Consider the following 142,556-nt stretch of genomic DNA (forward strand, 5'->3'; position numbering starts at 1 on the left):
GTAATCCCAGCACTTTGGGAGGCCGAGACGGGCGGATCACGAGGTCAGGAGATCGAGACCATCCTGGCTAACACGGTGAAACCCCGTCTCTACTAAAAAAAAATACAAAAAATTAGCCGGGCGAGATGGCGGGCGCCTGTAGTCCCAGCTACTCGGGAGGCTGAGGCGAGAGAATGGCGTAAACCCGGGAGGCGGAGCTTGCAGTGAGCTGAGATCCGGCCACGGCACTCCAGCCTGGGCGACAGAGCGAGACTCCGTCTCAAAAAAAAAAAAAAAAAAAAAAAAAAAAAAAAAAAAAAAAAAGAAACTCACTCAAAACCACTCAACTACATGGAAACTGAACAACCTGCTCCTGAATGACTACTGGGTACCTAATGAAATGAAGGCAGAAATAAAGATGTTCTTTGAAACCAATAAGAACAAAGACACAACATACCAGAATCTCTGGGACACATTTAAAGCAGTGTGTAGAGGGAAATTTATAGCACTAAAGGCCCACAAAAGAAAGTAGGAAAGACCTAAAATTGTCACCCTAACATCACAATTAAAAGAACTAGAGAAGCAAGAGTAAATACATTCAAAAGCTAGCAGAAGGCAAGAAATAACTAAGAACAGAGCAGAACTAAAAGAGATAGAGACACAAAAAGCCCTTCAAAAAATCAATGAATCCAGGAGCTGGTTTTTTGAAAAGATCAACAAAATTGATAGACTGCTAGCAAGACTAATAAAGAAGAAAAGAAAGAAGAATCAAATAGATGCAATAAAAAATTATAAAGGGGATATCACCACTGATCCCACAAAAATACAAACTACCATCAGAGAATACGATAAACACCTCTATGCAAATAAACTAGAAAATCTAGAAGAAATGGATACATTCCTGGACACATACACCCTCCCAAGACTAAACCAGGAAGAAGTTAAATCCCTGAATAGTCCAATAACAGGCTCTGAAATTGAGGCAATATTTAATAGCCTACCAACCAAAAAAAAGTCCAGGGCCAGATGGATTCACAGCCGAATTCTACCAGACGTACAAAGAGGAGCTGGTACCATTCCTTCTGAAACTATTCCAATCAATAGAAAAAGAGGGAATCCTCCCTAACTCATTTTATGAGGCCAGCATCATTCTGATACCAAAGCCTGGCAGAGACACAAGAAAGAAAGAGAATTTTAGACCACTATCCCTGATGAACATCAATGCAAAAATCCTCAATAAAATAGTGACAAACCAAATCCAGCAGCACATCAAAAAGCTTATCCACCATGATCAAGTTGGCTTCATCCCTGGGATGCAAGGCTAGTTCAATAAACCTAATCCATCATATAAACAGAACCAAAGACAAAAACCACATGATTATCTCAATAGATCCAGAAAAGGCCTTCAACAAAATTCAACAGCCCTTCATGCTAAAAACTCTCAAAAAACTAGTTATTGATGGGACATATCTCAAAATAATAAGAGCTATTTATGACAAACCCAGTCAATATCATACTGAATGGGCAAAAACTGGAAGCATTCCCTTTGAAAACTGGCACAAGACAGCAATGCCCTTTCTCACCACTCCTATTCAATATAGTGTTGGAAGTTCTGGCCAGGACAAACAGGCAGGACGAAGAAATAAAAAGTATTCAATTAGGAAAAGAAGAAGTCAAATTGCCCCTGTTTGCAGACGACATGATTGTATATTTAGAAAACTCCATCGGCCGGGCGCGGTGGCTCAAGCCTGTAATCCCAGCACTTTGGGAGGCCGAGACGGGCGGATCACGAGGTCAGGAGATCGAGACCATCCTGGCTAACACGGTGAAACCCCGTCTCTACTAAAATATACAAAAAATTAGCCGGGCGAGATGGCGGGCGCCTGTAGTCCCAGCTACTCGGGAGGCTGAGGCGAGAGAATGGCGTAAACCCGGGAGGCGGAGCTTGGCAGTGAGCTGAGATCGGGCCACTGCACTCCAGCCCGGGCGACAGAGCAAGACTCCGTCTCAAAAAAAAAAAAAAAAAAAAAGAAAACTCCATCATCTCAGCCCAAAATCTCCTTAAGCTGATAAGCAACTTCAGCAAAGTCTCAGGATACAAAATCAATGTGCAAAAATCACAAGCATTCCTATATACCAATAACAGACAAACAGAGAACCAAATCATGAGTGAACTCCCATTCACAATTGCTTCAAATAGAATAAAATACCTAGAAATCCAACTTACAAGGGATGTGAAGAACCTCTTCAAGGAAAACTACAAACCACTGCTCAATGAAATAAAAGAGAACACAAACAAATGGAAGAACACTCCATGCTCATGGATAGGAAGAATCAATATTGTGAAAATGGCCATACTGCCCAAGGTAATTTATAGACTCAATGTCATCTCCATCAAGTTACCAATTACTTTCCTCACAGAATTGGAAAAAACTAAAATTCATATGGAACCAAAAAAGAGCCCGCATTGCCAAGACAATCCTAAGCCAAAAGAACAAAGCTGGAGGCATCATGCTACCTGACTTCAAACTATACTACAAGGCTACAGTAACCAGCATGGTACTGGTGCCAAAACAGACATATAGACCAATGGAACAGAACAGAACCCTCAGGAATAATACCACCCATCTACAACCATCTGATCTTTGACAAACCTGACAAAAACAAGAAACGGGGAAATAATTCCCTATTTAATAAATGATGCTGGGAAAATTGGCTAGCGATATGTAGAAAGCTGAAACTGGCTCCCTTCCTTATACCTTATACAAAAATTAATTCAGGATGGATTAAAGACTTAAATGTTAGACCTAAAACCATAAAAACCCTAGAAGAAAACCTAGGCAATACCATTCAGGACATAGGCATGGGCAAGGACTCCATGACTAAAACACCAAAAGCAATGGCAACAAAAGCCAAAATTGACAAATGGGATATAATTAAACTAAAGAGCTTCTGCACAGCAAAAGAAACTACCATCAGAGTGCACAGGCAACCTACAGAATGGGAGAAAATTTTTACAATCTACCCATCTGACAAAGGGTTAATATCCAGAATCTATAAAGAACCTAAACAAATTTACAAGAAAAAATAAAACAACCCCATCAAAAAGTGGGTGAAGGATATGAACAGACACTTCTCAAAAGAAGACATTTATGCAGCCAATAGACACATGAAAAAATGTTCATCATCACTGGTCATCAGAGAAATGCAAATCAAAACCACAATGAGATACCATCTCACACCAGTTAGAATGCCGATCATTAAAAAGTCAGGAAACAACAGGTGCTGGAGAGGATGTGGAGAAATGGGAACACTTTTACACTGTTGGTGGGACTGTAAACTAGTTCAACCATTGTGGAAGACAGTGTGGCAGTTCCTCAAGGATCTGGAACTAGAAATACCATTTGACCCAGCCATCCCATTACTGGGTACATACCCAAAGGATTATAAATCATGCTGCTATAAAGACACGTGCAGCCAGGCACGGTGGCTCACGCCTCTACTCCCAGCACTTTGGGAGGCCGAGGCAGGCAGATCACGAGGTCAGGAGATCAAAACTATCCTGGCTAACATGGTGAAACCCCGTCTCTACTAAAAATACAAAAAATTAGCCAGGCGTGGTGGCGGGCATCTGTAGTCCCAGCTACTTGGGAGGCTAAGGCAGGAGAATGGCGTGAACCCAGGAGACGGAGCTTGCAGTGAGCCAAGATCGCACCACTGCACTCCAGCCTGGGTGACAGAGTGAGACTCCATCTCAAAATAAATAAATAAAGACACATGCACATGTATGTTTATTGTGGCACTATTCATAATAGCAAAGACTTGGAACCAACCCAAATGTCCATCAATGATAGACTGGATTAAGAAAATGTGGCACATATACACCATGGAATACTATGCAGCCATGAAAAATGATGAGTTCATGTCTTTTGTAGGGACATGGATGAAGCTGGAAACCATCATTCTGAGCAAATTATCACAAGGACAGAAAACCAATCACCACATGTTCTCACTCATAGGTGGGAATTGAACAATGAGAACACTTGGACACAGGGTGGGGAACATCACACACCAGGTCCTGTGGTGGGGTGCAGAGAGGGGGAAGGGCTACCATTAGGAGATACACCTAATGTAAATGACGAGTTAATGGGTGCAGCATGCCAACATGGCACATGTATACCTATGTAACAAACCTGCACGTTGTGCACATGTACCCTAGAACTTAAAGTATAATAAAAAATAAATAAATAAATAAATATAAAATTTTAAAAGAGAGAGAGAGATGAGAGCGTTGAGGGAGGGATCTGTAATCCCCATGCATTGAGGAAGGGAAGTGATTACATTATGGGGGCCATTTCGCCCATGCTGCTGTTCTCATGATAGTAAGTGAATTCTCACGAGATCTGATGGTTTTATAAATGTGGTTTTTCCTGCATGCTCACTCTTCTCTGTCCTGCTACCATGTGAAGAAGGTTCTTGCTTCCCCTTTGCCTTCCACCATGATTATAAGTTTCCTGAGGCCTCGCCAGCCATCTGGAACTGTGAATCAACTGTACCTCTTTCCTTTATAAATTACCCAGTTTTGGGTAGTATCTTTATTGCAGTGTGAAAATGGACTAACACAGGATCTCGCCCTGTCACCCAGGCTGGAGTGCAGTGGTATGATCACGGCTCACTGCAGCCTTGACCTCCCAGGCTTAAGCGATCCTCCCACCTCAGCCTCCTGCGTATCTGGGGCCACAGGCATGTGACACCATGCCCAGCTAATTAAAAAATAATAATAATACTTGTAGAGATGGGGTCTCCCTATGTTGCCCAGACTTGTCTTGAACTTGTCTGGGTCACTTGTCAAGGTTCAGGTGATCCCCTTGTTTCAGCCTCCCATTGTGCTGGGATTACAAGCCTGAGCCACCCTTCCGTGTCTATAATTAACTATTTAAAAACATACACAATTACTTCCCTACTCTGTCCCAAAGTGGTTACGTTATTTTACATTCTCCCAGCAGTGTATGAGAGTTTCAGTTTCTGCACATCCCCAACAACATTTAGTACAGTTAACTTTTAAAATGTCAACCATTGTAGTGGGGGCATATTGGTGTGTCTCTGTGGTTTTAATTTTCATTTAACCAATGACTTATGACATTGAGCATTTCTTAATATATTTCTTTCCCATCTGTATATCATCTTTAGCAAAATGTCTGTTTAGATATATCTTTTGTCCTTTTTCTTTTTCTTTTCTTTTTTTTTTTTTTTTTGAGACAAGATTTTATTCTGTCACCCAGGCTGGGGTGTAGTTGGGCTTGTCACCCAGGCTGGGGTGTAGTTGCACAATCATGCTCACTGCATCCTCGACCTCCTGTATTCAAAGATCCTCCCACCTCAGTCTCTGAGTAGCTGGGACCACAGGCATGTGCCACCATGCCCAGCTAATTTTTGGTAGAGACGGTGGTCTTACTATGTTGCTCAGGCTGCTCTCAAGCTGCTGGGCTCAAGCAATCCTCCTGCCTCCACCCTCAAAGTGCTGAGATTATGGATGTGAGCCACCGTGCCAGCCTCTTTTGTCCAATTTTTATTGGGTTGTTTGAATTCTTATTATTGAGATGTAAGAGTTTTTATATATTCTAGATACAAGTTCTTAGATGGAGATCTGTTTTGCGAATATCTTCTCCCAGGCTGTGTGTTGCCTTTTCATTTTTGTAAACACTGTCTTTTAAAGATAATTGGGGCCAGGAGCAGTGGCTCACCCCTGTAATCTCAGCACTTTGGGAGGCCGAGGTGGGCAGATCTCCTGAGGTCAGGAGTTCGAGACCAACCTGGCCAACATGGTGAAACCCTGTCTCTACTAAAAATAAAAAAAAAATTTAAAAAGCTAAGCGTAGTGGCGGGCACCTGTAATCCCAGCTACCCAGGAGGCTGAGGCAGGAGAATCGCTTAAACCTGGGAGTCAGAGGTTGTAGTGAGCCGAGATCGCGCCCTTATTGCACTCCAGCCTGGGCAACAAGAGCAAAACTACAACTCAAAAAAATAAGTAAATAAATAAAAATAAAATAAAATAAAGATATAAGCAATTTGATCATGATGTACCTTCACATAGTTTTCTTCAGGTTTCTTCTGTTTGGGGTTCATTGAGCTTTTTGGTAATTGTTGTTAATTTAATCAAGCTTACAAAATTTTATGCCATTATTTCTTTTAATGTTTAAGTCCCTTCGATTCTCTCTTCTTCTTCTGGGACTTCAGTTACATATAAATTAGACTTTGATGTCCCACAGTTCATTGATCCTCTGCTCCTTTTTTATTTTTTATTTATCCAGTCTTTGTTCTCTCTATTTCATTTTGGATAGTTTCTACAGCCATGTCTCCAAATTCACTAATCTGCTCAGCAGTGCCTAGACTGCTGCTAATCCCATCCAGTGTTTTTTTTTTTTTTTTTTTTGAGATGGAGTTTCACTCTTGTTGCCCTGGCTGGAGTGGTGCAATGGCGCGATCTCGGCTCACCACAACCTCTGCCTCCCAGGTTCAATCAGTTCTCCTGCCTCAGCCTCCCGAGTAGCTGGGACTACAGTCATATGCACCACCATGCCCGGCTAATTTTGTATTTTTTTTAGTAGAGACAGGGTTTCTCCATGTTGGTCAGGCTGGTCTTGAACTCCTGACTTCAGGTGATCTGCCTGCCTCGGACTCCCAAAGTGCTGAGATTACAGGTATGAGTCACTGAGACAAGACTATGCAGTGTATTTTTAATCTCACATATTGCAAATTCATTATCCAGTAGTTTTGAATTTGGACTTTCAGAAATAGACTTCATGTCTCTTATGCTCAGGATTTGTCTCCCTTCTTGAATGTACAAAATCTATAATTTCTGTTTTAATGCCCTTGTCTACTAATTCTGCCTATCATTTATGTCATTTCTCAGTCTGTCTCTATTGATTATTTTTATTATCATTATGAGTCATATTTTCCCACTTTTTCATATACCTGGTCATTTTTTTTTTTTTTTTTTTTTTTTTGAGGCGGAGTCTCGCTCTGTCGCCCGGACTGGAGTGCAGTGGCCCGATCTCAGCTCACTGCAAGCTCCGCCTCCCGGGTTTACGCCATTCTCCTGCCTCAGCCTCCCGAGTAGCTGGGACTACAGGCGCCCGCCACCTCGCCCGGCTAGTTTTTGTATTTTTAGTAGAGACGGGGTTTCACTGTGTTAGCCAGGATGGTCTCGATCTCCTGACCTCGTGATCCGCCCGTCTCGGCCTCCCAAAGTGCTGGGATTACAGGCTTGAGCCACCGTGCCCGGCCTACCTGGTCATTTTCAATTGGATGCCAGATGCTGTAATTTTAAATAGTTGTATTCTGGGATTTTTCCCTTTAATTTTCAGCTTTGGTCTTGGATGCAATTAAGTTACTTGGAAACAATTTGACCTTTTTGAGGCTGGCCTTTAAGTTTTTTAACATGGGCCCAGAGTAGACTTTAGGCTTATTGGGCAATACTCTCTTTTCTCAGCCCTCCGTCTGACACCTGATTTATTAGGAGGTCTTTCTACTCTGCTGTTGGGAACATGACGTATTCCCAGTCCCGTATGCTCTGGTGATGACTCTGCCTGTCCTTTCCAGTGGCTCTTTCCCCAGCCGTGGTAGTGTCCCCACGCATCTACGGTGATCAGCACTCAGCTGAAGATTGCAGATTACTGAAACTCTCTTTCTCTATGAAGCTTTCTTTTCTCCAGTACTCTGCCTTGAAAATTCTAGCCACCTCCCCAAATGCTTAACTCTGTTTCCTTAACTCTGGTATGCACATGAAAACACAGGTTTTTTGTGTAGCTACATATTTTTCTTTTCTCATAGATAAATACCTAGGAGTCAGACTGCTGACTCATATATAAGTATGTGTTTTACTTTACAAGAAACTTCTAGAGTTTCTTCCAAAGAGGACGTACCATTGTACAATTCCACCCAGTAAAATGGCCACACCATTCAACAATCTCACCCAATAACACAGAAGAATTCTAGATGCTTTCCATCGTCTCGATTCTTCTTTTAGTCTTTCTAATAGTTGTGTAATGGTATCACATTGTGGTTTTATTTTTTATTTTCCTCATGACTGACACATTTTAAATGTGCTTATTTAAAGAAGACTACCTATAGTCTTCTTTAGTGTTAAAATATTTGTATTTTTAAAACTAGTTGGTTTTTTGACTTATGATTAAGAAAAAAATTTAAAACAGATGTTTTGAGTTATAATTTATATACCATAAAATTCACCCCTGTGGAATAATCACAATACAGTTTTAGAAAATTTCACCATCCTGGCCAGGTGTGGTGGCTCACGCTTATAATCCCAGCACTTTGGGAGACTGAGGCGGGAGGATTGCCTGAGTTCAGGAGTTTGCGACCAGCTTGGGCAACACAGTGAAACCCCATCTCTACTAAAATACAACAAATTAGCGTAGTGGCGTGCACCTGTAGTCCCAGCTACTCAGGATGCTGAGGCAAGAGAATTGCTTGAACCCGGGAGGTGGAGGTTGCAGTGTGCTGAGGTCACGCCATTGCACTGCAGTCTGGGTGACAGAGTGAGACTCTGTCTCAGAAAGAAAGAAAGAGAGAAAGAGAGAAAGAGAGGAAGGGAGGAAGGGAGGGAAAGAAAGAGAGAAAGAAAGAGAGAGAGAGAAAGAGAGAAAGAGAGAAAGAAAGAGAGACAGAGAGAAAGAGAGAAAGAGAAAAGAAAGAAAGAAAAGAAAATTTCACCATCCTAAAAACTTCCCTTCTGCCCATTTGCTGTCAATGCCTACTTCTACCCAAGGCCCAGGCAACAACTGATCTGCTTTATGTCTTTATGGACTCATATTATTTAAACTTGGAATAAATAAGATCATACAATATGTAGTATTTTTTGTCAGGTGTTTTTGTTTGTTTTTTGTTTTTTTTTTTGTTTTGAGACCGTCTCACTGTGTTGCCCAGGCTGGAGTACAGTGGTGCGATCTCAGCTCACTGCAACCTCTGCTTCCAGGGTGCAAGCGATTCTCCTGCCTCAGCCTCCTTAGTAGCTGGTATTACAGGTGCCTGGCACCATGCCCAGCTAATTTTTTCTATTTTTTTTTTTTTTTTTTGAGGCAGAGTCTCGCTCTGTCGCCCGGGCTGGAGTGCAGTGGCGCAATCTCGGCTCACTGCAAGCTCCGCTCCCGGGTTCACGCCATTCTCCTGCCTCAGCCTCCGAGTAGCTGGGACTACAGGCGCCCGCCACCTCGCCCGCTAGTTTTTTGTATTTTTAGTAGAGACGGGGTTTCACCATGTTAGCCAGGATGGTCTCGATCTCCTGACCTCGTGATCCGCCCGTCTCGGCCTCCCAAGTGCTGGGATTACAGGCTTGAGCCACCGCGCCCGGCCAATTTTTTCTATTTTTAGTAGAGACGGGGTTTCACCATGTTGGCCAGGCTGGTCTCAAACTCTTGACCTTGTGATCCTCCCGCCTCAGCCTCCCAAAGTGCTGGGATTACAGGCATGAGCCACCACGCCTGGCTGTGTCAGGTGGTTTTTTAAAATAATATTTTTGAGATTCTTTGTGTTATATCATTCATGAATAGTTTTTTATTTTTATTTATTTTGAGACGTAGTCTTGTTCTGTCACCCAGGCTGGAGTGCGGTGGCGTGATCTCAGCTCACTACAAGCTCTGCCTCTCAGGTTCACACCATTCTCCTGCCTCAGCCTCCCGAGTAGCTGGGACTACAGGCGCCCACCACCATGCCAGGTTAATTTTTTGCATTTTTAGTGGAGATGGAGTTTCACCGTGTTAGCCAGGATGGTCTCAATCTCAATCTCCTGACCTCGTGATCCACCTGCCTCAGCCTCCCAAAGTCCTGGGATTACAGTCATGAGCCACCACGCCTGGCCATGAATAGTTTTTTTTTTTTTTAATTGCTGAATAGTATTACATTATAATGATATACCACATTTTATTTATTTATTTATTTATTTATTTATTTATTTATTTATTTATTTATTTATCTGAGACAGAGTCTTGCTCTGTCTCCCAGTTTGGAGTGCAGTGGTGCAATCTTGGCTCACTGCAACCTCCACAGCCTGGGTTCAAACAATTCTCGTGCCTGAGTCTCCCGAGTAGCTGGGACTACAGGCACACACCACCATGCCCAGCTAATTTTTTTGTATTTTTAGTAGAGACGGGGTTTCACTGTGTTGCTCAGGCTGGTCTTGAACCCCTGAGCTCAGGTAATCCACCCGTCTTGGCCTCCCAAAGTGCTGGGATTACAGGCATAAGCCACCACACCTGGCCATGCTTAACTTTTTATTAAACTTTCTCTGGTGAAATAACTATTTAACTTTTAGCCCATTTTAAAATTGGGTTGTTTGTCTAGCTGCAGAGTTGTAAGAGCTCTTTATCTGTTCTTAATACAAGTCCCTTAGCAGAGATATGATTTGCAGATACTTTATCCTAGCTTATGGCTTGTATTTTCATTTTCTTGTGTCTTCTGAAGAGCAAAAGTTCTTTAAAATTTTTATGAAGTCCAGTATATGAGTTTTGTCCTTTATGAATTTTGTCTTCTATGGATCATGTTTTTGCTGTCAAGGTAAGAAATATTTGACTACAACAATTTTCTTCTATTATTTTCTAGATGTTTTGGTTATTAACTTTAGATTTGTGATCTATTTTGAGTTATTTTTGGGGTAAAGTGAGAAAGTAATAGTCCACATTTGTGGGGGATTTTTGTTTGTTTGTTTTTCTTGTTTATTTATTTTGGTACATGGATGAGTTGTAATAATACTATTTGTTGAAAAGATTTTCTTCTACCCTATTGAATTGCCTTGGAAACTTTGCTAAAAACTAATTCAAGAGTTTGTTTCTGAAATCTCTATTGTGTTCCATTAATCTACGTGTGTATGCTTACTAATACCACATTGTCCTAATTATTGTGGCTTTATAGAAAGTTCTGCATCTGGTAGTATATGTCCTAAAATCTTACCTTTCTTATTCTCTTATTCAAAATTGTTTCGGTTATTCTAGGTTCATTGCATTTTCATGTAAATTTTAGGATCAGTTTGTCAATTCTACCCACCCTCCCCACAAATAAAAGCTTGCTGGGATTTTGAGAGCGATTGCATCAAATCTGCAGATATACCATCTTAACAATATTGAGTCTTTGAATCCATCAACATTGTATATATCTTCATTTATTTTATTTTACTTTTTTTTTTTTTTTGAGATGGTGTCTTGTTCTGTAGGTCAGGCTGCAGTGCAGTGGTGTGGTCACAGCTCACTGCAGCCTTGAATCATTGAATTCCTCAAGCCTTGAGGAGCCTCGTTACTCCCACCTCAGCCTCCCCAAGTGCTGAGATTACAGTCATGAGCCACTGCGTCCAACCTATATCTCTCCATTTATTGGAAGTTTTTAAATTTTCTCTCAGCAGTGCTTTGTAGTTTTGAGTGTACAGAAGACGGTTAACAGTATACAGATGTTATGCTATTTTTTGTTAAATTTATTCTTTATTTGCTATTATGCACAAATTTGCTTTTTGAGTGTTCATTGTTAAATGATAGGAGTATATAGGCTGGGCGCGGTGGCTCACGCCTGTAATCCCAGCACTTTGGGAGGCTGAGGTGGGCGGATCACGAGGTCAGGAGATCGAGACCATCCTGGCTAACACGGTGAAACCCCATCTCTACTAAAAAATACAAAACATTAACCGGGCGTAGTGGCAGGCACCTGTAGTCCTAGCTACTTGGGAGGCTGAGGCAGGAAAATGGCATGAACCTGGGAGGTGGAGCTTCCAGTGAGCTGAGATCGCGCCACTGCTCCAGCCTGGGCGACAGGGCAAGACTCCATCTCAAGAAAAACAAAAAAAAGATAGGAGTATATAAATCACATACCATAAATTCACCTTTTTAAAATATACAATTACGGGCTGGGCACAGTGGCTCACGCCTGTAATCCCAGCACTTTGGTAGGCAGAGGTGGGCGGATCACAAGGTCTAGGAGTTCGAGACCAGCCTGGCCAATATGGTGACACCTCGTCTCTAATAAAAATACAAAAATTAGCCAGGCTTGGCTGCTTGCGCCTGTAGTCCCAGCTACTCGGGAGGCTGAGACAGAAGAATTGCTGGAACCCAGGAGGTGGAGGTTGCCGTGAGCCGAGATGGTGCCATTGCACTCCAGCCTGGGTGACAGAGTGAGACTCCGTCTCAAAATAAAATGTACAATTATGTATTTTTTACTATAGTCGCAAAGTTGTGTAACCATCCCCACTATCTGATTCTGGAATATTTTTATTACACCAAAAGAAACCTGTATCTATTAGTAGCCTTCACTGTCTCCTGTCTTCATACCCTAGTAGCCACTAATCTACTTTCAGTCTCTAGAGATTTGCCTATTCTTGGCATTTCGTGTAAGTGGAATTATAAAATATGTGGCCTTTTGTAGCTGGCATCTTTCACTTAGCGTGATGTTTTCAAGGTTTATACAAGTTGTAGCACTATCAGTACTTCATTCATTTTAATGGGCAAATAATATTCCATTGTATGGATATACCATATTTTATTTAGCCATTCATCAACTGATGAACACTGGGTTGTTTCTACTTTTTTGCTATTATGAATAACACCACTATGAATATTTGTGTACAAATTGTTGTGTAAATATGTTTCCATTTTGGGGAGTATATACCTAAGAATGAAACTGCCAGGTCATATGGTAACACTATATTTAGCTTTTTGAGGAGTTGCCAAACTCGTCCGAAGCAGCTGCACCATTTCACATTCCCACAGCAATGTATGAGAGTTCCAATTTCTCCACATCCTTGCCAACACTTGTTATTGTCCATCTGTTTTATTATAGCCATTCTAGTATGTGTGATGTGGCATCTCCTTGTGGGTTTGACTTGCATTTCCCTGATGGCTAATAATATTTACAGTCTTTTCATGTGGGTGTTGTCCACTGGTATATCTTCTTTGGAAAAATATCTGTTTAAATCCTTTGCCCAGTTTTTGAGGTATTTGTCTTTTTAAGCTGTAGTTGTTATTTTATATTCTAGATACTAGTCCCTGATCATATACATAATTTGCAAATAATTTACCTCATTCTCTGTGTTGTCTTTTCGCTTTCTTTATAGTGTCCTTTGAAGCCAAAAGATTTCCATTTTGATGCAGTACAATTTATCTATTTCATCTTTTGTTGCTTGTGCTTTTGCTGTTGCATGTAAGAAGACTTTGCCTAACCTAAGGTCATGAAAGTTTATGATTATGTTTTCCTCTAAGAGTTTTAGAGTTACAGCTATCATATTTAGGCATCTGAGCCATTTGCAGATTGGACTTAATTTTTGTATATGGTCTAAGGAAGCGATCGACTTCATTCTTTTGCATGTAGATATCCAGTTGTCCCAGCATCAGTGATTTGATGATAAGATATTTTTCTCTGTTAAATTATCTTGGCACCCTTGTTAAAAAATCAATGGAATATAAATGTATGTGTTTACTTCTGGACTCTCAATTCTATTTCATTAATCTATATGTCTGTCCTTATGCCAGTACTAAACAATCCTGATTGCTGCAGCATTGCAGGAAGTTCTGAAGTCAAGAAGTGTACGTCCTTCAATATCGTTCTTCTTTTTCAAGATTGTTTTAGCAAATCTGGGTCTGCTGCATTTTTATACAAATTTCAGAATCGGTTTTTCAATTTCTGCAAAAAGAAGCTGGGATTTTGATAGGTACTGCATTGAAAGTGTAGACAAATTTAGGGAGTACTGCCACTTTAACAATATTGTCTTCCAATCCATGAATATGGAACATCATTCTATTTATTTAAGCCTTGTTTAATTTCTTTCAATGTTTTGTAGTTTGCAGCATATGAATCTTGTGAGGTTTTTTTTTTTTTTTTTTTTTTTTTTTTGAGGCGGAGTCTCGCTCTGTCGCCGGGACTGGAGTGCAGTGGCCAGATCTCAGCTCACTGCAAGCTCCGCCTTCCAGGTTCACGCCATTCTCCTGCCTCAGCCTCCCGAGTAGCTGAGACTACAGGCGCCCGCCACCTCGCCCGGCTAGTTTTTGTATTTTTAGTAGAGACGGGGTTTCACCGTGTTAGCCAGGATGGTCTCGATCTCCTGACCTCGTGATCCGCCTGTCTCGGCCTCCCAAAGTGCTGGGATTACAGGCTTGAGCCACCGCGCCCGGCCTGAGATGGACTCTCACTCTGTCTCCAGGCTGGAGTGCAGTGACACAATCTTGGCTCACTGCAACCTCCACCTCCCGGATTCAAGTGATTCTCCTGCCTCAGCCTCCTGAGTAGCTGAGACTACAGGCACACACCACCACGCCCAGCTAATTTTTGTATTTTTAGTAGAGGTGGGGTTTCACCATGTTGGCCAGGATGGCCTCTATCTCTTGACCTTGTGATCCACCCACCTCGGCTTCCCAAGGTTCTGGGATTATAGGTGTGAGCCCAGCCAAATCTTGTGCTTCTTTTGTGAAATGGTGAAATGTATTCCTAAGTAATTTATCCCTTTTTTTTTTTTTTTTTTTGGAGACAGAGGCTGGAGTGCAGTGCAGTGGCACAATCTCGGCTCTCTGCAACCTTCGACTCCCTGATTCAAGCGATTCTCCTGTGTCAGCCTCCTGAGTAGCTGGGATTACAGACATGAGCCACCACACCTGGCCAATTTATCCTTTTTTATGCTGTTGTAAATGGAATTATTTTCTTAATTTCTGCAAGCTTGCTAAATTTGTTTATTATCTCTAATAAGTTTTTTGTGGCTTCCATAAGATTTAATAATTCTTTCCATAGAATAGTCATGTTATCTGAGAATAGAAGTAATTTTACTCTTTTTCAACAGTGATGCCATTTATTTCTCTCATTTTGGGGGAGGGAGGGAGGATCTAATTTGTGTGGCTATTATTTCCAGTACAATGTTTGCACAGGTGTAGTAAGAGGAAAAATCCTTTCCTGCTGATCTTAGGGGTCAGACAGTTACAGTCTTTCACAATTAGGTGCTATGTTAGTTCAGGACTTTTTGTAGATTATCTTTATCAGTTCAAAGAACTTCCTCTCTATTTCTAGCTTTCTGAGAATTTTTATCATATAAGGTATTGGATTTTTTCAAATTTTTTTTCTGCATCACTGACCTGATTTAAAGCTTCAATCTTTTATTCTATTAATATGGTATGTAACATTGATTGATTTTCATATCTTCAGCCAACCTTGCTTTCTTGGGAAAAGTCTCAGTTGGCCATGTTGTACACTCTTTTTCATACGTTGCTGGATTCAGTTTGATACTATTTGTTTTGGAGAGTTTTACATCTATACTGACGAGAGATATTGGTCTGTAGTTTTCTTCACTTTTGTTTGTTTTTTCTTGTGATGTCTTTGTCTGTTTTGGGTATTGGGGAATTATTGGCTTCATAGAATGATTTGGAAAATGTTCCCTCCTTTTCTAAGTTTTGAAACAGTTTATAAGGAATTGTTGTTAATTCTTCTTTACCTGTGTCATAAAATTCACCAGTGAAGTCATCTGTGCTTGGGGCTTTTCTTTGTGGAGAGTTTTTTGATTATGTATATTGATCTTGCATACTGTGATCCTGCTAAACTTGCTTATTAGTATTCCTCATTTTAAAGTACATTCCCTAGAATTATGTACATATATGTATTCTGTAATTAAAGACAGTCTTACCTATCACTTTCTAATTACATGCCTTTAATTACTTTTTCTTCCCTGATTGTACTGGAAATTCTACTCCAATACAATGTGGAATAGAAATGGAGCGAGACAATATTCTTGCCTTTCTCCTGATCTTAGGGAGAAAGTATTCAGTCTGTACCATTAAGTATCAAGTCAGCTGTAGTTATTTGATAACTCCTCTGTTGTGATGTCCCTCTTTTATTGTTGATTTTGGTAATTTGTATATTCTCTCCTTTTGCTTGGTCAGACCAGTTAAAGCTTTATCAGTTTTGTTGATTTTTTTCTTTATTTTTATTTTTATTTTTATTTTTGAGATAGAGTCTCACTGTCGCCCAGGATGGAGTGCAATGGCGCTACATCGGCTCACTGCAACCTCTGCCTCCCAGGTTCAAGCGATTCTCCTGCCTCAGACTCCCGAGCAGCTGAGATTACAGGCGCCCACCACCATGCCCAGATAATTTTTGTATTTTTATTAGAGATGGGGCTTCATCATGTTGGTCAGGCTGGTCTGGAACTCCTGACCTCGTGATCCACCCACCTCAGCCTCCCAAAGTGCTGGGATTACAGGCGTGATCCACCACGCCCAGCCGATTTTGTTGATTTTTTTAAATAAACCAACTTTTGTTTCCATAGATTTTCTCTATTTCTTTTTTCTATTTCATTTATCTCTGCTCTTTATTATTTCCTCCCTTCCTCTTACTTTGGTGTGTTTTGTTTTGTTGTTTTGTTTTGTTTTTGGCAGATGCATATCTTGATATGCTTAGTTTGAGTTTGATTTTCTTTTCTTTTTTGAACTACTTGAGATGGAAGCTTAGATTATTGATATTTGGTTTTCTCCCATTCTAATATAAGCATTTAATACTATAACTTCCCTGTAAGCACTGCTTTAATGACATACAATGAATTTTTTTTTTTTTTTTTTTTTTTTGAGACGGAGTCTTGCTCTGTCGCCCAGGCTGGAGTACAGTGGCCGGATCTCAGCTCACTGCAAGCTCCGCCTCCCGGGTTTACGCCATTCTCCTGCCTCAGCCTCCCGAGTAGCTGGGACTACAGGCGCCCGCCACCTCGCCCGGCTAGTTTTTTTGTAATTTTTAGTAGAGACGGGGTTTCACAGTGTTCCAGGATGGTCTCGATCTCCTGACCTCGTGATCCGCCCGTCTCGGCCTCCCAAAGTGCTGGGATTACAGGCTTGAGCCACCGGGCCCGGCCTTTACATACAATGAATTTTGACATACTGTGATTAAATTTTCATTCAGGTCCATTTAAACTTTAATTTTTATTGTGCTCTTATTTTGGCCCATGAGTATTGACAAGTGCCTGGTTTAATTTCCCAATATTTGGAGATTTCTCTATTTTCTTCTCCTATTGATTTCTATTTAATTCTGTTGAGTATGGAGAACATATTTTGTATGACTTCAATTTTAAAAAATTTGTTGAGTCTAGTTTTATAGCTTAGTATGTTATCTGTACTGGAGAATGTTCCAAGTTTGCTTGAAAAAAAATGTGTATTCTAGTGTCAATGGACTGAGTATTCTATCAAAGGTAGGTCAAGTTAGTTAATAATGTTGTCTGACCCAAGGTCGCAAAGATTTTTCCAGTTTTTTGTTTGTTTGTTTGTGTTTTTTTCTAAAAGGCTTATAGTTATATTTTCCGTGTATGGTCATTTTGAGTTATGTTTTAAAAAAAAAGTCAGTCAAATTTAGGAGAAGGGAGTTGTATACCAACTTTAGTGACAGTAATGTTAATAAGTTAAATATTGATTGACTTTTAAAATATGGTGTGGGCCAGGCACGGTGGCTCAGGCCTGTAATCCCAGCACTTTGGGAGGCTGAGGAGGGCAGATCACAAGGTCAGGAGATCGACATCAGCCTGGCTAACGCAATGAAACACCGTCTCTACTAAAAAAATACAAAAAATTAGCCAGGCATTGTGGCAGGCGCCTGTAGTCCCACCTATTTGGGAGGCTGAGGCAGGAGAATGGCATGAACCCAGGAGGTGGAGCTCGCACCACTGCACTCCAGCCTGGGCGACAGAGCAAGACTCTGCCTCAAAAAAAAAAAATAATAAATAAAATAAAATAAAATAATAACAAGGCTGGGCGCAGTGGCTCATGCCTGTAATTCCAGCACTTTAAGTGGCCAAGGTGGGTGGATCACAAGTTCAGGAGTTCGAGACCACCCTGGTTAGCATGGTGAAACCTTGTTTGTGCTAAAAATACAAAAATTAGCTGGGCGTGGTGGCACGCGCCTGTAATCTCAGCAACTTGGGAAGCTGAGGCAAGAGAATCACTTGACCCTGGGAGGCAAAGTTTGCAATAAGCCGAGATCGCACCACTGCACTCCAGCCTGGGTGACAGAGTGAGACTGTCTCAAAAAATAAATAAATATAATAACCAGTTGTCCCATCCTAATTTGTCAAAAAGACTATTATTTTTCCTTTGAATTGACTTGGCACCATTGTCAGCTATCAATTGTCAGTTGACCGTATATATGTGCCTCTAATTCTGGACTCTCAGTTCTGTTCAGTTGATGGAGTATATGTATCTATCCTTTTGTCAATACTACACTGACTTAAATACTGTAACTCTACAATAAGTCTTACAATGCAGCAGTGTGAGTCTTCCTAATTTGTTCTTTTTCTCAAAATTTGTTTTGGATATTCAAGTTTCTTTGTATTACTATAAATATTTTAGAATCAACATATTGATGTTTATGAAAATCGTGCTGGGCTGTTGATTGGGATTACATTAAATCTGCTGATCAAGTTGGGGAGAATTGGGACTTTAAAATATAGATTTTTCTGTCTCCAGGTGGATAGTGTAAAAAAGCAAAAAAGAAAAAAATATATATTTTTTCCAACTTATTGCCTCTATTTAGGTATTCTTTAGTGTCTCTTATCAATGTCTTGTTTTCAACATGTCAATCTTGCATGTTTTGTTAGATTTATGCCAAGTATTCCATGTTTTTTGTGCTATTTAAAATGGCATTTTTTTAAATTCCCATTTTAATTGGGCATTCCTAATATATAGAAACGTAATGATTCTTCTCTGTTGATCTTGTATCTTGTAACCCTGATAAATTTACTTACTAGTTGTAGTTGCTTTTTTGTAGATTCTTTGTGATTTTCTACATAAACAATTATGTATTCTACTAACAGAGACAGGTTTATTTCTTCCTTTCCAACCTGTAAGACTTTTATTTATTTGATTATATCTTTATTGACTTCTAGCCCTGGTTAGGACCTCCAGTAGAATGCAGAATGGGAGTGGTAAGGGTGAACATCCTTGCTTTTTCCTGACTTAGAGTAAAAGACTTCAGTGTTGTTTTTTGTTGTTATTATTGTTGTTTTTTGAGACAGAGTTTCACTCTTGTCACCCGGGCTGGAGTGCAATGGTGAGGCCTCTGCTCACTGCAACCTCCACTTCAGGCTCCTGAGTAGCTGGGATTACAGGCATGCACCACCACACCCGGCTAATTTTGTGTTTTTAATAGAGACAGGGTTTCACCACGTTGGCCAGGCTGGTCTCAAACTCCTCACCTCAGGTGATCCACCTGCCTCAGCCTCCCAAAGTGCTGAGATTACAGGCATGAGCCACCGCGCCCAGCCGATTTCAGTCTTTCACTATAAAATACGACAGTAGGTATAGGTTTTTTGTGGATGTCTTTCACTGAGTTGAGGAAGTGCCTTTTAATTCGTAGTGTGCTGAGAGGTTTTAACATGAATAAATGCTGAATTTCTCCCATGTCTCTTAACTTCTTTTTCATATTTCACCTTATTACCTTTCTTTGTTGAATTCTTGGTAATTTCTTTTTTTTTTCTTGAGACAGTCTCACTCTGTAGCCCAGGCTGGAGTGCAGTGGCCAGATCTCAGCTCACTGCAAGCTCCGCCTCCTGGGTTCATGCCATTCCCTTCCCTCAGCCTCCCAAATAGCTGGGACTACAGGCGCCCGCCACCTCGCCCAGCTAGTTTTTTTGTATTTTTATGGTAGAGACGGGGTTTCGCCATGTTAGCCAGGATAGTCTCGATCTCCTGACCTCGTGATCCGCCCGTCTCGACCTCCCAAAGTGCTGGGATTACAGAATTCCTGGTAATTTCTTAAGCTCTACTTTTCAGTTTACTATTCTGTCTTCACCTTGGTCTATTCAGCTTTTTCACTTGTCTTTTGAGTCTTTTTTATTTTAATTATTGCAGTTTCATTTGTAGACTTTTATCTGGTTCATCTTTAAGCCTAATTAGGCCGGGCGTGGTGGCTCACGCCTGTAATCCCAGTACTTTGGGAGGCCAAGGTGGGCGGATCATGAGGTAAGGTGATCAAGACCATCCTGGCTAACACAATGAAACCCCATTTCTACTAAAAATACAAAGAATTAGCCGGGCGTGGTGGCGGGCACCTGTAGTCCCAGCTACTCCGGAGGCTGAGGCAGGAGAATGGCCTGAACCCAAGAGGTGGAGCTTGCAGTGAGCCGAGATTGCACCACTGCACTCCAGTCTGGGTGACAGAGTAAGACTCCATCTTAAAAAAATAAATAAAAATAAATAAATAAATAAATAAATAAATATGCCTAATTAATATTATTAGTTTCTCATTATATTTTCAGTATCTTTTTTCACTTCATTAAATACATTAAAATACTTAGTTTCTATTCTGTGTCTCATCATTCTATCTTATGCAGTATTTGTGGGTCTCACCCTGCTATTTATTTATTGTTTCTGCTGACTCATACTCCTTGTGGTTTGTTTCCATATGAACTTATTGTTAATTATGAGGTCATGTTTCTTGTAATTCTTTGTGGGAATTTTTTGAATCTGTGTTTAAAATATATTCTTCCAGAAAGGCTTTTTGTTTGCTTTTGCCAGGCACCTAAAAGTACTTCCAATTCAGATCCACTTTAAACATTTTTTTGGCTTAGGGTTTTTCTGGTCATACAGGGAATATAATTTTGGGCTTTTCTCTGCATGAATGTTGGCTTTTCGACTTCCTTTTTACCCTGTCTTGCATCTCCGGCCACAGCTAAGTGGATACAGCAAAGTCTTCTGTAGGTGAGTTGTTTTCCCTGTACTCCCCTAGGGTACTGACTTCTGAGAAGTCCCAAATTTGGAGGAGAGGAAGGGTCCTACCTCCTAGGGCCAGACTTCAGGCCTTTCCTCCTCTTTCCCGATTAGTTTTGGGACCCCTAAAAGCAGAGCCTCAGACAAAGGTTTTTGTGGAATTAATTTGGGACGTAATCCCAGGGAGCAGGAGTAAGGGCTGGAGAGAGAAACAAAGGAAGAGGGAAGCCCAGGACAAGGTCACGTTATCAAGGGGACCTGGGACCTCTGATAGGTGCTTGATTCCATAGGAATTCTTGATTCCATAGGATCTTCCAAGGAGTCTTATGAAATCGGAAGATACAAAAAAGACACATTGAGTATTTGCTTGTGTCACTCATTGGTCAAGAGTGGCCTCACAGACATGGACTCCCCTGAACTTAGGGTCTGCGCATGCATAAGGGTCCAGGAGATTCCAAGAGCATCTGCCCTGTGGGGTCAGTGAGACTCAGACAGGAAGGGAGGGGTGGGCCCCATGTGGCCAAAGTGAGGTGGCACCCACAGAGCACTCATCACCTCAGCAGTGGCTGGAATCAGAACTGGGGCCAAGCAGACTGCAGTGGTGCCCAGGAGGTGCCTGGCACACCAGCCATTTACAACCCAGGGCCTCAGGAAGCACAGGCCCCAGCGCAGGCTCACCCTGATGGGGTCATGCTCTTGTTATTCTGGCTTCTGACTGATTCCCTGTTTAACACCCGTTCATCTGTGCTTTCACATAAGACATATTTGATGTTTTATTCCGCATTTTTAGGAAGGGATTTCTCTATTCAATTAGTCTGCATATTTCTGGATACAGAAGTAAATAGTCAATATTTTCAAAATGCTTCTATATGCATTTTAATATTCCTTTAAAATTTTTCCGAGGATTGAAATCAAGCATCCCTTTCTGGAGTTCCTATAATCCACTTTTGTGCCCCTAAACAGGCCAGTCAATAATGACAACAACAACACAGCAGCTCCCAGCTTTTGAACACCTACTATGTGCTGTTGTTATTGACTATATTACATTTCTATATGCTATAAACCCAATAATAATAGACATTGTTCTATACAATTGCTTTTTACAATCAGTTAACAGAAAGAAGAAGAAATGTGTATTTATACTTACATAATTACCTTTATCAGCACTCTGTTTTTCCATATGGTTTTTGAGTACTGTTGGGGTCATTTACTTAAATTCTGAAGAACTTCCTTTATTGTATCTTATAAGGTAGGTCTGGTAGCAACCAATTATGTTTATTTTTGTTTATCTGGAAATGTCTGTATTTCATTTTTCTTGTTGGAATCTAGCAATGGCAACAGCCATCCATCTAGAGTGGCCACTGCCAAAACACCAGCTGCAGCAGGGAGGCATGGTCCTCACCTCTTGCTCCATAGAGCAGGCAAGGCAGGAGCCCTGCCTTCTTGGGCGTGGCTGCAGCCATCCAAACCAGGCTGAAGACTCAGGCATCCCTGCATTCTTGGGGGAACAGAAAAGGCACCCCTTGCTTTTCAGGCTCAGAAGTGCCTACTCCCACTGCCTGGCTCCTCCCTGCTGTTGGCACCCACTCCAATCTTGGAACAATGTTGGGGCCAAGCCCTGACACCATGAATAGCAGCATGAGGTGGACCAATTCCTGGGCAGAGGAAAACAGGTCCCTGGTGAGGCCCCACTTTCAGGTCAGGGAAGGCCTGAAGGCTGTGGGCCAGGCTGCCAGTCCCACAGTCAGAGTAAGAACTGGTGCCTTTTCCAGGCCACCATGGCTGCCCATGGACCAGTCATTGCACACTTCCTTCCCTCTGAGGCCCATAAAAGCCCCGGGCTCAGCCAGAGCTGAATAGACAATGGGATGACCAGCTGCAGAGATGAGCTACCCTCTCCAGGGCCTCCTCTCTGCTGAGAGCTGAACACTCAACAGGACGACCTGCCTACAGAGAGGAGTTACCCACTGCAGGCCTCCTCTGAGCTGTTCTAACACTTAATAAAGCTCCTCTTTGACTTGTTCACCCTTCACTTGTCTGCATTCCTCATTCTTCCTGGACACAGGACAAGAACTTGAGCAAAGGCACCACCAGCCACAGGTTTCTGGCCAAAAAGTCAAAACCCCAAAGATCCCATAACACTAGTTTTGCTGGAAAAGATTGTTGGCTGACAGGTTATTTTCAGCAGTTTGAATGTATAATCCCACTGCCTTCTTCCCTCCATTTTTTTCTGATGAGAAGGTTGCTGTTATTGTTATTGGGATTCCCTTTGACATGACAAATCATTTTTCTCTTGTTTTCAATATATTCTCTTTCTCTTTAGCTTTCCAGGGTTTTAATAGAGTGTATCTGAGTGTGGCTCTCTACTACTTGGAGTTCCTTAAGATTCTTAGATGTGTAGCTGAGTGGTTTTCATCATTTTTGAGAAATTTTCAGCCATTACATCTTCAAATATTTGTTGTCTTCCTTTCTTTTTCTCCTCTTTCTGGTACTCCTATTATATATATTTTGGTGTACTTAATGATATCCCACATTTCTCTAAGGCTTTGTTCATTTTTCTTCATTCCTTTTTCTCTTTGTTCTTCAGGTTGCATATTCTCTATCAATTTATCTTTAAGTTCACTGATTCTTGCTTCTGCCAGTTCAAATTGATTACTGAACTCCTCTACTGGATTTTTCATTTCAGTTATTATAATTTTCAACTTTGGAATTTCCATTTTGTTTTTTCTTATACAATTTCTATTTCTCTGTTGATACTCTCTATTTGATGAGACACTGTCATTATACTTTACTTCTTTATTTTGTCTTGTCTTTTTTTTTAGACAGAGTCTCACTCTGTCACTCAGGTTAGAGTGCAGTAGCATGATCTCAGCTCACTGCAACCTCCGCCTCCCAGGTTCAAGCGATTCTTGTGCCTCAGTCTCTCAAGTAGCTGAGATTACAGGCATGTGCCACCATGCCTGGCTTTTTTTTTTTTTTTTTTAATTTTGGTAGAAATGGAGTTTCACCATGTTGGCCAGCTGGTCTCGAACTCCTGACCTTAAATGATCTGCCTGCCTTGGTATCCCAAAGTGCTGGGATTACAGGCGTGAGCCACTGTATGCACCCGTAATTTTTATATTTTTAGTAGAGATAGGGTTTTGCCATGTTAGGCAGGCTGGTCTTAAACTCCTGGCCTCATGCACTCTGCCCGCCTCAGTCTACCAAAGTGCTAGGATTACAGGAGTGAGCCACTGTGCCTAGCTTTTTTTTTTTTTTTTTCAGACAGTATCTCACTCTGTCACCCAGGCTGGAGTGCAGTGGTGAAATCATGGCTAATAGCAGCTTCAAAATCCTGGGCTCAACCAATCCTCTTGCCTCAGACTCCCAAGTAGCTGAGACTACAGGCATGTGCCACCACATCTGGGTAATTTTAAAATTTTTTGTAGAGATGAGCCTCTCTGTGTTGCCCAGGCTGGTCTTGACTCCTGGCCTCAGGCAATCCTCTCAGCTCAGCCTCCCAAAGTGTTGGGATTACAGGCATGAGCCACCATGCTCCTCCTTCCTTTACTTCATTTTTTTTTTTTTTTTTTTTTTGAGACAGAGTCTTGCTCTGTCACCAGGCTGTAGTGCAGTGGTGTGGTCTTGGCTCACTGCAACCTCTGCCTCCTGGGTTCAAGTGGTTCTCCTGTCTCAGCCTCCCAAATAGCAGGGACTATAGGCACATACCACCACACCCAGCTAACTTTTGTATTTTTAGTAGAGGCAGGGTTTCACCATGTTGGCCAGGATGGTCTCAATCTCTTGACCTTGTGATCCGCCCGCCTCGGCCTCACAAAGTGCTGGGATTACAGGCGTGAGTCACCACACCTGGCCTCCTTTACTTCTTTAAGTGTGGTTTCCTTTAGTTGTTTAATGGCTGCTTGGAAGTCTTTGCTTGCTAAGTCTGACATTTGGACCCTCTCAAAGGCAGATCTGTTGCCTGCTTTTTCCTTGTGTATAGGTCACATGTTACCCTTTCTATGCATGTCCCATAATTTTTTGTTAAAAACTGTATTTTATAATATATATAGTATATACATAGTTATATATTGTTAAAATAATACATATTTATAGTATAAAATATATTAACATTGGCCAGGCATGGTGGCTTGCACCTGTAATCCCAGCACTTTGGAAGGCCGAAGTGGGCAGATCACCTGAGGTCAGGAATTCAAGACCAGACTGGCCAACATGGTGAAACCCCATCTCTACTAAAAATACAAAAATTAGCTGGGCGTGGTGGCACCACCTGTAATTCCAGCTACTTGGGAGGCTGAGGCAGAATTGCTTGAATCCAGGAGGTGAGGGCTGCAGTGAGCCGAGATCTCGCCACTGCACCCCAGCCTGGGCAACAGAGTGAGACTTCATCTCAAAAAAAAACCAATAAAATATATTAATGTTTCAGATAATAAATTGCAGCAACTCTGGATACTAACCACAACCCCTCTGCCCCATGCACACAGCTTCTTGTTTTTGTTGTTTGCTTATTTATTTAGTGGCCTGGCTGGACTATTTTAGGGAAGTTTATTTCCCTGCTGTGTGCAGTTTCTGACGTCATGCCTAAGAAGCCACAGCCTTGTGTATGTGTACTGTCACCCTGGAATGACCATGGCTTTAAGATGGCTTTCTTTGTGTCTGTTCTTGAGCTTTCTGTTAACCTGTAGATGGGTGTCACACCTCTACTAACTGCTGACTGGTTCCTCTATTGTTTTTTATCACTTGGGCATAAATTTCTCCACAGTCCGATCAAATTAAATTCAAGCCCCTTTGCTCTGTTGCCCAGGCTGGAGTGCAGTGGCATGAACATGGCTTACTCCAGCCTCGACCTCCTGGGCTCAAGCAATCTTCCTGCCTCAGCCTCCCATGTAGCTGGGACCACAGGTGTGTGCCACTTGTCTGGCTAATTTTTTTTTTTTTTTTTTTGAGATGGGGTCTCACTTTGTTGCCCAGGTTGGTCTTAAACTCCTGGCCTCAAGTAATCCTCCCACCTTGGCCTTCCAAAGTGCTGGGATTACAGGTGTGAGCCACTGCGTCTGGCCAATAAATGTTTCTTTATTTGCTATATGGTCTTAAGAAAAATTCCAGAGAATGTGAATGGTTGTTTTTAAAATTATTTTTCATCAGTTATGGTTGTGTTGTCTGCAGAGCTCTTCCTGCCAGCATTCCAGATGTCCTCTCCCTAAAATCTCCTCTTGAATCCTAGTGTTCTAAGATTTCACAATGATGAGCCTTGGTGAGAGACTTTGCTTTGTTTTATATATATTCATTTTGCCAGGCACTCAGTAGACTCTCAATTAAGCACTTTTGTCTTTTCTGAAAATGTTGATTGTTTTTAACTCTTATTTTGTTTTATTTTATTTTATTTTATTTTGAGACGGAGTCTTGCTCTGTCGCCCAGGTTGGAGTGCCATGGCTTGATCTCAGCTCACCGCAAGCTCTGCCTCCCGAGTTCACACCTTTCTCCTGCCTCAGCCTCCCGAGTAGCTGGGACTATAGGCACCTGCCACCACGCCCGGCTAATTTTTTGTATTTTTAGAAGAGACAGGGTCTCGATCTCCTGACCTCGTGATCTGACTGCCTTGGCCTCCCAAAGTGCTAGGATTACAGGCGTGAACCACCACGCCCGGCCTATGTTTCTAACTCTTTTGTGTGTGTGTGTGTGTGTGTGTGTTTCTAACTCTTTACCCCCGTTATCTCTGTCCTCTTTTTCAGGAAGTTCAATCAGTCAGATGTTGAATCTCAGATTGATCTAATTTTCTTATTTTTTGTATCCTGTTGTTCATCTCTGAGTCTTTCTGTGTAACTTTCTGAAAGGTTTCCTTGACTTTACCTTTCTACCACTCTCTCACATTTTAAATTCTTGTTCTCTGATTGCTCCACCTTCTATGGCATCCAGTTCCTGTTTTGTGGATGCAGTATATCTTCCAATCTCTCTGAAATGATCAATGGCAGTTTCTTCAACATTTTCTTCTGCTCTTTGCATCATCTTTGTTTCCTCTGAGTTCCATTTGTTCTGCTGTTTTAGCATCTCTCTTACATGTTGGAAGCTTTCCTCAAATCTCTAGAGAAGCTGAGCATGGTGGCTCATGCTTGTAATCACAGTTACTCAGGAGGCTAAGGTGGGAAGATCACTTGAGGCCAGGATTTCAAGACCAGCCTGGGCAACATAGCCAGACCCCATCTCAAAAAAAGTCTCTGGGCCGGGCGCGGTGGCTCAAGCCTGTAATCCCAGCACTTTGGGAGGCCGAGACGGGTGGATCACGAGGTCAGGAGATCGAGACCATCCTGGCTAACACGGTGAAACCCCGTCTCTACTAAAAAAAAATACAAAAAATTAGCCGAGCGAGATGGCGGGCGCCTGTAGTCCCAGCTACTCGGGAGGCTGAGGCGAGAGAATGGCGTAAACCCGGGAGGTGGAGCTTGCAGTGAGCTGAGATCCGGCCACTGCACTCCAGCCTGGGCGACAGAGCGAGACTCCGTCTCAACAAAAAAAAAAAAAAAAAAAAAAAAAAAGTCTCTGGAGAGTGGCCCCTTGGTGTGGGACAGGACATCTTACCATGAAAGCATGCTCATGGCCCCTAGACAGTACATTCCATGGAGGAGAAGGAGCCAGCCTTGGAGTTGGATACACCTGGCTCAGAATCCAGCACCATATCTGCCTGCTTTTTTATTCTGATTGGATAACTCCCCTGAGCATCAATTTCCTTCTCAGTAAGATGAGGATAGTAAGACATCCTGTGGGTCACACAAGAGCAAGCAAGCGCTTGTCACAGAACAGACACTCCAGAAATGTTAACTTGTCAGCCTTCCCCTTTCAGAAGTTGATCTGAGGTACTTCACTTGATCTAAGGTACTTACCACCTGCATTGATCATTGATGTTCATTTTTCCTCCTTCTCTTTCCTTCCCTCTTTGGCCTCATATGCTCAAGGCCATGCCTCTACCAATCATGGAGGGACAGACCATCTCTGATAATAAGACTTTGCCACCATGCTGCCTTAAGCAAGTGGTTAAGAAGACATATGTTGGTGTCTGGGATCCAAGGCCTGCATCTATCACTGAAATAGCAGATGTGATGTAAAAACAAAGATTTCCCTGGCAGCCCCAAGCCTCGTGTGATATCCCTATTTACTACAGTCAAAGAGGAGACAGGAATAATATGGCTTCCAGGACTCAAGAGTCCACCCAAGGGAAAGACTCCCAGTGACAACTGGGATCTGGACCCCAGAAAAGGGCTCTTTGTCTCCTCCTCAAAGATCTGGAGGGTTGTGCCTTAAGAGCAAAGAAAGCATCTTCTAGTCTTCTGGCAGCCTGGAGACCTACCTCTCCAAAACAGCTGTTGGACTTTATGCACCACACACCCATGCTGCCCTGCCTCGCCACCCACCTCCAGCCACCTGCCATCCCCATGTTGCTGCTCAAGTCTAGGCTGAGACTCTGTTCCTTTGGTGGTACTACCTCCCTAGCTGGGCTCTGCACCAAGGAGAGGGAAGGGACAGGTTCCAGGGGAAGGGGGAAGTCAGCCAAGGAGGTCTTGCCCTCAAGTGAGAAGCTATGCATTCTGACCTCTCCCAGAGCATTCTGCAACAGGCACCTGACTTCAAAGGCTCCCCTAAGCACAGCCTGGCCCTATTCCTTCAGATCTCTGAGCCTGCCATGGTGGGCACTCAAGGCAGGCTCTGGGTCTGGGATGGGAGTTTGGGCAGAGCTATGCTGCAGCCTGTGTCCTCTGGGCAGGGCATCCATACAAGGAATTCCACACTCCTGAGCCCTCTGCTGAGAATGTCTGCCTCCAGGCCTGTGCATATCATCCCTGGGGTGGCAGGTCACCTGAGCAGAACCAGCACACTGGGTGCTCAGGGATCCTGTGCACTCTGGTGACCTCATCCTCCATCTCTGTCGCCTCTCCCACATTTCTGAGGGACAACTGGGCACAGATTCTGGGACACTTTGGGCGAACTCTAAACCCTTCCATCTAATAGGCCTCAGGGGCACTACCTACGGGCATTGCACCGTGCTAGGTCAGCAGGGTGAAGCAAAAACAACAAACAGGAGGGGTCCCAGCCCTCTAGCTGGTTGGAATATAAGGCAACACCTGCCAAGTATCCCACAGTAAAGCTCTGGGAGCCTAGAGGATGGAGGTTTTTGAAAAGAATGGACCTGAAAAAGTTCTTGAGCTTGATCTGGGTGGTGGTTCACAGGTTTGTACGCCTCTAAAAATCCATCATGCAAGCCAGCCAGGTGTGGTGGCTTTCACCTGTAATCCCAGCACTTTGGGAGGCTGAGGTGGGCAGATCTGTCAAGCCCAGAAGTTGGAGACCAGCCTGGGTAACATGACAAAACCCCATCTCTACAAAAAATAACTGGCATGGTGGCACACTCCTGTATCCTAGCTACTCAGGAGGCTGAGGTGGAAGGATCACCTGAGCCCAGGAGGTCGAGGCTGGGTTGCAGCAGCAGTGATTGCCCTACTACACTACAGCCTGAGTGACAGAGAAACCCTGTCTCAAAAAAAAAAAAAAAATCCATCATGCTGTGTACCCTTAAGATGTGTGGATGTGTGCACTTTACCACATGTGTTATTCTTCTTTTTTTTTTTTTTTTTTTACTGTAACTGGCCCTGGTCTCAGAACTCAGCAGAGAGTAGACAGGCCAAGCGGGGAGCAGAAGTTAGGTGGCAGGACCTCCAGGGAGGCCAGGTCTGGAGGCCCAGTGATGGCAGTGGGAAGGAGCCGTGGGCATGGGTTGGAGCCATTATCAAGAAAGAAAGTGAGGGCCTGGGGACTAACATAATGTCAGAGACAGAGGCAGCCAAGAGTGAGAGGTCTGGGGTATGAGAGCCAGGGCAGCCTTCTGTTTGGGGAACACCCAGAGACGAATGGAAAGTCCCAGTATGCACACAGTTGAAGGGAAAGTGGAGGAGGGATGTGTTGACTTCTCTTAGGTTCCGAATAGGTGAGGACTGCATGGCTGACACACCTGAGTGTGTTCAGGGCACCAGAACACACTCAGGACTCTGAAAGTCAGGCCCTGGGAAATAACTTCAGAGGGTGATCAGCAGCAGCCAGCCCATGGGCCTGAGACCACCATCCATCCCCAATCCCTGGTTTCCCCCAAAGCAGTCTGAGCAGAAAAAAGACCTGAGCCCGCCCCAGACTAGCCTGGGTCAGCCCCACCATTTGTGAGGTCCAAAATCCTGTGTTTAGGGGACATGTGTGGTGAGTCTCCAGCCCGAAGGTGGAAAGGAGGGAGCACACAGTAGATGCTCAAACAATGGCAAGGACTGACTCTAGGCCACCCATGAAGCTAAGCAGGGGCCCTCTTCACACCTCTGGTCCTCCAGTGTCTCCTCAAACATCCCCAGAGCAGGGGACTCACTCCCTCAGTCACTCCCTCCATTTCCATAAGCTCTAAGTGCCAGGACATTTTTCTTCTCTGGGGCTGAACTTTGCCTCCAGGACATTTCTCAGAGTTCTAGGATAAACTGTTGTCCCCTGAGGCTGCTCTTTCCTGCTCATCCAGCCTGGCTTCTGCAAAGCCTTCAGCATGCTGGCTCTTCTCCTGCAGCTGTTGGGCAGCAGGGGCCCCAAAAGGACCATAATCCTTCAGATGCAGTCTGAGCCAGAAGGAGGAAAAATCACCTCCTTTGACCTGCATGCTATACCACTATTAATACAGCCCAAGCTATTAGCTAAGGAGGCTACATGCAGTGTGTGGTTCCCATTTAGCTGATAGGAAAAAAGAGGGAGTTCTCATTTCACATACCACCTTGGCTTCCCAGAGCCTCTCCATGATCCCCACCCAGTCCCTGCCCCATTGGGCCCCCACCCAATCTGCCCTCCTTCACCCACTGCACTGCCCCACTCACAAAACTTTTATGTGCCCCAGCCAGCTCTTCCCCTTGCCACATTTGCATGTGTAATAGCCTGGTTCTGAAATGCTCTGATTCATCTTCCCCTGGCTAACTCCTGGTCACTCATCTTACTTCCACTCACCTCCTCCAGGAAGTCTTTCCTGAAAACCCCTGCCCTTGCCTAAATTAGGCTCCAAGGTTATCATCTCTCAGTAACCCGTACTTTTCCTCCATGGTGCTTATCAGGGTGTCTACTCTTCCTTACCTGTGAGCAGCTACTTCAGAAAGGCCCCCGAGGGCAGGGAGCATGTGGATTCTGTTTCCCACTGTGTCCCCAGCACTGGGCACAGTGCCTAGCACAGAGCACATGTACATACAGTAAAGATGGACTGAGTGCACCTGTAAATGAGGCATCCTTATTGATCTGGTTATGCAAAGCCCTCGACTGCCACACCACTCCATCCTCCCCAGCCTGAGCAAGAGGATGCAGCATCAAGAGTGTGTGCTTTGGAGACAGGCAGACCTGGGCCCACGTTGCAGCACAGCCACTTACCAGCGTGTACCTGTAGTGACTTTGTGTCTCGGAACTTCCGTCTACTCACCAGTAAAATGGAGATGGTGATAGTACCCACCTCATGGGATAACAGATGTGATACAGTCGCGTGTGCAAGGGCCCAGCACACAGTGCTCAGGACAGAAGTCTCCTTTAAGGGCGCTTATGAGCAGGGTGTGTGTGTGTCCTGGCCACCTCAAACAAGCAGGGCGGGGCAGGGCTTGCTCTGCTGCAGATCCAGAGCAGCAGGGTGGTGACCAGGCTCACCTCTCAGGCGCAGCTTGCTCTTGGGATACTCCCTTCTCGAGGTAGGCCATCCTCATTCTCTCTGGTAGCCTCAGAGCCCCATCATCTTTGTCCCTCTGTAAGAGCCGCAGGGAAAAGACACCTTTACTGTCTTCATGTTCTGACTGAGCAAGCAGAGGCCTAAGCCCCAGCTGCACAGGCCCCCAGTTCCTGGCCCCCATCTACCCCAGGCCTGGATACCGCCCCTTCCAGGGGGCTCAGGAGGCCGGGTGAGTCTGGTCTGCCACAGACTTGCTGAGGAGAGGTTCCAAGTCCCTGGTCTCCCTGCTCACTTTATTAGGAAAGGGTTGCTTTTTCTCATGTCCCTCTTTCCTGGAACCACCTCTAGGGATAAATAAGAAAACGTGACATAACCCGAGAAGTCCCTCTAGGCCTAAACCCCACACCCTGGTGGGCCTCAGCTACTTCTCTGTGGCATGTGAGATGGTTGGCCAAGGCCGTTTCTGAGCAGAAGGGAAGGGGCTGTCAGCCCTTGGCCCATCAGAAAAATGATCCCATTCTCAAGGGGCTGACACTTGAGGCATCAGTGAAAACCCCTGGAGCATCTTCAGGACACATGTAAAGCCACAAATGGCACCGTCCAGTGCCCCAGCCACCCCAGTCTCTTTCAAGGGCCAGTACAGACCCCACCCCTTTGGGAAGCTCCCCAGATCCCCACTGTGCCTGCTGTGGCCCATCTGGACCCTTCCTCCTCAAACGGAACCCCTCAGCTTTGGACTCCGTAAGTTAAGGCTATCACTGCCTCCACCTATTGATACCCTAAAGCCAGACTGAGAGTCTGGGTTGGGCGTGCTATCTGGCCCCCAGGGCTTTGCACACCCTGCACCCCACTCCCGCCCTCATCACCCTCTTTGCTAACGCCTACACCTCCCTTAGAATTCAGCCCAGGCAAAACTTCCTATGCCATCCCTCTGCATTCCCCAGGCCTCACACCTGCAGGCTGGCGGATGCCCTGCAGGGCTCAGCACCCTCGTCTGACCTGGGCTTATCTCTGTTGAGGTATCCCCACCCTCAAGCTGGTCTATCTGCTTGTCTGCCTACTTCACTGAACTAGAAGTGCCTTGAGGGCAGGGCTGGCCTTGGTCCAGAACAATGTCTGGAACAGAGTTTGTAAAATAAGCGAATGAGGCTGTGAGAAACACTCTCAGCCATCCAAACCCAAAGAATGGACTTAGCAGCATGAAGAGCAGCAAAAGTGAGACTTTTAATAGTGGTCTTGCAAGATCGGGTGTCTAGTAGGCAGGCACACTCAGGACAGTCACAGCAGGTAATTTATCTCCTAGCATACAAGTGCCTCCCCTAGTTCCTCACTGGTCGAGTACTATGGAGTTACAATCTTCCCGGACGACACCCAAGTTTCATTATCCCCTTATAAGGTTATACCCTGTCCCCTTCCCCACTTAAGTTTCAATTTCCCAATAATGAAACTTTCTTCCCTTTTACGGGCTGACCCCTCCTCTACATTCTGTTCGCTTATTGTGACCTTCTAGGTGCATGGCCCATGCAGCTTGTTACATTTGCAGGCTGGCTGCCAATACTTAGATTTATCATGTCTTGAAAATGGACCATGTAAAATGTTTTCTCACAAATTCCCTCCTGTTTTCTATTGACTTCCTTTGGTCTCATTTTCATTTAAACCCTTTTGGTTCTTGAATTGCTCTAGAAGTTGTTTACTTTTTTTCTTCCTTACATAGGAGAGTGAGTTTAATTTGGTTTCTAATAGTAGCAGGTTACTTTGCTGGTAAGTCATGGGTATTTGTTTATTAATAGCTGTTTCAATTCATCTCTGCACTAGTCCCCTCACACAAGGGATTATACAATATCTCACTGCTGTTAAGACTCCTGCACAATTAAGAGAGATGGAAGGATTGAAGCTACCATGCCTTTCCATTTTTCAAAGCAACCTTTGAAAACCTGTACATGGGTCATTAATTCCAGCATTTTTTGCCAGTTCATTGGCTAGAGTTGTTAGTCCTTATAAAGCTTTTGTGATGGTCCCATCTGGGGTAGTATTGTTGGGAATGCAAGTACATTTCTCACCCAGCATAACATATACACCCCTTTTTTCTGCTAGTATCATGTTTAGCGCAAACCTGTTTTATCAGGCCATTCAACTGGTAGCATCCAACTGATCTCAGCTCACTGCAAGCTCCACCTCCCGGGTTCACGCCATTCTCCTGCCTCAGCCTCCTGAGTTGCTGGGACTACAGGCACCTGCCACCATGCCTGGCTAATTTTTTGTATTTTTAGTAGAGACGGGGTTTTACCATGTTAGCCAGGATGGTTTCGATCTCCTCCTGTGTGTGTGAGCAGAGATCGATCACTGCACTCCAGCCTGGGCGACAGAGGGAGACTCGTCTCAAAAAAACTTCTGGCAGTTATTTGGCAGGAAGCCCTTGGACAGATGTAGTTTATTCTTTAGGGGTCTCCAGCTTGGAGTTACCCACCCCATGTTTACTGTCCAACCCTGAAATTGGGTAGTCCACTATATATTATCCCAGTTTGGGCAGGGTGATGCCCTACTGTAACCTGTATTTGGTTTAGGGCAAAGATACTTAGCTGCCTGTGAGATCTGTCTCTGATTTTTTTAATTTCCACAAGGTAAAACCTGGCAGGCATTAAATCTTATAGTCTGGGGTGCTACCGTCTTGGTCACATTAATCACCAGCCTGACTGGGTAGAGAGGAGTCCCCTGCCAGTTTCCATTTTGACCTTCTGCTCTTTGCATAGTAGCCCATCCCAGTCATATTAACTTCCAGAAATGGGGCCAGCCCATGTTTTCTTTTTAAATTTTTCTTAGAGTTAACTTTAAGGATTCCTTAAAGTTAAAGTTAGACTCGGGCACGTTCCACTGGTCTTTTTCCCTCCCTTCCAGGGGCTCTTTTACCAGTCCCTTGACTCTAGTATAGTGGGTCCATCTCCATTCAGCTGTTTGCAGGGCCATCTCCGTGGTCAGGAGCACTTGATAGGGACCTTCCCAGCTTGGGTGGAGCTTGTCTTCTTTCCAAGTCTTAATCAGCATCAAGTCACCAGGCTGGAAGTGGTGAACCACAAACTTAAGGGCGGAGTTTGAGTTAGAAGTCTTTTTAACCTAAGGGATGACAGGGTGGAGGATATGGCCAGTATATAGTTTCTTAAAAATTGATCCTTGGTTTTCATAGTAGGGAGATCTGTAGCTCTGCCTAAATACAGGAGCCCATATAATAACGTATAGGGGAACAATCCCAAGTCTTTTCTCGGAGCTGTCCTAATCCTATGGAGTGCTACTGGGAGACATTTGGTCCAAAGCATTTTAGTTTCTAAGATTAGTTTGGTGATATGCTTTTTGAGAGTTTGATTCACTCTTTCTACCTTTATAGAGGAAGGGGGATGCCAAGGGGTGTGATAATGCCATACAATTTGTAAACCTTCCATAATTCCCCTTAACACCCTTGAGGTAAAATGGCTCTCATTGTCTGAATCAATATTTTTCACCAGGCCAAATCTGGGTGCAATCTGTTCTAATATTATTTTGACCATATTCCTGGCAGTGGCTGTTGGGAGAGAAAAGGCTTCCACCCAGCTGGAAAGGTGATCTACGATCACCAGTAAATACTTTAATCTTTCTACTTTGAGCATTTCTGTAAAATCTACTTGGATGCTTTGAAATGGTCTTAGTCCAGGAGGTCTTCCTCCCATGGCCTGTTTTCTAATTACCTTTTGGTTTATCCTTTGACAAGTTACACAATTTCCACATACTTGTTTAGCGAGGGTATAAGTACCTATACACCCATAATTCCTAATGTTATAGGAGGCAGAAAGAAATTTAGGTAGACAGGGTAAAGTGAGTCCCTGGCAGAAAACTTTCCTTCTAACAAAAAGCAGCTCAGAAAGCTCCCTTTCTAACCTCATGCAGTTCGAAGACATCACTTTTCTTCTAACAAAGGGCAGCCTGAAAGCTCAGCCTGTAAATCACAGATAAACAGCTCAAGCACAGAAGGGGGAAGTCTCCTGGGTAATCACCAAACTTCATACTCATACAATGGGCCCCAGTAAAAACAGTGGGCCTTAATAAGCACATTCCTTTCCCTTTAGGCACACTAAGATAGGGAGGCTAAAAGCGGACTGGGGTTGGGGGGTGGGTGCCTGAAGCTGCAAGAAGATGCCTGGAACAAACACAGACACTCTCCCTCCCAGATAAGTGACAAAATGGGGTCAAGGCTGATAGAAACTGCTCTAAACAGAGAGCACACCTGGTCACAACTAAATCATCAGACCCTAGGAGGATAATACATCCCCTCTTCACATTTTTATTGCAACTTGGCAACCTGCTCAGGATCCCCCTTTCAATGCAGAGCTGCTCCCTCCCCCGGCCACAAATTCCTGCTCCAAACGCACTCCACCTGTGCGACCCGATCTCCCCAGCTGCAAGACCAAGAATCCTGGCATCCACCCCAGCCAACAAGGCTGCCTCACTAAGTATTGCATTACACAGAGCCTGGGGTCCCCAATGACTCCCTTTGTGTACTATAGACATTAGTTCTTTTATCAGGGGTTTACTCACACTAGCTCTCGCACACTGTCCACCTTTATTTCAGCTGTCTGCTCCCGCTCTGCGGCTCCTGCCACCCCCACACCTGCAGCTGCATTTCCTGGCCCACAAGGCCAGCTCTTAGTTACAAAGTTAACTTTTAAAAGGCTTTGACTTACTGGGTCCTCTGTATTTAATCCGGAGGTTTTTTGTGTTTTTTTTTTCCATCTGATCTCTGGCCTCTGCAGGAATGCAGAGGGAGTTTTCTCTTTTGCTTGTTGAATCTCGAGTGCCTTTCAGACATTTTGAGTCCTAGAAGTGGACTCTTTGATCCCTTTAATTATTAGTTCTCTGAGGTTCTGCATTTGGGCCTGGTCCCTGGGATCATTATTATCCCATTTGGGATCAACATTTGGAAGTTTTTTGTTCAACTGTCAAGACTTCTTGCCTGGGAGGGTGTTACCTCTCCCAGATAGTCATGGCCACTCTCCTAATCATTCCCCTTCCTTCTCCTATGAACAGGATATTTAAGATAGACATCGTTTCAGCCCAGGTGTAAAAGCTGGGTCCTATGAATTTGTCCAGCTGGTCTGCTAAACCAAGGGGATCTCCTAGGAGTAGTTTCATTTCCTTCTTGAAATTCCTAACATTAGTACTTGTAAGAGGAGCATTTACAAAGTCAATCTCTCCCTCTTTCGTAAGAACTTCCCTAAAAGGGAACATGCTAGACGCCTGCTGTGTGGATAGGGAAGTTCTCAATATCTCTCCTATACTGTTCTAATTCTTTTTTTTAATTTTGATAAGGATTTAAAGAAGCAATTGGTTCAGCTTCCCCATGGTCTCCAGGTCTTTTTTCCTCTAACCCTCCTGCTGCCCCTTGATCTTCCTGTCCCCTATTTTGTGAGACATATGGAGCGGGCATGCATGACGGGGGTCCCAGGGCTTTTCCCTAGGTGAGGGCTTTTTACTAGGCTTTTTTTCTTCTTCTTTGAAGGGGAACATGGGGTTGAATTCCTTGATCCAGCAGAGAGCATAACATCTCTTCTTATGAGGGTGGAGTTTTATCATTCACATAGAGAATTAAAGCTTGGCACACCCAATCCTCATCTGAGCCAAACTTGGGCCAAAAGACTGAAGGCTTATAAATGGGTCTTTGGGCCAGATAAAACAGCAATGCTTTATTATCTTTTGCTTTTCCTTGTCCCTGGTTCGAGGGTTGTTCCTCCAAACCTGCCACATTCTCCCCAAAGGACTATCTGGGGGAATGTCAGAAGGAGTCTCTTTGGTTCCCTATTTCCTTTATCACCTAGCCTAGAATTCCTGCTTCCCATTTTCAGTCAGTCTCTGAGTTTTCCTGTGTACTCAACCCCCCTTACTGGAGGTTTCTTGCACACCCCGAGAATAGCTTCATCCGTTTCCAGCCGTCTCCCTCTCGGGAGAAGAGAATCACAGATTGGGACTCTGCACTCACTTTGTATCTAAGATACATCTCAGTCACACACACACTCAACTGCCGAAAATGCCCAACCACCAAGGCAGTACTTACAGTCCAATTTTCCACCTTGGCTCATGCACATGGTTGCCTGGTTGCCACAGTGCCTGCTTTTCTCCCTGTGTCATCTCAACTGCCTCCTGAGTAAGTCTTGGGTTTGTCTAAGGCTTCTGTGGGGAGCTGGGATGCCTGACAGAGCAGGCCACCTAAATTGGGTAGGACATGTCTCCTCTCTTGGCCAGAGTCCCACTCCACGCAGGCACAGAGATCCCGGACAGGCTGCCAGGTTGTGAGAAACATGCTCACCTGTCCAAACCCAAAGAATGGACTTAGAGGCATGAAGAACAGTGAAAGTGAGACTTTTAATAGTGGTCTTGCAAGATCGGGTGTCTTGCAGGCCGGCACACCTGCGACAGTCACAGCAGGTAATTTATCTCCTAGCACAAAAGTCCCTCCCCCAGTTCCTCACTGATCGAGTACTATGGGGTTACAATCTTCCCAGACATTGCCTATGTTTTATTATCCCCCTTATAAGATTATACCCCATCCCCTTCCCCACTTAAGTTTAGATTTCCCAATAATGAAACTTTTTTCTGTTTTATGGGTTGACCCCTCCTCTACATTCTGTTCATTTATTGTGACCTTCTAGATGCATGAGCCCTGTGGTTTGTTACATTTTCAGGCTGGCTGCCAGTACTTAGATTTATTATGCCTTGACAATTGACCACTTAAAATGTTTTCTCACAGGCCAAGTATGGTGGCTCATGCCTGTAATCCCAGCACTTTGGAAGGCCAAGGTGGATCGTCTGAACTCAGGAGTTCGAGACCAGACTGGGCAACATGGCAAAACCCTGTCTCTATCAAAAATACACAGAAAAATTAGCTGGGCATGGTGGGACACGCCTGTGGTCCCAGCTACTGGGGAGGCTGGGGTGGGAGGATCACTTCAGCCTGGGAGGTGGAGGTTGCAGTAAGCCAAAATCACACCCATTGCACTCCAGCCTGGGTAACAGAGTAAGATCCCATCTCAAAAAAGAAAGAAAGAAAAAAATGAATGAATGAAAAGAGGTTGTGGATGTGTGGGGACAGTGCGATATGGAAGCTCCCTGTACTTTCCACTCAGTTTTGCTGTGAACCTAAAACTACTTCAAATAACTTTACTAATTAAAAAAATTAATAAATGAGTGAAGACATATGATCAGCCCTTGCTTATACAGCTTTGGCTTGCAGAGGCCTCAGGTCATTATGCTTGTGTGAAGTACCGCAGGCAGACTCATCCCCCTGAGAGCCAGGACTTTCCTTTCCTTTTTCGCCCTGCAGACCTGCCACTGGCCCAGGCCTGGGTGCGAGCAGGTGCTGTGATCCACCTGACTGGATGACGGAGTGGCCTATTTCCTACCCATCTGCCTGTGATGTCATAAGTCAAGGGGAGTCCAAAGGCCATCTGAGCTTTGGTGTGTGCCCTCCATTGTCTATGCTATGGCCACTGGTCCCCCCTGGAGGGTCAGGCTGGCTTGTGAGCAGAGCAAGAACTAACCCCTGAGGCTTAAAAATTCTCCATGCATGCATATGCTTGCACACCTTCTGCTGCTAATCTGGAGTATTCCTGCATCCCAAACCACTATGATTCTCTCAGAGTTCCAAAGAGACTGAGCCAGGGCCATGGCAGAATCTATAGACCAGAAGGGACAGTCCTGGCTCCAGGATACCTGCCATTTGATGTACTAGTGTTCCTGTTCTCCAGTCATAAAAATGGGGCAACTCAGGGCATGACTTCTTTCCTAGAAAATTCCCAGGCAAACCTCTACCTTGGTCTTGCCTCCCTGGAAGCCCAGGACGATCCTCGTGGAAACCTGGGGGGGCCTCTACCTTGCCCTAAACCCCCACTGCACACTCACCTTCCCTTGCAAGCCAGCCCTGGGAGAGGCCATACAGGGACTTCAGGGATGGTCTGGTGACTGGCCTGTCACCCTCCAAGACCCAAGCTTCGTTCTCTCCAGGTGGCCTCCTCCTCTGGTCTTCCTCCAATAGCCCTGGGCCTTGGAGGCAACATGACTCACAGAAAGAGCAAGGGCTTGGAGCCTGCCAAAGCTTCCTCACTTACTAGCTGTGGGACCTTCAGAAAGTTAAGTAACTGGTCAGGCGCGGTGGCTCACGCCTATAATCCCAGCACTTTGGGAGGCTGAGGCAGGTGGATCACCTGAGGTCAGGAGCTCGAGACTGGCCTGGCCAACATGGTGAAACCCTGTCTCTACTAAAAATACAAAAAATTAGCTAGGCGTGGTGGTGCGCACCTGTAGTCTCAGCTATTCAGGAGGCTGAGGCAGGAGAATCACTTGAACCCATGAGGTGGAGGCTGCAGTGAGCCAAGATTGCACCACTGCACTCCAGCCTGGGCAACAGAGCGAGGCTCTGCCTCAAAAAAAGAAAGAAAGTTAAGTAACCTCTTTGAACCTCAGCATCCTCATTTGTCAAATTCTTGCTCTCAGAAGAAATCATGGCCAGGGGACAATATCCACCTTAGTGTTGCTGTGAGGATTAAATTGTAAATGGTGGCCATTGCTTCACAGAGCATGGCTTCCCTCTGGTGCTCTGTGAGTAGTGACCATACATGCTGGTTTGCCTGGAACAGTCCGGTTGATGTCTACTGGCCTGGCATGTTAATCGCCCCTTTTCACTCTCAGAAGCGCCCAGTTTAGACAAAATACAGTCAGCCTATCTGTGTTTCTTTCTATTCCCAGCTCAGGTCCAGCCTGTATGAGCAGCACCACTATTTCTCCTTTCCCCTCCAAGAGGCCATGTTTGGTTTGTGGTTATGTTACTGACACACCAGGGGTTCGGTCTAGGTCCTGCTGTGGGTCACACAGAGAGCCAATGACTGAGACACAGAGGATTGCCAAGGAAGGCTTTAATCGAGTGCTGCGGCCAAGGAGATGGGAGCTCAGTCTCAAATCCATCTCCTCGGCTAAAATTAGGGGTTTGTACAGCAGGGAAGAAACGTAACAATGTAAGGGAAAACAGGAACTCTGGAGGGGTAAGGAAGCAATCATGATAATGAGGGGCCTGGGTCTCCCTGTCTGGATGCTATGATCTGTGAGTTTCAGTTATTTGATACTTTTTGAGAGGCCTGGTATCTCACTGTCTGAATCTGGTGAGTTTCAAGCTCTAAGACCAGATGTGTCAATTTCTGTTTATCAGGAAAAACTGTCTATTGGGTCAATTTCAGTTATATCCTTCTTTCTGGGCCTCAGGTTTCTCTTATACTATTATCATTTTTTAGAGATAGGGTCTCCCTATGTTGCCCAGCCTGGAGTCAGTGGCTACTCACAGGCGCAATCATAGCACACTATAGCCTCAAACTCCTGGGCTAAAGCGATTTTCCTGCCTCAGCCTCTGAGTAGCCGGGATTGCCCATGCACACCACCACACCTAGCACAAGTTCTTATTTCTTTTTTTTTTTTGAGATGGAGCCTTGATCTGTCATCCAGGCTGGAGTGCAGTGACGCGATCTGAGCCCACTGCAACCTCCACCTCCTGGGTTCAAGTAATTCTCCTGCCTCAGCCTCCTGAGTACCTAGGATTACAGGCACGTGCCACCACATCTGGCTCATTTTTGTATTTTTAGTAGAGATGAGTTTTACCATGTTGGTCAGGCTGGTCTCGAACTCCTGACCTCGTGATCCACCCACCTTGGCCTCCCAAAGTGCTGGGATTACAGGCGTGAGTCACCACGCCCGGACTCATATTTCTTTTTTTGTTTGTTTTGAGATGGAGTCTGGCTCTGTTGCCCAGGCTGGAGTGCAGTGGCAGGATCTCCACTCACTGCAAGCTCCACCTCCTGGGTTGTTGCCGTTCTCCTGCCTCAGCCTCCCCAGTAGCTGGGACTACAGGCGCCCACCACCATGTCCAGCTAATTTTTTGTATTTTTAGTAGAGACGAGGTTTCACCGTGTTCACCAGGATGGTCTGGATCTCCTGACCTCATGATCCACCCACCTCGGCCTCCCAAAGTGCTCGGATTACAGGCGTGAGCCACTGCGCCCGGCCGACCGGCCTCTTATTTCCTAAATGGGGGTAACAATGCCCATCTTGAAGGATATTTAGGAGGCTTAAATGCAGGGTCTGGCACAGGCCAAGAGCCAGATAAACCTGAGTTCCCTTCCATGGCCTTCTCTCTCTTCCCTCCATCATGCCAGTTTCCCCCAAGCATGGCACACCAGAACTCAACTTCTCCCCTGCCAGGAGAACAACTTCCAGAAGTTCCAGGTGACATATCAGCTCCCAAATCAGGGCCAGGCAATGGTCTCTTCTGAGAGCAGGAAATCTTCAGGGCCAGGAGCAGTGGCTTACACCTGTAATCCCAATAATTTGAGAGGCTGAGGCAAGAAGATTGCTTGGGCATGGTGGCTCTTGCCTGTAGTCCTGGCTACTCCTCTGGCAGCTGAGGTGCAAGGAACACCTGAGCCCAGGGAAGTCGAGGCTGCAGTGAGCCATGATCGCACCACTGCACTCCAACCTGGATGACAGAGTAAAGACCCTGTCTCTTTAAAAATTTTTGTTTATTTATTTATTTATTTATTTCGAGATGGAGCCTCACTCTGTCGCCCATGCTGGAGTGCAGTGGCACAATCTTGGCTCACTGCAACCTCTGCCTCCCGGGTTCAAGCAGTTCTCTGCCTCAGCTTCCTGAGTAGCTGGGATTACAGGCACCCGCCACCATGCCCAGCTAATTTTTGTATTTTTAGTAGAGACGGGGTTTCACCATCTTGGCCAGGTGGGTCTTGAACTCCTGACCTCGTGATTCACCCACCTCAGCCTCCCAAAGTACTGGGATTACAGGTGCAAGCCACTGTGCCTGGCCAAAAAAATTTTTTTTTTTTTTTTTTTTTTGAGGCGGAGTCTTGCTCTGTCGCCCAGGCTGGAGTGCAGTGGCCGGATCTCAGCTCACTCCAAGCTCCGCCTCCGGGTTCACGCTATTCTCCTGCCTCAGCCTCCGGAGTAGCTGGGACTACAGGCGCCCGCCACCTCGCCCGGCTAGTTTTTTTGTATTTTTTAGTAGAGACGGGGTTTCACCGTGTTAGCCAGGATGGTCTCGATCTCCTGACCTCGTGATCCGCCCGTCTCGGCCTCCCAAAGTGCTGGGATTACAGGCTTGAGCCACCGCGCCCGGCCAAAAATTTTTAATTAAAAAAATTTTATCTCTGGTGAGGACCTAGTTAAAGTTAAAAAAAAAATTTTTTTTTTTTAATTTTAGAGAGGGCCAGGGATGGTGGCTCATGCCTGTAATCCCAGCACTTTGGAAGGCCGAGGCAGGCGGATCACAAGGTCAGGAGATCAAGACCATCCTGGCTAACACGGTGAAACTCCATCTCTACTAAAAATACAAAAAAAAAAAAAAAAATTAACCAGGTGTGGTGGTGGGTGCCTGTAGTCTCAGCTACTCTGGAGGCTGAGGCAGGAGAATGGCATTAACCCAGGAGGCAGAGTTGGCAATAAGCCGAGATCGCGCCACTGCACTCCAGCCTGGGCGACAGAGCAAGACTCCGTCTCAAAAAATAAAAAAAAATTAAAGAGAGAAAGAAAGGATCTTCAGCATCCATGTGTTCATGTTCAACCCACGTTGGCTGCTTCCAAGTGCATTGCTATTGCTGGTAACATCGTTTTGCCTATACAGACGGAAGGCATCTTTGAACTCACCTTTGAATGCTCCTTCCTCTTCCAGGAATCCAGAGGCCTGAAAGGGAGTCTGCTGGGCCTCCGGTCCCTAAGGACCTGCTGTCCAGGCTAGCAGGCAAAGGGTCACCATGTAATCTCAGCAGATAAAGCCACCATGAGATGAGCCCATTGCAGCAAGGGAATGACTTGCTCCCAGATTCTACCTGGATTAGCTGCATGTCCTCCAAAAGCCCTGAAGCTCACGTATCTGCCTCTTGCCCTCACCCCCACCCACTCCCCACATTCTTTTGCTATGAGACAACTGGTGGTTCTTCTGGCCTGACCATTCCCATTGCCTTGCCGCAGGGGGTACCAAACCTGGCTTAAATATTGTAGAATATTTGGTTCCACCAGGAAGTTCTCAGTGTCAACAACCTGTCAGTTATTGGGGTTGACTCTTTGCTCAGAGGCAGTTGCATGACACTTAGGATTTTCATCCTGCCCTAGAAACCACAATACATGAAGGAAGCCATGAGAAGAAAAAGGTAATGAAGCAGCTGTCCAGGTGGGACTGAAAGGGCAGGCATCTGCTGGTGCTGGTGTGTGCTGGAAGGGGTGTTTCCACTGATCCCAAGGAGGTAAATGCAAATGAGGGTAGAATCCTCTGCAGGAGCCTGTTTGCTCGTAGCTATAGGGCAGAAAGAGAAAACCCTAGTACACTGCACTGGCTGTGTGGCCCTCAGTTTCTTGTCTATAAAACAGCTACATATGCTAATTGACTCCATTGTGAAGCTGTGTTGTGAGAAGGGTGAAATGAGATCAAAGAAACACTTGGCAATATGGAGAACATGTAACACGTACCCATAACTCAAGTATTATCTAGGGCTCCACCACATAGTTCAGTCCTGCTCAGCTGCACTCAGAGAATTACACATTGCAAAGGGCTTTAAAAAGAACCTCGATCTTGTTAAAGTGAGCTGAGATCGCGCCACTGCACTACAGCCTGGCAATAGAGCAACACTCCATCTCAAAAAAAAAAAAAAAAAAGATTCTTGGCCAGGCGCAGTGGCTCATGCCTGTAATCCCAGCACTTGAGAGGCTGAGGCGGGCGAATCACAAGGTCAGGAAATTGAGACCATCCTGGTTAACACGGTGAAACCCCATCTCTACTAAAAATACAAAAAATTAACCGGGTGTGGTGGCAGGCGCCTGTAGTCCCAGCTACTCGAGAGGGTGAGGCAGGAGAATGGTGTGAACCCGGGAGGTAGAGCTTGCAGTGAGCCAAGATCATGCTACTGCACTCCAGCCTGGACCACAGACTGGACCACAGAGCGAGACTCCGTCTCCAAAAAAAAAAAAAAAAAAAAAAGAACCTTGATCTTTACTTGGGTCTCTTGAAGAACATAAAGTGTGTCCAATTCACAATTCTCAGCAACATTCCTCAAAAATCCTTTTATTCCCCACCCCATCTCCTTGTACCCCTTAGCTGCTTTGAGACCCTATTAAGCCAACTCCAAACCACCCAGGCTGGAGTGCAGTGGTGCAATCTCGGCTCACTGCAACCTCTTCCTCCTGCGTTCAAGCAATTCTCCTGCCTCAGCCTCCTGAGTATCTGGGATTACAGGCATACACCACCACACCTGGCTAATTTTGTATTTTTAGTAAAGACAGAGTTTCACCATGTTGGCCAGGTTGGTCTTGAACTCCTGACCTTAAGTGATCTGCCCACCTCGGCCTCCCAAAGTGCTGGGATTACAGGCGTGAGCCACTGCACCCGGCCACAAGGACAGACTGAACAATACTGTGAGGTCAGGAGAGAGAAAAAAACTACACTATAATAAACAAAGCAAAATTATTTTTCGTGGATGGGGCTGAAGATTGCTATAAATCTTGCACCAACACACACACACAGTGTCATTTAGTCTCCCTCCCCCTCACTGGCCACAAGAACAGTGGGTTGTTTTTGTTTGTTTGTTGGATATTGTGTTTTGTTTTTAGCACTCACCACCTTAGGGAAAGACCATGGCTTTTACAGTTTTTAATGGTGTTGATTTTTCTTCACATTGTTACTCACTTTTGTCACCCCTTTTCCAGAATCAGGGGTGTGGTCAAGGCCTTTAGCACAACCTAGATTCCCGTCTCAGCATCCTGGCTTCCCCCTAGACTCCAGCTTCTCAATCCGGCCCCACTCTGTTCTGCATATACCACCTCGCTGATCTTGACCGCACTCACCATGTGCACCCCCTGCTGAACAGCTCCCAACCTCCCCAGCACGTGGAGCCTGAGTTCCTCCTTGGGTGTCCTAATCAAGCACATGGCAGCATGTCTTCACCTTTTGTATCCTTGGTCCTCCTGTAAGCCCCAGTCCAAGTTCTGTTCCCTCCAGGGGACCCACTCTGACTGCTCAATTCTGAAGTAGAGTCCATGCCACACAGTCTCACTTTCGTTGTTTGCTGTTATTTGATCATTGTGAGTCTTTCTCTCGTAAGAACATAAGCTCCTTGAGGTCAGGGATCTTAAAGGCTTATTAAAAGCACACAAGGATACTCAAAATTCATTTTCCTCTGTTAGCTTGTGACAAGAAAAGAAGACCCATTTCTACTCCAAAGGCCTTGATGAATATCTTCAAGGCCAGGCACGGTGGCTCATGCCTGTAATCCCAGCACTTTGGGAGGCCAAGGCAGGCGCATCACTTGAGTCCAGGAGTTCAAGACCAACCTGGGCAACATGGTAAAATCCCATCTCTGCAAAAAATAAAAAATTAGCCAGGCATGGTGGCATGTGCCTGTAGTCTGAGCTACTGGGGAGGCTAAGGTGGGAGGATCGATTGACCCCTGGAGTTCCAGGCTACAGTGAGCTGTGACTGTGCCGCTGCACTGCAGTCAGCCCAGGTGACACAGTGAAACCCAGTCCCAAAAACAAAATCTCCAGATGCCTTTGCCAAGCCTTTGTGTTTGTTTGTTTGTTTGCATTAACTCTCTGCCATCATTTTTAAGAACTTCTAGATAAAGAACAGAAAGAGGCTGAGCTCACACCTGTAATCCTAGCACTTTCGGAGGCTGAGGCAGGCAGATCACTTGAGGCCAGGAGTTTAAGACTAGCCTGGCCAACATGGTGAAACCCTGCATGTACCAAAAATACAAAAATTAGCTGGGCCGTGGTGGCGTGCACCTGTAGTCCCAGTTACTCAGGAGGCTAAGATGGGAGGATCACTTGAGCCCCAGAAAGTCAAGGCTGCAGTGAGCTGTGATTGCACCACTGCACTCCAGCATGGATGACAGACTGAGGCCCTATCTTAAAAAAACAAACAAAAAGAGCAGAAAAATCTTTTTATATTTTTACTTATTATTATTAAATTTTTTAGAGACAGAGTCTCACTCCTCACCCAGGCTGGAGTGCACTGGCGTGATCATAGCTCACTGCAGCCTTGGACTCCTGGGCTCAAGTGATCCTCCCACTTCAGCCTCCTAAGTAGCTGGGAAAACAGGCGTGTGCCACCATGTCCAGTTAGTTGTGTTTCTTTTGGTAGAGATGGAATCTCACTGTGTTGCCTAGGCCTGTCTCAAACTTCTGGTCTTAAACTGATCCTTCTGCCTTGGCCTACCAAAGTGTTGGGATTATAGGTGTGAGCCACTGTGCCTGACCAGAAGGAACTCTTTGTAAAATGTATTCATCTGGCTCTTTTCCGGTTAGAGCGGCGTGAGAAGCCATGAGCGGCAAAGTCTCTCGCCACACCCTATACGAGGCGGTGCGGGAAGTCCTGCACGGGAACCAGCGCAAGCGCTGCAAGTTCCTGGAGACGGTGGAGTTGCAGATCAGCTTGAAGAACTATGACCCCCAGAAAGACAAGCGCTTCTCGGGCACCGTCAGGCTTAAGTCCACTCCCCGTCCCAAGTTCTCTGTGTGTGTCCTGGGGGACCAGCAGCACTGTGACGAGGCCAAGGCCGTGGATATCCCCCACATGGACATCGAGGCGCTGAAAAAACTCAACAAGAATAAAAAACTGGTCAAGAAACTGGCCAAGAAGTATGATGCGTTTTTGGCCTCAGAGTCTCTGATCAAGCAGATTCCACGAATCCTTGGCCCAGGACTAAATAAGGCAGGAAAGTTCCCTTCCCTGCTCACACACAACGAAAACATGGTGGCCAAAGTGGATGAGGTGAAGTCCACAATCAAGTTCCAAATGAAGAAGGTGTTATGTCTGGCTGTAGCTGTTGGTCACGTGAAGATGACAGATGATGAGCCTGTGTATAACATTCACCTGGCTATCAACTTCTTGGTGTCATTGCTCAAGAAAAACTGGCAGAATGTCTGGGCCTTATATATCAAGAGCACCATGGGCAAGCCCCAGCGCCTATATTAAGGCACATTTGAATAAATTCTATTACCAATCCAAAAAATAAAAAATAAAATAAAATAAAATGTATTCATCTGGCCCAACAATTAAAAATGAAGTTACCTCCTTTTTTTTTTTTTGAGACAGAGTCCTGGCCTGCCTCCTATCTTTGTTTCCCAACCACTCAGTTAGTTTCCCGGCCAAGAGGAAAACAATAGACTTTTTTTCTGTTTATCTTTTTAAAAGCATTTGATGCATACCCAAGTCAATAAGAATATATCCTCCTTTTCTTTCCCCACCCCCATTTTTTCTACACAAGCGTGCATGCGACACACATTCTTCTGCACCTTGCTTTTTCTGTTTAACAATGTACCTCAGAAGTCTTCCCAAATCAGCTTCCTCAACACTTTGTCTTATGGTTGTGTAGAATTCCAGTGTATGGCCAGGCGCGGTGGCTCATGCCTGTAATCCCAGCACTTTGGGAGGCCAAGGTGGGTAGATCACGAGGTCAGGAGATGGGGACCATCCTGGCTAACATGGTGAAACCCCGTCTCTACTAAAAATACAAAAAATTAGCCAGGCGTGGTGGCGGGCGCCTATAGTCCCAGCTACTCGGGAGGCTGAGGCAGGAGAATGGTGTGAACCCGGGAGGCGGAGCTTGCAGTGAGCTGAGGTTGCGCCACTGCACTCTAGCCTGGGCGACAGAGCAAGACTCCGTCTCAAAAAAAAAAAAAAAAAAAGAGTTCCAGTGTATGAAGGAACACTAATTTATTTACCCAATCTCCTGGCTGTTAGATAGTAAGGGTGTTTCCAGTCTTTTAGTACCATATACAAGGCTGCAATAAATCTCCTGTTCAGACATAATGTCATACAACTGAGTCTATCTGTGGGACAAATTCCTAGAAGCAGAATTGCTGGGTCAAAAGGTAAGGTGCATATGTAATTTTTTTTTTTTTCTTTGAGACGGAGTCTCGCTCTGTCACCCAGGCTTGGAGTTCAGTGGCATGATCTCAGCTCACTGCAACCTCTGCCTCCCGGGTTCAAGCAATTCTCCTGCCCAAGCCTCCCAAGTAGCTGGGATTACAGGCATGCACTACCATGCCTGGCTAATTTTTTGTATTTTAGTAGAGACAGGGTTTCACCAGGTTGGCCAGGCTGGTCTCAAACTCCTTGAGCTCAGGCAATCTGCCCACCTCGGCCTCCTGAAGGGCTAGGATTACAGGTGTGAGCTATTGTGCCCGGCCCTTGGTTTTTTTGTCATCAATGCATAGGAGCTCTTTATATATTAGGAGAACCAGCCCTTTGTTTATGACCTGCAGATAATTTCCCCAGGGTGTTGTCCTTTGACCTTGACTTTGGGTTGTTGCTCAGTGAACCTATTTTTCTATAGTCAAACTTATCAATCTTTGCTTTTGTGGTTCCTAAATTTTGTCTCTTGTGCAGAAAGGAGCAGGAACCAATAGCCCCAACACACACACCACTTTTTTGTCAGTACAAGCTTGGAGTGACTTGCTGGGTTCTGTAAGGAATAGGACAACTCCTGCTCTCCAAGAGATCCCAGTGTTAGGAGGAAATAAAGTAAACTGACAATTACAATTCTGTTGTAATAAATAGTGGTGGCAGGGCACGGTGGCTCACTCCTGTAATTCCAGTACTTTGGGAGGCCGAAGCAGGAAGATCATGAGGTCAGAAGTTCGAGACCAGCGTGGCCAACATGATGAAACCCCATCTCTATTAAAAATAAAAAATATATATAAAAAAATAAAAAATCAGGACAGGCGTGGTGGCTCACGCCTGTAATCCCAGCACTTTGGGAGGCCGAGGCAGGCGGATCACAAGGTCAGGAGATCAAGAGCATCCTGGCTAACATGGTGAAACCCCCTCTCTACTAAAAAAATACAAAAAAAAGTTAGCCGGGCATAGTGGCAGACGCCTCTAGTCTCAGCTACTCGGAAAGCTGAGGCAGGAGAATGGTGTGAACCCGGGAGGCGGAGCTTGCAGTGAGACGAGATCACGCCACTGCACTCCAGTCTGGGAGACAGAGCGAGACACCGTCTGGAAAAAAAAAGCAGAGCATGGTGGTGCATGCCTGTAATCCCAGCTTCTCAGGAGGCTGAGGCAGGAGAATTGCTTGAACCTAGGAGGCAGAGGTTACAGTGAGCCGAGATCGCACCACTGCACTCCAGCCTGGGTGACAGACTGAGGCTCCATCTCAAAAAAAATAATAAAAATAAAAAATAATAGTGGGAAACACCATGGGAACCTGGGCAAGGAGGATGCAGTCGGCCAGGGAAGGCTTTCCAAAGGAGGTAGCACCCAGGTACATCCACAGGCATGTGTGGGAGTCGGTCTTGTCCCAGTAAAAGCAGCAGCATGTACACAGGCAAGAGGCCTGGCCAGATCAAGGTCGTCCAGTCTGGCAAGAGAATAGGGAGCCCTTCAGGGTTGGCGTGTGTGGTAAAGGGCAGGGCTAGAAGGGTAGGCAGGAGCCAGATCACAAAGGGCCAGGTGTATACTGCCCAGGAGTTTGGGCCTAACCTGAGGCAGTGGGGAGGCAGCAGCGGGACCTGACCAGCGGGGTGCAGGAAGGGCTAGAGGCGGCCCAGGGTGGAAGCTGGGCCTTGGTTTGGAGGCTTCTGCCTCCCACCCAGCAGCATCCACAGCAGCCTTGAAGGGCTCATGGCTGCCACACAAGAGTGCACGTTTCAGACCCAAATGTTCTATCCTCTGAAACTTCCAGAATTCTATAAAAATCATCAGGGAGGCTAGAATCTTCTCTGAGAAACATTTCTCCCCAAGACAAAGATAACTTCCAGTGCTTGGACACCTCATGGGGAAAGCGGTGATTGTCACTCCCACTCAGCACCTCGCTGGCAGATGGGGCCAGCTAAATGCAACACCTGCTCCTCTTAGCTCCAGTCTGGCTCAGGGAGCAGCTGGGCTCTTTAGGCCCAGCCCAGCCCCATTCATCCAGACCCGCCTTCAAAATGGGCAGCAAGGATGCAGGACTGCTGTGGGTGGGAGATGGAGAGGCGAACCCCCAGGGACAGGGGCCTCCAGCTGGCCTGAGTCCACAGAGATATATGTTCCCTTCTAGCCAACAAGGCAAAGTCCTACTGAGCAGCAACAGCTGTTTTCAGAGCTCTGGGAGAGTAGCCTGTGAACTTCCCTGCTCCCATGGCCTTTTCACACAGGCACTTTGTGGTTGATCTCCCTGGGCAACTGCCTTCCCTAAAATGCCTGGCATAGATCCTCACACATGATGAATACTCAGAAAATGGTATCAGTTTCTGTTAAAATTGGGAAGTGGCTGGGCGCAGTGGCTCACACCTATAATCCCAGCACTTTGGGAGGCCGTGGCCTGCAGATCACTTGAGGTCAGGAGTTTGACATTAGTCTCGCCAACATGGCAAGACCCATCTCTACACACAATTCAAAAATAAGCTGGGCGTGGTGGCAGGCACCTGTAATCCCAGCTACTCAGGAGGCTGAGGAGGGAGAATGGCTTGAGCTGTGATTGCGCCACTGCACTCCAGCCTGGGCGACACAGCGAGACTCTGTCTCAAAAAATAAATAAATAAAAATAAAAATAAAATTGGGAAGCCTCACCATTTACTGGTGGGTTGCTGAGGGAGAGGAAGGGCAATGTGGACAAGAAGGAAGTTGGAAACCCTGGAAATGGACTTTTGGGACCACCCCCGGGTTTCAGTTACCCAGGTTCTCTTCAGGCCCCATCCCCAAACTAGCCAAAGAAGTTGGTTCTTGATGTTACTAGTTATAGTTTATTTTGTGCCCTAAGGCAATTTTATCCCAAAGGGTCACATGGTGAAGTCAAGTGCTGTTGAGATAAAGGCTGTGGAGACTGCTGGAGCATTGATTCCAGCCAGAGGGCTTCCTGGTCCCCTCAAGGCACCTCTACTCTCAGCATTCTCAGAGCCCACATGGGATGTCCCCTATACCTGGCCTGGAAGTCGGAGGGCAGGAAGCCAGCCTCAGCCTCAGTTCCAAATATGCAGACAAGCCCTCCCCACTGCAGCCACACCAAATGGCAATTAGGTCAAAAGCTGGGTAGCAGAGGGTTTCTGGGCCAGAGTGCATGGTGTCTCTGGATCTACTTCCCTTGGTCACGTATACTGGGGGTTGGGCGGGGCACAGACACCCAGGCCCCTGCCTCAGGTCCAGCAAAGCTGAAAGGATGAGAACAGAGGAAACCAGGAAGCAGGCAAGAGGCCTGGGACCCAGGGCAGGGTCAACTCTCCTGGCTGCTTACCTGTCACTTGCATAAAGGGATGTGTCAGCTTAGCATCCAGGATTTTCTTTTTCCCAAAATGAGACGGGGCATTGCAGTAAATGTTAGGAAAGCTCTCTGGCATATATGCATGCCTAGTTTTAACTTCCATAATTTGACATTTACTATGTTCCAGGCACTCAGTGGCATGCGTATTTTGCACACATAATTTCACTGAATCCTCTCAACAACTCCCTGAGGGTAGGATAACAAGATAGCTGAGGAAAGTGAAGGTCAGGAAGGCTAAGTCCTGAACCAAACTCCCACTGCCAGTAAGTGGCAGAGCTGGGATTGGAACTAGGGGCTTTCTGGCTTCAGAACTTTATCCTTAACCACCATGTTATATGGGGACTAAAGAGTACTGGTGAGTCATCAACCCAGACCCTTCCCCAGCCACACCTGGCAACACCCCCAGTCTCTGGGACCACAGTTGGGTTATAGGGAAAGAATGGAGCCTCTTAAACGGTGATTTTTCTTTATTTCCCTGCACCTTCAATCTCATGGCATGGTCTGCAGGAAACCTCAGAGTCCTGCCAACTCGCAGCCTTCGCTGATCGCATGGTACCTGGGCACCCGGCCAAAGAGCTGAAGCTCCCAAGGCTCAGCCAGGACTCTCCAGCTGTGGTGTTTCTAAAAGTCGTTCTGGGTGAGACGTAGAGCCGAGTTTTCCCAGTCGCTCAGTCCTCCTCCAGTGAGGACAACACTGCTTGCTCTCCTGGCTTGCCTCGCCCATCCAGGAAAAGATGGGAATGGGCTCTAGGCAGCGGCCTCTCTTGGTTGAAAGAAGCTGAGACCTGGGCCTTCTGTCCAATATAACCTGGAGCAGGCCCGGCCCCTGGGGAGGCTCAGAGCAGGCCCCCCATTCAGCAAATAAGAGAATCCTCCTATTTTGCCAACATCCATCTTCACCGACTTGGCCTGAACACATTCTGAATACAGAGGGACAACCATGACAGAAATTCCAGGTCAACTCTGCTGGAAGCCACTGTGCTGGAAGAGGACTTCTTTCACTTTGTCCACGATGGTCCCCACTTCAGCCATGGCCCCCAGACCTGGGAGCAAAATTTCGCTGTGGCCAGACAGGCCGATAGTACCTGTAGCCCTGCAGACCCCTGCCCATTGCTCCCTGAGTGCTCCACCCAGAGCCCAAGGCCTGAGAGGGCAAGGTCTGTCTCTGCCTGAGTCAGACACATCATATCTCTCCCGAGACCCCCGGTGAGGCCCTGGGAATCGTTCCAGTAGCCATCCTTAACTACGTGTGGGCTGCATGCCAGGGACTCTACTAGGTACTTTACACGTTCCATCCCATTTTACCCTACCAATCTGGAGGCAGGAATTATGATTCCCATTTTCCAGCTGAGAAAGCTAAGCTCAGAGAATGGTTTGCTAAGGTCATAACAGGCCAGGAACTGAACTGTGACCCCAGAGCTGAGCCCCTTCTACGGCCATGGGCTATGAGCCTGGCAAGACACTCACCTTCGTCTCCACACACCAGCTTCTTGGCCACACAAGGGATCTCGACATAGCCGAAGGCCTTGAGCTGGTCTACCTGCTGCGCTGTGATAGGGTGCTCCCACATGGCGGTGTTCATGGCCGGGCAGAAGAGCAGGGGCTTGCTGCGGTCCCAGGCCCGGATGACGCAGGTCTGTGAAGAAAGTCGGGGAAGTGGGGGTCTTGCTACTCTGTCTGCCACCTTCTCCACTGCCCTCCAGACCCTGCAGCCAGCAGCCCAGCTGTGGGCTTGAAATGAATGGGCACAGCTTGGCTGCAGGGAGCTGTCTCGTCCCTCAGGGGTGGAGGCTGTGTCTCCTTGCCTCTCTCCACCTCCCCACAGGCTCTGGCACAGGATCCTACAAACAGGAAGTGCTCAACCAACGCTCAGACCTCCAGCAGGTGTCCCTGTGCTTAAGCCTCCTCCAGGTAGGCTCACACCTCCTGGGAGAAGCAATCCTGGGGAGAAGAAGGCAGGCTTTTTTGGTTACACCAGAAAGCAAAGGACGAGGCTGCTCCTCAGTGGGGCCCATCTACCCGACATCAGCTCTGCGAGGCCAGCTAAAGTCTGGCAATGAAAACATCTGCCATTACCAAAACCTTCTCATGTATAGGATCTCATTAACCCTCACTGTGACCTTATAAAGAGGGTGTTGGCTGGGTGCAGTGGCTCACACCTGTAATCCCAGCACTTTGGAGGCCGAGGCAGGCGGATCACAAGGTCAGGAGATCAAGACCATCCTGGCTAACATGGTGAAACCCCGTCTCTACTAAAAATACAAAAAATTAGCCAGGCGTGGTGGCAGGCACCTGTAGTCCCAGCTACTTGGGAGGCTGAGGCAGGAGAATCACTTGACCCTGGGAGGCGGAGTTTGCAGTAAGCCGAGATCACACCACTGTCCTCCAGCCTGGGTGACAGAGCAAGACTCCATCTCAGAAAAAAAAAAAGGAAGGTGCTGTCCCATTTCACAGATGGGGAGCTGCAGCTCCCTGAGAGGTAAGCAGTCATCCATGTCCACACCCAGACAATGGGCGCTACCCAGGCAATGTTCCACTGCACAGCCTCACCATCTCCCAAATCCAGGCTGTCCCACCAAGCCACAGACCTGAGCAGCTGTGAAAGGAGCCACCCAGCTCACAGAGTCCTTTGTGCCATGGACTTTGAAATTATGTAGCCCTGAGTTCAAATCCTGGCTGGGCTCTGCATTACTAGCTGTGAGAACCTGGGACATGGGACTGAAGGCCAGGGCCTGCCTTCCTCTCTAGAAAGGTCCCTCCCTGGGCAGCTGTGAAGACTGAGGTGAGAATGACTACAAAGCTCTGAGCGCAGGGCCAGGCACAAAGCACAGGCTCCAGGGAAGTGACTCCTGGGCTTCCCACAGGCGTAGGCTCCCTGGGCTGGGGGCCGCCTGGGGAGAGAGAAGCTCCCAGTGCTCTGACTAATCCAGACACTTCTTCCAGGGCTGTAAGCCCCTCAGGGTAACGGGCTGGAAACCCCTCCCCTGAAGGGAAGCTCTTCTGGGAAAAGAGGGAGTCCAGAGAACAATGCCTCGACAGGCCAGGACCAGCACCTCCCCCAAGTCCCACAGACAGGGAGGAAGCAGGACAGCAAACAGCCCTGGGACCTGGCTGCTTGCGTCAGCCACAGCATTAGTTTCCCACCAAGCCTTCTCAGTGAGGCACCCGGGCTATGAGTGGACAGTTTCAGTCACACTTCCTCTTGGCTCCGTGCCACCCACTACTTCTGCAGAAATCAAGAGCATACCTAGAAGAGTCTCTCCACTGTGTGCAGGGTGGGAGCAAGGGCTGGGCTGGGCTGGGCTTTCTAAGGGCCCTCAAAGCAAAGAACACCAACCAGGGTGAAAACCAGCACTCCACCTCCTCTCAGACAAGCCTCAGCTCCTCTGAACCCAGGAAAGCAGACAGGGGGAAAAGAGGGCCTCGGTTCCCACGGTGACATCTCTTTGGCCAGTGCTGTGTTCAACACTTCAGGCTCTGCCCCTGGGAGTTCACGTGGACAGGGGAGAAGGCCTGGATCCCAGTTAGGAGACCGGCTCCCAGCCAGACTGGTGACCCAGAGAGATTGTCTGCTCTTTCTAGGTCCAACTGCCTGTTTAGCACAAATAGGCCAGGGCCTTATTGAGCTAGAGGACAGAGGGAGATGGGCCTGGAGGCCAGGAGCACGGTCACGCCTAGCACACTGCCCTCACAGCACTCCATGCCCTGGGCCCTGGAAAGGGAGGTCTGTGGAGGGAGGAGCAGGCTCAGCTTCCTTTCAGGGATGTAGGGAGAAAACAGCTACAGAGAGAGGACACAGCCACAGGCCACCAATGCCCACACTTCAAACTTTGTAAAATTTGAGATTCCTTGAAACGTTTGTGACTTCCAAGGAAAACTTCTGAGGCAAATGATCTGGAGGCTGGTCTTGGGAACATGGTTCACTTCCCAGCCAACTCTGGAGGAGGGAAGCCCAGGGATTTCATGAAGTGATGGCAGCTTAGAAGAAAAATGGAAAGCAGAGCTTGCAGGAAGGAGGAAAGCACCCTTGCAGAGCTGACCCAGGCCAGGGCTTAGCTCCCAGAGGCCAGTGCTTTGTCACACCAGCTGCTGCTGACCCACCAGCGGGGAGCCTGGAGATTTGGTGAGATGGTGCTGGCCACACAGAACTCTGACCCAATTTGATGAGAGCAGCCAGGAAATTCAACTGTTCTAGCTACAGCTGCTATGTCAGTTGTGGCACCAGTGCTGCTGGGAAGCCTTTTTGTTTGTTTGTTTTTTGAGACACAGTCTCACCTCTGTAGCCCAGGCTGGAGTACAGTGGCACAATCACAGCTCACTGCAGCCTTGACCTCCTGGGTTCAAGCGATTCTCCCACCTCAGCCTCCTGAGTATCTGAGGACCACAGGCATGCACCACCACACCTGGCTAATTTTTTTGTATTTTTGGTAGAGATGGAGTCTCACCATGTTGCTCAGGCTGGTCTCAAACTCCTGGGCTCAATAGATTTTCCTGCCTCAACCTCCCAAAGTGCTGGGATTATAGGCATGAGCCACCATACCCGGCCCTTTCCTTTTTTTTTTTTATTTTTCAATAGAGATAGGGTCTCGCTATGTTGCCCAGGGTGGACCACACTGGCTATTCTGGTTATTCACGGTCCCAATCAAAGGGCACTGCAGCCTAGAACTCCTGGGTTTAAGCGATCCTCCCACCTCAGCCTCCCAAGTAGCTGGGACTATAGGGAAAGTCTTCTTGATGACATTACTCCCAGGCTCTCTTCTCTGCACTCCCTTCCCCTGTTCCTGGCCACACAAGTTGTTCTTCTGTTCACCCTGTGCTCTTAATCAAATGATGCTTAAATCATTGGCAGATTCTTTGAGGAGTGCCTTTAGAGCCCATTGACAAGCATACAAGAACACTAATCTGTGACCCCAAAAAACATCCTGTCCCAGCTTCATTGTCCACCTTCTTCACCACATGAAACTCTGAAAAACTCTCAGCTACTTGCAAAAGTAAAACTGCTAGTTACCCCATACATGCAGTATTTACTGGATATCTACCACAGGCCCAGCACTATGCAAGGTGGTGACTCCATAGTCAAAGGACTGACTGGGGTCATTCAGGACTGTACTCCTCACCAGAGGATACTCCCTTCCCACTGCCATGGGTGATCAAGCGCGGCATTCTCCTTCCAGCCTGGGAGCTCCCTGTGTCCTGTGAGGCTCTCAGCATAGACCCCAGTACGTGGTAGGTGAAAGCTCAATAAATGAGGTGAGGGGTGGCAATAAGGGAGAGGGAGGAGAGAAATCACACCCAAATCTTCCCAGAACGATTATATAAACAAAGGCAGCTCCCCTTTATGGGCAACAGCTCCCTGGAGGCATCTTAGGCCTAGGACAGCACCCACTTTGGACAGCTGGACTTCCATTTCTCCCTATCACCCATCAGCTCTCACCACTGCCCCTATCTTTCTCCCCTCTTCCCCTCTAAGCTTCCCCTAATATATAGGAACACTACAAGGGCAATAAAGTGTATGAGACATCTATGAAGAAGTAAATCCCCAATCACATTGCCCACGTATATAACCAGATCTGGGGAGAAGGCAGAGCTGAAGCAGGAGGTGATGGGGCTGGGCAGGGACAGTGGAAGAGCACATCCAGGCAGCCCACGGGGAGGGACAAAGAACAAGGAACGAGGATCTGCTTGTGGGCACCTGGCTGGGTGCCAAGGGCAAGGGAGAAGGGGACACTCCTGGGGAGCAGCAGCAGGTCAAGCTGACCCATCAGGACCAGGGCTGTGCCCATGTGCTGGAGAGAAGGTGAGAGCACTGGGGGGCGATGGGGGGAATGGGGGAGCATGATCTCCCTGAGTAGACCAGGGTCCCACAGCAGCAGGTCTCCTTGTACAAGGATGTCTGCAGCTCAGCAAACTGGGAGTGAAGCCCAGGGAGGGACGAGGGCACCAGGGCATCACTCACAAGCAAGTTGTCACAGATGCCACTGGCCACCTTCCCCAGCGTGTTGGCATCAAGAGGAGCCACCAGCAGGAGGTCTGCCCACCTCCGCAGGTCAATGTGCAGAACTGGGTCAGAACGGCTCTTCCACATCTGGCAGAGGGAAGAAAAAGGGGTCAGTGTGGAGGAAGCGGGATGCAGCGCCAAGGCAGGCCAGATACGGTAAGTCACGAGACTGAGAAGCCCACTGACCTGCCCTGCCCAGGCCAACCTCCGTTCCCTCCTGCAGCTAAGCTGGTGAGCGCTAGCCATGGAGCCAGCAGCCGAGAGAACCAGGCCGGAGGAAACAAGTGCCCCTTGTCTCTCTGAGCTACTCCCTTCATGGTTTGGCTTTCAAGAGAACTGACATCTGGCAGGGAGCTCCCGGCCTGTCTGCTTGAGGCAGATGCTTGGGTTGTCCAAGCCAGTAGAAGGCTCTGGGGCAGTGAGAAATGGAGGGGGTAGGGGCAGGGAAGACAGACCAGCCGGAAATGTTCTAGGCTGAGAATGTTTGGAAATGCCTGGCAGGGAACCCCTGTGAGGCCCACACTCAGTGCCTGGTGAATCAGTCAGTGCCCACCCATCTGCAGGGGAGATGCAGCAGAGCCCAGCAGCCGTGGGAAGTGAGGCGTTCTCTTTAGCCCTGACGCCAGGAGCCACGTGGACAAGGGTGGTGGGAACAGAGCTCCTCTGTGGTTTCATCAGCCCAGATAAGTACAAGGACACTCAACCTCAGGCACCAGGCCAAAGCCCAGCTCCGCCTGGGCTGGGAAGAGACTAGGGCCTCCTGCAGGCCAGAAGCTAGACAGATGTTTTCTTCATTGCCTCTGCCCAGAGGGCCCTGACCGCGGATTTGAGCCCAGCCTGTCTGTTCCAGCTGCCAGACCATAGGCTGCAGGGAGGACTGCTCTGTCCTGCTGGTGGAAAGTCAATGGAACTCAGCCCAGGAGCCCCCAGCACTGACCTCCCATTCATCAGCATCGCTGTAGAGGGTGACAGGAATGTCCTGGGGGCTGTAGAAATGTTTGGCTCTCTCAGTTGTGACCACTGCTACTTCCAGCTGTCACCAAGAGAAAGGGGGTGGTGGGGAGGGAGGAAGAAACTGTTACCAGAGTCACAGGCCTGGAGGTCACAGGAGGGTCAGGGCAGGCAAGTGCTGTCTTCACAGGCTGGCTTTAGAGAGGACTTCCCTCCTTAGCTGCAAGCCCCATGTCTGCTTAGCTACTTCTGCTGTCACCCAAAGGTCAGGCCCTACCAGGTGTGGCTGTTTCACTTCCCTATCTGAGGGGCTGCTGAGGAATGAGTCACCAACTGCCCATATATACAAAGCTGCAAGCTCCTGCCACTCGGGCAGAGGGAGGCCCAGGGGCAGAGGCACGCAAGTGACAGGAAAGGAAGTCAAGGCCAGGGCCACAGAGGCCACAGCAGGCAGGAGAGGCCACCCAAGGAGGCTCATAGGTCCTGAGTTCTGTGCCGCACAGCAGCCCTGCCCTCTGCAGGCCAAGGCACTGGGGGCTGAGGCACAGCATGTCCTCTGTGTATGCATGCCCCCAAGAGAAGGCAGACAGTGTCCCTTCACGTACTTCTAGGAGCAAGGCCTCATGGGCACAGGCTGCAGACAGGCTCCTGGAAAACCCAGCTTGTGTGTGCCCTACACTCATGGGGTGAGAATGAGGTTTACCTGCACACTACCCATTCACTAAGAAATTACTAATGCAAACCAGGGCTGCCTGCAATCTGCTTAACAGAACACATGGCTGTGAGAAACAGCACCCAGGAGTGTGAAGGGCACTAGATGGGTTGGTCATCATTTGTAAAACAAGATTTTTTTTTTTTTTTTGAGATGGGAGTCTCATTCTGTCACCCAGGCTGGAGTGCAGTGGCATGATCTCGGCTCACCACAACCTCCGCCCCCCCAGGTTCAAGAGATTCTCCTGCCTCAGCCTCCCAAGTAGCTGGGATTACAGGTGCACGCCACCACATCCAGCTAATTTTTGTGTTTTTAGTAGAGACAAGGTTTTTCACCATGTTGGCCAGGCTGGTCTCAAACTCCTGACCTCAGGTGATCCACCCACCCCAGTCTCCCAAAGTGCTACGATTACAGGTGTGAGCCACCGCACCCAGCCTGTAAAACAAGATCTTAGACTAACAAGCTGGCAAAGTACAGGGGCCCAGAAGTAGCTGGTAGGGAGAGGGGAGTGTAGGAAACCACATCTTGGGGGGAAACCAATGAGTCAGGAGAGGACATTTGTTTCTCTGGACATTCATCCAGAAAAAAGAAAAGTCAAGGGTGGCAAGGACAGAACCATCGAGCAGCCAGAGCTATAGTCGTGGGCCATGTCTGGGCCAAACCCAGCCTACAGACATGCTGTTTGGCCTACACAAGATCATTAACATTTTTGAGCCAACATGTCCAAGTTGGGAGATTTCGCATAGAAAATTCAATTTCCTCAGTTCTTGTGAAAAGCTGAAGGCTCGGCGCTGCTGGACACATATTCCTACTTGAGAGCGACGTGCTGCCCTAAGGCCTGCCTCTCGCTCTGTAGAGCGTGCCCATGCCAGTTCCACCTTGTCCTCATTCCTCCCTACTGTCTGAGGCACCCCCTCCTTGCTTGCTTCCTGCATATTGTACAGGACGGGGTGGGTGACACATCGGCACGGCATCCAGGAAAAAAGCTAGGACCAAGGAGTAGAAGTCTCAGAGAAGAAGACTAAGGAAGAACTTCAGAAAGTCTGGGGTTCTGAGTTCTACTGACTTGTCCATTCTCCATCTCACTCCCCTTTAGGATCTACCATGCCCAGAACCTACAAAAAAACCTCAGGGACCTTTTCAGAGGTCCATCACTTATTTATTTATTTACAGACAGGGTCTTACTCCATTGCCCAGGATACAGTGCAGTTGCCTGATCATGGCTCACTGCAGTCTCAACCTCCCTGGGCTCAGGTGATCCTCCCATCTCAGCCTCTGGAGTAGCTGGGACTACAGGTCCATGTCACCATGCCCAGCTAATTTTTTGTATTTTCGGTAGAGACAGTGTTTCACCATGTTGCCCAGGATGGTCTCAAACTCCTAGGCTCAAGCAATCCACCCACCTTGCCTCCCAAAGTGCTAGGATTACAAGCATGAACCACCATGCCCGGCCTAGAGGTCATTTAAACCAAACCCCGACTGAATGCTGGAGTCCCCCTAGGATGACCCTGAACAAGCATTGCCCAGTTCTGAGAGAGATGGCAAGGGAGGCCTGCCTTATCCCTCCCCGGAACCCAGTCCTAGAGATGCCACTGGGCCAGCACAGGTGGAGAGAGCAGGGCAGGGCAGGGCCATGCTGAAGGCCTATCTCTTTCGTGGGGAAGACACAAGGTAGTGATAAGGTAAAGGAGAGGGCATAATAAGTCAGGGTAACCATAAGAAGAATAACCTGTACCTTTCAAACCCACAGAAGGAAATTCAATCTACACATAAAGGATACAAAAGGAGAAAAAGAAGCAGAGAGAATGTATGATAAACCATTTGGCCGGGAGCAGTAATGGAATTACACTCATGCCTGTAATCCCAGCACTTTGGAAGGCCGAGACGGGCAAACTGCTTGAGCCCAGGAGTTCAACACCAGCCTGGGCAACATGGTAAGACCCCATCTCTACAAAAAATACAAAAATTAGCCAGGCATGGTGGTGTGCACCTGCAGTCCCAGCTACCTTCAGGAGGCTGAAGTGGGCAGACCCCCTTGAGCCTGGGAAGGCAGAGGCTGTAGTGAGCAGAATCAAGTTACTACACTCCAGTTTGAGTGACAGGGTGAGACCCTATCTCAAAAAAACAAAGAAAAGCAAGCATTAAATAAGACAGCATAGGTTAATTCTAACATAATAATAATTATAGTAAATATATAACAGGCTTATCTCCTTGATTAAAATTCAGATTCTCATCTTGGATGTTGTTTAATCCATCAATATGTTGTCTAAAAAGACACATTTAAAGCAAAAGAACATATAAAGGTTAAATAGAAGAAAAAGCTTTTAGTTAAATAAAGTAAGCTCTGCTCCCTCCCAGAAACCCACTAAAATAAAAGCAAAGTAATTTTTTAGAAAAGATCTAAACTCAGTGGCTCACGCCTGTAATCCCAGCACTTTGGGAGACTGAGGCAGGCAGATTGCTTGAGGACAGGAGTTCAAGACCAACATGGTGAAATCACATCCTTAATACAAAAAAATCAGCCGGCATGGTGGCGCACACCTATAGTCCCAGCTACTCAGGAGGCCAAGATGGGAGGATCACTTGAGCTCAGGAAGTCAAGGCTGCAGTGAGCCAAGATCATGCCACTGTACTCCTGCCTGGGTGACAAAGTGAGACCTTGTCTGAGAAGAGGAGAAGAGAAGAGAAGAGAAGAGAAGAAGAGAGAAGAGAAGAGAAAAGAGAAGAACTGCCGGGCGCGGTGGCTCATGCCTGTAATCCCAACATTTTGGGAGCCTGAGGCGGGCAGATCACCTGAGGTGCGGAGGTTGAGACCAGCCTGACCAACAGGGAGAAACCCCGTCTCTACTAAAAATACAAAATTAGCTGGATGTGGTGGCACATGCCTGTAATCCCAGCTACTCGGGAGGCCGAGGCAGGAGAATCGCTTGAACCTGGGAGGTGGAGGTTGCAGTGAGCCGAGATCGCGCCATTGCACTCCAGCCTGGGCAACAAGAGCTAAACTCCATCTCAAAAAGAAAGAAAAGAAATAAACTCCCAAGAACAAAAAGAAGAGGAACAACCACCAACAGCAGTTAAGACGTGCCAATGCGCTTTCAGAAGATGGAAGTGAAAGGAAGCACTAGCAGAGCGGATCCTAAAAGATTAGATTAGATTAGATTAGATTAGATAAGAAAATATCCAAAGCCTACACAGTAACTGAGACACAAGCCAATTAGAACCCAGGAGCCTAGGACTTGAGGAAGTGAGTACCACAAAGGTGAGCATGAGGCAGACAGCTGAATACAAAGAGGACTGGTTCCTGACCTGTTAGAAGGAACAGCTAAAGTCCCCCCAGCTCTTCTTCCCACTCCAGGCAGCCAGACATACTACCCTTGAAGAGTTAGCACAACAAAGGACAAAGGAGTCTTGGAGCAGAAGTGAGTATCTATAGACCAAACAGAGAGACCCAAGCCTGCTTCCCCTACCTGACCCTAAGAACGCTAGGTCAACCAGGCAGGAGACTACTGGTCTGGAAAAAACAAATAACCCTGGGAGTAAGGAGATGTGGTAGGGAAGGAAACCTTCAGATATGGAATTCAGAGGTCCACCAACAAAACATTTCAATACCAGATGAGTACCCTGGCAGTGAAGACAGTTTCCAATCAGCTTTTGGCACCCAAATAAGAACAGCCAAGGAGTATCAGGTATTTGAGGAGAGCCCTCTAGCAAGACAGAGATTACACAAACAGAAAATAGAAACCCAGAGGCAATGGAGGGAGAAGAAAACTTAAAAATGAGAGATTACACCCAAGAAACAAGAACATAACACTTTTTAAGATGAATATTCAAGGAACAAAAAAGAACTCTTAGAAATTAACATTATAAACAGTGAGATAAAAAAATTCAACACAAGTTTAAAAGAAATCTTCCAGAGAGGAGAAAAAAAAAGATGGGTAATAGTAGAAAAAAGATGAGAAAATCTAATCAACTCAGTAGGTTAAAATTTTTGATGATTAAAGAGTTCCAGAGAGAACAGAAAAACAGAGAGGAGAAAATTACAAAAATAAAAATAAAAAATAAATTAAATTTTCCAGAAGTGAAGAACCCACAGGTTAGAGTCATTTACTCTGCCTGCAGGGGTGGGAGAAGGCATCCCCACTGTTAGGTTCATGAAGAAAGCAGAGCATCATGTCTATCGGTGCAGCCTGAACCCACAGCAGCTCTTCTGGTGGCCACATCCCCCTGCTGATGTATGGAGTTTGCAATCAGCAAAAACTCAAAAAAATTTTTCTCATTCATGCTGCTACTAAGCCGCAAGCACCAGGCTGTATCTGAGCAGTTATTTTTCTGGTCCCAAATGTAGTCCCTCACATGTCCCTGGCAAATTTCCCCTTATCAGAGTTGGCCTGCTGTTTGCTCAGCCTACAGAGAGCTCCTGAGAGCTCAATCCTGTTGCTCCTCCTCTCAGCCAGCACCGCCATCAGTAGCCCCCAGAGATACTAATCCAAATTATGAACAGAACAAAGTCAAGGGCAGAGGCCACCCACAAGGTCCACAGAAGTGGGTGTGGCAGCAGAGCAAGGGGTGAGAAAGAACCAAGAACTCTTTCCAAGTTGGATCTTTCACTGGTTATAACATGCTGACAACATCCCCAGGCGGTCTAGGGAGAGATCCTAGGATTCCATCAAAGGCCTCATCTAAATCGAAAAATACTTTGCTACTATCCAAAACATAAACTAAAATCAATATACCTTGTTCCTAGTGATCCCAATCTAGCTTTTCTTAGCACTTACAAGCCTCATCTGTAGCAATTTGCAGAGCTCACCTCCTTCACCTTTTTGATAAATGGACATTAGCCATCTCCTGCCCCTGACCCCTTTTGACGTTTCCCACACTTCCTGTAGGTCACCAACCACAGTTCCCTAGCACACCAGGAGAGAACTTTCCCAGGACAGGAGATGAATCACCCAGCCTCAGTTCAGGTCCCTCCTACCACTACAAGCTCAAAAGAGAAGATGAACAAAATGAGATCAAATAATCCCTCCATTTCTTTTTGTTAAAAAAAAAAAAGAGAGAGAGAGAGACTCACTTTGTCACCTAGGCTGGAGTGCAGCGGTGCAATCTCGGCTCACTGCAACCTCCTGGGTTCAAGGGATTCTCCTGCCTCAGCCTCCCAAATAGCTGGGATTACAGGTGTGCACCACCATGCCCAGCTAATTTTTGTATTTTTACTAGAGACAGGATTTCACCATGTTGGCCAGGCTGGTCTTGAACTCCACAGCTAGGGCAATCCACCTGTCTCTGCCTCCCAAAGTGCTGGGATTACAGGAGTGAGCCACTGCGCCCAGCCCCTCCCATTTCTTCTTGTCCTCTGCTAATGTTACCATTGACCTCCAGCACCAGACACTGCTTCATTGTTCTTCTTCCAAATACATAAAACAGCCCTCTTGAGCCTCCCGAGTTTTGCCACAAGCTTCAGTTCACCCTGGGGGGCTCTGGACCACACTCTTCCTTCATCTCTAGTTACATGTCCTCCCTTCCACTTAACTGTTTTCCAACTCCTTTAACAGGTTTCAGGTAGCCAGAGACCACATTTCTGCTGATACACTGCCTGCTTCTGCTCATGGGATCACCATCTTTCATTTCTAAGAGCTTCCCAATCATCCTGAACTATTTGCTACTTAAGAACGTCCCAGGTGGCCGGGCGTGGTGGCTCACGCCTGTAATCCCAGCACTTTGGGAGGTCGAGGCAGGTGGATCATGAGGTCAGAAGATCGAGACCATCCTGGCTAACACGATGAAACCCTGTCTCTACTAAAAATACAAAAAATTAGCCAGGTGTGGTGGCGGGAGCCTGTAGTCCCAGCTACTCGGGAGGCTGAGGCAGGAGAATGGCGTGAACCTGGGAGGCGGAGCTTGCAGTGAGCTGAGCCGAGATCGTGCCACTGCACTCCAGTCTGGGAGACACAGTGAGATTCCATCTCAAAAAAAAAAAAGAATGTCCTAGGTTCATTGGGTTCATCGCCTCTCTTCTGAAATTTGGAAAGCTACTTCCTGAAGATCTAGGTCCTCCACTCTCCCCAACTCCCAAAACCATCTTCCAGTTCGCAAAGCGGAGGACCTTGCCTAGTGCTGGCCTTCAGAATCATCCCCAAATTGGGCGCCAGGCATGGTGGCTCATGCCCATCATCCCAGCACTTTGGGAGGCAGAGGTGGGCAGACTTCTTGAGTTCAGAAGTTTGGGATGAGACTGGGCAACAGGGCAAAACCCTTCTCTACAAAAAAAATATAATCAATCAATCATCAATCAATAAAAACCTAAAAAAAAAATCCCCAAATAGGCAATGCCCTTGACTCAGGGGGTTCTCTCCTCCCTCTCAGCTCTACCCTTTCTTCCTTCCCCACACCATCACTCAAGGTCTCAGAGCCTTTAAGCCCCCACTGTCCCCTGGGGAGCTCCAACCCGGGTCCTGTTAAGCCTCTCACCCTGCTTGAGATCTTCCCTCTAAGCTCTTTAGAGGCTCCACTCTCTAGCCACCCTCCCAGGTTACATAGTCAAATTGTTAGAGAGCCTCCTGGGCTCAAGGTCTTCACTAAGGAGTAATGTGAAGTGTATGTGATGGGTGGGTCCTTCCTGATGCCCCACCTCTGACCCACTGAAGCAGCTGACTCTCCTTAGAGGTGACCCTGACTGACCCCAGTGCTGTCTAGCAGGCCCAGACTAGTTTTTCTGGTTTTAGAGGGATGTCACTTGATCTGATTCATCAGCCCTATGGGCTTTGTTCTTTTATTTTCATTCACTCCACCAAAACATCCTGGGAGCCAAGGGCTGGGCCCTGGGTCTATACACACTTAAAAAAAAAAAAAAAAAAAGCATGTGCTACCTTCTATAATACTAAATAATTCTGACCATTTACCCATGTACCTTGACCTCTTCCCAGCAAATGCCAAGGAACCCTGGCAGGGCAGAAACTCCCTGAGGGCAGGAGCCTTCCTTGGCTTTCTCTTACACCTTTGTGGGTCCTGGTAGAAGCAGGACTGGGCATTAAAAAAGAATCTCCCATATGCTACAGAATTCCTGAAAGGTAGCTCCCAGCTTGGTCCCCTGCTGACACCACTTAGAAACAAGTTTTTTCCTTTTTTTTTTTTTTTTTTGTTTTTGAGACAGTGTCTTGCTCTGTTGCCCAGGCTGGAGTGCAGTAGCACTATCTTGGCTCACTGCAACCTCCACCTCCTGGGTTCCAGAGATTCTCCTGCCTCAGCCTCCCAAGTAGCTGGAATTACAGTTGTGCACCACCACACCCAGCTAATTTTTGTATTTCTAGTAGAAACAGTGTTTCACCATGTTGGCCAGGCTGATCTCAAAGTCCTGGTCTCAGGTGATCCGCCCACCTCAGCCTCCCAAAGTGCTGGGATTACAGGCGTGAGCCACCATGCTCGGCCTACCTGAGAAAACTTTCTACAGCTAATATTTTAAAGCTGAATCTCTTTGTGTATGTCACTGAGGCCAGGACAGACCCTATTACATAAGCTGCCTGCATTTTATCTAGCATGTATAGAGATTCCTTCCCAAAACCAGTTGGCAAGTCTGGTTTCCTTTTCTTTACTGAAGAGACATCAGGAATCCTGATTTGGGTCTGGTCAGGAGAAATGGAATCAGGATTTAGTGATACCTCCTGTTTCTACTTCAGGCTCCTAGTGTGGCCAGGCTACTTCTGGGGCAGATTATCAAAGGAACCCATGGAGAGACATTTTGCAGCCACGGGATGAAACAAATCCCATGGCCTGAGTCTCCACTGCCAAGCCCATTCCTGACCTCTACCCACTAGAAACAAGAGCCAGGAGCACCACCACCCCTAAGTTAGGACAACTAAAAATGTCTCTGGACATTATCCAATGTCCCCTGGGGAGGAAAATCGCCCCCACTGAGAGCCACAACTCTACAGCATTATCCATGAAGAGCATTTCCATCTCTGCAATGATAGGAGTGGCCCTACATGTGCCGTACGGTGTGGCAGCACTGGCCACATGTGGCCACTGAGCACCTGAGGTGTGGCTACTGTGACTGAAGAACAGAATTTTCTATTAAATTCTAATTAATTTAAATTTGAATGTGGCAAGCGGCTGCCACATTCAAATTTACATTTATCGGATAGCTCAGCTCTGGAATATACAAGAAAATGTAAATATATCAGATAGCACAGATCTGGCATATACAAGAAAAGGAGAAGAGCCCAAGTGGAACCAGCAGTTGAGTGGCTGGAGAGCAGGTGTTTCTAGTAGGGCGTGACGATGCCTCCACTGGAGATAAAGGAGGATTCTAAAGAGGAAGTGGTAGCCCTGCACTTAAGCTGTGATAAGGTAAGGAACCCAGGGCTTTGGTGGCCCAGTCCTCGGGGCCAGGATGCACAGCAGAGGACCCTGACATTGGGTCTACCAGTGTTGACATTGGCATGCTCCAGATCTGTGCCCAGGACCTAGCGGCCAGCCAAGAAGTAACACTAACCTGAGCATGGGAGTGGCAGGTACATTCTAGGACAAAGGATTATTGGGGCCCAGTGCGGTTGGCACATGAGGCACGGGAGCTGTGAAGGAGGTGGCTGGCCTCCTTAACAAAACCCCCAAGGGAGTTCCGGTTGGCTCAGTGGGTTCCGTGGCTCATGATGATGCCTCTACTCGGCAAACATTTACTAAGCCTCTTATATGGTGGCGGCAGGGCTGATAAGATCCAAGCTCTACCCTCTGCTGCAGCTCAGTCTAACAGATAGGTGGGGTACAGGTAACTCCTAACTGCAAGGCAGACCAAGATAGGAATCCACAAATTCCACCATCCTCAAGCATTGGTGAGCTTGAGCAGAGAATGAGCTCCAAGTCTGAGCTCCTCAATTCACTCACTGACAGGACCCAGAAAACCTGGCCTCAAGCCCCCAGTTCTGCTAACTCACTTATTCCCTGGAAGGCCGTGGGCGAGCCCTTCTTCCTCTGCCCCTGGTTTCCTCTTATGATCCATGCATGAGCCATTTAGACCACATGGTAGGGGTCCATCCAGTTCACTGTGCCACCCCAGCCCTTCTGTGACCCTGACCCTTTCCCACCTGGCTCTGCAAGAAACAGCCACTCTCTCATCTGCCCCTGGGGGAGCTGGTGTTCTGGTTGTGTCAGCTCCTCATGCCAACCCTTCTGTGTGCTTCCCCAACTCCAGAAAATTCTCCAGAAGGAAACCAGAGAGGGGTCTATGGAGGCCCTGCACAGGGACGTTGTTCTGGGCAATCAGGGAAGGACCCTGGGGTGCAGGACCCTCTGACCAGCAGCCGACAGAGCTCTGTCCCTAGCGGAGCAGGTGACAGGGCTGCAGGCGAGAGGAGGAAGGGGCCAGCCAAGCAGGTGGAGACACAAAGGTCTCAGAGTTTCCATATCAGGACATAGAGCGGGCAGGTGGCCCCCACCCAGAACAAAAAGGAAATAATCAAACCAGGTCTTATGTTGTCTGCTCTTTCCTCAGTGAATACTTTGAAAAAAAAAAAGCACAAAGTTACCAAGAATGTTCCACAATATTCCCACAAAAGCCCCACTGACTAAAACACACACACACACACACACACAAATATACACATAGGTTAGAAAATTAAAACTGGGCCGGGCGCGGTGGCTCAAGCCTGTAATCCCAGCACTTTGGGAGGCCGAGACGGGTGGATCACGAGGTCAGGAGATCGAGACCATCCTGGCTGACACGGTGAAACCTCGTCTCTACTAAAAAAAAATACAAAAACTAGCCGGGCGAGGTGGCGGGCGCCTATAGTCCCAGCTACTCGGGAGGCTGAGGCAGGAGAATGGCGTAAATCCGGGAGGCGGAGCTTGCAGTGAGCTGAGATCCGGCCACTGCACTCCAGTCCGGGTGACAGAGCGAGACTCCGCCTCAAAAAAAAAAAAAAAAAAAAGAAAATTAAAACTGAACAGAATGATACAAAATGAAAAATCCAAGTTTCCTTCCTCTACCGGTCCCCTCCACAAGGGTAACCACCTCCAGAGGAAAAAACTGTGCGCAGTAAGTCAGTATAAGAATACACAAAGGCTGGGCGCAGTGGCTCACACCTGTAATCCCAGCACTTTGGGAGGCCAAGGCGGGCGGATCACGAAGTCAGAAGATCAAGACCATCCTGGCTAACACGGTGAAACCCCGTCTCTACTAAAAATACAAAAAACTTAGCCGGGCGTGGGCGGGCACCTGTAGTCCCAGTTACTCGGGAGGCTGAGGCAGGAGAATGGGTTGAACCCAAGAGGCGGAGCTTGCAGTGAGCTGAAATCACGCCACTGTACTCCAGCCTGGGCGACAGAGCGAGACTTCGTCTCAAAAAAAAAAAAAAAAAAGAACACACAGAAGGAATCAGGCTGCATACCAGGGGTCAGCAAACCTTCTCTACAAAGGGCCAGATGATATTTTAGGCTTTGTTGCAAGATTCAACCCTGTAGTAGTATGAATGCAGTCATACGCAATACGTAAATGAATGGGTATGGCTGTGTTCCAGTAAATTGTCTTGGACCTGAAATCTGAATTTCATATCACTTTTTCTATGAGTCACAAAATACTATTTTTCTTCTGATTTAACCATTTAAAAATGTAAAAATCAGGCTGGGCACAGTGGCACATGCTTGTAATCCCAGCACTTTGAGAAGTGGAGGCAGATAGATCACTTGAGCCCAGGAGTTTGAGACCAGCCTGCGCAACATTGCGAAATCCTGTATCTACAGAAAAATGCAAAAAAGTTAGTGGAGTGTGATGGCACGCCTGCACTCCCAGCTATTCGGGAGGCTGAGGTAGAAGAATTGCTTGAGCCTGGGAGGTCGAGGCTGTAGTGAGTGGTGGTCACACCACTGCACTCCAGTCTGAGCAACAGAACAAGACCCTGTCTCAAAAATAAATAATAAAAATTAAAATGTAAAAATCATTCTTAGCTGGAGGCTATACAATAACAGGCATTGAGCTGAATTTGGCCCGGGGTGTCCAGTTCACTAGCTCCTACACCTTGCTTATTCCGCTTCTATCTTGAGGATTGCCCCTATTAGCACAGAGAGCGCTAACCCATTTTTCTGAAACATTGCCAAGTAATCCACTGAGAGATTGTCCCATAAATCATAAGGACACCACAGCTCTCTACTGCTGGACATTTTGTTTGCTTCCAGTTTTGCTTTGAAATTATAAATAATGCTATAATGAACATCCTTTTACTTTGCAAATACACCCCACAGGGTTTAATCCTGTGGGTAAATCAAGGGCTATGAACATGTTTAATTTCTCTCAATATTGTCAAGTGGTCCTCCAGAAAGTCAGAATTTACTCCACACTACATATGAGCAGAGCCTTCTTTTCCTCACCCTCAACAGACCTGGATGTCCTGACGGACACCCTAGAAATGTATCTTCCTCTGAGCCCGAGGCCTGCTGACTCCTTGAGTCGGGGGTTTTCTCTATCTTTAGAAATCCCCTTTTGGCTCTGAATTCTGCTGACACCTGCCCTGGCAAAAGCTAGGGTGATGTCTGCCTTCTCCTCCCAAGTTTGAAGGCTGTGGATGAAGGAGTTCAGGAAATGCCATCCCATAATATGTGGCTTTGGTATGCTGATTATTTCAAACCTGAAGACACTTGGGAAAAAACAGATGCAGGGAGGAACTTTCTCTGAACTTCTCTTATCTGCCTAAAGAGGGATCCCCCTAGTCCTGAGTCCCCCTCCCTGAGAAGGGAAGACTGACTTACTGACAACTGCTGAGGCATCTTTCATTATCTGAGAAGTTTTTTTGTTTCTTTTTTTTTTTTTTTGAGACGGAGTCTCGCTCTGTCACCCATGCTGGAGTGCAGTGGCCGGATCTCAGCTCACTGCAAGCTCCGCCTCCCGGGTTTACGCCATTCTCCTGCCTCAGCCTCCCGAGTAGCCGGGACTACAGGCGCCCGCCACCTCGCCCGGCTAGTTTTTTTGTATTTTTTTTTTAGTAGAGACGGGGTTTCACCTTGTTAGCCAGGATGGTCTCGATCTCCTGACCTCGTGATCCACCCGTCTTGGCCTCCCAAAGTGCTGGGATTACAGGCTTAAGTCACTGCGCCCGGCTATCTGAGAAGTTTTTATCTGCCTAACAAGATGTTTATTCACTGTACAATTCCTCCCCTCATCCTCCCCATAACTTGTGTTGCCACCACCCCCAGAAGCCCCAAGCCCCTATTTCCTTCTGTAGCTCAGGCTGCTATACAAGCTTCAGTCATCTCACCCTTCTGGGAATCTCATATTTTGTGGTACATCCATGTGCAGATATGTAACTAAATATGGTTTTCTCCTATTGATCTTGTTTTTTGTTGTTGTTATTGTTTTGAGGTGGAGTCTTGCTCTGTCACCCAGAATAGAGTGCAGTGGCACGATCTCAGCTCACCGCAACCTCTGCCTTCCGGGTTCAAGCGATTCTCCTGCCTCAGCCTCCCAAGTAGCTGGGATTACAGGCGCCCACCACGCCCGGGTAATTTTTGTATTTTTAGTAGAGTTGGGGTTTTACCATGTTGGCTAGGCTGGTCTTGAACTTGCCTCAAGTGATCCGCCCACTTCAGCCTCCCAAAGTGAGCCACTGCACCCAACCCTGTTAATTTTGTTTATAAGTCAGTTGAACTCATAGCCTAGCCAAGCAGCCTAGCAAGGTGGAGGAAAGCCATTTTTGCTCCCGTGCACGGGCCAGGCTGCCAACCCCAGGGAAGAAACTGCCTGAGCTGACAAACCAGATTTTACTGCCACTCAATTACATGACAGCTATGGAACTACAAAACCCCCAATCCCCCTGAAGTTCCTGGGCCCCAGGACCTTCTCTCAGGCTGCCTTTGGGTCCTAGTCCTTTTTGCCCTCACATCTAGAATCTTCTAACACCAGTGCCAGAAGAGACCCTGAAGATGGATCATTTGAGAACCTGCCCGTCCTTCACTGTGTGGATAAGAAAACTATGGCCAAAAAGAACTGACTTGCCCAGCGTCCCAGCATCAGAAATGTGCTCAGCTGCTTCTCTTGTGACATGGTTGCCCATCTGCCCCAACATACTCAAGGTCGTCTCTGCTAGTGACTACTTTCCCCATCGTGCTGGTGTGTGTGGCTTGTGCCTAATCCATGTCTCTCCAACACCCCTCACAGTCTCCCTGATTTGGCTACCTTGAGGTTAGCGGCTTTCCCGGGATGTCTGGACATGCTGATCAATCAGAAACAGTGATGGGCCAGAGTGATGGGCCAGATCTGTAGAATTCCCCAGCTCCCTGCAGCCCACACCCCAGCTGTTCATGTGCTAGACCAAATCTGGAGGTACCTAAGGAAGTTCCAGAAAGCCTGGAGCATGTGAACCCACGACTCGGCAGGCGAAGAGCTGAAAGTGACTGCTCCAAGGGACAATGATGCTCCTGCAGGAGATCCAGCAGGAAGCAGTGTGGAGATCAGGGCCATCAGGAAATCAAGGGGAGTGTGCAGGGGTAGACACCACCACTGGGGCCAACACAAGGCAATCCAGGGATTACCTTTGGATCCCACACCTCAGGAAGGCCCCAATAAGCAAAGCCAGGCTTGGAGAGCTGTCTCCCTACAGATGAAAGGCATAGGCCCTCCACAAGAGCAGGTGAACTGTGGCTTCCATGGCTCTTTCCAGTGGGGTTGCCCCACACCATGTGGCTGGCCCAAAGGACATGAACAAGGGGAAAGGACACGGTGATGGCCAGGAAACACACACAACTGAGTGCTTCAACATGCCAGGCTCCGCACCAAGTCACTGGCACAGGACTATTTCATCTGTGACCCCTCCCACCCAAACCAATATCTCAGGGAGCCTGACAAGAGCCTGGGGGATGGGCAGCAGGAATCAGCCTTATTTTCAAATGGGAAAGGCAGGCTCCAAGAGGCTGAGTCGGGGAGCCTTCCTTCCCAGTTCAGTGCCCTCTGGCTGCCTCACTTTTGGCGTCAACTCCAACCAAAGACGGGAGGCCAAGTCCTGTTCCAGACATGGCCTGCCTTCCCACGGGGCCCAGGCTAAAAAGCCATGGGGTGCGCTCAATTGCCTCCCTGCTCCAGGCAACCCTTTCCACACACCGCCCCCCAGCCAAACGCTGGCTGTGTGGGATGGGAGGAAGCGGTGGGGTTGCCATTTCCCTCCGTTCTGAGGCTGCCCATCTGTTTCCTGGGATAGGACTCCCCGCCCCTATCCACCCCTAGTCCGGAAACTCACTTGCTCTGGGGCTATGGGAAAAGGGAACTGCATGGCTCCCTCCCTCCCCAGGGGGTGGTGGCAGAGGCTCTCACTGCTGCAAACCCTTCCAGGCCTCCCGCCCTAACGGCTCTAGCTGGCCAGCTCCTACCAATGGTTCTGGGTACACAGGGGGTGGCTGGGCCTAAGTAGTACTGCCCTAAAAGTGCAGCACCCAGTCTCAGAGTGCCACGAGACTCTCCTCCCTCCCCCACTCTGGCCAGCTGTCATCCCTGGCTGGCAGCTTCATGGCTTATCCCAGCCCTGGGGGTGGGGTGACGGGGTGACTTTCTGGGTGGAAGTTGGTGGAAAGTAAAAAAGTGAAACACTTCCCAGCCCAGCCCCAGCTGATGGGACCACCAGCCCCAGCTGATGGGACCACTGTGAGTAAGCACCGCCCCCTGCTGGACATGCCAGATACGGCTGCCTGGGCCACCGCAGCTTGGGTGCTCAGCTGATACAAGAGAGGGAGAAGCCAGGCCTGGGGCCCAGCAACTTCACAAGACCCCACCAAAACTAGGGGCCAGTAACATTAGCAGTGTCTAAGGCAACCTATAGTTCTAAGTCAAATGAGTTTAAAAGAAGGGGCCAAAACCACAGGGACTGGGCTGGGGCAGACAGGGAAGGTTTTGCACAGAATGTGAAAAGGCGGGAGAGGAGCAGAGAGGGCAGCCAGCCCAGCAGGGCCCAGCCACGCAAAGACCAAGGAGGATAAGACAGACCAACAAAGGGCCCTGGAGGCGGAACTAGGAAGTGAGGCTACTGCCTGTCAGATTTCACGCTGTTTAAAGCCTTAAACTTTTGCACCCAATATAGAAAATAGATCCAATATAGAAAATAGACCCAAGTTGAGGGTCTGGCCAAGGACAGGGACTAGAGTCCCTGACCCCAGCACACAGTCAGGGGCCCCTGGGGCATCTCTGAACACCTGAAGGAGCAAAGTTTGAACCTAGAGCTTCAGGCAATGGGGTTTCAGAGCATTTGACTGACAGGACAACCATGGGGTCTCACAAGAAGGGAGAACACAGCCGCAGTGTTCAAGATGGAATGAAAGTAGGGGTGGGGGAGCCCAAGGCAGGAATGAGTACTAAGAACTTGTTGTACTTCTCCAACCAGCCCTCCTCCCACACAGGACTTCACAGATTCCCAGGGTTAATGTATGGGAGCCCAAACCCTCCGTTCACCGGGTCCTTTCCCAGCCTCCCCTCATGCTCTGTCTGTACTATCTAATCTAGCCCTTGGTTACACTGGACACTGGTCTCTGTCTCCTGAATCCTCCACAGAGCACTACACACACAGGACCTCCACAAGCATGATTAACATGATAAAGAAAAAGAAAACTGCACGCACTGCAGAACAATGGGCTGTCCCCAGGAGCACTGGCCTCCATGCCGGAGGCTGCCATGCTTGTCTGGTGAGGATACTCACCCCAGGAATGTCCAAAAGCTTTGACACCAGAAGAGGTGACTTCAGGGCTGCAACACTCCCCGTGACACCCACAAGAACATGGAATTTTCTCTCCACCAAGGGTGCAGCAGTTGGACAGGAGGCCTTTGGTTCCATGTGGGGTCTGGTGGCTTCAAGTTCTGGGAGCTTGCCAGGCCTGGGCTCCATAAAGCTGTCAGGATTTAGGATCTAAAAGCAGAACAAGGGCCACCCTCTTCATTCATACACTCGACCAGAATGTATGCAGGACCATGTGTTAGGCCCCACGCCAGAGGCTAAGGCAGCTAAAGGGATCAGCAGTCCCGGCTTCAGGGAGCACACAGTCTGATAAGAAAGTGAGATGCCATCCCCACACCCGGGCCAGTCAGTCACAAGGGAATGTTGCAGTGCTGTGGGGAAGGGCGTCCCGGGTGCCGTGGCTGCTCACAGTGACCATCTCTGGAAGTCAGAGGCTGCATCCCAGAAAAGATGATGTTAGGGTTGAGTCCTGAAGGACGAGTTAGTTTTTCAGAGATGGGAAGAAATCACTTCAAAAGAAGGAACAATCTTGCAAAGGTGAAGGTCCTGAAGGAGGGCGGCAGGTTGGGGAACAGGGAGTGCCTTAGTAGTGAAGCTGGAATGTGATGTGGGGTGCTGGAGGGGCAGGAGGTGAGGCTGAAAGTCGGGGTGAGGCCAGAATGCCATGGGCAGCGAGGGCCAGGGTGAGGAGTTTCGGTTTTAGAAAGATGGTGCTGGCACCTGGTCATAGTGTCAAAGGGACCCTGCTAGTGGAGAGACTGGAAGGTGACAGGAGCTGCTGCAGTGGACTGGGCTGAATGGTGAAAGGAAGTGGCAGGAGGGGATGGGTTCCAAAGATGCTCATGAGGTGGAACCCTGGGCAACAAGGAGGTTTGGGTGCCCCAGGGAGCCAAGAGATTTGCCTCTCTGTCCCTGTCTGTTAATCAAGATGGGCACCACCGTACAAATCAAAGCCCAGGAAGAAACCAGCATAAAGAGGATGCAGGCCACCCCAGGAGACTAGCTGGTTTGCTTCTTCCTCTGACTCTCAGACGTTGCTAGAAGTGAGTGCTCTTGATAATATGGCTGATGGACACCAAAACCTACACGCTGCAGGTTGGGCCAGCAGAACATGCTTCATCAGCAACCATCACTGAGGACCGATTACACTGAACACCATGCAAAGGAATTGTGGAAAACACAGTAGCTGCCTCTGGGGAATCTGTAGGTTGAGTTCGAGAAGACAGGAATCACACCTGTCTGAAATTATCTGAGATCAGTCCTTCCCTGGGATGTACCTTTTTGGTGATCACAGACTCAATTTACACATCAGTTCCCTTGCCTCTCCCTCCACCAGCAAGCTTCCTGAATGTGTGATCAGGTCTAATTGCCAACCAGCAGTCCACTAGCTGGCAGTCCTGAACATGTGCTGAATGAATAACTACACCCTCTAAGGCAGTGTGGGGCAGAACACAGATACCCAGCCTGTGAATCAGAAGCCCTGGGCCCTGACCATGGTGTGCTCCTGACCTGGAGTGACCTTGGTCCAGGGTCATTCCCTCCCTGGACCTGTCCCTTCATCAGAAAAATGCAGAGGTAGGACCAGATGATCTCTGAAGCTCCTTCCAGCAGAAACTTTGAGTCAATACATGAAAGAGAACAGTAAGGGGCTCTCCGTACAAAACAGAAGGTCCTAGAAGATACACTCAAAAAAGAACCAGCAGGGCAAGGGAAACCCAGGCAGCTGCCCAGGAAGTCAGGAAGTAGTGCTGGTGAGTCGCCCAATGGCTACCTCCATGGCTGAGCACCCACAGGGGCCCGTCTCCTCTTCACTCACAGGCCCCTTGGCTCTCTAGCCTCTCTGCCCAGGATTTGCCTTCAGTGCTTGGGCACAACCCACATGGGCTGAGGATCATGTTTGGCTGCATTATCCCACTTCTCAGCAGGGGTTAATCATAGGCTGGTTCCCTAGGGCAAGATCACCCAAAGTTTGATTTGCCAGTAATCTCAATGTTTGCTCCACTGCAGGGCAATGCTTGGTCAGAGTCGGAGAACTCAGTTTACTCCAGGGAGTGGGGAGCCCTGTTAGCATCTGACAAGGTACAGAATGCCTACCAGTCAGCTTCTTCCCAGAACACATCACTGGTAGATGATGGAAGCACACTGTTTATTCTCCAGGGAAACCTACCTGCCAGATCTCAAACCCTGACCCTGTCCCACCCTAGCCAACTGGTGCTAGGATAGGTAGATTCCTGCAAAACCAGAAGCCAAATTTTATCTCTGAGGCCCCTGAACCTCATCCACATCAAGCTGATCTCATTCGTAGGAAACAGGTTACAGAAAACAATCAGTTAAATTTGGGGCAGGAATCTATATTAGTGACTTCAACTGCTTCCCCACAGCAGGCACTATAGTCCGAAATATAGTACTTAGCCTGCTTAGTAGAGCTGTGCTAAGGATCAAACCTACCTACCTTCCTAAAAAAGAGGGTGTGTGTGTGTATGTGTGTGTTTAATATACTTGAGGAATAGAAAGTGAATCATTTAACTAACATTTGGAGGCGAGGTCAAATCAGTTCAACCTGAGAATTCCAGGAAGGGTGACAGCTGGCAGGATTCCTTTGTCTGCTTGCAAAGAGGATCAAATTCCAAACCAGTAAGTCTATTACCCTAACCAGATCCTGTTGGAGTCACCTATTTGCACAGGAAGGGTAGCTGGAGACACTACCTCACTTCCCTGGGCTCTGCTGAACTAACAGGAACTCCTGAGCAGCAAAAAGAGTTGGCAAGCAGGCAGATTATGGGGCAGGCTGTGATTACTGAGCCTCAAGATCCCAGGGCACCAAGCCAAGCAGGTAAGCCACAGCGAGAAAAATGACAGCTTCTCTATCCTCTAGAAAGACAGGGACAGACAGCACAAAGAGCCTCGGCTTGTGTGTTTAAGTCTCCTCTGATGAGTTTAATTCAGGGCAGAGTTTTAGGTTTCAGGGATACCTGCCAGTCCCTATATGGGCAAAGGTGGAGCTGGCACAGAACCAGACTAAAGACGGGAGCAAGGAAAGCAAGGCCAGACAGGGTATACGTTCAAGCTCAATACAGGAAGGATGAGACCTGAGCCTAAGACAAAGCAGAACCAAACAAGGAAAGTGGGTGGTGGGTAGGCAGGGATCCAAGATCCATTATGAGCCTGAATCCTTTAGCCTAACATCAAAGCCCCTCACTACCGGCTGCCCAGGGTTCTGCTCCAGCTTACACCTGTAATCCCAGCAATTTAAGAGGGCAAGGTGGGGGGACTGCTTGAGCCTAGGCACTTGAGACCAGCCTGGGCAACATAGCAAGATGCCAGCTCTACAAAAAATTTACAAATTAGGTGTGGTGGCACATGCCTGTGGTCTCAACTACTTGGGAGGCTGAGGCAGGAGGATCGCTTGAGCCTAGAAGGCTGCAGTAAGCCATGTTTTTGCCACTGCACTCCAGCCTGGGTGACAGAGACTGTTTCAAAATATGATAATAATAATAAATTATTATTGTAATTTATATTGTATAATAATAAATTATTACTAAATTGTACCACAATAAAAACAGTGTGTAACTATTTACATGGCATTTACACTGTATCAGGTTTTATAAGTAATCTGGAGATGATTTAAATTATATGGTGGGGCATGGTAGCTTGTGCCTGTAGTCCCAGCTACTTGGGAGGCTGAGGTGGGAGGATCATGTGAGCCCAGGGAGTTCGAGGTTGCAGTGAGCTATGATCACACCACTACACGCTAGCCTAGGCAACAGAGTAAAACCCTGACTCAAAAAAAAAAAAAAAAGAAAAAAAGAGTATACGGGAGGGCTGATGTGGTGGCTCACATCAGTAATGCCAGCATTTTGAGAGACCAAGGAAGGAGGATTGCTTGAGCCAGGGGTTTGAGACTAGCCTGGGCAACATGGTGAGACCCTGTCTCTACAAAAATAAAATAAAAATTAGCCGGGTGTGGTGGCTTATGCCTGTGGTTCCAGCTACACAGGGGACCTAGGCAGGAGAATCCCTTGAGCCCAGGAGGTAGAGGCTGCGGTGAGCTATGTTCCCACCACTGCACTCCAGCCTGGGTCACAGAATGAGATCCTGTCTCGGAAAAAAAAAAAAAAAAAAAGTATACCGCAATCCCCTGCGGATACTGAAGGATGAATGTACCTAACACACACACTCACACACGTGGGCTACTAGAAAGGCAGTGACTGCGTATTGCTACTTCCCAGCCACTGTGAGAGAGATGGAAACCCCTGGTCCAAGACACCCACCACTTCCCCAACTTGGGAACCTCTCCGGCTCACCATCTAGCACCTACTTCCAAATACTTCAAGGACAGCAGGAAGTTCTTTTCCAACAAGATTTGGCCTAATTTTTAAATGGCATTCTGCACTTTTTGGCAGGCCTAGGGCTACTTCCAATATCCCATGGCTTTCCTTTTTTAATTTTACCAACTTTTAAAATACACTTTGTACTTTGGGCAGCCCGAGTAAGCGCTAAGTGTGAGGAGCTGACACGGCCATCATTTAAACTAGATTAAACGACGCTGGACAAATAATCGCAGAGCAGCACAAAGTTGGGCTAGACGTGCACAGATGCAAACCCAGATGCAAACCCTCCACTCTGGGCTCGGGAGTCCCTCCTGCTCCAGGCGGCCCCACCCGTACAGCCGGGAAAGGCAGGTCGCACAGATGCACAGCCGCCTACCCACGCACGGTCGCAAGCAGCGTTTCATGGGCACAGAGGGGAAAGTGAGGACACATACAGACAGCCACGGACCCACGCTCGCAGACACAGCTCCCCGAACCTCTCCTCCCGCGCCGCCGCGAGAACCCAGCTTCCCAGCCCCGTTCCACTGCTCACCCGCGCCAGAGGCGTCTCGGGGCTGATCCCAAATATCGCGGTATCTCTGCCGCCCTCCCGCGGAATCTGACTGTCACGCTTCACGAGAGCACCGTGCTGGCTGTGTGTCGCGCAGCCTTCTGGGAGCTGTAGTCCACTTCTCTGCCTTCCAGGAGTCGTAGTCCACTGGGGAAATCCTGGAGCAAACCCTGGCTCACTGTTCTTTGTATTGCTGGGACTCTCGATAGGGGCTGGCATAACTGTCCGACCACCTCTCCTCACTCCTATCAGCCCCACACACACTGCTCGTTGCTTGGAGCCTTTTTTTGTTCTTTTTTTTTTTTTTTTTTTGCTGTTGTCCCAGGTTTATTGAAAATATTACAGTATCCCAAAAAGATTCAAACAGCTCCATATGGCGTTTTGAAATTCATCCCCACTGTCGGCTGAGTGACCTGTAGGTTGGACAGACTGCTAAAGTCCAAAACCATCAGCATTTCCTTAATATCAGGATCTGTTAATACTTCAGTGATCTCCTAATTCAGGCCTGAGACCTCAGGAACATGATTACCTCTCCTTTCTCTCTTCTCCTCCTGCAACTTGATGGAGATACAGCTCACTGAGCCCTTCAAATCAGCTTCATCACATGCATGTTCTAGCCTACTATCTTGTTGTGGAGCTTTTTTTTTTTTCTTTTTGAGACAGGGACTGGCTCTGTCACCCAGACTGGAGTGCAGTGGTGCTATCTCCACTCACTGCAACCTCCACCTTTCGGGCTCAAGCCATCCTCCTATCTCAGCCTATTGAGTAGCTGGGACTACAGGAGTGTGCCATCATGCCAGACTAGTGTTTGTATTTTTTGTAGAGACGGGTTCTCACTCTATTGCCAAGGCTGGTCTCAAACTCCTAGGCTCAAGCAATCTGCCCACCTTGGCCTCCCAAAGTGCAGAGATTACAGGAGTTAAGCCACTGCACCCAGGCCTGGGGAGCTTTTTGCTGGAAATAATGGTGCTCTCCTTTCACATGTGCTTGTTTGTGTGGAAGTTGCTGCCCGGGTGCGTGTAGCACTTTTTTATGATGGAGTATAGAAAAGGGCCATCTTCATGGTGTTAGTGCGAATGGGGCCCATGTTGGCAGGTCCTTAGTAAAAGAGGGCTCGGGGCACTTAATGCTGAATATTTACCAAGGTTCTTCTATTTTAGGTGCACAGGATACACACGGGATACAGGATAAATCAGATGCGTCCCTGTTCTTGACACAAACAGGGACACAGAAAATGACAGGGTAAGATCCTCCATGAGGAAGCAACACCTCCAGGCAGGAAAGCCTTCTTGAAGGAGTGACTTGAGATGAATCTTGAAGGACAGCCAGGAGCTTAGATACAGGATCCCAACAGCGATCCAGGTGGAGGGCATCGAATGGGCAAAGGGAAGGCAGCAGGAGAGTGCACATTGGGCATGCTTCCCTGCCCTTTTCATTTTTTAGCCTTCACAGGCCCCAGAAACCTCTGTATTCATTGAGGTGGCTAAAGCAGCTGTGGGTCCCCTGCCCTGAGCTGAGGTGGGGCCTCTGCTCTACCCCTGCCCTTGGCTGCAATGGACTATCTGGGCCAAACCATCCCTTACCCAGGGATCCAGCCTGCTTCTTTTTTTTTTTTTTTTTTTGAGATGGAGTCTTGCTCTGTCTCCCAGGCTGGAGCGCAGTGGCGTGATCTTGGCTCACTGCAAGCTCTACCTCCCAGGTTCACGCCATTCTCCTGCCTCAGCTTCCCAAGTAGCTGGGACTACAGGTGCCCGCCTCCATGCCTGGTTAATTTTTTGTATTTTTAGTAGAGACGGGGTTTCACCTTGTTAGCCAGGATGGTCTCGATCTCCTGACCTCGTGATCCACCTGCCTTGGCCTCCCAAAGTACTAGGATTACAGGCATAAGCCACCGCGCCCGGCCTATCAAGCCTGCTTCTTCCACTTCCTCCCCCCAAGGCAGGGAGCCTCGGTGGCAATTTCATCACCTACGCAAGGCTGCATCAGATAAAGAGCCACACAGGGTCGTATAGCTCTAGATCCCAGGAATGACAGACCACAGACCCACCCAGCCCCCCATACTTTCATGCCCCTGCCCCACAGCCTGCCATGAGGCTCCACGCAAGCCCACAGGAAGACACATGACACAGCAGAACACACAGGGCCAAATGTTCCCCTTTATTATGGTTCACTCAGTTACCAAAGACAGACACGTTGGCTCAGGCAGCTCAACTGCCAGCTGGGGAACATCCAGCTCCAGAAATAGGGAGCAGCAGCGGCACCAGGAGAATAGCAAAGCAGGTCACTGGGACCCCAGAACTGACCTGGGCCCTCCTCCACTCTACCCCAGGACAGACTTTCCTGCAAAGATAAATGTGTGCCCTGCCCCCACTTCTCATACTGGTTCCTTCCCTGGGAAAGTGCATAGTTGCCTGGAGATGCAGCATCCCAGGGCCTGAATAAGCTGGGCCACACACCAGGATCAGGCTTTCCCAAGGGTAGAGCCAGAGTGTGGCCACATAGGTCTGAGCCAAAGAGGCAGGTAGGACAGGATATTGATTGGAGGTAACATCCAACAGGTCATGGGTGCTAAGCAGGGAGCTAGATCACAGGCCTCCTGGAGCCACCAGAGAGAGAAGGAAAAGGGAGCCAAAGGTCTGGGATAGGAGAGAGAAAGGGAAAAGGAAGAAGGGCCTAGACCTAGGGTCCCTTTTCAGGTACCAGGGACTGTGACCATTGCTCCCTAGAGAGAAAATGGGAGAGAGGAGAGGTAATTATATTTTGTGGCCCAAACCTAAAGGACCATCAGGAAGAGAACTTCCGGAGGCCCCTGGCTCAGGGTGGCCTGGAAGCCTAGGTGTTAGGTTCCAAGCTGAAGCCAGGCCAGAGTAGCCAAGCAGGGTTTGGATTTTTGTCCAAACAGCTCAGGTAGGCTTCTGTTGGGAGAAGGGAAGGTGGGAAATGGGCAAATGCTCTTTGGGTGAGAACCCACTCCCCTTCAGGCTCTGCACACAGCTGGAGCCTCTACCAGCCATATTCTTATACCGCTTGGAATAGAGCAGCCCCATGGGCCTAAAACCACTCTCCTGAAAGTGCTAGGGAGTTCTGACTGGGTGAGGACAAGCCAAGACCAAGGTCTGTAGGCAGAGGGGAGCAAGTTACCTTGATTTGGAAAACAAAACAAAACTAAAGCCAGAGAGCCTCCCCTCCCATCCCGCCTAACCTGAAATCCCATTCAGGCCATTGTGCTTACAGCCAGGACTGGGCCTGTGCTTCTGCTTGGGCCCTGAGTTCAAGTGCCCAGAACTGCCCTGTGACCAAGAGCAAGTCAGGGTGGGGGAAGGCATGCTCCCCTCTCACTGGACCCTGCCTGCCTTCTCCTCTGACCTTCCCTCTGGGCCTAGCCCTCTGAGCCCGTCCCTTCTACCAGATCCAAACAGAACAGCTACTGCTCCCAGGAATCCAGTAGTCACGGAGAGATACCTAGATGCCCCAGTGTGCTGGTGCCAGCCAGACCTCCCCCAGGGACCAATCATTACTGACATGACCTCTGCTCCAGCTGTGCCTTTACATCTGACAACTGCCCAGCATGTCCCAACTCCTCAGGGAAGGCAGTAAGGCAGATGCCACCTAGCACATGGTGCGGTCAGGGTAGGAGAATCAAGCTACAGCAGCTGGGGGCATGGGGAGGAGACAGAGGGACATATGCAGAGGGGCTCAAGGGGGCTCTGGGGAGAGAAGGAGGAGAAGGCAGGGGAGAGAAAAGAGGAGCCTGCCCCTGCAGACCAGACTCTCAGGCCCAAGCAGAAACCCTGCATTTCCATCCCCTGGGGGTCAGCTACCCAGATGGGCTCTGCACCCCCAGCTGTGTGCCCCTCCTACATCAGGGGTAAGGCCCAGCTCCCTCATCAGCTTCCTTGAACTGTAAATCAAGTTAGATTTGGGGATCTGGGCTCAGTCTCAGGAGCAGATAAAACTGGGATACTCAGCCTCGGGGAAGACAAAGAAAAGCCACCTAGGAAAGAGACAGACAGATCCTGGGCAAGGGAAGATAGCATAGGGAATGTGACATTAGGGAACAGATGAAGGAGAAGGAGGCTGAGGGAGGGGAGGCCTGGACGGATGAGAAGAGCAAGGGAATATCCCTGGCTTGTACCCATCCTCCCACCCACCACCAAGAGTGCTAAAAACTGCTGCTTCCCAGGAAGACTGAAAGTGGAAGCAGTTCCAGCTCATAACCCTAGGAAGGGGCCAGTCTTTCTGCTATGCATCCCCTGGCCCCGTGAGGGGTCACTGGCCAGGGTCAGAGGGGCAAGGGGCAGGAGGGGCAGGTGGAGGGTGGGGGTGGGGGCTGGTTTAGCTCTAAACACACATCTAGCACCACAACAAGAGACCTCCACTTCACACTATTTCACGAGGGGACACGGACACAGCTACCACCGCACGGGACAGCTCCACGTGCAGCCCACAGCTGAGTGCCAAGAGCAGAATACAAAGGTTGTGGGCTGGGGGACAGACATATACATATATACATATACATATATATATATATATATATATATATATATATATGTATAAAACTCTGGTCCTTTGTAGAAAGTAGGGAAGGAGAAAAAGGAAAGGGGGAACCCTGCTTGGTCACCACAAATGACGATGTGGCTTGAGCCCCCTGTCCTAATGGCCCCAGCCCTGCCACCTGGTAGGTGTGGCTGGTTCACATCTCATTGGAGTATGTGTAGTTGGGGGTGGCGGAATACTGAGTCTGAGGCTGATTCATGGCACCCTGGGCTGCCCCCATGGCTGCATTCTGGGCCGCCTGCTGCACGTGTGGATTCTTCCATGCCCCTGTTGTCCACTCCTCCTGAGCTTTGCTGAAACTCCCCCCACTTCCCCGGTAAAATTTATGAACCTGTAGGAAAAAAGAGCATAAGAAAGGGTTAATCAAAGAGAAAAGACAGCCCATCCAGGAAATAGATGGGACCCATCTGTAAAAAAAAAACAGTGCTTCCTCCCTATGCATGCCTCTGTAGGAGAGTCCTGCAAGCCATTCCAGAGTGAATCTCTTGGAAGACCTCAGGATCCTCTTGTAAATTGGAGGAGGGCTTGTTTCAGAACACAGCCACTTCCCAAAGCCACCTTCTCACCCTTGAGGGGACCACATACCATGCTGAGGGCGATGAAGGAAAAGACGGCCATCACTGTGAACATGACAGTGGGAATTAGCATCACCACCGCCGAGCCAATGTTCGTTCCGAAGAAGGAGATGGTGGCAATCCAGCCGCTGCAGGAAGAGGCCAGTGTGGGGCTGTGGGCAGGATGGGCGGTGCCCAGGAGCCCCTCTCCCAGAGGAAGGGACCATCTCATTGTCACAGGGAGGAAACATATCACTGGATAAAGAGGGACCATCTTACTGATACCCAAAGGGCCTGTGTCAGTGGCTCAAGAAGACCCCTTCCCTGTGGCTCAGAGGTGCTCTACAGATACAACACTTCCTTTCCCCAGATTTTCCCATAATCCCTGACACCCCTCAGCCCCCAAGAAACCACTGCCAGGTTCTCCTTCCCTCTGATGCTATGGCTGTACTACTACACTATCCCGAATCCTCTCACTCTCCCAACAACCCATGTCACTCAGGCCCCATAGGCTAGGCAGCTTAGCACACAAAGGTACCCAAAAGATACACCCGCAGTGCCACCCCTTCCAGCCCCAGGCCACACCCCTGCCTCTTACCAGACGCCCCAGCCTGGGATGCCCACGGCCTGGATGATGCTGATGACCAACTGAGCCATGAAGGTAAAGAAGAATGCCATGAAACTGAAGGAGCTGTCAGTCCTGTGGCAGAGGAGGTGGCTCCCGTCACCTGGGCAGAAGGCCAGGGCTTCCCTGCCTTCAAGGCCCCCAAGCCCTTCCAAGTTTAAGTGCATAATGGACAGAAGACATTTAAAGGCCTTAATTGAGAGGTCAGAATGGGATAGTTTTACCCATACATCTTTGCAAGTTTCTACATGGTAGACCTGTGTGTTGCAACATTACACAGGGAGGGATTTCCTCATGAACAGACCACCCACTGTTACATGGATGGACGGCTTATTGGCATAGAAATAGATGGCTCCATTGAGGCAGGAATAAACAGTCTCAGTGTCAAGGGGATGGACACTGGCACCAAGACAGCTAGCTCCACTGGTACATGGATGGATGGTCCCATAGGCTCAGAGATAGAAAGTCTCACTGGCTCTAGAACGGACACCCTATTGGCACCAAAATAGTAGCTAATTGGCACTTAGATAGATGGCCTGATTGGCACAGAGAGATGTAAGGCCCCATCAGCATTGAGATGGATATTCTCCTGGCACTAAGACAGGTAGCCTTGGCACATTGATGAACAGTCACATGGGCACAAAGATTGAAAATGCCATTTGGCACTAGGTGGGCACCCACTGGCACCAAGACAGCAAGTTCCACTGATACGTGGATGGGTGTTCCCTTTGGCACACAGTTGGATGACCTCATTGCACATGAACAGCGTCCATGGTGCATGGCTGGCTGGTTCCATTGGCACATGGATAGATGGTGTCCTTGGCACCAAGTCGGCTAGCCCCACAGGTAGTAGGATGGGTAGCTCCACCAAGACAGGCAGCCCCACAGGCAAAATTTAACAGGCAGCTGCCCGAGGAAGGTGATGACAGAAGAAAAAATAGGCCTGGTCTCTCTATATTTCCCCTATCTAAGGGTAGAGTGAGGAGGAAAGGAACTCACTCTCAGGCCTCTCACCTCAATCTGGCACCCCCAGAAAGCCCAAGCCCAGCCCTACCTAGCAATCTGAGCCAAAGGTGAACAAGGGAAAGTGAGTTTGGGGGAGGGTAAAAAAAAAAAAAAAAAGAAGTGAGAAAAGATTTGGAGAAGAGGCAGGGGAGACAGGCAAAGAGACGGCTAGGCACTGCAGTTAGTACCAACCACTTACTTGAAGGCCTTGTAAATGGGCCGAAACCAGCAGACGTAGGAGCAGGGTGTGAAGAGGATGAGCCAGAGAAAGGCGAGGCCAAAGTTGGTGGCTCCCCCGCCTCCGATCAGCCACGCGAGACAGCCCACCAGGTTCACGGCCAGCGTGACGCTGTTCACTGCAGGCCAGGAGCACATGCACACATAGAGACAGACACCCAGGCCCATAGAGAGACACATGAGCACACGGACATGGGCACGCACACACCAGTAACACAACAGAGACCCACCATCAAGCCAGGCCAACAGCACAGACAAGCACAGAGAGATGCAGACACATTCACAGATTCACACCCACACAAAAGACCCACAACCCGTACCAACAAATACATACAGAGACACATGAGACACACATACACACACAGAGGAGTAAAGACTGTAAGAAAGCAAGCTGGGAGCTCGAACCAACCGCCCCCCTCTCCCACAACCCCAGCACCCACTCCTGAGAAATCTGGAGAGCACAGGCTCCAGAACCCAGAGCTTCTGCCCAGCAAGCCCCTTTGAAGGGCTCCAAAGCCTCAGGGTGATAAAATGCTTTTGTCCTTATAAGAATGGCTTCAGGCCCTCACCCTCCCAGACTCACAGCAATCACCAAGCCCAGGACAGGGGAAACCGACCTTACACTTTCTCTTTCGAGATAGGGGCATGGAAAGAGAAAAGTAAAAGGCCTTGTGGAAACATCTCTTCTAGCCATTGTGCCATCTACCTTGCACTTAAATGGGGCAGGCATTGGCGGCTGGAATCTCAGTCTTTTTTTTTTTTTTTTTTTTGAGAGAGAGTCTTGCTCTGTCGCCCAGGCTGCAGTGCAGTGGCGCGATCTTGGCTCACTGAAAGCTCCGCCTCCCAGGTTCAAGCCATTCTCCTGCCTCAGCCTCCCAAGCAGTTGGAACTACAGGCACCCACCACCATGCCCGGCTAATTTTTTTGTATTTTTTTAGTAGAGACAGGTTTTCACCTTGTTAGCCAGGATGGTCTCCACCTCCTGACCTTGCGATCCACCCGCCAAGGCCTCCCAAAGTGCTGGGATTACAGATGTGAGCCACCACACCCGGCCTTGGAATCTCAGTCTTTATCTAATCTATTTCTTTTTTTTTTTATTTTTGAGATGGAATCTTGCTCCGTAGCCCAGGTTGGAGTGCAGTGGCGCGATCTCAGCTCACTGCAACCTCCACTTCTCAGGTTCAAGCGATTCTCCTGCCTCAGCCTCCCCAGTAGCCGGGATTACAGGCGCCCGCCACCATGCCCAGCTAATTTTTGTATTTTTAGTAGAGATGGGTCTTCGCCAAGTTGGCCAGGCTGGTCTCGAACTCCTGACCTCAGGTGATCCACCCGCCTCGGCTTCCCACAGTGCCAGATTATAGGTGTGCGTCACTGTGCCCAGCTATCTAATCTATTTCTTTTTTTTTTTTTTTTTTTTTTTTATTCTTTGAGACAGAGTCTCGCTCTGTCGCTCAGGCTGGAGTGCAGTGGCCGGATCTCAGCTCACTGCAAGCTCCGCCTCCCGGGTTTACGCCATTCTCCTGCCTCAGCCTCCCGAGTAGCTGGGACTACAGGCGCCCGCCACCTTGCCCAGCCAGTTTTTTGTATTTTTTAGTAGAGATGGGGTTTCAACGTGTTAGCCAGGATGGTCTTGATCTTCTGACCTTGTAATCCGCCCGTCTCGGCCTCCCAAAGTGCTGGGATTACAGGCTCGAGCCACCGCACCCGGCCTAATCTATTTCTTAGATAACTCTCATGCCAGCTCTTCGAAGAAGTCTTCCTTTGCTACTACAACCTCATCATCTCCCATCCCTCTGACCTTCTACTGACCTGGGCTGCTCTCAAGTTTCCCCAGATATAAATCCCAGCCCATCAACCAGACTAAAAGTTCCCCAAGAACAGGACCCGAGCTCTCCCTCCTCTGTCCCCACCTCATCTATCTGAACTAGGAGGCACAGTGTCACTGAGTCATGGCCAGCAGGGACCTCAAAGATTTACAGATAAAAGTGATGATGCTGGTACTAACACACACCCAGGTCTGTGCAGCACATCATTATCTAACATCAGGGCACTCCCTTTCTTGAAAACAAAGTTCAGTCCACAAAGACCTGCTGAACAAACAAACGAAGGAGGGCTCAATCATGGCCTCAAACAGCCAGGCATCTGTGGTCCTGCCTTCTGAATAAAACTCTTAAGCACCTCAAGGGTTATATACATTTCCTTGGGAGTAAAGCACCTGGCAAGTGCCTAGTGAGGACTTAAGGAGATATTTATAGCCCTTAAATCCAGCTTCTGGATGAGATGTTCCCAGGAGTGGAGTTCCCAGAGCCCAGGTCAGATGGTGACCCACAAGCCTGGCCTGACCACCATGTCACCCATCTCAGGGTCCCTCATAATGAGTGGGCATTTTTTCCTGTACATTCAGCTGTATTTCCTCTATCCCCGTTCATTGTCCCAAAATCTCCTGGAGGCTTGGTGTTAAAAACTGATTTTATTTGCTCTTTATATAGAAAAGACACTAACCTATTACATTGGTTGACATCCCTCCCTAGTCCAACCTGTCCCCAGTTCCCTTGCTCAAACACTTCCGCTGCAATTACTCTGCTTCCTCTCTGGAATGGATACCCATGGGCTCAGCCCCTCTCTCTCTCTAGCCATCAGTTTCTGTCTGTCTTCACTCTTCCCCCTATCCAGCTTAGATTCCATAATTCATTACTCACTTTCTTATTCCCTCTCCTGCCCTGTCTTCTGGTCACACTCACCCTAGATGAACATAATTCTCATCTGTACCCGAGCTGAATGTCGCTGAGAAAAAAGGGGACCCCATGAGGAAGACTGGCAGGACTATAAACTCACATCAGCCAACCTCAAATGGACCTTGTGTGTGGCCCAGAAATCTTAGGGGCCAGGTTTCTTTGGAGAGTGTCCTCACTTTCTGTCTACAAACATGGCCATGGCCTCGTTCTGAGCCCACTCTCCCCACTACATCATATTTGATGGAAAAAATGCAAGCCATCAGAGAGGTAACTTCCTCATTTGCTTCCCAACATCTATAGACTTACCCACACCTGTCCCATCCCCCCTTCTCTCAGGTTACATGGTAGGAGATCCCTTCTTCACTCAAACGCCAAGCCAGGCCTTGAAACGGAGTCTGTCTGCCCCATCCTCTTCCTACCATGCCATGAGGGACCTGCTGCAAAGACAGCATATTTTACCACCTTCCTGGCATGTGCAAGCATCTGCCGAGGTAGGCAGCTAAGTGCAGGCCTCACTGAGGGCAATGTCACACATAGCAGAATCCAACTGCAGTCACACTGCGGGTATCTTTGGCTCCTGGGGTTCACACCCAGCACAGGATAGCCAGCCTGCCTTCCCCTCACATGCCTAAGAGGTACCTTCTAACCAACCTCAGCACAGCCAAGTCCCATTCCCCCAAGAAGACACCTTTCCCACCACCTGCTGCAGATCACCAGAAATGAGGCCTTTACACTCTCAACCTTAAAACCTTAGGACACTGATGTTAAGGTTTTCTAAATAAAGAATTCTAGATTATTTAATTATTTTTTTAGAGACAGGCGCTTACTCTGTCACCCAGGGTGGAGTGCAGTAGCATGATCATAGATCACTGCAGCCTTGAACTCCTGGGCTCAAGTGATCCTCCTACCTTAGTCCCCTGAGTAGCTAGGACTACAGGCAAGTGCCACTATTCCTAGCAAGTTTTTTTAAGAGATAGGGTCTTGCTATGTTGCCCCCACTGGCCTCAAACTCCTAGGCTCATTGGATCCTCTGCCTTGGCCTCCTGAGTAGCCGGACTACAAGTGTGAGCCACCACACAGGCCTAATTTTTTTTTTTTATTTTCGGTAGAGACAGGGTCTTGCTGTGTTGCCCAGGCTGGTCTTAAACTCCTTACCTCAAGTGATCCTCCTGGCTTAGCCTCCCAAAGTGCCAGGATCACAGGTGTGAACCACTGTGCCTGACATTAGACTCTTATAGGTAGAGACCACCCAACACAGAGCTGCATGGAACCACAGCAATCGCCAAGCCAATACTCTCTTCCTACAAATAAGGAACCTGCTGCTTGGGAAGCACAGTGACCAGGCGAACATGACCCCACAGCTCCCAACTCCCAGTTGAATCCTCCTCTTTGAGCAATCTTCCAGAGAAAGCAAGACAAATAAGGTTTTGAGGGAAGGATTCCTCTCCAAATCCAGAATCCTGAGGTCCTGACAGTCCCCAGATGTTCCCTGGAAAGTTACTCCAGTGGAAGGGAAAGGGGAAGCAAGAAGGCAGGGATTACACTGCAGAGAGGGACCCCCGTCCAGATGCTCTGTGAAAGGAGGGTGGAGGGGAAGGAAGGGAGGAGAGGCCTAGATGGGGAGGTTGAGGGAAACTGAGGCCCAGTCAGGGAGGTGGCCCATGGAAGAAGCCTCTGGGAGCCTGGCAGGGGAAGACTTATGGTCCATGCATATGCCACAAGTGGGACTGAAGGACAGTCGGGCCTGTGGGCACCCCGTCCTGCGCCCAGCACGCCCAGTCTTCCTTCCTCCTCCAGTCACCCTGGCCCACCCCCATCCCACGGCACTCACACATCCAGAGGTAGTAGAGGCGCTTGGTCATGCTGAGATGCTGGGGAGGAATGTCTGCCTCAAAGTCTTGGTAGAAACATGGCTTCAGCGGGATGAATTTGGGCAATGGTGGGAAGTTGTTCACTTTCTCTGTGGATGAGACACATTGCACAACATCACCTCCAGTCTTTCCCCTCACAATCCAAGACGCTCATCATTTCCCTGGCTGTGCTGCCCTATTGGCCCCTGTGGCCACCGGCCACTCTGTTTTCCCCACTCAGCCATTCCTACCTCCCCAGGTCAGCTGAGATGATCCCAAAGTAGCCAAAGGCCCTAAGACAGTGTCACTCAGAATAAAAAACAATGTCACCTTGATAGACAGCATTTATTGTTTTTTAATTCTGAGTGACACTGACACTGTCTTGGGGCCTCAAGGTGCCACCCTCTCAGTGGGAGCAGCTCCAAGCAGAGGAAGCGGGATGCATGAGAATCTACAGATGTGGGTTCCAGCCTCCATTCAGCATTTGTGCTCTGGGGCAAATCATCGCCCCTCTCTAGACCTCAGTTTATCTGCTGGAGTGGGGGCTGGGCTACATGGTTCCTAAAGTTCCCTCCAACTTTGGCATTCTATACCTCTGAGCCTTCTGAACCAGATAAAAAAAGGCCTCAGAGTATTAGAAAGCAATAGAGACAGAGGGGAGGGGGGCCACTAATCAGGCAGATGGACAGTAAGACAAGGACATCAAGGTACTCAATTCCTGGTCTCTAGGACCAAAGATCTGACACAGGGCTAGACAATGTCATGTTGAGGTTCTCAGGCCTCAGTGGAGAAAGTGGGGAAAGCTTAGGGACAATAAGATGGAAAGAACCTGGCCTCCAAAGACTAGGGGAGATAAGGGGACCAGGAAGAGGGCCATCCACGCTATGCTCACTGTCATGTCCTACCCACACAGCCTGCCCCTCTCCTTACCTGCCATGATGGTACCAGTGCCCACTGGCCTGCCCACACCTCTTGTCCTGAACTGGAAGGAAAGAAAAGCCAGAGAAGGATGAGATCAGGGCCACACTCAACCCAGTCCCTCTCTACTCCCCATCTGGGTAGCAAGCTCCCCAGGACAGGACCCAGCACACACTCCCACAGTGCCGTGAACACAATGGAGGCAGCTCCCCTCCTCCCAGAGCCACCCTTCCACCAGCTGCACCTTCCCAGCTGCTCCCGCCCTCTGCCTCAAGGCACAAAATCTACCCTCCGAAAACCCCATCCAAGGATGGGAAAGGAACCTGGGAGGGAATCCCATATAGGGAAAGCCAAGTGACATTCTATTCCTTGACCTTGAATTACAGACTGAGCCTCAGCCTTGGTCACAGGCTAGCCTCCCTTCACTCCTTTTGCCTTTGTTCATTTATTAAGACACTTACACGGTGCTGGAAGAGAGAATGAGCAAGACAGATGTGGTCCCTGCTCTCCCCATGAAACAGTCAATCACCTCTGCAGTAAATCATATAAAAGGCAAGCACAGTTGCCGTGAAAACATACATAGCATGTCACGGTGATCTAATCTGGTCTGGGGAGTCAGGGAAATTAAATTATTTTAATTAAAAAAACTTTTTTTGAGATGGGGTCTCTCTCTATTGCCCAGGCTGGAGTGCAGTGGTACAAACCCAGCTCACTGCAGCCTCAGCCTCCCCAGGCTCAGGTGATCCTCCAAGCTCAGCCTCCTAAGTAGCTGGAACTATAGGAATGAACCATGCCCAGCTAATTTTTATATTTTTTTATAGCGATTGAGTTTCGCCATATTGCCCAGGCTAATTTGAATTCCTAGGCTTAAGCAATCCACCTGCCTCAGCCTCCCAAAGTGCTAGGATTATAGGAATGAGCCACTGCACCCAGCCTCAGGGAAATTAAATACAAGTGGTAGTAAAGACCTGAAGAAAGAAGAGGAGTTCCCCAGGCAAAACAGCCTTCCAGGCAGATGGGAAAGCATCCTACAGGGACAGTTCCTCACTAGGAATGCGCTTCACACTTGTGTTTTTTCTCAGACAGGGTCTCACTCTGTCACCCAGGCTGGGGTAAAGTGGCACTCCTGGGCTCAAGCCATCCTCCTGCCTCAGCCTCTTGAGTAGCTAGACTACAGGGACAGGCTACCATGCTAATTTTTTAATATTTTGTAGACAGGAGGTCTTGCCATGTTGCACAGTTGGTTTCAAATTCCTGGCCTCAAGCAATCCTCCTGCTTTGGACTCCCGAAGTGCTGGGATTATAGGCATGAGCCACCTATCATAAGGGAAAGAAAGCCACTATGGCCAAAGTAGAATGCAAATGAGGGGGCAGCAGATGAGGCTAGAGAGGCAAGGTGGGCAGGCTGTGCTCCCTGAGACCCTTCGGAGACAAGTTTGAAGGGGTCTTGAGGTGGTTTTAAGGAGTAGGGGAAAGGGAGCAATTGGAAGACTCCCTGCCCACTTAACTCCAAGTGGATGGTGGAAATCCATCATGACAAGCCTGTGTGAGACCAGGCAGAGGTTCCAGGGGAGGACAAGCAGCGTGTGCTATGGACATGCAGGATATGAGACACTGGGGGACACCTGGACAGGGCGTCTTATAGGAATCTGGAGTGTACAAACATGCTCTGCTCCTGCAAGTTCAGCAGCAGGCCTGGTTGACCCATGCTAAGTAATCATTGGCAAGTTAACGCCAAGGAAACCAAGCAGCAATCACCTTGTTAGAACAGTAACTTTGGTGGACATTTATATAGTCAACAGCAGAAAATGGTCCACAACCAAGTGCTAAGGCAATGCAACATTTAAAAGCTAGGCAGAAATTTGCTTAAAGTTTTGGAACAGGAAAAGCTAATCTATGGTGTTAGAAGTCAAGACAGTATTACCCTTGATGGGGCAGCGACTGGAGGCCCGGCATCTGTTCCTGGTAGGGGTGCTGGATACACAGAGGTAGATTTTGTGAACATTCTCCAAGCATACAGTTACAACTTGTGCAATCTCCTATGTGTTAGACTTCCATGAGAAGTTTGCTTTAAAATAAAAACTTCAGGCTGGGCGCAGTGGTTCACACCTGTAATTCCATCATTTTGGGAGGCCGAAGCAAGAGGATCACTTGAGACCAGTAGTTCAAGACCAGTCTGGCCAACATAGTGAGATTCCATCTCTACAAAAAATAAAAAATTAGGCAGGCACGGTGGTGCGTGCCTGTAGTCCCAGTTCCTCAGGAGGCTGAAGTGGGAGGATTGCTTGAGTCTGGGAGGTGGAGGCTGCAATGAGCCATGATTGCACCACTGCACTCCAGCCTGGGCAACAGAGCAAGACTGTCTCAAAGGAAAAACAATCACACACACACACACACACACACACACACACAAACTTCTAGCATTCCAGTCAAATTCCTTTGGACCTGATTAAAAGATCAGGCAATTACAATCTTCTGGGCCCTTTTGTGATATGGGATCAAATACAGATATAAAAACCCAGTAACATCTACCACAAAAAGAAAAGAGAAGGGTATGATAGAGACAATCAAGAAATAATATCCATACACAGGTGCATTAATTGCAGCACCGTTTTGAATAACAAAGGATTAGAAACCATCAATAGGGGACTGATTAAACCAATGGTACGGTCATACAATGGACTGTTCTGCAGCTATTTCTAAAAATGCTCTGCAGCTGTTAAAAATTTTAAAAAGAGAAAGAGGTTCTCCGGGTACTGATATGGAAAAATCTCCAAAAACATGAGTAGTTAAAAAAAGCAAGATGTACAACAGTCTGTATGTTAAACCTTTCATGTTAAAGAAAAGGAAGAGAAGATAATAAGAATATATTTTCCTTTTAACCTAATAATCCTGATCCTGTTAGTCATTTACCCAGATAAAAGAAATGACAAACACACACGTTATTCAACATGACACTACTTGCATTAGCAAAATGCTGAAAGCAGCCTAAATGTGACTATTTAAATATACGAGATGCATCATACAATAGCGTATTACACAGATGTAAAAAAGAGGCCAGCCACGGTGACTCACACCTGTAATCCCAGCACTTTCAGAGGCGAAGGCAGGAGGATCACTTGAGGTCAGGAGTTTGAGAACAGCCTGGCCAACATGGTGAAACCCCATCTCTACCAAAAAAATACAAAAATTAGCCGGGCATGATGGCATAACCCTGTAATCCCAACTACTCAGGAGACTGAGGTGGGAGAATCTCAAACCCAGAAGGTGGAGGTTGCAGTGAGCCAAGATTGCGCTGCTGCACTCCAACCTGGGTGACAGAGTGAAACCATGTCTCAAAAAAATAAAATAAATAAATAAAAAATAAAGATGAGCTCAGTAAACTGCTGTGGAATGCTTTCCAGGATATATTAAGTTTAAAAAAAAAAAAGAGCAGAGGACGAAAAGTGTAAATCATATGCTACCCCTTATGTAAGAAAGGGGAAGTAAAAATGCACATACGAATTTGCTTATTTTTGCAAAAGAAACACAGGAAGAATCAACCAGAAAGTAATGGATGAGTAGAGAGACTTCTGTTCTTTACATACTTGTTAATAAGCTTTTTTAATATACTTATACACATAAAATGACTTCTATATTTCAAAAACATAAACCAAAAAGAAAAGCAAACCCTAAAACTGAAACCAAAACAAATCAAGCTAACTATACTTTAAATTGCTAACAATCTTACAGACAAAAAAAAAAAAGGCCCAAGTAACTTTTGATCACAGTAATTCTGTGTTGTCTTAGAAAGATAAACCTCAAGGGCAAAAACAACTGCAAACAGGCTGGGTGCAGTGGCTCATGACTGGAATCCCAGCACTTTGAGATGCCAAGGCAGGTGGATCGCTTGAGCTCAGAAGTTCAAGACCAGCCTGGATAACACAGCAAGACCCAGTCTCTAGAAAAAATATAAACATGGCCAGGCACGGTAGCTCACACCTGTAATCCCAGCACTTTGGGAGGCCGAGGCATGCGGATCACGAGGTCAAGAGATCAAGACCATCCTGGCCAACATGGTGAAACCCTGTCTCTACTAAAAATACAAAAATTACATGGGTGTGGTGGCATGTGCCTGTAGCCCCAGCTACTCGGGAGACTGAAGCAGGAGAATCGCTTGAACCTGGGAGGCAGAGGTTGCAGTGAGCCGAGATCATGCCACTGCCCTCCAGCCTGGCGACAGAGTGAGACTCCATCTCAAAAAAAAAAAAAATACAAACATTAGCGGGACATGGTGATGTGTGCCTGTAGTCCCAGCTTCTCCTGAGGCTGAGGTGAGAGGATCACTTGAGCTCTGGAAGTCAAGGCTGCAGTGAGGTGTGATTGCGCCACTGCACTCCAGCCTGGGTGACAGAGCAAGACCCTGTCTCAAAAAAAGAAAAAGAAACTGCAAACAAGTCATGAATTTTAGCAGGTTTACTCTTACTGCTGGTACTGCTGCAATGACTCTAAAGCTTTGCCACGTATACCACAGAAGAGGGCAAATGAGTAAGTGTGCTGATTTGGGGAAGGTGGGTTCTCATTGAAGGAGACAGAATACGGACCATGGAAAGGTAAGAAAGAGACTTGTGGTGTTGGATTCAAAGCAGAGGTATCAGTATGAACACAGAATTTTAAAAATATATATGGCTGGTTCCAAGTCAGGAAAAGGAAATACAAGGTTAGCCTGGAACATCTTGTGGTATCAGAAAGAAGAAAGTACTCAATAACTAATGGAGGCAAGTCAAAAGGACACAAGAGCCAATCTGAAAAGGCTACAACCAACCAAATTTGGGACAATTCGACTATCAAAAGTAATAACCACATGAATTTTTTTTTTTTCTTTTTTTTTTTTTTGAGACAGAGTCGCACTCTGTTGCCCAGGCTGGAGTGCAGCAGCGTGATCGCAGCTCACGGCAACCTCTGCCTCCTGGGTTCAAGTGATTCTCCTGCTTCAGCCTCCCGAGTAGCTGGGATTACAGGCGCTCCGCCACCACACCCAGCTAATTGCTTTTTTATTTAATTATTTATTTAATTTATTTTTTGAGACGGAGTCTCACTGTGTCGCTCAGGCTGGAGTGCAGTGGCACGATCTCGGCTCACTGCAAGCTCCACCTCCCGGGTTCACACCTTTCTCCTACCTCAGCCTCCCGAGTAGCTGGGACTACAGCCAATACCACGCCCGGCTAATTTTTTTGTATTTTTTTAGTAGAGACAGGGTTTCACCGTGTTAGCCAGGATAGTCTCGATCTCATGACCTCGTGATTCGCCCGCCTTGGTCTCCCAAAGTGCTGAGATTACAGGCGTGAGCCACCACACCTGGCCAGTTGTATTTTTAGTAGAGACAGGGTTTCACCATGTTGGCCAGGCTGGTCTTAAACTCCTGGCCTCAAGCCATACACCCACCTCAGCCTCCCAAACTGCTGGGATTACAGGCATGAGCCACATTGCCTGGCCCACATGGCTTATTTTTTTAAAAAAAATCCATGAATCCAAAGTGACATTATTATTTTATTTTTTATTTTTTTTATTTTTTATTTTTTTTTGAGACGGAGTCTTGCTCTGTCGCCCAGGCTGGAGTGCAGTGGCCGGATCTCAGCTCACTGCAAGCTCCGCCTCCCGGGTTTACGCCATTCTCCTGCCTCAGCCTCCCAAGTAGCTGGGACTACAGGCGCCCGCCACCTCGCCCAGCTAGTTTTTTTGTATTTTTTAGTAGAGATAGGGTTTCACCCTGTTAGCCAGGATGGTCTTGATCTCCTGACCTCGTGATCTGCCCATCTCGGCCTCCCAAAGTGCTGGGATTACAGGCTTGAGCCACTGCGCCCGGCCTATTTTATTTTTTAAAAGAGAGGGAGGGCCTGGTGCAGTGGCTCACATCTGTAATCCCAGCACTTTGGGGGCCGAGGCAGGAGGATCACAAGGTCAGGAGTTCAAGACCAGCCTGGCCAACACAGTGAAATCCTGTCTCTACTAAAAATACAAAAAATTAGCTGGGCGTGGTGGCGTGCGCCTGTAATCCCAGCTACTCCAGAGGCTGGGGCAGGAGAATAGCTTGAACCCAGGAGACGGAGGTTGCAGTGAGCGGAGAGCACGCCACTCCACTCCAGCCTGGGTGACAGAGCTAGACTCCATCTCAAAAAAACAAAGCAAAAAACAAAAAAAAAAAAAGAGGGAGGCCGAGGCGGATCACTTGAGGTCAGCAGTTAGAGACCAGCCTGGCCAACATAGTGAAACCTTGTCTCTACCAAAAAATACAAAAAATAGCCAGGCATGGTAGCACATACTTGTAGTCCAACTACTCGGGAGACTGAGGCAGGAGAATCGCTTGAACCTGGGAGGCGGAGGTTGCAGTAAGACGAGATCACACCACTGCACTCCAGCCTGGGCAACAGAGTGAGACTCCGTCTCAAAAAAAGAAAAAAAGAAAGAACATCATGTGCCTCCTGCTATGCTGTGCACAGAAGGACTCAAGGTCATATATGAATACTGTTGCCAAAAAAAATGTTTAATCTGAAAATAACTATGAAGAAACAGTCTGACAAATTCAGACTGTGGGAAATTCTACAAGACAAATGTTATTGTCATGAAAGACAGAAATTGACAGGGGGAGCTTTCTAAATTAATGGAGACAAAAGAGACATGCAACCAAATGTAATGGGGAAGCCTGTCAGATTTTTTTTTTTTTTTTTGAGATGGAGTTTTGCTCTTGTTGCCCAGGCTGGAGTGCAATGGCACAATCGTGGCTCGATGCAACCTCCGCCTCCAGGGTTCAAGCGATTCTCCTGCCTCAGCCTCTGGAGTAGCTGGGATTACAGGCATGCGCCACCACGCCCAGCTAATTTTGTATTTTTAGTAGAAATGGAGTTTCTCCATGTTGGTCAGGCTGGTCTCGAACTCCCGACCTCAGGTGATCCGCCCACCTTGGCCTCCTAAAGTGCTGAGATTACAGGTGTGAGCCACCACACCAACCCAGATCTTAGATTTTTTTTTTTTTTTTGAGACGGAGTCTCACTCTGTCACCCAGGCTGGAATGCAGTGGCGCAATCTCGGCTTACTGCACTGCAAGCTCTGCCTCCTGGGTTCAAGCAATTCTCCTGCCTCAGCCTCCCAAGTAGCTGGGACTATAGGCGCATGCCACCACGCCCAGCTAATGTTTGTATTTTTAGTAGAGACGGGGTTTCACCATGTTGGCCAGGATGGTCTCCATCTCTTGACTTCGTGATCTGCCTGCCTCGGCCTCCCAAAGTGCCTGGGATTACAGGCCACTGCACCCGGCCAGGTACTGGATTTTAAAATCACAGCTACAAAAGACATTTTTAGGACAACTAGAGAAACGTGAATATAGGCTGCATAGAAGATACTACTATTCACTATTAAATTTCTTGGGTATTGTGTGTGCGCATGTTTTTGTTTCTTTCTTTTTCTTTATTTTTGAGACAGGGTCGCACTCTCTCACCCAGGCTGGAGGAGTGCAGCAGCACAATCACAGTTCACTGCAGCCTCGATATCCCAGGCTCAAGAGATCCTCAAGTCTCACCCTCACCTGGGACTATAGGCGTGTGCCATCATGCCTGGCTAATTTTAATTTTTGTATTTTTTTTTTTTTTTTTTTGAGGCAGAGTCTCGCTCTGTCGCCCGGACTGGAGTGCAGTGGCCGGATCTCAGCTCACTGCAAGCTCCGCCTCCCGGGTTTACGCCATTCTCTTGCCTCAGCCTCCCGAGTAGCTGGGACTACAGGCGCCCGCCACCTCGCCCAGCTAGTTTTTGTATTTTTAGTAGAGACGGAGTTTCACTGTGTTAGCCAGGATGGTCTCGATCTCTTGACCTCGTGATCCGCCCGTCTCGGCCTCCCAAAGTGCTGGGATTACAGGCTTGAGCCACCGCGCCCGGCCAATTTTTGTATTTTTTGCAGGGAGAAGGTTTCGCCATGTTGCCTAGGCTGATCTTGAAGTTCTGGGCTCAAGAGATCCACCTGCCTTGGCCTCCCAAAGTGCTGGGATTACAGGCGTGAGGCCTCCATGCCGGCCTATAGAACATCTTTGTTCTTAGAAGATACACACTGGTCTTTAGAAGCAGTGTCTGGTCTGTAACTTCCTTTCAAACAGTTCTGCAAAAAAAACTTATACACATATATAAAGGAGAAACAGGCATGGTGGCGTGTGCCTGTAGTCTCAGCTACATGAGGAGCTAAGGCAAGATGATCACTTAAGCCCAGGTGTTCGAGCCTTCAGTGAGCAATAAAGCAAGACCCTGTCTCTAAAAAGTAAAAATAGACTGGACATGGTGGCTCACGCCTGTAATCCCAGCACTTTGGGAGGCCGAGGCGGGCAGATCACCTGAGGTCGGGAGTTCAAGACCAGCCTGACCAACATGGAGAAACCCTGTCTCTACTAAAAATACAAAATTAGCCAGGCATGGTGGTGCATGCCTGTAATCCCAGCTACTCAGGAGGCTGAGGCAAGAAAATCACTTGAACCCGGGAGGCAGAGATTGCAGTGAGCGGAGGTCATGCCATTGTACTCCAGTCTGGGCAACAAGAGCAAGACTCCATCTCAAAAAAAAAAAGTAAAACTAAAAGATAAAGCAAATGTTGCAAAATATTAACAATTGATGGGAGAAGGGTATACAGTTGGTCACTGCATTATTTTATTTATTTATTTTTTTAAATAGGGTCTCACTTTGTCACCCAGGCTGGAGTGCAGTGGCATAATCACAGCTCACTGCAGTCTCAAACTCCTGGGCTCAAGCAATCCTCCCACCTCAGCTTCCCAAGCAGCTGGGGCTACAGGTGTGCACCACCATGCCCAGCTAATTTTTTATTTTTTGTAGAGACAAGGTCTCATTACATTGTCCAAGCTGGTCTCAAACTCCTAGGTTCAAGCAATCTGCCCGCCCTGGCTTCCCAATGTGCTGGAATTACAGGTATGAGGTCACTGTGCCCAGCCCATTGCCCTATTCTTTAAACTTTTTTGCAGCTTTGAATTTTTCAAAATAAAAAGTGGGGAAAAATATACATATCTGTATTTGACAATGACAATATATGCACAAAGAATCTCTGGAAGGATATCAAGAAAAAAACATGGTAATTGTGGCTCTCTGGAGAACAAAGGAACTGAATGGATATAGAGTAGATGGGAAACAGAATGTTTACTATATATCCTTATACCATTTCCATATAATTGATGACATCATCAATTTTAAGATAGACCATTATTTTATTGACTAAAAGTAAAACCAAAAATTGCCAATTTGCAGGCCGAGCACCATGGCTCACGTTTGTAAGCCCAGCACTTTGAGAGGCTGAGGTGGGCAACTTGAGGTCAGGAGTTCGAGACCAGCCTGGCCAACACAGTGAAACTCTGTCTCTACTAAAAATGTAAAAATTAGCCGGGTGCAATGGCATGCACCTGTCATCCCAGCTACACGGGAGGCTGAGGCAGGAGAATCACTTGAGCACAGGAGGCAGAGGTTGCAGTGAGCTGAGATTGTGCCACTGCACTCCAGCCTGAGTGACAGCCAGACTCCATCTCAAAAAAAAAAAAAAAGCCAATTTGTAACTGTAAGATGACAGAAATTTTAAAACACAGATATGAAAATGTTTTCAGAAATATCAAAATGTTCATCTTAGAACTGACAAAATTTGGAACATCTTTGTGAACTGTAAATCATATAAATGCATTACCTGTTCAAAAAAATAAAAAGTCAAGAAAGTCAAGCAGAAAAAAAAAGAAAAAAGCACAATAGGATAGTTGGGAAAGAATGAGAAGGAGCAGCTGATGAGGCGGGAGGAGAGCCCAGAGAGTGTGGAGTCTCCATAGCCAGGAGCAGAGACTGGACAAATGTGACAATGCCACTGAGGGCTCCCATGTGAAAGAATGGTACTACTGGGACTAACGCGTTCATAACACTAACAGCATCGAGTCAGCTGTGAATCCAGCAAGAATTGTTTTGGTGGTGACAGTAGTGATAGAGAAGCCTGGCTGAGAATATAGAGTGAGAATAAAGATAGGATACTACCTGGGTAGAATATGGTAGTAGGGAGAGGGCCTAGGGAGGGCTGCAGCTGGGCGTCATTTAAGACAGAAATAAGGCAGAGATATGTAGGATATATAGAAAGGTTGCAATTACAGTAGAGATAGAGGCTACCTGATAGACAAAGCCTGTAAAGAGGGAGACACAGGGGCACCAGTGCAAGGAGGTGGACAAGCCTTGATCCTAACAGGTGGGAAGCTGAACAGGATCCAAGCAGATGCAGGCAGGTTTGAGGTCTTAGATGGGCAGCGAGAGCGTCCCGGATGTCTGCTTCAATTTTCTGTTTTATTATATTTATTTTCACAGGCGTTGAATTTTGTTTTATTTTTTATTTGAGACAGGGTCTCGCTCTATTGCCCAGGCTGGAGTGCAGTGGTACAATCACAGCTCACTGCAGCCTCAACCTCCTACACTCAATCCATCCTTCCACCTCAGCCTCCCAAGTAGCTGGGACTACAGGTGCGTGCCACCATGCCCATCTAATTCTTTTGTTTTGTTTTGTTTCTTGGTAGAATGGGGTTTCGCCATATTGCCCAGGTTAGTCTTTTTTTTTTTTTTTTTTTTTTTGAGACAGAGTCTTGCCTTGTCGCCCAGGCTGGGGTGCAATTGCCACAATCTCGGCTCACTGCAATCTCCACCTGCCGGGTTCAAGTGATTTTCCTGCCTCAGACTCCTGAGTAGCTGGGATTACGGGCGTGTGTGCACCTGGCTAATTTTTTGTATCTTTAGTAGCGACAGAGTTTCACCACGTTGGCCAGGATGGTCTCGGCTAGTCTCGATGTCTTGACCTCTCGTGATCCACCCGCCTCAGCCTCCCAAAGTGCTGGGATTACAGGCATGAGCCACTGTGCCCAGCCTGAAGCTGAATCTTTAATAAGGAATAGGGAGTTGGCCAGGGAAAGAGAATCAGGAAAGCAGGTGTGAAGGTCAGAAGAGCAATAGCATGGCATACTTAAGGAAGAGAAAGAGGCAGAGGGAGGATGAATCTCAAAATGGAGGGAGCAAAGTAAAGGCAAAAATGGAGTTGAAAGGTAAATGGGGCTAGGTCATCCTGGCCTTGAAGGCCATAGGAAGGATTTGGAGTTTGTCCTCGGAGTCATGGGAGCCATCGAAGGATTTTATTATTCTTCTCCTTAAAAAAAAAAAAAAAAAAGGCTGGGCGTGGTGGCTCTCGCCTGTAATCCCAGCACTCTGAGAGGCTGAGGCGGGCAGATCACGAGGTCAGGAGACCGAGACCATCCTGGCAAACACGGTGAAACCCCGTCTCTACTAAAAAAAAAAAAAAATTAGGCCGGGCGCGGTGGCTCAAGCCTGTAATCCCAGCACTTTGGGAGGCCGAGACGGGCGGATCACGAGGTCAGGAGATCGAGACCATCCTGGCTAACACGGTGAAACCCCGTCTCTACTAAAAATACAAAAAACTAGCCGGGCGTGGTGGCGGGCGCCTGTAGTCCCAGCTACTCAGGAGGCTGAGGCAGGAGAATGGCGTGAACCCGGGAGGCGGAGCTTGCAGTGAGCTGAGATCCGGCCACTGCACTCCAGCCTGGGCGACAGAGCAAGACTCCGTCTCAAAAAATAAAAAAATAAAATAAAATAAAATAAAATAAATTAGCTGGGCGTGATGGGGGCGCCTGTAGTCCCAGCTATTCGGGAGGCTGAGGCAGGAGAATGGTGTGAACCCAGGGGGGCGGAGCTTGCAGTGAGCAGAGATCGCACCACTGCACTCCAGCCTGGGCGACAGAATAAGACTCCCTTGGGAAAAAAAAAAAGGCCTTAAAAGTTTTTTAAATATGCCTAGCGCGGTGGCGTGTGCCTGTAGTCCCAGTTACTCAGGAGGCTGAGGCGGGAGGATTGCGTGAGCCCAGGAGTTGGACGCTACAGTGAGCTATGATTGCACCTGTGAATGGTCACCACACTACAGCCTGGGCAACATAGTGAGACCTCATCTCTAAACTAATTAGTTAATTAATATGTTGCTTTTTAGTTACGTGTAAAAATATATGCAATTAAAACAAAAATCGAAGTGCATAAAGTAGAAAAGTCTTCCCAAAATCCCCCTTCTCAGATGCCACCCCTTTAACAGTCTGATCTTTAGGTTTAGGGGATTTTGTTGGCTTTTATTTTTAACGTATATAGAAGCATATATGACAAAAATGAGATCATTCCACACATCCTGTTTCATAACCTGTTTTTTTCCACTCAACAGTATCTCGTGAAAGTTTTTCATGTCAATGAATACAGATCCATCTCAATCTTTTTAATGACTGGTCAACTGGGTCAACAACGTCCACGGCTGTGAAGCAATCAGGTGACAAGTTGATACAGCAGTCAGGAAGTGTTTTATTTTATTTATTTATTTTTGAGACGGCATCCCTCTCTGTCACCAGTCTGGAGTGCCGTGGAGCAATCTTGGCTCACTGCAACTTCTGTCTCCTGGGTTCAAGCGATTCCCCTGCCTCAGTCTCCCGAGTAGCTGGGACTACAGGCGTGTACCACCATGCTCGGCTAATTTTTTTGTTTTTTTGTTTTTGTTCTTGTTTTGAAATGGAGTCTCGCTCTGTCGCCCAGACTGGAGTGCAGTGGTGCAATCTTGGCTCACTGCAAGCTCTGCCTCCCGGGTTCACGCCATTCTCCTGCCTCAGCCTCCCGAGTAGCTGGGACTACAGGCGCCCACCACCACGCCCGGCTAATTTTTTGTATTTAGTTTAGACGGGGTTTCACCATGTTAGCCAGGATGGTCTCGATCTCCTGACCTTGTGATCCCCCTACCTTGGCCTCCCAAAGTGCTGGGATTATAGGCATGAGCCACTGCACCTGGCCATGAAGTGTTTCATTACACTAGCAAAATTGAGCCATCTATGAGCTCTATGGTTTCAGGGAAGTGGAAGGGGAGAAGCCAAGCTGCCAAGAAACTAGGAAAATATGAGGGAGAAGAAAAAGAGACAGGTCTAGCAGACCAGTCTTTCAAAAAGCTTGACTGAAATTTTAATACACACACAGTCACAGAATATCTGGGACAACACTGAAACATCACACACCAAAAGATTAATAGTAGTTGCCTCTTGGCCGGGCGCAGTGGCTCATACCTGTAATCTCACACTTTCGGAGACCAAGGTGTTCGGATCACTTGAGGTCAGGGGTTTGAGACTAGCCTGGCCAACATGGTGAAATGCCGTCTGTACTAAAAATACAAAAAAATTAGCCAGGTGTGGTGGTATACACCTGTAATCCCAGCTACTTGGGAGGCTGAGACACGAGAATCTCTTGAACTCAGGAGGCAGAGGTTGCTGTGAGCTGAGATCATGCCACCGCACTCCAGCCTGGGCGACAAGAGTGAGACTCCATCTCAAAAAAAAAAAAATAAAAATAAACAAATAAATAGTTGTCTCTTGATAGTGGGATAAGTTATTTGTTTTCTTTATTTTCTAAAATTTCTACAATGGTCATATATCCATCTTTTGTAGCAAGACAAAGTCATAGGTTTAAAATGGCAGCAGTGAAAGGAGGACACAGAGTTAGAAAGGCTTCTCCCAGAATAGAAGACTTGAGCATATTTATAAGGTGGGAGAGAGTTATTAAGGGAAATATCAGAGAGTCTAAAAATACAATGAAGGCGAAAATAACTGATGGACAATGGTACAAGAGAGACAGGATGGGTCGGCATCCATAGCACAGATCGGGTGCATTAGAGTAGGAATCTTCTTCTACTGGGATTCAAGAGAAATGGGAAAACATGGGGGTGGTTCCACCTCCCCCACACAAAACCCAACCAACCTCTACATGAGCAAAGGGCCTGGCGAGAGTAGTCCAGTTTGGAATACTCCTCCCATGGAATAGAAAGGGGAACTGATGGGAATGAGGAGAGGGCTTTCTATAAGTGATGGAGGGACGGCTGAGACTGGAGACCCTTCATGGCAGCTGGAGTGACACACAGGCAAAGTGGCACAGTGGTTGAGGGCATGGAGTTCAGAAAAAACACAGAAGAGGCAATTCATGAGACGGAGAAAATGGAGGTGTCTGAGAACCAGAGGTCTCCTTGAGGTCAGAGCACATAAAGCAGAAGTTGGACTGTGGTCAGAGAAAAATAATAAAGATTTCAGAGGTGGCCACATGCCAATGAGGACCACATTCAGATGTAGTTGGTAAAAATTGTGACTGAAAGAGGCACTACCTCCCCTGAGACAATGGGATGTGGAGTAGGCAACTGCGGTCCAGCACTAAAGACCTCCAGGAAAACAAGGAAGCAGAGGGAGAGGAGAAAACAACTAGAACATAGGGGCCTCAAAGGAGGAGTCTCCTCCCTAACCGGGCTGTAGCCTAACCCTTGTCCCTGGTCCCAGACAATCTCCCAAAAGTCTGCTTACAGTTCCAGAGAAGTCAGTGCAGCAAAGTATGAATGATTCAGAGTAGAAACCAGAGCACAGGGCAAAGCTGCCTTGTTTGTATATAAAGGTTAGGGCAGAGAGAATCTGGGACTTGAGAGGGCGGTAAAAGACTAGGGTCACAGAAATGGAAGCTTCCAGGCTTCTCTGCCCTTGTTTCAGGACAAGCCTTTGAAATGGGGGGTGGGGGGTTGAGGGGAAGACAGCAATCACTGGCCTCTGCAAACCAAAGTTCTTTTTTTCTTTCTTTCTTTTTTTTTTTTTTTTTTTTGAACTGGAGTCTCACTCTATTGCCCAGGCTGGAGTGCAGTGGCACAATCTCAGCTCACTACAACCTCCGCTACCCAGGTTCAAATGATTCTCCTGCCTCGGCTTCCCTGGTAGCTGGGATTACAGACATGCACTACCATGCCCGGCTAATTTTTGTATTTTTAGTAGAGACAAGGTTTCACCATGTTGGCCAGGCTGTTCTCGAACTCCTGACCTCAGGTGATCCACCCACCTCGGCCTCCCAAAGTGCTGGGATTATAGGCATGAGCCTCCGCGCTGGCCAAACCAAAGTTCTTAAAGACTACAGAACAGAAGAAGTAGCAATCTGCTCAACTGATAATCTTTTATAATGGGGATGGGGGCTACATATCCCTCCAAAGATGTAGGCCTTGGGAAACACCTCCTTAATTATCAATAAGACAGTAGATACTACCTGAATTTTGTTCAAGAAACCCTGACTATAATGTATTCCATTCCTTATTGTGAAGCTAGGAGGACAGAAGCCCCCACAGTGGGGAGATTGAGGCCCCTGGCAGCAGAAGAGGGTCAAGCCTGGCTTCAGATCAGGCCAGAGCCCTAGGGCTAACTCCAGGGCTCCCTGCTCACCAGGATGGGTCCCTCATCCCTGGCACAGAAATGGTGATTCCTTTCTGTTGCCCAGAGTCAATCTGCTAAGATGGAAGTTTCCCCCTCCTGCTCTACCTCTAATCCCCTCATCCCACTCCTAGCCCCATCTTCTGTCCTGAAATCCCAGAACTATGAATAATCCTCAGAAAGCAGCAGTCTCCTGGCCATGCTATCCCTGTCCTACTGATGACTGTTCAGTAGCCTCCTACAGATCCTTGCCTGGCATTCAAGGCTTTGTGCCAGTCAGCTACAAACCTCCCTCCCCACAACCTTTTGCTGCTTACAGGCTGACCTGCCTCCTACACTCCCAGCCTCACGCAGGAGATCATCTCTAGCCGCCCCCTCTGCTTCCAGTGCCCCTAAACTGGCAGCACTATCAGCTCCTCTAAGTCCTGCCACCTTCTCACATCCTACCCCTTCTGAGAAGCCTTTCCAAAAACCGCTGCTCTGCATCCCGCTGCATACATTTGAGTCAGTTATTGGGCACTAAGTGTTCACGTCTTCTCCCATAATCTCTTCTTCACTCTCTCCTGGATGGAGTTTCCAGGAGGGACCCAGCACAGGGCACAGTCAATCCATATACTTGCTTAAGACTTGGACACTCTTCCAAGGGGTGGGAAAGAGGCAATTAACGCCCTCCGCAATGAAGCTAAGTCCAAAGCTGCTGTCAAACCTGCTGTATCACACTTCCTCCAGGAAACCTTCCGAAACTCCTGGCTGGCAGCAGGGAAGGAAGGGCTGCCTGTAAAGGAAATGCTGTTGGGGGTAAGGGGAGGGGACAGGGACAGGGAGGCAGAGGGATGGGGGAGGAAAGAAAAAAGAAAAGGGAGAAGAACGGGGGGATGCTCTAAACTAGAACAAGGAGCATCCTCAAGAGAGGTCACTACTTAGTCCTATTATTTCATCCCTAGAGAAAGGTGCTAGCAAAGAGATGCCCAGAGAGGGAAGGTGACTTGGGGAACTTGCTTGGAGGTGGCCACTCAGGAAAATATTAAAAACAGCCACAAAGCCCAAGGTCTCTCTCTGGAACTCCCCTCCTGGGACCCCACTGTCCAAGGGGTTTGCTAAAGCTAAGACCCTCTTTTAGGGGTCCATTCACCAGAGACAGCCCCCTCTGAGCGCTGGAGACTTTGCCCTAGGGCTCACCAAGCCCAGAACAAACCTAAGTTAGCAAGACCTGTGTAGCCCCAAACAAAATCTCTCTGCCAATCATGCCCCTGCAAGAACCATTTACCTCTTTCAGAGCCCTGCTCCGTGAGGCAGAACATGTAGGGTACAGGTTGCAAATTTCTCCAGACTCCACCACCCCAAGGGCAGTCACATGGCTGAGCTCCCAGGTTCAGCCCCCAACAGCTGTGCTTGTCTTCATCCCTGTGCCTTTGCCCATACATTCTCCTGGAATGCCCTCTCTTGCCTCTCCTCCCACCCAAATCCCATCACCTCTGGAAGTCTCCTATTCGCTGGCTGTCGCCTCCCTTTCTGTGTCCCTGGGAAAGTCTGCCAAGCCCTCACTGATCTTCCCATCGGGAAGCTGGGACATTACCGATTTAAGCCGCCTGTGACAGCGAATGCTCAGTCCCAGTCTCTACTTGGTTTCCCCAACCCCCCAGACCAGGAGCTCCCGGAGGCGGGGGAAAGGGATGGGTTCCCAAACACCTCACCTCCATCCTCGTGACCGACTCCAGCCAGTGCTGAAATGAGCCAAATTCCGGCGCCCCCATTTGGCGCCCCCAATTCACCACCCAAAGCCCTGATGGAGCCTGCCTGGTGGCCTGGGCCAGCGCTCCCGTCCCCCAGCAACCCTGGGGCGGCTGAGGTCCACTATCCAAAGGTCGGCCGCCCCAGGGAGGTGAGGGAAGTCAACCTGGGTCCACCTGCAGGCGCTGGTTGGAAGGAAAGACCCGAAGGAGTCCACGGGCACCCCCTTCCAGTCGCCCCCATCCCCGGCCGCGCGCCATCCCCAGAAGGCCGGTTTCCAAGGAACGCCAGGTGGGGCTGGGGGGGATGGAGGGCCCAAAGCTCAGGCTCCAGATCCAGGGTGTGACGTCACCCAAAGGCCCAGTTCCCTCTGCAGGAGTCACAGATGGGAATGGGGGTGCTTGGGGGATTTGGGGGACCTGGGTGCGCCCTGAGCGCTCTCCCCCAGCCCCAAACAGTAAAGGTCACCTCCACCCCCACCTCTTCAACAGTTCGGCCTGCTCCCTGAATCCAAAGGTGAAGTGTAGAGGGTACAAAGCTGCAGCCAGCGACCCCCACCCCTCTCGCCCCGCGCCCAGCTTCCCTGCAAAGCTCTCCTCCCAGCCTTCATGCCCAGACTCACCTGCCGCCGCCGTTCGGCTGCCGAAAGGCCGCCGCGCTGCGCTGAGCTGCGCTGCACCCGAGCGATGCGGCGCGGAGCCGGCGGCAAGCCGCTCCCGGGCTGGAGGCGGGGAGCGCGCGCCCGCGCGCCCGGGGCCGTCTCTGCGCGCGCCCGCGCCGCCGCTGCCTGCAGCAGTCACTCTCGCGAGACTTCCGCTCTCCTCCCAAGGCCGCTCCTCCGGAGCTCGCGAGAAGGACGAACCGGCCTCCCCAGCACCTTCCAGGAGCTGTCCGAGGTGCTAGTTCCCGGGCCCCGGCCGGATCAGGTGGTTGACGGACACCTCAGGGACAAGAGCGAGTAGGCAGAAGGAAGAGACCCAGATATGGGAGCCTGGCACTAGCAGCCAGAGCCTCAGCTTCCATATCTGTAAACTGGGGAGAATAACCTCCCATGCCGATGCCAGGAGCCTCTGAGACGTGCCAGAAAGGAGTGAGAAAGAGCTGAGAGCAGGAGAGTGTGGTGACTGCGGAAGGTCCTTCAGATCTACAAGCGCAGGGGGAAAGAGAGAACAGAGGACGGAAGATCGGAGATGATATTCAGAGAGGCAAGAACACAGATCCACGGGAAGACAGACATAGGAGGACGAGAAAGAAGAGTTGCAAACAGAGACAGAGACACACGGAGAGAGAGATTGAGATGAGAGATCAAGGCCTGGAGAGAAAAAAGACATGGAAAGATAAGATAGGTAAGGGAGCATAATGAAGCAAGAAAGAGGCAAGAAATGGGGACAAATTACGCAAAGGAGCAGGGAGAGAAAGAGAGAGAGAGAGAGACAGAGAGAGAGAGAGAGGCTTAGAAAGAGAGAGACTCAGAAAAAGGAATGAAAGAGACAGCAATGTGCAGAGATGAACACCAAGAGAGTAGAGGCCAGGGTAAATGTTTAAAAACCCAGAGCTTTGGAGGGTTGAGAGAGACCCACTTGGAGAGATGGGCTGGGAGTGAAGACAAGCTTTTATTGTGATTGGTGTTTACATAGTAAACCTCCATGGGATCTCTACAGCCAGGGCCACTCTGTCCTGCCAGCCAATTGCTCCTTCCCCCCCACCATACCCCCCACCCTCCACCCCCCACCCACACCATCCTAGGCCTGGAAGAGGGCCTCAGTGGGTGGGAGACACTGCAGGGATTCTTTGCCTAGAATAAGGGCCCATTGTCTGGCTCCAGCCTGCCAGGATTGGTGCCTCACTCCCACAGCTGGCATGAAAAGGGGGTGAGAGTGGAAAAAGGCAGACAAGAACTAGTGTGGCAGAGGGGAAAAGAAGGGAGAGAGCCTCGGTGCCTGGGAAGGGCTGAGCAGGAAGCATAATCTCGCCACCAGACCAACCAGGAAGGAAGGGTCCTGGGCGAATCACTTGAGGTCAGGAGTTCGAGACCCACCTGGCCAGCATGGTGAAACTTCATCTCTACTAAAAATACAGAAATAGCCAGGCATGGTGGCATGCATCTATAATCCCAGCTACTCAGGAGGCTGAGGCATGAGAATTGCTTGAACCCAGGAGGTGGAGGTTGCAGTGAGCCGAGATCACGCCACTGCACTCCAGCCTAGGCAACAGACCAAGACCTCCTCTCAAAAAATTAAATAAATAAATAAAGTATTTAAAGGCGCTAGCTCAAACTGTGTGGCAGGCACTGGAGACATGACTTTGTTGTCGTGGAGGGCAGGAGTGAGACAGCCTGTGCCAAACCATGCAGTAACACATTTCAAGCTTCTTTGCAGATGTGGAGAATGTCACATCTGCTCATATGCCATTACTCAAAGCAAGTCACATGGGTAAGCCCAAAACTAATTCATGGGGGCCAAGGAGGTATGCTACCCATACAGGATGCCAGATAAGTCACATGGCAAATGGTGAGGACATTTAATCCCATTGCAGAGGAAGCAAGTAACTGGGAGCAGGAACCCAGTCAATCAATGTCCCACAGGGCCAGCTCCAGGCTGCTTATCTTTCCCTGCCTAGCTATACCTGAATGAGGCATGTCCATCCAAGAGTCTCTGGGAGAATACTCATGTTACAGGCCAGTAAACAAATGAAAAGAATAGAAGTATTTACTGAACTGTTAATGTCTGAGGGAGATGCTAAACTGCATGGCCATCCTAAGAAATAAGTGCTATTATCCCTATTCTATAGATGAGACAAGTGAAAATCAGAGAGCTAAAGTGATCTGCCCAAGGAAATTAACAGATAGATCTAAGAAATAAAAGAACCACTATCTTTAGGCTGGATTTCCCCAGAGGCAGACACTGAGATAAGGATGTTCATACAAATAATCCATTTGAGAGATGATTTCATGGAGCACTAGTGGGGGGGGGGTGTGAAACAAAGAAGTGAAGAAAAGCGGCTGGGCGCGGTGGCTCACACCTATAATACCAACACTTTGGGAGGCAGAGGTGGGGGGATCACGAGGTCAGGAGATCAAGACCATCCTGGCTAACATGGTGAAACCCCGTCTCTACTAAAACTACAAAAAAATTAGCCAGGTGTGGTGGCAGGCACCTGTAGTCCCAGCTGCCCGGGAGACTGAGGTAGGAGAATGGTGTGAAGCCAGGAGGCGGAGCTTGCAGTGCACTGAGATCACGCCACTGCACTCCAGCCTGGGCGACAGAGAGATTCCGTCTCAAAAAAAAAAAAAAAGAAATGAGGAAAAGCAGTATAGGGTGCAATAATTAGCAGGTCACCACTGTAGACAAATGGGGTTTGATTGTATTGGGCATCTCTGGGAGAGTGAAGAAGACAACGTACTCATCCCACTGAAGGAATGATGACACTAACGGTTTCTTCATTACATGAGAGCTGTTCCTGGCACCTCCAGCCTGCCAGTGTGCCTTTTGAGCAGAGAGCACCCTCAGGCAGAAAATCCCAGGGGCTTGCAGTAAAAAGCACATCAGGAATGGCTAAGGGGGTATGAGAAGGGCACTATGTCATGACATCTACTACAGCCAGGACCTAAACCCATCAGCCTGGCTCCTGAGCAACGTTATGTTGCTATGCTGTTAGTCCTGTGGAAGTTTACCATATGGAGTCTTCTTTCTTAAGAAAGAGCCTCCCCTGGCTGGGCGCACTTTGGGAGGCCGAGGCAGGTGGATCACCTGAGGTCAGGAGTTCAAAACCAGCCTGGCCAACATGGTGAAATCCCATCTCTACTAATGATACAAAAATTAGCCAGGCGTGATGGCAGGTGCCTGTAATCCCAGCTACTTGGGAAACTGAAGCTGGGAAATCGCTTGAACCCGGGAAGCGGAGGTTGCAGTGAACAGAGATTGCGCCATTGCACTCCAGCCTGGAGGACAAGAGTGAGACTTTGTCTCAAAAAAAAAAAAAAGTTTTTTAAATTAGCTGGACATGGTGGCACGCTCCTATAGTCTTGGTTACTTGGGAGGCTGAGGTGGAAGGACCACATTAGGCCTGAGATGTTGAGGCTACAGTAAGTCATGTTCTTACACCACTGCGCTCCAGCCTGGGCGACAGAATGAGACCCTGTCTCAAAAAAAAAAAAAAAAAAAAAAAGGAAAAAAGAAAAGAAAAAGAAAGAAGAGAAAGAAACTCCTGCTTCCCCCAGTCTCCCCCCTCATGCTCCTGGTCTTGCGAGATGCCACCTCCCTGACACTTAGCATGTATTCCTGATTGCACAGCACAAGCACACAGGGACACACATTCTTGCTACAGAGCCACAGAAATGTCAGATCAGCTCATCCAGCAGTGAGCAACCCTGAGGCTCAGAGAGCTCACCCTAGACCTTCCTGAACAGTGCTTCTCCTCCTTACACTGCTCCACACCTCCCTGTCCCTGTGTTTGTCCCTTCTCGCCCAAACAGAATGGAAGCTCCCCAAGACAATCCACAGATTGCAAGAAGATATTTGCAAATCATATATATGAAAAGAGACTTGCACCCAGAATATATGAAGAATTCTTACAACTCAATAATAAAAAGCCAAATAACCCACTTAAAAATGAGAGATCTGAAAAGAAATTTCTCCAAAGAAGATTTACAAATAGCCAATAAGCACGTGAAAACATGTTCAACATTATTAGTCATCAGTGGAATGCAAATCAAAACCACAATGTGATACCACTCTCTATCTACTAGGATTACCATAATTTAAAAGATACATAATAATAAATATTGGCAGGGATGTAGGGAAATCAGAACTTTCATACACTGCTGGTAGTATGATAGCGCAGCCACTTGGGAAAACAGTTTGGCAGTTCCTAAAAAATTTAAACTTTTTTTTTTTTTTTGAGACGGAGTCTCACTCTGTCACCCAAACTGGAGTGCAGTGGTGCAATCTTGGCTCACTGCAACCTCTGCCTCCTGAGTTCACACCATTCTCCTGCCTCAGCCTCCAGAGTAGCTGGGACTACAGGCGCCAGTCACCACGCCCAGCTAATTTTTTGTATTTTTAGTAGAGACAGGGTTTCACCGTGTTAGCCAGGATGGTCTCGATCTTTTGACCTCGTGATCCGCCCCCCTCGGCCTCCCAAAGTGCTGGGATTACAGGCGTGAGCCACCACACCCAGCCAAAATTTAAACATTTTTAGAAGAGTCATCATTTGACCCTGCAATTCTACTCCTAGGTATATACCCAAGAGAATTGAAAACATATTCACAAATGGCCAAGAATATTTATTGCGTTGTATTCATAGTAGTTAAAACCTGGAAACAACCATCAACAAGAGAATGGATAGACAAATCATTGCATATTCATACAATGGAATATGACTTAACAATTAAAATGAATAAACTGGGCCGGCCTCGGTGGCTCAGGCCTGTAATCCCAGCACTTTGGGAGGCCGAGGTGGGCAGATCACGAAGGTCAGGAGATCGGGTGAAACCCCGTCTCTACTAAAAATACAAAAAATTAGCCGGGCGTGGTAGCGGGCGCCTGCAGTCCCAGCTACTCAGGAGGCTGAGTCAGGAGAATGGTGTGAACCAGGGAGGCGGAGCTTGCAGTGAACGGAGATCGCTCCAGCCTGGGTGACAGAGTGAGGCACTGTCCCCCCCCCCAAAAAAAAAAGAAAGAAAAGAAAAAGAAAATGCAAAAATTAGCCGGGTGTGGTGACATGCACCTGTACTCCCAGCTACTTGGGAGACTGAGACAGGAGGACCACTTGAACCTGGGAGGCAGAGGTTGCAGTGAGCTGAGATCACGCCACTGCATTCCAGCCTGGGTGACAAAGCGAGATTCTGTCTAAAAAATAATAATAATAAAATCTAGATCTTGTTTAGGGTGATAATTACAAGTGTATAAAATTATCAGAACTCGGCCGGGCATGGTGGCTCACGCCTGTAATCCCAGCACTTTGGGAGGCCCAGGCAGGTGGATCACCTGAGGGCAGGAGTTTCAGACCACCTTGACTGACATGGTGAAACCCTATCTCTACTAAAAATACAAAAATTAGCTGGCTGTGGTGGCAGGCACCTGCAATCCCAGCTACTTGGGAGACTGAGGCAAGAGAATTGTTCGAACCCAGGAGGCGGAGGTTGTGGTGAGCCAAGATCATGCCATTGCACTCCAGCCTAGGCGACAGAGCAAGACTCCATCTCAAAAAAAAAAAATCAGAACTCATCAAACTGGAAAGTTAAGATAGATGTAATTTTATATGTAAACTAGAATTCAGTTAAGTACTGTCATTTTTTTTTTTTTTTTTTTTTTGAGACGGAGTCTCGCTCTGTCACCCAAGCTGGAGGCACTGGCCAGATCTCAGCTCACTGCAAGCTCCGCCTCCCGGCTTCACGCCATTCTCCTGCCTCAGCCTCCCGAGTAGCTGGACTACAGGCGCCCGCCACCCCGCCGGCTAGTTTTTTTTTTGTATTTTTTAGTAGAGACGGGGTTTCACCGTGTTAGCCAGGATGGTCTCGATTCTGACCTTGTGATCCGCCCGCCTCGGCCTCCCAAAGTGCTGGGATTACAGGCTTGAGCCACCGCGCCCGGCCAAAGTACTGTCATTTTTAAAAGTCAGGGAGAGGTCAAGCGATGTGGCTCATGCCTGAAACCCCAGCACTTTGGGAGGTTGAGGCAAGCAGATCACTTGAGCCCAAGAATTCAAGACCAGCCTGAGCAACATGGTGAAACCCCATCTCTACAAAATATATATATATATATATCATTCTGGCATGGTGGCACATGCCGGTAGTCCCAGTTACTGAGAAGCTGAGGTCGGAGGATCGCTCGAGCCCTAGCAGTCAAGGCTGCCGTGAGCTGTGATGATGCCACTGCACTTCAGCCTGGATGACAGAGTGAGACCCTGTCTCAAAAAATACATGTATATATATATAGGGATCCCTGGGGCAGCCTGAGTCTAGGGAATAAAGACCCCACCTTCTACCCCTTGCAATATATCTAAAAAGAGACTTGCATTTAGAATACATGAAGAATTCTTACAACTCAATAATGAAAAGACAAATAATCCACTTAAAAATGCACAAAGGATCTGAATAGAAATTTCTCCAAAGATTTACAAACAGCCACCCTTCACTGCTTCCCTTCCAACAGCAGGGCCTCCAATAGACCACTTGGGGGCACCCACACCCACAGAGCTAGTTCTCCACAAGCTAGGTGGCTCTGTCCACAACTGGAAGTGCTGGGGGCTAGGCAACCTGCTGGCCTGCACACAAGACAATATCATTGCCACCTCTTGCACCTTAGCCAGGAGTTCTTAACATGGAATTCAGAACACTGCCCACTTCTCACTGGTTGAGTTAAAGCAGAAGTAGTGAGCTGGGCTCAGTGGCTCACACTTGTAATCCCAGGACTTTGGGAGGCCTAGGCGGGCAGATCACTTGAGCCCAGGAGTTTGAGACCAGCCTGGGCAACAGGGCAAAACCCCATCTCTACTAAAAATACAAAAATTAGCTGGGTGTGGTGGTGCATACCTGTAGTCCCAGCTACTCGGGAGGCTGAAGGGAGAGGATCACTTGAGCCGGGGAGGTCAATGGTGCAGTGAGCCATGATCATGCCACCGTACTCAAGCCTGGGCAACAGAGTAAGACCCTGTCTCAAAAATAAAACAAAACAAAACAAAACAAAACCACAGGAACAGTGCGGCCAGGAATGCCCATCCAAATCTGCTCCAATTAACTGCTCAGAAAGAAAAAACACCCTCCACAAGTCCCAGCTTGGGCCTGGCCCTGGTGAGCACTAACCCCAGGCACTGGCCAAGCCCCTGGATACCAAATCCATAGGACACATTCCAGTCCTAGCCCACCTGACCACTTGGATACAATGCAAAGCCAGTATTGCTTCTATTTCTGCTGTTTCTCTTCCTTCTGACATCCTCTGCCCTGGCGACCTTGCCCCTTCCCAAGTCCTCAGCCTCCATGGTACTGAGTGTTCCCAAAGCCCTGTCTCTGGTCTGGATTCTCTTCTGCACTCCAGCCCCATCCCAAACCAGAGCCCTAGGTCTTTTCCCTATAACTGTCCCTCCTCCTGTGGCCTTGCCCCCAAAGATGGCCCTATCATCAGTAATAAGACATGGGTATATCACATACTTCCTGATAGGATTCACTGATCTGTGTGATATTTGTGCATAAAATGCGTAACCTCAATCTTTTTTTTTTTTTTTTTTGACAGAGTCTTGCTTTGTCATCAGACTGGACTGCAGTGGCATAATCTCAGCTCACTGCAACCTCCGCCTCCCAGGTTCAAGTGATTCTCCTGCCTCAGCCTCCCAAGTAGCTGGGATTACAGGAGCCCCCACCACCATGCCTGGCTAATTTTTGTATTTTTAGTAGAGACAGGGTTTCACCATGTTGGCCAAGTTGGTCTCGAACTCCTGACCTCAAGTGATCCGCCCACCTCGGCCTCCCACAGTGTTGGGATTAAAGGCGTGAGCCACCATGCCCGCCCAACTTCAGTCTAATCATGAGAAAACATCAGACAAACTCCAGTGGAGGGACATTCTACGAAATAACGGATCAGTGCTCTTCAAAAACAACTGCATCAGCCCTCAATCACCCATGCCAGATTCCTGGAAGTTGAGTCCTTTCAATTCTGCTTCCCCATATCTTTGGAATCAATTTTTCTTTTTTCCCTCTCCACATCCACTACCCTATTTCATCATCTCTCACCTATGTTACTGCAGTTTCTTCCCAAAGGTATCACATCCTCCAGTCCTTCCCTACCTGACACCCACTGAAGCCATTCTCCTCCAAGCAGCTGCGGGGATCTTAATCATGTCACTCCCTACTCAGGACCCTCCTAAGGCTCCCCACAGCTCCTGAAGACACACACCCTCTCCCTGGTTTGGCTCTTGGCCTCAGCCACGGCCACTTTTCCAGCCTCATCTTTCGCACACTCTCCCTGACATGCACTCCAGCCACCCAAAACTGCCTGTAGATCTATGTAATCAGATTCTCTTTCACCTCCTTGCTTTTGCTCACGCGGTTCCTTCTGCCTAGAACACCCTCTCTTCCCATCACCTGACTCCCATCTTTGTCTCTTTGTCCAGAAATGTTTACTCTTCTTAGGTCTAGGGTTCAGAAAAACCCTTTCCAGTACAGGCTGCTCTTTCTCCACTCTCCAGGTGCTCCAGGAGGAGCACCCCATGGCCACTCTCCTCAGGCACATCATAACCTGTTGTGGGGTTTTTTGGTTTTGGTTTTGGTTTGTTTTTGTTTTTGAGATGGAACCTCGCTCTGTTGCCCAGACTGGAGTGCAGTGATGCGATCTTGGCTCACTGTAGCTTCTGCCTCCTGGGTTCAAGTGAATCTCATGCCTCAGCCTCCCGAGTACATGGAGTTACAGGCATGCACTACCACACCTGGCTAATTTTTGTGTTAATAGTAGAGACAGGGTTTTGCCATGTTGACCAGGCTTGTCTTTGACTCCTGACCTTAGGTGATCCACCTGCCTCAGTTCCCAAAGTGCTGGGATTATAGGCATGAGCCACTGCACCCGGCCTGCCTCCCATTGTTTCTGACAACAGCTGGGCCTTTGCTCATGTTTTTCCTTTGGCTGGCTGATTCCTACTCATCCTTTGAGTGCCTACATAAATCTCACTTGCTTTGAACACCTCCCTACCTCTACTTGGTCTCAGTTCCTTTCCTCCCTGCCACCCAGTGCTGTATTGTTACCTCAGTTCCTGACTCCCCATGAGACTGTGAGCTCAGACGCAGGAGGGAGGGTCAGCCCCACCATGAATGGTATTGCTCACCATCATCACCCCAATGCCAGTCTCAGGGAAAGGAGCCCTTGGTTGAGTGATGTGTTCGTAAATGTTTAACAACCAGCTCTTCAGGGAAAAATGTGTGTGTGTGTGTGTGTGTGTGTGTGTACTTACATATATATGTGTGTGTGCATAAATATATAATGTGCAAATATATTTACTATAAATTTTACTGTACAAAGGATGCTTAACCAGAACTTACACATAATATGAAATGCCCTTTATTGTAAATTCCCTATAACCAATTGATTCTCACAGAATGCTGTTGTTTTTTGCGGAACTCAAGATTGTAGTTGATGAATGACTATAGGTATTTCACAAAACTATAACTCAGTGGGCCAGCTGCGGTGGCTCATGAGTAACTTCCCAAAGGCATCACGTCCTCCAGTCTTTCCCAGCACTATGGGAGGCCGAGGCAGACGGATCATGAGATCAGGTGTTCAAGACCAGCCTGGCCAACATGGTGAAACCCCATCTCTACTAAAAATACAAAAAAAAAATTAGCCGGGCGTGGTGGTGCACACCTGTAGTCCCAGCTACTCAGGAAGCTGAGGCAGGAGAATCATTTGAACCCAGGAGGCGGAGGTTTCAGTGAGCTGAGATTGTGCCACTGAACTCCAACCTGGGCGACAGAGCGAGACTCTGTCTCAAAAAAAAAAAAAAACTCAGTAACTCAAGCTCTGTATCTGCAGTGTTGGCTAATTTCCACGGTGTATATATTTCCACCGCAGCTGATTTTGAGTTAATAACATGATGCCACTGAATGCAGAGTTGGGCAGAGATGCACCACAGCACACCATTATATAGTATTTCCACCATACAGATGCGAGAAGCAGAAATAACTCCAAGAGCATGAATAGTAGTAAGATGTAAGAAAGTTATTATAAAGTAATGAGCTTTGAATATTCATTACCTTTGTTTTAATATGCTTTACTTAATTGTAAGTTTATGTACTTTTTTTGAGACAGGATCTCACTTTGTTACCCAAGCTGGAGAGCAGTGACGTGATCTCAGTTCACTGCAACCTCTGCCTCCCAGGCTAAAGTGATCCTCCCACCTCAACCTCCTGAGTAGCTGGGATTACAGCGCCCACCACCACATTTGGCTAATTTTGTTTTTTTTTTTTTGTTTTGTTTTTGTTGTTGTTGTGGTAAAGGTGGGGTTTCACCGTGTTGCCCAGGCTGGTCTCAAACTCGTAGGCTCAAGCAATCTGCTTGCTTTCACCTCTCAAAGTGCCAGAATTACAGGCATGAACCACTGCACCCGGCCTTTACAATTACTTTTTAATAATGGCAATGTGTAACAATCAGCCCACAAAATTGAAAATTTAACAATTGGTTTTCCTGAGCCACTATGAGCTTACTTCTAGCACACTACTGCTTGGATACCTGCCCCCAATTTTCTCCCCAAGCCCAATCTTGCTGCCATTCTAGGAGACTTCTGAGTTCACAGGATGACTCAACCAATACCCGGGGTTTGTGATTCCTCCTCAACTCCAGTGACCTCTGTCTCTCCTTCAGTCACTCACCTACTCCCCTGGCCTCACCAGAGGTTTTGTCATCACCAAAAACTTTCACCCACTGAATCACACTTTCCTCTCTTGCTTCTGGACTACAGCCTCCTCTTCTTCCTGCCCTCTCAATACCCCCATGCACGTACTTCCACCTTGAAGAACACCGCTCCCCAACCCCTCACTTAGTCTCTGTTTATTGTTGACATCCTCCTGATGCCTGGAACGTCCCTCCTCCCTGCCTTTCTTCTACTGGACCGACACTCGAGCCTTTCACCCAGGTATATAGTAATTACACAATAAAGCAATTCACACTTATTATTATTTCAGTGGAAGCTTTTTTATTTGATGCAATTGCGACCAGAAGTTGGTCAATTAAACAAAAAAACAGTAAGCTTAAAAGGATCATTAAAAATGATATGTGAGTCCGAGGTGGGCGGATCACGAGGTCAGGAGATCGAGACCATCCTGGCTAACACAGTGAAACTCTGTCTCTACTAAAAATACAAAAAATCATCTGGGCATGGTGGCAGGCGCCTGTAATCCCAGGTACTCAGGAGGCTGAAGCAGGAGAATGGCGTGAACCCGGAAGGCGGAGCTTGCAGTGAGCAGAGATCGCGCCACTCACTCCAGCATGGGCAACAGAGCGAGACTCCGTCTCAAAAAAAAAAAAAAAAAAAGGGTGGGCTAGTCCGAGTGCAGTGGTGTTTACCATTGATTACAACTAGTTACAGATTTCTTTGTTTCCTTCTCCACTCCCACTGCCTCGCTTGACCGGCCTAAAAAAAAAGTGATTCATATTTGTATATTTCGCTTTAACATAAAACATTTAAATATACACTAACTTACCAATCTTTTGATGTAATGTCAAGGCTTTTTCTTTGAGTATGGAATTCTTTGAGCTGATGGGAATTCCATTTTTTTTTTTTGAGAGGGTCTCCCTCTGTTGCTCAGGCTGGAGCTGTAGGACTGTGGCTCACTGGAGCCTGGAACTCCCAGGCTCAAGCAATCCTCTTGAGAGGTGACAACATGCTAGCAGCCCCGGCTCTGGGCGCCTCCTCCGCCTGGGCGTCCACTCTGGCGGCGCTTGAGGAGCCTTTCAGCACGCCAAGGCACTGTGGGAGCCCCTCTTTGGGCTGGCCGAGGCCTGAGCCGGCTCCCTCCGCTGGCGGGGAGGTGTGGAGGGAGAGACGCAGGCAGGAAGCGGCGCTGCGCGCGGCGCTCTCGGGCCAGCGCGAGTTCCGGGTGAGCGTGGGCTCCGCGGGTCCCCGCACTCGGAGCCGTAGGCCGGCGGCCCGGGGCAGTGAGGGGCTTAGCACCTGGGGCAGCAGCTGCGAAGGGTGCGCCGGGTCCCCCAGCAGTGCTGGCCCGCCGGCACCACGCTCGAATTCTCGCCGGGCCTCAGCTGCCTCCCCGCGGGGCAGGACTCGAGCTTCTCCCCATCCCCACCCCCCCACTCCCGGCCGCCCGCCCTGAGCCTCCCCGACGAGCGCCGCCCCCTGCTCCTTGGCGCCCAGTCCCATTGACCGCCCAGGGGCTTAGGAGTGTGGGCGCACTGCAGGTGGAGCTGGCGGGCAGCTCCACCGGCAGTCCCAGTGGGGGATCCACTAGATGAAACCAGCTGGGCTCCTGAGTCTAGCAGGGACTTGGAGAGCCTTTATGTCTAGCTAAGGGATTGTAAATACACCAATCAGTACTCTGTGTCTAGGGCAAGGTTTGTAAATACACCAATCAGTACTCTGTGTCTAGCTCAGGGTTTGTTTTTTGTTTTTTTTTTTTTGAGGCGGAGTCTCGCTCTGTCGCCCGGACTGGAGTGCAGTGGCCGGATCTCAGCTCACTGCAAGCTCCGCCTCCTGGGTTTACGCCATTCTCCTGCCTCAGCCTCCCTAGTAGCTGGGACTACAGGCGCCCGCCACCTCGCCCGGCTAGTTTTTGTATTTTTAGTAGAGACGGGGTTTCACCGCGTTAGCCAGGATGGTCTCGATCTCCTGACCTCGTGATCTGCCCGTCTCGGCCCTCCCAAAGTGCTGGGATTACAGGCTTGAGCCACCGCGCCCGGCCAAGCTCAGGGTTTGTAAATATACCAATCAGTACTCTGTATCTAGTTAACCTAGTGGGGACTTGGAGAACTTTTCTGTCCAGCACTGTGTCTAGCTAAAGGATTGTAAACGCAGCAACCAGCACTCTGTGTCTAGCTCAGGGATTGTAAATGCACCAATCAGCACTCTGTCAAAATGGACCAATCAGCAGGATGTGAGTGGGGTCAGATAGAATAAAAACAGGTTGCCCCAGCCGGCAGTGGTAATGTTCTTGGGTCTCTTTTCACCCTAGGGAAGCTTTCTACTTTTGCTCTTTGCAATAAATCTTACTGCTGCTCACTCTTTGGGTTCATGCTGCCTTTATGAGCTGTAACACTCACTGCAAAGATCTGCAGCCTCACTCCGTGAGGCTAGCAAGACCACGAACCCAGAAGAAACTCTAAACACATTTGAACATCTGAAGGAACAGACTGCAGACATACCATCTTTAAGAACTGTAACACCATGAGGGTCCATGGCTTCATTCTTGAAGTCAGCAAGACCAAGAACCCACCAATTCTGGACACATTCCCATCTCAGCACCCTCAGTAGCTGAGCCTAGGGGTGCCGCCACCATGCCTGACCAAGTTTTTATTTTTTGTAGAGATGGGGTCTCACCCCAGGGTGTTGAACTACTGGGCTCAAGCAATTCTACTGCCTAGGCCTCACAAAGTGCTGAAATTACAGACATGAGCCACTGCGCCTTTTTTTTTCTGAGATGGAGTGTCGCTCCTGTTGCCCAGGCTGGAGTGCAATGGCACGGTCTCAGCTCACTGCAATCTCCACCTCCGGGTTCAAGCGCTTCTCCTGCTTCAACCTCCTGAGTAGCTGGAATTACAGGCATATGACACTATGCCCGGGTAATTTTGTATTTTTAGTAGCGACAGGGTTTCTCCATGTTGGTCAGGCTGGTTTTGAACTCCTGACCTCAGGTGATCCACACACCTTGGTCTCCCAAAGTGCTGGGATTACAAGTGTGAGCCACCACACCCGGCCCTTTTTTTTTTTTTTTTTTTCGAGATGGGGTCTTGTTCTGTCACCCAAGCTGAAGTACAGTTGTGTGATCATAACTCACTGCAGCATCAAACTCCTAGGTTCAAGTAATCCCCCTGCCTCAGCTTCCTGGCATATTTCTTTTCTTGCATAACAATACCCATGACAAATTGTCTAGATTTTCACATCCTGTAAAGTGTCTAAGTGCTTTAGGATTCTTGCAAAGCAAGATTGAGAATGAGCTTGAAGAACACCATTTCCCAGTCCTCAAATGGTCTTTTTATCAGCTTCCTCCTGATCCCTGTAACATCCCTCCACCCTGCCTTCCTCTTCCTTCTACTCGATCTAGGCTCAAGATCCAGTGTGAGTGCAGCGTCCGGTTTCTATAGCGTTTCCCCAACCTTTTCCAGTAGTCTCTCCAAACCAAACAGCTACTTTGTAAGTTTTTGTTTTATTTTATTTTATTTTATTTTATTTTCTGAGATGGAGTCTTGCTCTGTTGCCGAGGCTGGAGTGCAGTGGTGTGCTCTCGCCTCAGTGCACCCTCCACCTCCTGAGTTCAAGTGATTCTTCTGCCTCAGCCTCCTGAGTAGATGGGATTACAGGCACATGCCACCACACCCAGCTAATTTTTGTTTTTTGTTTGTTTGTTTGAGACGGAGTCTCACTCTGTCGCCCAGGCTGGAGTACAGTGGCGCGATCTCTGCTCACTGCAAGCTCCACCTCCCAGCTTCACGCCATTCTCCTGCCTCAGCCTCCCGAGTTGCTGGGACTACAGGTGCCCACCACAATGCCTGGTTAATTTTTTGTATTTTTAGTAGAGATGGGGTTTCACCGTGTTAGCCAGGATGGTCTCGATCTCCTGACCTTGTGATCTGCCCACCTTGGCCTCCCAAAGTGCTGGGATTACAGGTGTGAGCCACGCCCGGCCTGTTTTTGTTTTTTGAGATAGAGTCTTGCTCTGTTGTCCAGGCTGGAGTACAGTGGCGCAATCTCGGCTCACTGCAAGCTCAGTTTCCCGGGTTCACACCATTCTCTCCTGCCTCAGCCTCCCGGGTTGCTGGGACTACAGGTGTCTGCCACCACGCCTGGCTAATTTTTGTGTTTTCAGTAGAGATGGGGTTTCACCATGTTGGCCAGGCTGGTCTCGAACTCCTGACCTCAAGTGATTCACCCACCTCAGTCTCCCAAAGTGCTGGGATTAAAGGCATGAACCACCGTGCCCAGCCATGTTGTAATTTTTAATTATTTTTTACAATACATACTGATATTTATTTTTTATTTTATTTATTTATTTATTTATTTATTTTGAGACGGGTCTCCCTCTGTTGTCCAGGCTGAAGTGCAGTGGTGTGATTACACCTCATTGCAGCCTTGACCTCCAGGCCCAAGCGATCCTCCAACCTCAGCCTCCTAAGTAGTTGGGACTACAGGCATGTACTACCACACCCAGCTAGTTTTTTGTTTGTTTTTGGAGAGTCTCACTATGTTGCCCAGACTGGTCCCGAAGTCCTCAAGTGATACCCCTGCCTCGGCTTCCCAAAGTGCTGGGATTACACACATGAGCCATGGTACCCAGCCCAATATTTTAATCGTGGTAAAATATATATATGTTTTACTTACAATCTTTATTTTTATCTATTTATTTATTTATTTATTGAGATGGAGTCTGACTCTGTCCCTATGCCAGAATGCAATGGTGCTATCTAGGGTCACTGCAACCCCTGCCTCCTGGGTTCAAGCTATTCTCCTGCCTCAGCCTCTCGAGTAGCTGGGACTACATGCTCGCTCCACCACGCCCAGCAAATCTTTGTATTTTTAGTAGCGACAGGGTTTCACCAAGTTGGCCAGGCTGGTGTCGAACTCCTGACCTCAGGTGAGCTGCCCACCTCGGCCTCCCAAAGTGCTGGGATTACAGGTGTGAGCCACCGAACCTGGCCTATTTTTATTTTATTTTCAAGACAGGGTCTCGCTCTTGTTGCCCAGGCTGGAGGTTAGAGGTGTTACCATGGCTCACTGCAGGTTGCCCAGGCTGGTCTCAAACTCCTGAGCTCCTGCCTCAGCCTTCCAAAGTGCTGAGATTACAGGTGTGCCAAATGTACCATCTTAACCATTTTAAAGTGTGCGGTTCAGTCGTATTAAGTGTATTCACGTTGTTTTACAAGAGATCTCCACAACTTTTTCATCCTGCAAAACTGAAACTCCATATCCATTAAACAACTCCCCATTTCTCCCTCCCTCCAGTCCCTTGTAACTACTGTCGCCCAGGCTGGAGTGCAGTAGCACAATCATGGGTCACTGCAGCTGAAATCTCCTGGGCTCAAGTGATACTCACACCCCAGCCTCCTGAGTAGCTGAGACTACATGCTCGCTCCACTACACACAGCAAATTTTTGTATTTTTGTGGAGATGGGGTTTCGCCATGTTGCCCAGGCTGGTCTTGAACTGCTGAGCTTAAATGATCTGCCCGCCTCAGCCTCCCAAAGTCTTGGGATTACAGGCGTGAGCCACTATACCCTTATTTGTCTTTTTGTAAAAAGACTTTATTTGTCTTTTTGTGAACAGCTTTTGTTTTTTATTTCTTTTTTTTTTTTTTTGAAACGGAGTCTCGTTTTGTCGTCCAGGCTGGAGTGCAGTGGCGCAATCTCAGCTCACTGCAAGCTCCGCTTCCTGGGTTCACACCATTCTCCTGCCTCTGCCTCCCGAGTAGCTGGGACTACAGGCGTCCGCCAGCACGCCTGGCTAATTTTTTTTTTTTTTTTTTTTTGTATTTTTAGTAGAGAAGGGGTTTCACCATGTTAGCCAGGATGGTCTCGATCTCCTGACCTCGTGATCCGCCTGCCTCGGCCTCCCAAAGTGCTGGGATTACAGGCGTGAGCCACCGCACCCGGCCTGTTTTTTCTTTTAAGCAAATATCCTTTTCAAAACTTTCTAAAGTAGTCAACTTGGTTTTCATAGAAATAACAACTCACTTTCCTTCTGTATTCATATTTCTATGGTTTAGTTATGGCTTAGTTAAATTATGTAATTACAATAGCACCTGCAACAGGCATAAACAGATTTGGGGATGTGTTAGTCCAGGTCGTCAGAGAAGGTGGGATCCCAAGATAAAATTAAATATGCAAGATATTTATTAGGAAACCATCTGTTAAAGAAAATAAGGAGGGGCTGGGCATGGTGGCTCACACCTGTATTCCCAACACTGAGAGGCTGAGGCAGGATTGCTTGAGGCAGGAGTTCCATATTAGCCTGGGCAAGATCCAATCTCTATTTTATTTAGCCATAGCAAGATCCAATCTCTATTTTATTTATTTTATTTTATTTATTTTGAGACAAAGTCTCACTCTGTCATCCAGGCTAGAGCACACTGGCGTGATCTCAGCTCACTGCAACCTCTGCCTTTTGGGTTCAAGCGATTCTCATTCCTCAGCCTCCCGAATAGCTGGGATTACAGGCAAGCTCCACAAGGCCCACTTGATTTTTGTATTTTTGGTAGAGATGGGGTTTTGCCATGTTGGCCAGGCTGGTCTTGAAATCCGGGCTTCAAGTGATTCACTGAACTCGGCTTCCCAAAGTGCCCATCTCTATTTAAAAAGAGAGAGAGAAAATGAGGAGGGAGCTAAGAAAGGTTGGGAGAGACATCAGAGCATGATAGAAGTCTGACTCTTGAGTGCAGAAGAGAGGGAAGGAAAGAAGTTGAGTGAACAACTCTTAAACTGCAGTGCAGCTCTAAGGAAAGTTTTCGGCAAGGCCATTGCAGCATCCTTCACTTAAAGTCACCCATCTTTCACCCTTCTCCCAAGAATGAGCCTGCCTTAGTATCCCATCCACGCTGTTATCAGCCAGGAGCAGTCCATGGAAAATCTGGCCTTGGCATAAATGCAATGATGCATTTCAGAGCCAGCAGCTGGAGTCCTTGGTTAATTATACTTCCTGCAGTCAGATTTGAGAAGCCATTCTCATGGCTGCCACAGGTAACAAACACGGCTGATTCTTTGCATATCAAGTATGGTTTACGCTTGGCTGCATATAATAGAAAATGCAAATATTAAAGAGCAATGCCTTAAACAAGATACCTCTTCTTGTTCTCACACAATGAGAAATCCAAATAAGTGACTTGGCTCAGTGACTTTAAGATACAGGGTAGAGGTCTCTGAAATTCTCTTGGCCTTTTCCTGAGAAGTTTTTTTTTTTTGGTGGGGGGAGGGGCGCGGGGAGACAGGATCTCTCTCTGTCATCCAGGCTGGAGTGCAGTGGCGTGATCTCGGCTCACTGTAACCTCCACCTTTCAGGCTCAAGGGATTCTTCCATCTCAACACCCCAAGTAGCTGGGACTACATGTGCATGCCACCAAGCTTGGCTAATTTTTGTATTTTTTGTAGAGACTGGGTTTTGCCATTTTGCCCAGGATGGTCTCAGACTCCTGAGCTCAAACAATCAGCTTGCCTTGACCTCCCAAAGCACTGGGATTACAGGTGTGAGCCACCGTGCCCAGCTGCCCTCAAGAGTTTTGAGAGGGCTTCTCAACTCCAGTCATCATGGCTGCATTGCAAGAAGCTGGAAGAAGGAAGGGCAAAGGGACAATGGGCAGGCCAGCCAAGTCTGCGTCCCCATTTAATTAGCTTTCCAAAAAGTCCTATTCAACCATTTCCGTTTATCTCCCATTGGCCTAAACTGTCATACAGTCACTCCTATTTGGCATGGAAGGCTGGAAAATACCTTTTAAATGGGCACATTGCCTCTGCCAATAAAATCAGGGTTGTATTAGCAAGGAAGAAAAGGGGAATGGATGCTGAGTAGAGCACCAGTGGTGTCTGCCACACTAGGGAGCGACCTGTTACCAAGTGAGTGCTTTCAGGTGGCTTTGGGCTGCATTTCATGTGCTGGCTGCAGAGGCAACCGAGAGTTCAGCTCCCCCAGTGACTCAGTGCCACGGGGTTGGGGGAGTGAACACACACTTGGTTGTTTTCATCTCACTAAAATGTGACCTCCACGAGCAGGAACAACTTTTGTGCTGTTCACTGCCATATTCCCAGCACCCACAACAGTGCCTGTCATGTGATACAGACAATTAATATTTTGAATGCATTAATATAGAGAATTAAGCTCAGGGCTTTAAAACAAACAAAATAAATGAATAATGATTCATTATTGTATTCCACATTGTATCCTATGCAAACTCTTTTTTTTTTTTTTTTGAGATGGAGTCTGGCTCTGTCACCCATGCTGGAGTGCAGTGGTGTGATCTCAGCTCACCGCAAGCTCCGCCTCCCGGGTTCATGCCATTTTCCTGCCTCAGCCTCCTGAGTACCTAGGACTATAGGCGCCTGCCACCATGCCTGGTTGTTTTTTGTTTTTTGGGGTTTTTTTTGTATTTTTAGTAGAGATGGGGTTTCACCTTGTTAGCCAGGATGGTCTCGATCTCCTGACCTCGTGATCCACCCGTCCCGGCCTCCCAAAGTGCTGGGATTACAGGCATGAGCCACCCGTGCCCGCCGCAAACTCTTAATAAACTCTTATCACCTATTGGCCTTCAATGTGGATCCTGCAAAAAGCCTGCTAGGGATAATTCTTCCCCAATATTGCCCATTCTGTTCACTCTCTGCAGGCAACCTCAACCTCTTCAAGGGGATGCATTTACTAACATACTCCTATATCCCTTCCTCCTTCCTACCTGTCTCAGAGGAAGAGATGTCTCCCCTCCCTCCTCACAGGCTCAGGCCAGCCCCACAACTGTGCTCTGATTCTCATCACTTCTTATCTCCTCAGGGGTTTTGATCTATCAATTACCCTTTTCCCTCAGTGCTGTCAACTTCTCCTTGTTTCTTTTATTTATCCTTCAAGCATCTCCCAATAGAAACAATAAAAAACTGTTATCCCTCTGTTCACCCAAGTCATTCTTTAACTCCTACGCCTGGAATATTTCAACTATTCCCAAGGCAGTAAGTACCCACCACCCACCATGTGCTAAAGATTGTTTGATCAATCAGAGTTCTTGGTTATTAAGTGTGAAGAAGCCACCTCTAGCTAATGTGAACAGAAATGGTATTTAGAAAATATAAAACTAGCTCTCTCACTCTGACTCAAGATCCATTAGTCATAACTCTGGTCAGTACCTGGCCTCCTACGGCCCTTGCCTAGGTCTGTAATCACTCAGAGGATGTGATTGCCAGGCCCTTTAACAATTTGTGTCTGGTTTATCCATCCATCTCTTGTGTGCTAATTGGCTATACAACAGCCTCTCTTTTGTGAGTTGTTAATTTTGTGACCTTCATACTTTAATAAGAAAAAAAATAAGGCCGGGCGCGGTGGCTCAAGCCTGTAATCCCAGCACTTTGGGAGGCCGAGACCAGCGAATCATGAGGTCAGGAGAGTGAGACCATCCTGGCTAACACGGTGAAACCTTGTCTGTACTGAAAACAAAAAAAATACAAAAGTACAAAGAAAAAAAATATTACTTTCCCTGCTTGGCTTTCAATTTTGGAAACTGAAGCTAACTTTCACCAATGTTATGCTTTTCATTTTTTTATTTCAAGGATATGGATGCTGTATTATTTTATTATTACATGCAACTTACTCTTTGAACATGTGTCCTTGTGGGGGAAAAAATATATATATATGTTATATATATGTAAAACATATATGTGTTACATATATGTAACACATATATATATGTAAAGTTTGCTCAAAGTCTTCAGTCCTGTGCAGAGGAGCAAACTGGATGCCACTGTGGGGCTCTAAGAGTCCTGAATTCTTAGTGGGTTGGTGAAGATTCCACATAAAATTTTGTTGATGTTATCCTCATTGATCCATTCCATAAAGCTATCAGAAGAAATCCTGACATCCAGTGGATCACCAAACCAGTCCACAAGCACAGGGAAATGCGTGGGCTGACACCTGCGGGTTGAAACAGCCGTGGCCTTGGAAAGGACCATAAGTTCCACCACACTATTGGTGGTTCTTCCCCTGCAGCTTGGAGAAGGCACAATACTCTCCAGCTCCACCGTTACCGCTGGTATAAGTAAAGTTTGTAAAATTCATACCTAATAAACAATCTAGGACAATCGAAAAATAAAAAATAAAAAAAACAACAACAAACAGTCAACATTAAACATGACTGTTCCTAGAGCATCTTTGGTCATCTCTGAACCTGGAGATTGCTGCACTGAGATTATTCCTCAATGAGTGCATAGGCCATCATGTTGTTGGACTCCTTTGCACACATCAACTCTTCCCTGGTCTCCAGGTCTCTCAGCCTCCTTCCAATCCTCATCTCTTTTTTATTTTATTTTTTTAGACAGAGTCTGGCTCTGTTGCCCCAGCTGGCATAGCATGCTCTGAGCTCACTGTAACCTCTGCCTCCCAGGTTCAAGCAATTCTCCCACTTCAGCCTTCCAAGTAGCTGGGACCACAGGCGCATGCCACCATATCCAGCTAATTTCTGATTTTTTGTAGAGATGGGATCTTATCATGTTGCCCAGGCTGGTCTCGAACTCCTGGGCTCAAATGATCCTCCCACCTCAGCCTCCCGAGTACCTAGGACTACAGACCCACATCACGATGCCTGGCAACATTTTTTTTTTTTTTTTTTTTGAGGCAGGGTCTTGCTCTGTCACCCAGGTTGGAGTGCAGGGCATGATCTCGGCTCACTGCAACCTCTGCCTCCAGAGTTAAAGCGATTCTCAGGCCTCAGCCTTCCAAGCAGCTGGGAACTATAGGCACGTGCCACCACACCCAGCTAATTTTTGCATTTTTTATAGAGACAGGGTTTCACCATGTTGCCCAGGCTGGTCTTGAACCCCTGGGCTTAAGCAGTCCACCTACCTCAGTCTCCCAAAGTGCCGGGATTATAGGCATGAACCACTGTGCCTGGCCAATTTTTTAATTTTTTATAGAGAGGGGGTCTCACTATGCTGCCTGGCTGATCTTGAACTCCTGGCTTCAATCAATCCTCCTGCCTCAGCCTCCCAAAGTGCTAGGACTATAGGTGTGAGCCACCACCCAGCATAAATATTTATTATTAATTAATTCATTTTTGGTGTTTTTTTTGGAGGTTTTTTTTTTTCTTTTTTCTTTTTCTTTTCTTTCTTTCTTTCTTTTTTTCTTTTTTTTTTTTTTCTGAGACAGGGTCTTGCTCTGTTGCCCAGGCTGGAGTACAATGACATGATCACGGCTCACTGCAGCCTTGATCTTCTGGGTTCAAGGAATCCTCCCACTTTAGCCTCCCTAGTAGCTTGGACCACAGGTGTGCACCACCATACCTGGTTAATTTTTGTATTGTTTTGTAGAGACGAGGTCTTACTTTGTTGCCCAGGCTGCTCTTTAACTCCTGGCCTCAAGCATCTGCCCGCCTCAGCCTCCCAAAGTGCTAGGATTACAAGCATTAGCCACCGCACCCAGGGAAAACATTTATTATTAATTCATTTTTAAAAATTAATAAACTCGGCCGGGTGAGGTGGCCTGTAATCCCAGCACTTTGGGAGGCCGAGGCAGGCAGATCACTTGAGGTCAGAAGATCGAGACCAGCCTGGGCAACATGGCGAAATCCTATCTCTGCTAAAAATACAAAAATTAGCTTGGTGTGGTGGTGCGCACCTATAAGCCCAGTTACTCGGGAGGCTAAGGCAGGAGAATCACTTGAACCAAGGAGGTGGAAGTTGCAGTGTGCTGAGATCGTGCCACTGTACTCTAGCCTAGGCAAAAGAATAAGACTGTCTCAAAAAACAAATTAATAAACTCATTACATGTTAACATAAAAAACATGTTATTTAAATTAGTTAAATTTTTTAAAAAGTGAGAAGAGTGGCATCATTTTATAATTTTGCAGATCTCTTTAATGTCTGGCTTAATAGAAGACAGCTAGATTTCCATATCTGCTCCTTTCCTTCCTGCCTCTCTCCTCTTCTCCCTCCCTTCTTCTCCTCCCCTCCCTTCCTTTTCCTTTCCTTTCTTTGTTTAATAAAAGAGATGAGCCAGGCACAGTGGCTTATGCCTGTAATCCCAGCACTTTGGGAGGCCAAGCCGGGTGGATCACCTGAAGTCAGGACTTCGAGACTAGCCTGACCAACAAGGTGAAACCCTGTCTCTATTAAAAATACAAAAATTAGCTGGATGTGGTGGCAGGCACCTGTAGTCCCAGCTACTCAGGAGGCTGAGACTGAAGAATTGCTTGAACCTGGGAGGCGGAGGTTGCAGTGAGCCGAGATCACGACACTGCACTCCAGCCTGGGCGATGGAGTGAGACTTCATCTCAAAAAATAAAAATAAAAATAAAAGAGATGAAGTTCTGCTATGTTGCCCAGACTGAATTGAACTCCTGGACTCAAGCAATCCTCCTATCTCAGCCTCCCAAAGTGCTGGGATTATAGGCATGAACCACTGCGCCTGGACCATATCTGCTTCTGCTTTCACTCTGTTGAAACATCACATGTTCTACAGCCTTTGAAAAACTCCACAGTACACTCATGAAAAAATAAGAATGAACAAGGCAAATGATGTTTCCGTATACTTATAAAAATAGTTTTGACCCACTTTGGGAGGCTGAGGCAGGTGGATCACATGAGGTCAGGAGCTCAAGACCAGCCTGACCAACATGGAGAAACCCCGTCTCTACTAAAAATACAAAATTAACCGGGCGTGGTGGTACATGTAGTCCCAGCTACTCAGGAGGTTGAGGCAGGAGAATCGCTTGAACCCAGGAGGCAGAGGTTGTGGTGAGCGGAGATCGTGCCATTGCACTCCAGCCTAGGCAAGAAGAGCAAGACCCCGTCTCAAAAAAACAAACAAAAAAAAATAGTTTTGACCTTGCACATCCTCCCACACCAAAGGGTCTTAGGGACCCTCAAAGATCCTGGATCACACTTTAAGGACCACACTTTAATAACCACTGTTCTAGTTTTATTTCTTTGAGTTAATGTTTCTCTTTATTATTATTATTATTATTTGTTGTTGTTGTTGTTTTTGAGACACAGTCTTGCTCTATCACCTAGACTAGAGTGCAGTGCACGATCTTGGCTCACTGCAACTTCTGTCTCCTGGATTCAAGTGATCTTCCCACCTTAGCCTCCTGAGTAGCTGGGATTACAGGCATGCACCACCACACCTGGCTGGTTTTTGTATTTTTTATAGAGACGGGGCTTCACCATGTTGCTCAGGCTAGTCTTAAACTGAGCTCAAGTAATCTGCCCACTTCGGCCTCCCAAATGATGCAATTGCAGGCATGAGCCACCATGCCCAGCACTAAATCATTAAAAGTAACAATAATAATAATAATAAGCTGAGTGTGGTGGCTCACAGCTATAATCCTAGCACTTGGGACCACTGCTGTGGTCATTTAAAAATTTTTTTTTAACTTTTTTTTTTAGAGATAATGTTTTGCCATTAATTCAGCCCCAGCATTCAAGCTGAAACCTCAGACATCATGGAGAAGAAACAAAGCCATCTTCAGTGTGCCCTGCCTAAATTCCTGACCCACAGAATCTGTGAGCATAATAAATAATTGTTTTGGCCGGGCGTGGTGGCTCACGCCTGTAATTCCAGCACTTTGGGATGCCGAGGTGGGTGGATCACCTGAGATCAGGAGCTCAAGACCAGCCTGGCCAACATAGTGAAACCCCACTTCTACCAAAAATACAAAAAAATTAACCAGGCATGGTGACACACACCTGTAATCCCAGCTACGTGGGAGGCTGAGGCAGGAGAATTGCTTGAACCCGGGAGGCAGAGGTTGCAGTAAGCCGAGATCATGCCATTGCACTCCAGCCTGCGCAACAAGAGCGAAACTCCATCTCAATAAATAAATAAGTAAATAAATAAATAATTGTTTTACACAACTGGATTTTTGATAATTTGTTATGCAGCAGTTGATAACTGGAACAAAGGCCCCTTAGCATCCTATGTGAACATTCTAAAGTACTAATATAATCAAGACAGGCCTGATTAAAATTCTACAATGACTCCTCAGGCTAAAGTCAAAGCTAGTGAGCACTACAGGATATTAAAAGAGATCTCAGGGCCAGGCGTAGTGGGTCATGCTGGTAATCCCATCACTTTGGGAGGCTGTGGGCAGATCACCTGAGGTCAGGAGTTCGAGACTAGCCTGGCCAACATGGTGAAACCCTGTCTCTACCAAAAATACAAAAATAAGCCAGTTGTACATGGGGCACACGCCTGTAATCTCAGCTACTCAGGGGGCTGAGGCAGGAGAATCACTTGAAGCCAGGAAGCGAAGGTTGCAGTGAGCTAAGATTGTACCTCTGCACTCCAGCCTGGGCAATAGAACAAGACTCTGTCTCAAAAAATAAATAAATAAATAAGAGATTTCAGGCCAGGCACAGTGCCTCACAGCTATAATTCCAGAGCTTTAGGAAGCCAGCGTGGGAGAATCACTTAAGGCCAAAAGTTCGAGACCAGCCTGGGCAACATAGCAAGCCCCTATCTCTACAAAAAATTCAAAAATTAGCCAGCATGATGGCTCGCATTTGTAGTCCCAGTTACTCAGGAGGCTGAGTCAGGAGGATCCCTTGAGCCCAGGCATTCAAGGCTGCAGTAAGTTATGATTGTGCCACTGCACATCAGTGTGGGCAACAGAGTGAGAATCTGTCTCCAAAAATAAAATAGGCGGGGTGTGGTGGCTCATGCCTGTAATCCCAGCACTTTGGGAGGCTGAGGAGGGCAAATCACTTGAGGTCAGGAGTTCAAGACCAGTCTGGCCAACATGGTGAAACCGTGTCTTTACTAAAAATACAAAAAAAGTAGCCGGGCATGGCAGCATGCGCCTGTAATCCCAGCTACTTGGGAAGCTGAGGCAGGGGAATTGCTTGAACCAGGGAGGTGGAGGTTGCAGTGAGCTGAGATCGCGCCACTGTACTCTAGTCTGGGCAACTGAGCAAGACTCCGTCTCAAAAAAATAAAATAGGCCAGGTGCGGTGCTCATGCCTGTAATCCCAGCACTTTGGGAGGCTGAGGAGGGCAGATCACTTGAGGTCAGAAGTTTGAGACAGCCTGGCCAACATGGGGAGACCCTGTCTCTACTAAAAGGGTGTGGTGGCACGTGCCTGTAATCCCAGCTACTAGGGAGGCTGTGGCAGGAGAATCACTTGAACCCAGGAGGCAGAGGTTGCAGTGAGCCAAGATTGCACCACTACACTCCAGCCTGGGCGACAAAGTGAGACTCCCTCTAAAAATAAAATAAATAAAGAGATCTCATAATCACCTTTTTCTTTGTTTTTTGGTTTTTTTTTGAGACAGAGTCTCACTTTGTTGCCCAGGCTGGAGAGTGCAGCGGTGCAGTCTTGGCTCACTGCAACCTCTGCCTCCCAGGTTCCAGCAATTCTCCTGCCTCAGCCTCCCAAGTAACTGGGACTAGAGGCATATGCCGCCATGCCCGGCTAATTTTTTTTTTATTAGTAGTAGAGATGGGGTTTCACTATGTTGGCCACGTTGGTCTCAAACTTCTGACCTCAGGTGATCTGCCTGCCTCAGCCTTCCAAAGTGCTGGGATTACAGGCGTGAGCCCCCACGCCCAGTCAATCACCTGGCCTTCTTCCCTTCAGGTTAGGAACTAGACAGCTTTGGGATTCAGGCTGATGGGTGGAAAAAATCCCAAACTAGAATCACCTGAGGTCAGGAGTTTGAGACCAGCCTGGCCAACGTGGTGAAACCTCGTCTTTACTAAAAATACAAAATTGGCCAGGCATGGTGGTGCATGCCTGTAGTCCCAGCTACTTGGGAGGCTGAAGCAGAAGAACTGCTTGAACCTGGGAGGCCGAGGTTGCAGTGAGCCGAGATCGCACCACTGCACTCCACCCTAGGCATCAAAGTGAGACTCTGTCTCAAAAAAAAAAAAAAAGGAGAAAAAAAAAAAGCCCGTGCATTTCCAGGTTTTAAGTAGAAGTTGCGACCTTGGCCCAGAGCAGTGGCTCACGCCTGTAATCCCAACACTTTAAGAGGCAGAGGCCAGGCCGGGCGCGGTGGCTCAAGCCTGTAATCCCAGCACTTTGGGAGGCCGAGACGGGCGTATCACAAGGACAGGAGATCGAGACCATCCGGGCTAACACGGTGAAACCCTGTCTCTACTAAAAAATACAAAAAACTAGCCGGGCGAGGTGGCGAGCGCCTGTAGTCCCAGATACTCGGGAGGCTGAGGCAGGAGAATGGCGTGAACCCGGGAGGCGGAGCTTGCAGTGAGCTGAGATCTGGCCACTGCACTCCAGCCTGGGCGACAGAGCGAGACTCCGTCTCGAAAAAAAAAAAAAAAAAAGAGGCAGAGGCCAGAGTATTGCTTGAGCCCAGGAGTTCCAGACCAGCCTGGGCAACATAGTAAGACTCCTATCCCTACAAAAAAACATTCTAAAAATGAGGCAGGAGGATCACCTGAGCCTGAGACGTTGAGGCTGCAATGAGCTGTGATAGTGCCACTGCACACCTGCCTGGGCAACAGCAGTAAGACCTTGTCTTAAAAAAAAAAAGGGCCGGGCGCGGTGGCTCAAGCCTGTAATCCCAGCACTTTGGGAGGCCGAGACGGGCGGATCACGAGGTCAGGAGATCGAGACCATCCTGGCTAACAAGGTGAAACCCCGTCTCTACTAAAAAATACAAAAAACTAGCCGGGCGAGGTGGCAGGCGCCTGTAGTCCCAGCTACTCGGGAGGCTGAGGCAGGAGAATGGCGTAAACCTGAGAGACGGAGCTTGCAGTGAGCTGAGATCCGGCCACTGCACTCCAGTCCGGGCGACAGAGCGAGACTCCGCCTCAAAAAAAAAAAAAAAAAAAAAGTTGTCCTGGGCATGGTTGCTCATGCCTGTAATCACAGTGCTTTCGGAGGCTGAGGCAGTGGATCATTTGAGGCCAGGAGTTCGTGACCAGACTGGTCAACATGGCAAAACCCCGTCTCTACAAACAAAACACAGAAATTAGTTGGGTGTGGCCAGGCACGGTGGTTCACACCTGTAATCTCAGCACTTTGGGAGGCCGAGGCGGGCAAATCTCCTGAGGTCAGGAGTTCGAGACCAGCCTGGCCAACATGGTAAAACCCCTACTCTACTAAAAAAAAAAAAAAAGCATACAAAAAATTAGCCAGTGTGGTGGTGGGCACTCACAATCCCAGTTACTCGGGAGGCTGAGACAGGAGAATTGCTTGAACTCAGGAGGCAGAGTTGGCAGTGAGCCCTGATTGCTCTACTACACCCCAGCCTGGGCGTCACAACAAGACTCTGTCTCAAAAAAATAAAATTTAAATTAAAGAAAATAAAAGAAGGCTGGGTGTGGTGGCTCATGCCTGTAATCCCAGTACTTTGGGAGGCTGAGGTAGGTGGATCACAAGGTCAGGAGTTCAACACCAGCCTGGCCAAGATGGTGAAACCCCATCTCTACTAAAAAAAAAAATACAAAAAGTAGCCAGACATGGTGGTGGGCGCCTGTAATCCCAGCTACTTGGGAGGCTGAAGCAGGGAATTGCTTGAACCCAGGAGGCGGAAGTTGCAGTCAGCCAAGATCGTGCCACTGCACTCCAGCCTGGCAACAAAGAGAGACTCTATCTCAAAAAAAAAAAAAAAAGGAAGTTGCAACCTTGGGCTAAACTGACCTACAGATATGTTGTTTAAAAACATGAGTTAAGCCAGGTGCAGTGTCTCACGCCTGTAATCCCAGCAATTTGGGAGGCCGAGGCGGGCAGATCACAAGGTCAGGCATTTGAGACCAGCCTGGCCAACATATTGAAACCCCGTCTCTACTAAAAATACAAAAATTAGCCAGGCGTGGTGGTGGGCACCTGTAATCTCAGCTACTTGGGAGGCTGAAGCAGAAGAATCACTTGAACCTGGGAGGCGGAGGTTGCAGCGAGCTGAGATCACGCCATTGCACTCCAACCTAGGCGACAGGGCGAGACTTTATCTCAGAAAAACAAAACAACAACAACAAAAAACATGAGTTACTTGATGTGGTAGATTGTCTGCAGAGATGGCTGTCAACAGTTCCTCCCATTCCTGTATATACATGTCAGACCTTTCACCAAGAGGTGCAGTTTATTTCCCTATCCCTTGAATCTTGTCTAGACACATATCTTGGTTTGACCAATGGAATGCAGAGGACGTGATAATGTGTGACATCTAGGTCTAGGCCTTATAAGGCCTCACAGCTCCCATTTTCAGTTTTGGCATCAAGCCACTCAAGAAGGCAGCTTAGGCTAGAGTCCATGAAAAGAGAGGCCCAGCCAGCACCCCCATCCTTCCAGCCACCCCAGCAGAGGCACCAGACATATGAATGAAGCCATCTTGAGTGTTCTGACCTCTGTCAAGCTCCCAGCTGAAGGAAGCCATGTGAGTGACCACAGCCAGCATTAAGTAGAGCAGAAGAACTAACTGCCCAGCTGAACCCAGACAAAACAGTCATTAGAAATAACGCATCATTGGCTGGACATGGTGGGTCACGCCTATAATCTCTGCCCTTTGGGAGGCTGAGGTGGGCGGATCGCTTGAGCCCAGGGGTTCAAGACCAGTCTGGGCAACATAGTGAGACCCCCATCTCTTTTTTTTTGAGATGGAGTCTTGCTGTGTTGCCCAGGCTACACTGATCTCAGCTCACTGCAACCTCTGCCTCCTGGGTTCAAGCAATTCTCCTGCCTCAGCCTCCTGAGTAGCTGGGATTACAGGTGCCCACCACCATGCCTGGCTAATTTTGTGTTTTTAATAGAGAAGGAGTTTCACTATGTTGGCCAGGCTGGTCTAGAACTCCTAACCTTAGGAGATCCACTCGCCTCGGCCTTCCAAAGTGCTAGGATTATAGGCATGAGCCACTGCACCCAGCCCATCTCTATTTTTTAACAAAATTATAATAGTAAAAAAAAAAAAAATACATCGGGCCAGGCGCAGTGGCTCATGCCTGTAATCCCAGCACTTTGGGAGGCCGAGACAGGCAGATCACAAGGTCAGGAGATCGAGAACATCCTGGCTAACACGGTGAAACCCCATCTCTACTAAAAAATACAAAAAACGAGCCAGGCAAGGTAGCTGGCACCTGTAGTCCCAGCTACTTGGGAGGCTGAGGCAGAAGAATGGTGTAAACCTGGGAGGCGGAGTTTGCAGTGAGCCAAGATCCCGTCACTGCACTCCAGCCTGGGAGACAGAGCAAGACTCCATCCCCCAAAAAAAAAAAAAAATAATAATACATCATTGCTATTTTAGCCACTAAATAAGGTGATTCGTGGTTTGTTTGTTTTTTGGGTTTTTGTTTTGCTTTGTTTTGTTTTGTTTTTGAGACAGAGTCTCGCTCTGTCACCCAGGCTGGAGTGCATTGGCGCGATCTCGGCTCACTGCAAGTTCCACGTCCCAGGTTCACGCCATTCTCCTGCCTCAGCCTCCCGAGTAGCTGGGACTACAGGCACCCACCACCACCATGCCCGGCTAATTTTTTGTATTTTTAGTACAGACGGGGTTTCATCGTGTTAGCCAGGGTGGTCTCGATCTCCTACCTCGTGATTCGCCTACCTTGGCTTCCCAGAGTGCTGGAATTACAGGTGTGAGCCACCGTGCCGGTCTGGTGATTTGTGATTTTAAGGTGATTTGTTACTCGGCAATAGATAACTGAAACAGTTGACAACATTTAAAAACCTGAAACTGGCCCACATGGCATGTGCCTGCAGAATCCCTTGAGCCCAGGGTTTCAGGGCTGCAGTGAGCTATGATTGCACCATTGCACTCCAGCTCTGGGCAACAGAATGAGGCTTTGTCTCTAAAATAAATTAAAAAATAAAAATAGGCTGGGCACAGTGGCTCACTCCTGTAATCCCAGCACTTTGGAAGGCCGAGGTGGGCGGATCACGAGGTCAAGAGATAGAGACCATTCTGGTGAAACCCCATCTTTACTAAAAATACAAAAACTGGCCGGGCATGGTGGCACACACCTGTAGTCCCAGCTACTCGGGAGGCTGAGGCAGGAGAATCGCTTGAACCCAGGAGGCGGAGAGGTTGCAGTAAGCCAAGGTCATGCCACTGCACTCCAGCCTGGGCAGCAGAGTGAGACCCCGTCTAAAAAAAAATAAAAAATAAAATAAAAAATAAAAACCTGAAACTGTCACATAAAAACATGAGTTTGGGGGCTTGTTTTTTGAAAACACTGGAACTGTGTACCTCACTTGAACTTCAGGGCAGAATCTTAAAGGTGTGCCAACCCCAGTGAAGGAAGATCTGTGGTTACAACAAGACAACTGCTTCATCGGAGGGAAGAGTTCTGCCTGCTCCCGTGACTTCTCCCAGGGCAGAAATGATGAGAGCTGGTGACATCCAATCATAACTCTATTATCTCCCAAGGCAGCTTCACCAGGCAGGTCATTCATCAGCAAGTACGCATAATTTCTGGGCAGAAAGAAGTAGAGAGTTCTCCCAGGAATTCTGCAAACCAAATGTGTTCTTTTTCCTTGTTGAAATATATAAAATTTATCTTCTGGGAGAATACATACAGGGTGCTTTGTGATTTACTTCAGAGTAGATGGCAGGCACACTTGATTTACTTCATTGTTGGTTCAAGAGAAGGAAGACAATTATCTGGTGGTAATTACCCTCGTGGCCATAAAGAGAATTTGACCAAGTGTCTCCTGGAATTGAGAGGAACCCCAATTCATCCAGCTTGATCTGGGGGCTCTGTTCCAGGCTGGCAGGCTGGGGGATGGAAGTGTCAAGGGTAGCATGTGAAAAATGCTGTTTCTGCTCTCACCATTATGGGGAGGTGGGAAAGGAACAACTGTCATGAAGAGAGGTGACCCAGGAAAAAGGGAACAATTTCCTGGCTTCTTCCCAGTACTCCAGACCCTAGGGGCCTCTACAGCAATGAAATTACATTGTTTGTCATGAGCCTGACTCAACCGGATGTGAAGGAAGTAGGGTTCTATGTATGTAACATTTAGAAAAGCTGATACATCCAACTCTCATTGAAATGAAGCAGAAAATGTTCAATCAAACACAATCAAAATAAAACCACTGGGCCTGCAGTCCTGCCTGTCAACAAACAGCTGAGGCCCAACAGTGCTGGCTGCCACATGGAAGCCAACATCCCCCTTCTGCCTCCCCATGTTTTTTTAACCCATTCCCGCACCACCACCGGTTTCCCTACAAGCTTTAATGCTCAGAAGCTGAGTCTATAGACAAGGGATTCAGCCTATCTCTGAAAACCGGGGTGACAACTCCATGGAAGTACTGGGGTATAACCTAAGACAGTCATTTTTTTGTTTTTTGTTTTTCAATTGTTTTGTTTTGGTTTGTTTGTGCTCTGTCTCGCTCTGTCACCCAGGCTGGAGTGCAAGGGCCCATTCTCGGCTCACTGCAAACTCCGCCTCACAGGTTTAAGCGATTCTCCTGCCTCAGCCTCCTGAGTAGCGGGGATTACAGGTGTGTGCCATCATGCCTGGCTAATTTTTATATTTTTAGTAGAGATGGAGTTTCACCCTGTTGGCCAGACTGGTCTCAAACTTCTGACCTCAAGCTATCTGCCCACCTTGGCCTCCCGAAGTGCTGGGATTACAGGCATGACCCACCATGCCCGGCCTCACCTGAGGCACTGAGAATTAGTACCTCATTCTCAGAGTACTATTGTCGTTGTTTCTATTTCACAGGAAAAGAAACCGAGGCACAGAGATGTTCCATAGCTTGATCAAGGGCACAGCTAGTAAGTGGCAGAGCTGGGATGCCAACACAGGCAGTG

The 142,556-nt window shown here is 47.8% G+C and overlaps 3 protein-coding genes across 15 annotated transcripts; 1 reads left to right on the forward strand and 2 right to left on the reverse strand.

Annotated features, from left to right (window-relative positions):
• Positions 1-32,635: 32,635 nt before the first annotated feature.
• On the reverse strand, positions 32,636-79,990 carry PPCDC (phosphopantothenoylcysteine decarboxylase). 12 transcript variants are annotated; one of them, XM_033189331.1, is made up of 6 exons: positions 79,934-79,990; positions 75,035-75,241; positions 58,650-58,745; positions 57,671-57,799; positions 53,182-53,350; positions 32,636-34,459 (listed from the first exon to the last, which is right to left on the reverse strand). In XM_033189331.1, the coding sequence occupies exons 2-6, from the start codon at positions 75,218-75,220 to the stop codon at positions 34,452-34,454; spliced, it is 588 nt and encodes a 195-aa protein (XP_033045222.1). In that variant the 5' UTR covers positions 75,221-75,241; positions 79,934-79,990; the 3' UTR covers positions 32,636-34,451. The 12 variants fall into 12 exon arrangements, with proteins under 12 accessions (XP_033045222.1, XP_033045214.1, XP_033045215.1 ...); XM_033189323.1 differs by lacking the exon at positions 32,636-34,459 and adding an exon at positions 51,190-52,634; XM_033189324.1 differs by lacking the exon at positions 32,636-34,459 and adding an exon at positions 51,190-52,634 and having other exon boundaries at positions 79,850-79,949.
• On the forward strand, positions 46,745-47,481 carry LOC117070352 (60S ribosomal protein L10a-like). Its single transcript, XM_033189336.1, has one exon. It carries the CDS (start codon positions 46,791-46,793, stop codon positions 47,442-47,444), a length of 654 nt encoding a protein of 217 aa, XP_033045227.1. The 5' UTR covers positions 46,745-46,790; the 3' UTR covers positions 47,445-47,481.
• Positions 79,991-82,087: 2,097 nt separating the features above from the next.
• On the reverse strand, positions 82,088-110,333 carry SCAMP5 (secretory carrier membrane protein 5). Of its 2 annotated transcripts, XM_033189338.1 has the most exons (8): positions 110,082-110,333; positions 94,357-94,406; positions 92,445-92,496; positions 91,496-91,624; positions 86,892-87,048; positions 85,661-85,762; positions 85,094-85,211; positions 84,571-84,839 (listed from the first exon to the last, which is right to left on the reverse strand). In XM_033189338.1, exons 3-8 carry the CDS (start codon positions 92,449-92,451, stop codon positions 84,645-84,647), a joined length of 708 nt encoding a protein of 235 aa, XP_033045229.1. In that variant the 5' UTR covers positions 92,452-92,496; positions 94,357-94,406; positions 110,082-110,333; the 3' UTR covers positions 84,571-84,644. The 2 variants fall into 2 exon arrangements, with proteins under 2 accessions (XP_033045228.1, XP_033045229.1); XM_033189337.1 differs by lacking the exon at positions 94,357-94,406 and having other exon boundaries at positions 82,088-84,839; positions 110,082-110,237.
• Between the last annotated feature and the right edge of the window lie 32,223 nt (positions 110,334-142,556).

The sequence above is a fragment of the Trachypithecus francoisi genome, unplaced genomic scaffold (assembly GCF_009764315.1).
Source record: "Trachypithecus francoisi isolate TF-2019V2 unplaced genomic scaffold, Tfra_2.0 Lachesis_group3, whole genome shotgun sequence".
Classification (NCBI taxonomy): domain Eukaryota; kingdom Metazoa; phylum Chordata; class Mammalia; order Primates; family Cercopithecidae; genus Trachypithecus; species Trachypithecus francoisi.

What these genes read in the sequence shown, in the direction of transcription:
- LOC117070352 (XM_033189336.1), top strand. Translation starts at nt 46,791, where the DNA reads ATGAGCGGCAAAGTCTCTCGCCACACCCTATACGAGGCGGTGCGGGAA.
- PPCDC (XM_033189323.1), bottom strand. Translation starts at nt 75,220, where the DNA reads ATGGAGCCCAGGCCTGGCAAGCTCCCAGAACTTGAAGCCACCAGACCC. An exon ending in GCGATGCTGATGAATGGGAG is followed by an intron (nt 57,800 to 58,649) that starts GTCAGTGCTGGG and finishes TCCCTCTGCCAG; the next exon opens with ATGTGGAAGAGCCGTTCTGA. An exon ending in GCTGGTGTGTGGAGACGAAG is followed by an intron (nt 52,635 to 53,181) that starts GTGAGTGTCTTG and finishes CTCTGTATTCAG; the next exon opens with AATGTGTTCAGGCCAAGTCG.
- SCAMP5 (XM_033189337.1), bottom strand. An exon ending in CCCATTTACAAGGCCTTCAA is followed by an intron (nt 85,763 to 86,891) that starts GTAAGTGGTTGG and finishes CCTCTGCCACAG; the next exon opens with GACTGACAGCTCCTTCAGTT. An exon ending in CCTTCATCGCCCTCAGCATG is followed by an intron (nt 84,840 to 85,093) that starts GTATGTGGTCCC and finishes TTTTTCCTACAG; the next exon opens with GTTCATAAATTTTACCGGGG.